Below are 144179 nucleotides of genomic sequence, written 5' to 3' on the forward strand. Positions count from 1 at the left end.
AGAGAAAAAGTCATGTTTGACTTGACTTTTTGCCACATCACTAGTGAGTTGGCAAGATGTGGACCAATAGGATTGCTCCACATCATCAATGTGTGCCACCTCATGGAGGTTACAAGCCTCCATAGCATTTAATGTGGCCGGCCCACATTAAATGAGGAGGTTACACTTGTTGCCATGTCATTTAGTGAGGTGGCAAGATGTGGACCAATAGTGTTGATCCACATCATCCTAGAGTGCCACCTCATGGGGGTTACAACTCTTAATGGTCTCCACATTAATTGAAATTAATGTGGGGGTTACACCTCCTAGAGTGGTCGGCCATTTGATGGCTAAGGGGTTTTTTGAATTTCCTCTCATTGATTCATTCATTCTTCTTCTCCCTTGGGTGCTCTCTCTTCTCCTTCTCCCATTCCTTGGCCGAACACTCCATTGGTGCTAGCACACCTTGTGTTTTGGTCATCTCCTTCTACTTGTGTCCATGTGGATACATATAGAGGTTGTCTATTTTGACAACTAGAGATCCGGCGACATCTTGGACAAGCGGGAACGCGAAGGGCTTCGCTACAAGGGTAATGATCTTAACTTTAGTGTAGATCTAAAGTTTTTACAAACTCGTACAAGAAAATGTTTTTCGAAAATTTTGTTTACGAATCTTTGCACGAGATCCATGGCTTTGGGTGACTCGGGGTTTCCGCGACGCGAAAAAGCGGTTTTCGCGGCCCGAAGAACCCAACAGTGGTATCAGAGCCACGTGCAAAGACTTGTACGAGTTTGTTTGTATTTTTATGAAAAATATACCTTCTATGATTTTCTGTAAAAATTGAGTTTTTAGAGTTTTTATGAGTAATTTTTCCGTAGAAGCGAAGCACAAGTGTCTCGGCACTTGTAGGCTTCGGCTACCGGAATTTTTCTTTTAAACGGCATCGTTTTGCCCCAAATCCGTTTGGGACAGCGGGGTCGGGTGCCATTAGATCACAAAGGAGCAACTCACGATGGTTAGATCGTGGGTAGGGGCATTGCCCCTAACCCCGCAAGGGAATTTGCTCCGCGATTGCACCCGAAATCGCTAAAAACGAACCCGCCGGGAAGATTTTTCCGAAACGGCAATGTCTCGACCCAAATCGTTTTGGGACAGCGGGTTTAGGCGCTGTTGGATCGCAAAGGAACCCTCGCGATGGTTAGATCGCGGGTAGGGGCGCTGCCCCTGGGCCCCGCAAGGGGATCCGTTCCGCGATTGCGCCCGAAACCGCTAAACGGGACCGCCGGGAAATTTTACTCATAAAAATTGTAAAAATTATTTTTAAAATTACAGAAAAATTATGAAAAATATATAATTTTAAATTATATATTAATTTGTGATAGTCATGGCCCAAAATACCCAATAAGATTGGATTTGTGTTGTAATTCATAATACGGCCTGCGTGCCGTCGTATGATTGTGTGTGCTGTATTTTTATTTTTTTTTCACGGCCTGCGCGTCGTGCCTTTCTCTTATTCTGGTTGTAAATTAGATTTAGACTTGAATGTAACTCGAGTTTCAAATTGTAATGTACAAATTGGAGCGGTGGAGGGTCCACACGAGACGGAGTTCCGAGGCGGGCACGAGCAACACAAGGTGGTCAAAGGGAGGAGCTTGGAGAAGCTGTTGACCCTAAGTTGACCATTCGATCTTCTCATTGGCTTGAGAAGATCGTAGTAGGGCCATGACTAAATCACAAATAGATTAATTAATTAATTGTTATGTATCTGATGCATGTTTAATAATTAATTAATTAATTAGTGTCTTAACGATTAGATTAGATCTAAGTCGTGCACATGATGCACCCTTGGGATTAGATTAGATCTAAGTCGTGCACAAGATGCATCCTTCTCGATTAGATTAGATCTAGATCGAACCAACTCTAAATGTCTAATCGTGCCGTGATACCTATCACTACCTCGATCACATGTATTATTGAATCTGCCAAAGCAGAGCAATACATATTATCTTGGTAGGGTACGGAGGGACAATCTTGGTCCCGCCTATCAACGCATGGGTGAATACAAACACAATTAGATTGAGTATTCCTAGTTACTCGGTTGGATCGAGTCAACTATAGGCATTCTTCCAATAGTTGGAAAGGTAGGACAAAATCACGTTTATATTAACTCTTGGGCATATTAGCCAAAGCTAACTCGAGTTTTAATATAAATGCGAATATTGATTCTATAAACAAGAGTTGCATAGAGATGTAATTGGTAATCGTTACCTACCGATCATACTAAGCCTTGGGCGTATTAGCCAAAGCTAACTCAAGGGTTAGTATGATGTGGATCTTGTCCCACAAGAATTATAGAATTCAGTGGGAGCATCATTTAATTAAAGGCCTAATTAAATGATTTTTAAAGAATATAATATTTATTTCTGTAAATTTTCTGTTGTAGATAACCATGACGTCGAATACGAACACTTTCTCTCTGCGATCCTGTCCTTAAGAAGGACAAGCTCAAGCGAGCAAATTTCGGGATGCAGGGAACACGAGAATAGTTCTCACTCGGGGCGTAAGCCGTGCGCTGGAGCCATTCGAGGCTCCTCACGCCGCGCTGCTATGCAGCTGGCCGGGATGCTTACAAGAAGCATCAAGATGACGCATTAGATGTGTCTGTCTAATGCTCGCAACCATGAACTCGAGCTTGAAGCAACATGAGTTGATGGGTGCTTACGATATGGTTGCACATCTTCATCGACTATATCAAGGACAAGCGAGACACGAAGAGGAACTTCACAGGACACCTGGAAGATCTTAACAAGAAGAGAAATAAGATTTCTACTTCAGGTATAAATGCTATAGAAGTCAACCTCTCTATTTCTTTGTCGTGGGTATTAGATACCGGATGTGCTTCGCACATTTGTACTAATGTACAAGCACTGAGAAATAGCAGAGCATTGACAAAGGGCGAGATAGACATACGAGTAGGCAATGGAGCATGGGTTGCTGCTGTTGCTGTAGGGACTTATTTTCTATCTCTGCCCTCTGGGCTTATACTAGAGTTAGACGATTGTTGTTATGTGCCTGCATTGACTAAGAACATTATATCAGTTTCTTGTTTGGACAAGAAAGGATTCTCGTTTATAATAAAGAACAAATGTTGTTCTGTCTATTTAAACGATATGTTCTATTGTAGTGCACCTATGATGAACGGACTCTATATTCTAGACCTTGAGAGCTTTATCTATAACGTTAGTACTAAGAGGTTCAAATCGAACGATATGAACCACACCTATCTATGGCACTGTCGCTTAGGTCATATAAATGACAAGCGCTTATCCCAGCTCCATAAGGATGGTTTGCTGGACTCATTTGATTTAGAATCATATGAGATATGTGAGTCATGCCTACAAGGCAAGATGACCAAGACTCCCTTTAGTGGGCACAGCGAGAGAGCGACTGATCTGTTAGGACTCATACATAGTGATGTATGTGGCCCTTTCAATGTCGCTGCTAGAGGCGGTTATAGGTACTTCATCACATTTACTGATGATTTCAGTAGATACGATTATGTGTACTTGATGACACATAAGTCGGAATCCTTTGAAAAGTTCAAAGAATTCAAGAATGAAGTACAGAACCAGCTTGGCAAGAGTATTAAGATACTTCGATCAGATCGAGGTGGTGAATACTTAAGCCATGAGTTTCGTGACTATTTAGCTGAGTGTGGGATTCTATCCCAACTCACTCCTCCTGGAACACCACAGTGGAATGGTGTATCCGAAAGGAGGAATCGTACCTTATTAGATATGGTACGATCTATGATGAGTCACACAGATCTTCCGACATACCTTTGGGGCTATGCTCTAGACACGGCAGCTTTCATTCTCAACCGAGTTCCATCCAAGGCCGTGATAAAGACACCATATAGGATATGGACTGGGAGAGATGCCCAGGTGTCTTTCATGAGGATTTGGTGTTGTGAGGCTTACGTACGACGTCAAGTCTCAGACAAATTAGGACCCAAATCCGACAAGTGCTATTTCATCGGATATCCCAAGGAAACTAAGGGATATTACTTCTACACTCCCAGTCAGCATTGCAAAGACTGGAGTCTTTCTAGAAAGGGACTTTGTTTCTAGAAATACTAGTGGGAGCACGTTCGATTTTGAAGAAGTTCAAGATGCAACAATAGCTGATGCCTCGATGGAAATTGAACTAGAAAAGTGTTGTGGATGACAAGGAGTTGAGGAACAACAACCGAGTTAGACATACGCCAGAAGTGCAGGTTCGTACCGGCTGAGAGATACTCTTTTTCTCGTGATCGATGATGACATTGTGCTCATAGAGGATGAGCCTACCACCTATCAAGAAGATGAGACCAGAGATTCGAAAAGGCTAGAAGCCATGAGATCCGAGATGAAATCCATGTACACCAACCAAGTATGGACTTTGGTTGATCCACGAAGGGTAAAACTCCAAGTGGGTCTTTAAGAGAAAGACTGACATGGATGGACTTATCTATAAGGGTCGCTTGGTAGCTAAAGGTTTCAAGCATATTCATGGTATTGACTATGATGAAACCTTTTCTCCAGTGGCGATGTTTAAGTCCATTCGGATCATGCTTGCTATTGCAGCCTACCATGACTATGAGATATGGCAGATGGATGTCAAAATCATGTTTCTGAATGGAAACCTACTCGAGGATGTGTACATGACACAACCTGAGGGTTTTGTAGATCCACAACATACTAGTAGAGTATGCAAGCTGCATAGGTCCATTTATGGACTAAAGCAAGCTTCTCGGAGCTGGAATCTTCGATTCGATGATGCGATCAAACAGTTTGGTTTCATCAAGAACGAAGATGAGCCTTGTGTCTACAAGAAGGTTGTAGAAAACATAGTTGTCTTCCTCATATTGTATGTGGATGGCATACTACTCATTGGGAAGGACATCCCTATGCTTCAGTCTGTCAAGACCTGGCTAGGGAGTTGCTTCTCAATGAAGGACTTAGGTGAGGCATCCCGCATTCTTGGGATACAGATCTATAAAGATAGATCTAAGAGATTGCTTGGCCTAAGTCAGAGTACATACATTGATGAGGTACTCCTACGGTTTACCATGCAGAACTCCAAGAAGGGATTTCTGACGATGTCACATGGCGTGAGTCTTTCGAAGACTCAAGGTCCCTCTTCTAAAGAGGAGAGAGACCGCATGGATCAGATCCTTTATGCCTCAGCCATAGGATCGATCATGTACGCCATGCTATGTACTCGACCTGATGTCTCGTATGCTTTGAGCATGACTAGCAGATACCAGTCAGATCTAGGTGAAAGTCACTGGATAGCGGTCAAGAATATTCTTAAGTACTTAAGAAGGACTAAAGAATATTTCTTGATATATTGAGGCAATGATAAGCTAGCTATAAAGGGTTACAGTGATGCTAGCTTCCAGACTGATCAAGATGATTAAAGATCACAGTCGAGGTTCGTGTTTTGCTTGAATGGTAGTGCTATGAGCTGGCAGAGTTCACAGCAATTCTACAACGTTTCCATTTCATTCGAGAGATTATCGATAGAGGAGATGTGAAGATTTGCAGAGTACCTACATAGGCTAACATCGCAGATCCCTTGACCAAGGCTTTGGCACAAAGGAAGCATGATGGTCACACTAGGTCATTAGGCCTTAGAGCCTATACTGATTGGCACTAGTGCTAGTGGGAGATTGTTAGTTAGAGCCCTAGAGCCAATCATTTGATGATTGTATGGACTCATGTATATCATATTCATGTATATATATTAAGGCATTTGGTTTTTGGTTATTATGCTTACTTGTATTAGTGCCAGATAAAATAAGTATAGTAACGTCCTAGAGTAGAAGGTTCATACCTATATCAATCGATTAGTTGAATCGATAGTGAGATGATATAGGGAACACTACTCTAAATTATTCCTAGTCGAGTATTAACATTCAGGGACAATGTTAATGCAATAAGACTAGCATGTAGGTCATCTCGATGACTTGATCTCACAAGTCATGGATATAGAGATATCATGCTGACACATGGGTATACATTGGAGAATGTATACTGAATGACCCGCCATGAGAAAGTATCATGGATCGTTATATGAGTGTCATATATTTTCTCATGTGGCTATTAGTATGACTATTAGTCCTTAGACCTGAAGTCACCATGGATCCCTACATAAGGAGTTATGTACTTTGGTTTCGTCAAACGTCACCCGTAACAGGGTGGACTATAAAGGCGATTACTGGGTATGTAATAAATTATGCAGAGGGATGTGAGTGATGTAGATGGGATCTATCCCTCCCATATGACGAGAGCGACATCGGCATTGTTGATAGAGTTAGACCACTAAGTGGGCCATGCCCAAATGAGTCAACATGAGATGTTGAGCTCATTTGATCGAGTGAGTCTACTTGGAGTTCAAGATTTAGATTGATTAGAGGATGACACGGTCTATGCCTCACATTGATCAATCTAGATGTCAAGGATAGAAGGACATTTGACATATTTTGTGAGGAGTCACAATTGGTAGTCACAAGGTGATGTCGGATCTCGACATTCTTGTAACTTGGGTAGTAATGATGTGTTGCAAGATACCGCTCATTACTTATGCTCCTAAATGGGTTTAGGGCATTGCCAACGTTACAAGAACCTATAGGGTCACACACTAAGGACAATTAGATGGAGATTTGGTTCATATGATGAACCAAGAGGATTAGATTCATTTGATGAATCATATTAGATTAAGAGTAATCCAAATTGGGCTAATTGAGTTGGACTCAAGTTGATTCATGTATTCAATGAGTCTAATTTAGATTATGACTCATTAAATCAACTTAATTTAATGAATTAGATTCATTATATTAAGTTGGCTTGAATCATATGGTTGGATTAGATCAACCATGAGAGAGATTTGATCAAGTTTGACTTGATTTGAGAGGAAGAGAAAAAGTCATATTTGACTTGACTTTTTGCCACATCACTAGTGAGTTGGCAAGATGTGGACCAATAGGATTGCTCCACATCATCAATGTGTGACACCTCATGGAGGTTACAAGCCTCCATAGCATTTAATGTGGCCGACCCACATTAAATGAGGAGGTTACACTTGTTGCCATGTCATTTAGTGAGGTGGCAAGATGTGGACCAATAGTGTTGATCCACATCATCCTAGAGTGCCACCTCATGGGGGTTACAACTTTAATGGTCTCCACATTAATTGGAATTAATGTGGGGGTTACACCTCCTAGAGTGGCCGGCCACTTGATGGCTAAGGGGTTTTTTGAATTTCCTCTCAATTGATTCATTCACTCTTCTTCCCCCTTGGGCGCTCTCTCTTCTCCTTCTCCCATTCCTTGGCCGAACACTCCATTGGTGCTAGCACACCTTGTGTTTTGGTCATCTCCTTCTACTTGTGTCCATGTGGATACATATAGAGGTTGTCTACTTTGACAACTAGAGATCCGGCGACATCTTGGACAAGCGGGAACGCGAAGGGCTTCGCTACAAGGGTAATGATCTTAACTTTAGTGTAGATCTAAAGTTTTTACAAACTCGTACAAGAAAAGGTTTTTCAAAAATTTTGTTTACGAGTCTTTGCACGAGATCCATGGCTTTGGGTGACTCGGGGTTTCCGCGACGCGAAAAAGCGGTTTTCGCGGCCCGAAGAACCCAACACTATTACCCTCTAACATAATTTTGAGTGTAGGTGAATGTACGAGTGCAAGTGATCTTTGGAAAAAGGTCATTGCCTATCATGAGAACCCCACTCAATTTCAAGGAGTGGATAAGCCTAAGGAGAAGGTCTCATTAGTCCAAGAAAAGAAGGATCAATTCGATGTTGACACGAGGGCAACATTCAAGGAGGAAAAGAAAGAGGAGGAGAAGAAAGATGAGGAGAGATCATCCACATCTTCAAGAGAGGAAGAGGTGGAAGCACCCACATCCTCAAGGGTTGAAGAGGTGGAAGCACCCACATCCTCAAAAGGAGAAGAAGAAGATGATGATGCAACCTCCACAATTCAAGTTACATCAAATGGAGAATCAAGCATCATCCCTACAAGCAAAGATATAGAAACTTCAATTGTAAAAAATAAAAACCATATCATTTACTTTGAGTGTAGGGAGCATGGGCACTACAAGAGCAAGTATCTCAAGTTGGCTAAGAAGAAGAGCCAAATAGTACTCAAGGGCAAGGAGAAGCCCAAGAAGACAATCCCCACAAAAAAGAAGAGCAAGGAACACATTATGTGTTTCTTGTGCAACTAAAATGGGCATTATCGAAGCCAATATCCAAAAGGGAAGAAAACAACTAAAGTCAAAGGAGGAAGCACAAGTCAAGAGGGAGCTTTTAAGAGCAAACCCAAGGTAAACTTAAATAGTACAATTCCTCTTAGTCATAATAAAATGCATGTTAGAAATAATCCTTATCATTTTAATGCAAATTATCATGAAAGTAGGAAGCATGATAGCGTTACGGGAAAATGCATTCCTCCTCATGCTAGAACTACCACACTTAAGTTTAGGAAGGTAGATAGTATCTTAGGCAATAACTCTAAGGATTATAGATATATGTCAAAATATAGAAATGCTCATAGCGGTCAAGAAAAATCCAAATCTATGGATTTAATGACGGAGAACCAAGTCTTGAGGTCAAGACTTGATAATTTAGAAAGGACTCTAGCAAGAATGGAAAACATGCTTAGGGGTCAAAATGAGCATAACCTAGGAAAAGCTAGACAAGAGTCATCCAATGACTATAGAGGTTTGAGATACAAACCTAAAGTCAAGAAAGATGTGACTTCTTTTCATAGGGTTCCATATAGCTATGGGACCAACCCTAGGTGTACAGGTCAAGTCAAGGATACTAGAGAAGGAATCTCTAAAGGTTCTTTTGGCAAGACAAATGTGACTAAGACTTCTAAGAAGTCTAACAAAGTCACAAAGAATGTTACAAGGGAAGGTATCTCTAGGAGTGACCTAGTAGAAGTGACCAAGATTTCTAAGAAGCCTAAAAAAGTCCTTAGAAAGGTATCTAGAGAAGTTATCCCGAGTGAGTACCTAGAGCATCCAAGGAGCACCAATAGGTATTGGGTTCCTAGGAACATATTCTCTACATCCTAGATGAGTTTAGAGAGTGTCAACTCCAATTGGAAAGGTAGTTAACCCAACCTTGGTAAAGTTGACACTTGAGAGCACCTTGGTAAAGTTGACACTTGAGAGCATTTTCAAGGTTATTATTAACCTTTGAAAATAAAAAGGATTATTGGGTTACTCTTTGAAAGAGTAATATATGTTCCAAAATTTGAAGAGTTGAACTTAATCTAAATTGGCACACTTAAGAAAAGTATAAGAAAAATCAAGTTAGAATTTTGATATTTTCTTAAGGAATTAAGAGAAAATTCATGCTTTAATCAAATGTGATTAAGCCTTGAAGAGCAAAAAGGTGCCAAGTTTTTAAGGATTTGAAATTAGATTAAATTGGCACATTTAAAGGAAAACCATAAGAGATACTAAGTTGAGATTTTGGTATTCTCTTAATGGGTTAAGGGAAATCTAAGCCTTAATCGGATCGATTACTCATTGGAAAGAGTAACATGTGCCAAACAAAATTTTGAGGATTTAATTCTTAATCTCAATTGGCACAAATAGGAAAGGAAAAAGGACATGTCAAGTTGGGTTTTGGCATTTCATTAAAAAACAGGCAATCTAGGATTAGAATTTAAAGGCTTAGCTAAGGGATTAAGGATACTTAGAAAGTCTATCTAGGTATATTTTATCTATGCCAAAGTGCCATGATTGATTGCTTATCATATGTCATGACATCATGTGTCGCATTCATTTTTATTATGAAAAACACAAAAATACCATGTCATGTCATACATACATCATGTAGTTATAGCATGTTTTTCTTTTGAAAAATTACTTATTTTGATGTATGCCATTAAGCATCATGCATCATGACAATTTCCTTGTAATTAAGGACAAAAAACATTTATTATGAATGGTAAAGATCCCAACAAGTGAGATTATGCCAAATGACATCCTAGGTGGATGATCACAAGTCTCATAATGCATAGATATGCATGATCCCTTAGTTTAGGGCAAAACCAAATTTACATCTCACAAAGAACCATAAGATGACTTGTATGCGTTTTAGTACACATTAGATACAAGTGAGATATTAGCATGGTGAACAAAACTCAAGATATTGATCTAGTGCATCTTGTGGAGTTTTAGGTTCATCAAAACACATAGTTATGTGTCTTCCAATAATTAGAAAAGCTAATGTACAAGTCATGTGCATTGAACCCAAAGAACATGGTTGGATATTGGTTTTGAAAATGATTTTAAAAATACTTTTAGAAAACTTTGGTGAAGACTATCTTTTGATAGTTATCATCATTGGAAAGTTAGACACAAACTAGGAGAAAACATTGAAGATTTCAAGAGTTTTTGAATTTGTGTCAATCTTTGAAAATAGGAAGTATTTTCATAGAAAACTATTTTTCCTTGATAGAATATGCCCTAAATAATGTCTACATGAGTTTTCATGATTTTTAGAGTTTTGTAGAATTTTTGGGGAGTTTTTGAAGTCTGCTGAAATTGAATTTCAGAAAAATCAGAAAATTAATCGATTAGTCAATCGATTGGAAATTTCATTCCCGCGAACAGAAGGTCAGTGAATCGATCAGCCGATCGATTGACCTAGGCTGGATCGATCAGTTGATCGATTCAGAGGGAATTTCTGCAAGCAGAAGCTTGCAGAATCAATTAGTGGATCGATTGAAGTAGCTTCAATCGATTGAGTCCCAACTTCAATCGATTGGGAAGTCTGATTTTGGCCTAAAAAGTCTGATTTCAACACTTTAAGCCACTTCAAGCTTCAATAACCATTCCAAATCCCTGGAACTTTTCCACCCAGGGTTGTATGTATTTGAGTATGGGTTGTTCCGTCTCTGGTTGAAACCCATGATTGCATCACATTACTCTAATTGATTGATTTGTGCAGAAATAGCTCCCAAAGGGCATGAGTCACTAGAATTATCAGTACTCCCACATACTTCACAAGTAGATACAATGGCATTGACCATATTTGAATTAGTCCCCATACTTTCTAATTTCTTTGTAAGAGCATCCAACTTTCCAGACATTAAAGTAACTGCATCAACATCAAATTTCCCTGATGCTTTAGTTGGGTTTGAATAAGAATAGCCACCACTTCTCTCATTTGCCCATTGATGATGATTTTATGCTACACTTTCAATTATTTCCTCGGATTCATCTAGACTTTTATTCATGAGTGCTCCTCCAGCAGTTGAATCAAGGGACACCTTAGCATGATAATTGATGTCATTATAAAATGTGTGCAACACTAACCACTTCTCCAAGCCATGATGTGAGCATTGCCTGAGCATATTGTTGTATCTATCCCAAGCTTCAAATAAAGATTCTGAGTTAACTTGTTTGAAACTTGCAATGAGATTCCTCATATGAGTCGTTTTGCTAGGCAGATAGAATTTGTCAAGAAATTGTTGCTCACATTGTTCCCATGTGGTGATGCTATTTGGAGCTAAAGAGTTTAACCATTACTTAGCTCTATCTCTTAGAGAAAACCCAAACAATAATAAGTGCATCGCTTCAGAAGGAACACCATTCATTTTCATTGTGTCGCATATCTCATAGAAGACATCCAAGTGTTGATTTGGGTTTTCATGCGGTCCTACATCAAACTGATTTTGCTGCACCATAGAAATAATAATTGATTTGATCTTAAAATTGTTTGCTTTAACTGAAGGTCTTGAAATGCTAGATCGAAAACCCCTAGCATAAGGTGCTGCATAATTCTTTAGTGGTCTATTCGCCATGCTTGAATGTTCTTGTTCTGTTTGTTGTCTTTGCAGAATTTTCCTTTTATGAAATGTTCTGTCAATTTCGGGGTCTAGAGGAAGAAGTTCTCCTGCAAAGTTAGATCTTCGCATATACAAGAATAAGATTGCAAGATATATATGCTCAAAAGAAAAAGAAAGAAAGTAACTAAATCTAAAAGAAAACAGAGAAAAGTTAGACTAGGATGTTAGAAATAAAAAATGCAGAATTAGAATTGCAACAAAAAGAATTGCCAAGAATGTTATACAAGAAAAGAAAAACTTATGAAAACAGAATTCTAAAAATTAGATTCAACTATGCAAATGAAAGAAAAGTTATGTTTAGTCTAACTCAATTAATAATCTCTAATGTTATAGCGCAGTCCCTGGCAACGGCGCCAAAAACTTGTTGACGTTCCGCAAGTGTACGGAAATGTCGTAAGTAATAATAAAAAATATCGTATCCACATGGACTGAATAACCACTAAATAAATCTCAACACGAATTAGTTAAACAACCGATCAATTGATTTACAGGAACTAAGTGTAACTATGAAGAACAAAACATAGAAATAAAAGAATAGAAACAAGAAATAGGGTTGAGATAAAAGATGTTCTAGGAGTTTTGATTTCTTTATAATGTTCTTGAACGTAAATGATCTACCAAATCTTATTCCTCAATTGTCCGTCATTTGTAGAAGGTTGCCGGTTCTCTCTTGCAACAGACAACTGGCCTAGGACTGAAATATATCAAAATATGATCGATTAGGAATGAAACCTATGTTGTCCTTACACGGGCTTGCTTGTCACGTGCGTCCCTCGGATAATCAACATAAGAATTCATCACTTCACAACCTCATCAAGATATAAAGATTAATGCATACAATCTATCCTACCCTCTTGAATGACTTTATTTCACCTTTAAGATTATCCCTCAAATTGTTGGACCCCATGGATTTTTGATGTGATCAACCAAGTTGGTTAGGTCCTACTTGGTGTTTGATCCCTGTGTCTGAGTGTGCAGGAGCTTAGGAGCACAGGAAGTCAAGCGGAAGACGCAGCTAGCGAGAAGGACGGCACGGGAAGAGAGCCGACGGACTCGGTGCATCCGAAGGACGAGAGAGCTGCGGAAGAGTACACCGGTGGGCGAGAAGAACGTGCACAACGTTCGAGGGACGTTAAGCCGGGTAGGAAGGCTGCTCGAGGAGAAGGCCAGAAATTAGGTTCGGGTGAGTCCTATTTCGATTGGCCGGAATCACCCAAAAGAACGGGACTTCAGAAGACGAAGCAAAGAAGCAAGCAAGCTGGAAAAGCTGCTAGCCAGCTTGGAGGCGCCTCCATCAGGCTTGGAGGTGCCTCCATCTTGAAGGCGCCTTCAATCTGGTTGGAGGCGCCTCCAAGCTGGTCAAAACTGTAGTTGAGCTGCGGATAGAGTTATATCCGCTGATCGAGTTGGAGGCGCCTTGAACCTTGTTGGAGGCGCCTTGGACCCTCGGGATAGAACTTCCAGGAGCTATATAAAGGCCCCTGGAGCTAGGAAATATTCATTCAACTCAGTATTAGATTTATTAGCAACTGTTGAGCTTTCTAAGTGTGTAAAAGGCTTCTCCGCCTTCAGAGAAGGAGTTTTCTTACTGCGCTTTTCATCGCCTTGGATTAACAACCGTCTTGGTTGTAACCAAGTTAATTCCGGGTGTTCTCTATTTCTTTTTTCTTAATTGTTTTATTTTAGTGTTGCTATTTTTGAGTTGAAAGTTTGAGGAGAGTATAATTTTTTATTTGCATGCAATTCACCCCCTCTTACTGGCCTCCGCTGCACCTACACAAACATCCTTACACGGGCTTGTTCCTGTCACAAACGTCACTCGAAAAATTGAATGAGGAATTACCTCTACAAGATCCACAAGGTATTCAAACATTCAATCAAGAATGGGAATTAGGTCCAAATCACAACAATCCACACAAGATTGAATAGGTACAAACAGGGCAAAATCATAGAAATAGTAAATCGACAAATCCAAAAGAGTTTTACATCAAATCTTCATTACAAATACTCCCTCAATCCTAGAACAAGAGATTTGATCAATAGAACAAGGAAAGAAACCCGAAAACAAGAGGATTACAAACATCTTGATTCCCAAATCCAAGAAAGAAAGGGAAGAAAAGCTTATCTTCGATGAAGAACGGTCTTCAGATCCAATCCTCGCTTCCGGAATCGAAACGATGAAGATCTGCCTTTGAATCGCCGAAAAATCCCTCCAAGAAGGTGGAGGAACGTCCCAAATCTCGTCTCCCCCAAGAGGGAGAAGATCCCCTTTCAAATCTTGAAGAAGGCCTTATATAGAGGAGGGGTTTGGGCGTCACACGACCCCGAGACACGGCCGTGTGAAGCTCACATGGCCTGTGCTACTCCCTTCTCTGCCTGTCTCACACGGCCGTGTGTGAGACACGACCATGGCTTGCTCTGCCATTGCTCCCCTTGCATAGCCGTGTAGATCTACACGGCCTGCACTACCTCCGACTCAGGAGCTCCTGCACAACCGTGTGGTGCACACGACTAGGGCGTTCTTGGCCTCTAGAAATGTTACACGGCCGTGTAGATCTACACGGTCGTGCACTACTTCAGCTCTGGAGGGCTTACAAGGTCGTGTGGTGTACAAGGCCTAGCTCCTTTTAGCTTCAAAACTTGGCACGGCCGTGTGATGCTCACACGGCCATGGCTATTCCCTTTCCTACTGCAGCCACACGGGTGGTGATCCTCACACGGCCTGGGCAACCCCCCATGGCCTGGTCGTGTGGCACACAAGGATGGTGCCTTCCTCCTTTGGTTTGCTTGCCTCAGACATATTTCTTCTCCAAAATCGACTCTTGTGTACAAAAAATGCACAAAAGTAGATCTCTGAACAAAAGAGTAAATATGCTTAAAGCAAAGCTGGAAGTACGAAAATGCATAGATAAAGCATGTGCAAAGTATGTGAATGTGCGTCAAAACATGCTAAACAAGAGTATGCAATCTACGCACATCACACCCCCAGACTTAAACCTTTGCTTGTCCTCAAGCAAAATGCTGCAATCTAAATTCATATGTTCTACAACACACTCATATCCCTAATGCATTTTCCTAACTCTATCAAAAAGTTTCACTAACAAGCGTGATCATGGAAACAAGTCAAGAATGACTCAAGCATAAGTATCTTGTGCACAATGCAATAAGTAACTCAAAACCCTTCAAGTTTCAATCTTCGTCCTAGTCAAGTCATCATCAAATTTGAGTTCCTCATGTTTCCGATGATAGGCACGTAACTGGTGATAGGAACTTACATGCCACACACTTGGTTCACATTTCTCAATCAACCCAAGGTCTCAAAGGCGTGCTCAATCTCAAGAGAAGCTAAGTAGTCATTTCCCCAGTAACATAACTCGGTCTCAAAGGGGTGACTTGCTAGATTCCACTCATGAGAACTATTTTTTATATCCCTTATTCACTTTTTTTTCTTCTTTTTTCACACTTTTTTTCTCATAAGTATTTGCATTGTGCAAATATTATTCACAAATGTACTTTTAGCACAAATATTGGGATATTTTATTTTTTCCAAATGAGCTTACATGATTTGAGCCTCATCCAGTAACCAAAATGAAGTTTGAGAAATCACCATGGAAACCAAGTACTAAACAAATAAGATGAATCATGACTATTTCAATGATATAACAATCCAAGCCCAAGTAAAGTGAAGTGAATGTAAGACCTTAAGGTCAAGCCAAAACTAAAACTTATCTCCATATGATACTTAGCTTCTTTCATGCTACCCAAGATAGAGAAAAGAAATACACTAAGCATACTACTAGCATCATTTAAACATCATGAATCTAGATAATAAACATACTAACATTTTCACTTAAAGACAAGAAAATATATAAGTGAAGTTTGATGTTCTCAAGATATATGCCATAAAGTTTTCAAAAGACCGTCAAGTGACTATCAAAAACAAACAATCAAAGAAAAACAAAAACAAATGTAAACAAAGTAAACTGCAGAACAAAACAGGAAAATGCAAAAAATTTCAGGTTTGCAAACCCCCCCCCCCCCCCAGACTTAAACTTTTCATCGTTCCGATGAAATCAATATGGTGGAGGAGGTGGGCGAGAGAAAGGAGGCCTACGTCGTTCTCCGATAGGAAAACCAGGCATTTCACCTAGGAATCTATGATATTCATAAAGAGCATCTATTTGTTGGCTAGTAACACTCATGCCTTGCATAAAATCTCTCATTCTAGCTTGATCAATATCATAGTCCTGGACAAATTCATCCACTTGACCTTGAAAATTCCTCGTAAACTGAAAATGATTTCGTACTTCTCTAAACTGATCATCTGATAAAGAGAAGCGGCCTTCCAACATTGTTTGTTGGGCATTTTGCTTCTCATGAAGTGATTCTAGAGATGCACGAAAATCTAAAAAGTCAAATATGGAAGAACCCGTACCATAGGCAAAAGAATGCCTAGCAGGATCTGGATAACCGAAGGACTGCGGGTGTCCAGATGATGAGGGCTCAATGTGTGGCTCTGTATCTCCAGATATGGAAGGAACATTCTCGGGGTATGAATCAGTGATTACCCAATTAGCAGGGTTGCGAATGGAAGTTCATTCGGGACAAGGAAGAGGTAAAGGAAAACCATTCCTCCTAGGAAATGCAAAACCATTCTCATCCCGGACAAGCATTTTCATGGCAAGACATGTATCAATGTCTATCATGTCATTGCCATGGATGACTTCCAACCCATCTAAATCAAGCTCTAAGTTACAAGCTATTTGAGTAATCATACCACCAAAAACAATAGATTCCGAAGATGCCCTCCCGCCTCTCACCAAGGTTTGAAGAAAATGAAAACCTGAATCAAAATCAACCTTATGTAGCATAGCCCATAAAGAATAAAGCTCTACTTTTTTAACAACTCCATCACTCTCCCCCCTACCAAAAATAGTTTTACTCATGACTCGATGTAAGTATCTAAAAATGAGGTTTTGCATGTGAGAAGTCTTAGCTCTAGAGGGCTTATAAGGTTGTTATAATCCAGTGATCGAATTCCAAAAATGATTCCAATTAAATCTAGAATCAAACCTGCAAGAGTAACCGGTAGACAATCCAAAACAATTATTGAAATCATTAAATGCTCACTGAAATTCTTGGTTCATTAGCCTAAATGTTATTTTGCCAACATAATCATCTTCATTGGCAAAGTGGACATCTAATGAGCTTAGAAACTCCAATATAATACGAGGATACGTAGGTTGATTTGAGTACAATATATCACTCCAATTTAGGAACCCAATCATCCAATCCACATCTTCTCTAATTCCTAGCATGTCTAAAATAGTTGGGTCCATATATCTTGTACACACATCTTCTCCTAAATCTATCATTGACTTGAGCATCGGATGACTAACATCGGGGACTCCTTCCCTGGCCCAGCACTAACACTCCCTGTGTTGTATGATATCACAGAGTCTTTATCGAGTCAATAGCTGAGCCACGTCTCCATCTCACTGCCTTCATCGATTTTGGATAGGATCAATACATAAGTATAAGCATAAACAAAAATGATAAGGAACCCGATTGAAAAGTCATGTCCTTGTCTTTAACGTTGTCGGCTTGATCTATGTGGAAGAAGATGCAGTAGAAAGGAATGTCTTCCAAGGGGCTTAGGGGTGATGGCGCTAAAAAATTAGGTCAAGATATATACCCTAAATCCTTGGGGACCTCCCTTATATAGATAACCAATCCATTATCAATCCATAAATAATAATAGATTGGACTAAAAAAAATTTCTATATATTAAACTTACATTTAATAATTTAAAACTCAATAATCTTAAGTTCCATACCTAATGGATTTCGGTATCACAAATATCTTAAATCCAGGGATATTAAATCCAAAAGAACAGTCATCAAATCTACCCTGTACGAGGCAAATCATATTATGGAGAAACAAGAAATCCACCAGGTGGTCAGCAGATCAACGATCTCATGAGGAATTGGCTCAATTACTGTCCATCTCTTCCCCCTCACCGGAGCTTTTGTGTCTGGAAACAACCCATCCACAGTTAAATTCGACACGTTTTCGGTCTCATCTACTCGGACAGGGAACGACAACAGGTGCCCCGGAAGATCCACCACCTCCTCGCCCACAAACTTGATCCAAAGCTCCTCAGCACATTCCCCACCGCCTTCACGCACTCCAAGCTCTCGACCTCGAGGAACACCTTCTTGTCTTTCTTCCAGTAGCTCATGAAGTGGTCATACCACAATGATATCCGGAAGCCATGGACGTCGTTGTGGGCTCGGCCGCTAGAGCCGTTGAGATGTGTTGGTTGTTATGATCCATGTGCAATCTCGGTGTCCCTGTCTCTGGCCAGGGATCTCTGGTTCAAGTTAGCAGATCCAATGATCATGTACTCGTCATCCACTGGAGATGTATATTGTAGAATCGAATATATAAGTAATCTTTCATTGAGAATTTAGTCAAGAAAAAACACTGACCAATCATCAGTTTGGCATGGACGTAGATGAGGAATCGTCGGTGGATTTGGGCCCTCCAATGGTCTGTCCTCGCGCCGGCAACTTCGGTGGAGTATACTATACTCATGAGGTTGCTTGGTCTCTCGATTCCCCAAACAGAAGAAATTGAGGTAATCACGGGGGTGAACCTTGCCCACTGGCTTCTTTTCCTCTATGGCCTCGGCCACAATGCGGTACATCATTTCCATGGTAAGCATGTTCCAATGCACCATCCCCTGCACTATATCGCTTTCCGGCTTGCCCTCCGGCCACATTGGCGTCACGATATAGGCTGCGAACCTGTTCCCGTTGCGGATATTGTCGGTAACCTTGAGGGCGATCTCCATGGGGACAAGGTTCAAGCACCCGCAGTCCTGGTCTTGACTCCATGTCGCACAACCGCCGAAGAAGTACTGGTTCTCCACGTAGATGAAACATTTTGCCCTTCGGATGGCCTCGATGTAGGCAGAGTGGATGCTCTGCTCGAAGGTGCAATTTTGGTTGGTCAGTAGCCCCATCTTCTCTGCCTGAGAAGGATCGGACTGGAAGCCAATGACCGATGAGTCATTGATCGACCGGAACACTTGCACACTCTAGAACCCGGACGAATTGGAAGAGGGAGGAAGGATCTCAGGGCGCTCCCTTATATTGACCAAGTAATTGGTCAAATTTTTGGGTGATTGCCTCATCCATCTCCTCTTGAAGTTGCTCAGCACATCCCAAGCTGCATGACCTTCGAGCTTTGAGTGGATGTCGTGCCATGGCTCCCTCGGACCGCCATATTGCAGGTCGGCTTCTTCGAAATTGTGTTACATGAAATCATCGTGGAAGGTTGTGTCCAGGTTTTGAAACAGAGTGTGTTTCTCATAGTCGTACCTACTGCCGCAGAGATCGACGCCTCCGATGAAACTTACCACCTTGCGAGCTCCACCATTACCGCGGAGGCGTTGACAGAGATGACCTTCTGGTGGTGGGTGAAAAACAACTTGAGCTCTGCGCTCTCAAGCAGAGTCAGGGAGTCATCCGTTTCCCGATATTAACGGAAACACTTTACCTTGGATCCTTGGAAGAACTTGAAAGGCTCCGACGAGCTTAGCTGGAGTAGTTAGTGTGTAGAAGATTGCCATTTGAGAGCGTGAGTTTGAACCTCGGGATAGTCAGAGCGTAATTTCTTGGTCTCTGTATATCTCTTCCCATTGCGCACTAGCTTTCTCAGTTACCGTGATTTACCCCCTTCGTGTTGGTCTTGGGACGGACTAACAAAGATGCTGGGGCGAACGAATCACCTTTTTACCACTTGAAGAACTTAAAAGTCTCTTCGTCGTGGGTATTCATTATGCCGAGGTAGTTCACCCCAATGTCCTCTAAGATCGGCAGCAAAGTTCTATCATTCCACAGCATGACCAAGACGGCGACTCCCTCCTCTGCCTCTGCTTCAGTAGCTCCCTCAGGGTGATAGACTCCGCTCCGGGGATCGGTCGCTCGGGAGCCATTGCTGACGTAGGCATCATGGTAGAGCGTGATGTCGCAGCCGGTCCGCAGAGGGAAGTAGGCGTTCGAGAGGCCGCGGAATGTGGGACGGATGTCGGTGCCCCAGGATGGCTCAGCGGTGGCAGGAGTTTACTTGAGGGCAACAGTACGGACCTAAGCTGCATTGGCTAGCTTGTTTCCTTCCTCGTGGAAGAGGTCGAACCAACCTTGCACAGGCATTCTGGCAAGAAATTGAGACGCCGGAACCATGACCCGACCAAGTACTAACGGGGAGGACACGTCGATCTGGACGTAAACTGAGATTATAACGGAAGGGGAGAAGTGAGCGTAGTAGACATGGAAGGATTGGTCCCAAATTGGATGGTATGTTGAGGACTCGACAAGCCTGGCCGTTGCGACGGTGTTATCGCTGATGGCCATGGTGGCGTAGAGCTTGGTGCAATGCACACTCTCTGCCGACTGAATCATAATTCCATAATTGTAATTCATAAAATTGTTTCATCTTAGACAGTTGCATAATTAAGAAAAGATCAATGCCTATCTCCCAAGTAAGAAAACACTAGCACTTTGAGAGATTATCAGTAGCACATCATCTTCATCTGCTCCTCCTTTTCACTCATATCGGCCGACATGTCACCAAATGAATCTGAAACTTTCTCTGGATCAGGTTTAGGTTACAGAGTCGTAATCCTTTAGCCTTTTCTTCTCTTGTAAAAAATATGGCATAAACAAGTAATTTTAGAAAGTGTGCATGTTTCTCATTTTATGTCCGAATGAGGTAGAGGTCATTTTGATAAACATTTGAACTAGAAAAATGATTGGTTAGTTTGCCCGGCAGCGGTAAGATAGGGCTCCCGCCCGGCAGAGGGTCTTAGGCCACGTGTGACATCAAAGTCAACAGTTAAGGAAAAAGTCAACGGTCATCACCTCAGCTCGGCTCGGCTAAGGTCCGAGCTCCCGACGCCCGACGGGCGACTAGCACGGCTTAACAGCAGGGGTTAAGGGTTGAGCGGTTTTCGTCTCGACCGAGCGGGAATCATGGCCATCGAGGTTCTCCCGTTCGCCCGGGCAGCGCCGGGGCCACTGTATGATTGGCTGAGCAGATGTCCCGCTCAACCGACCGCGACATTAGACGAACGATTCTTCCATCTGGCTTGGTACAAGACAAAAGAAGCAGGTAACTCTATCTTCCTTAAGACAAGAATCGCCGACAGGCAGCATGGTCAGCGGCCGGATCAGACAGAGAATCGTACGACGGAAGTTTCCACTGTCACGTCAGAGATATGCTCATGCTATTGAGGTATGACATCAGGCACACTTTTCTGACACGCCCATTCCAGGTATGCTTTGAGGGTCGTGCACGCCTCGGGGAGCATGCGCGAGCCCCTGAGAAGCCCTATATAAGGGCCTCCAGGCTCCAACAGAGGTATGCGCTATTCATCACTGTAGCTACAGTTCTCATCACTCTCTTTTGATTTCTTTCCGCCGGGAGCTGACTTAAGCGTTGGAGGATCATCGCCAGGAACCCCTTCCTGGCCCGATTTTGTGCTTACAAGTTCTCGCCGGAGGTCTACGTCACTCAAAGGGCCACGCGGAGTCAACGAGAGCGCCACGTCCCCAGCGACCATCGACTCAACATTCGAACAGGATCAAATTGGCACCGTCTGTGGGAATGCACCTGAATCTGAGTCTAGTGGAAGATGGAGGAAGCTGGAAGACCTCACACCATGACACTCTCTCAAGAGGAGCTCGATGCGCTCATCCAGGCACGGGCGGCAAAAATCATGGAGCAGCAGCAGCAAAAGGCATTAGCCGAACGAGTGGCGCAGCAAGCGACTTCGATGTCAGGAGGCCGAGCGGCGCATGAAGACCGGCCAGAGCAGCTCTCCATATGGGGACAAAACAAAGGCCCAACCGGCACTCAGGCGGAAGCGCCGCCCACCTCGATACCGTTTCATAGGGCTCTGTTCCAGACGCCCTCAGAAGTTGCACAAGCTCATCAAGACCAAGGATCTTCGTCAGATAAGCTCCAGCTCGGGATGCAAGGAAGGGGAAAGCTCCCCGAGCTGATTTATCGCCCGAGCGGATCAACCGCCAATTCTCTGAGGCAATTTTGCAAGATCCGCTACACAGGCATTATGCTCCTCTAGCGATCGGGGAGTATAATGGATCAACGAACCCGGATGACCACTTGGGTAAATTCGACAATGCTACAACTCTTCATCAATATACGGATGGAGTCAAATGCAGGGTCTTCCTCACGATGTTATCAGGCTCAGCACAATGCTAGTTCTGGAGGCTGCCGGACGGATCGATCAAAAGCTTCAACGACTTCCGAACGGCCTTCCTTCACCACTTCGCTAGCAACAGACGTTATCAAAAGACAAGTGTCAGCCTGTTCTCTATGAAGCAAGGGTCGAGAGAGACCCTTCGAACCTACATTCAACGCTTCAACCAGGCGGTAATGGACATCCCCACGGTCTCCTCCGAGACCATGATGCATGCCTTCACCTAAGGGCTTACCGACGGTGACTTCTTCCGCTCGCTCATCCAGAAGTCACCTCGTAATTATGATCATATGCTAAAGAAGGCAAGCGAGTATATCAATGTAGAGGAGGCCCAGGCGGCCCGAAGGAAGGAAGCTCCGACCGAGCCTGCCGCGCTGGCCGAGCAGAGGCAGCCGGTTAATCATCAACCACCCAGAGGACCCCGAACCGAAGTTGTGAGGCTCCATCAAAAAGCCAGGTCATACGTCGTTCAGCATGTGGCTTCTGAGCGACCAAAGTCGAGGGGAAAGTTATGAACTCCCATGTTTTGTTCTTTCCACCAGTCTACCAGCCACAACACACGAGACTGCCGGGGATTCACCCCGGGCGTCCAGCCAGCCCCGAGGAACTATCGTCGTTAATCGCCCTCGCCCTATCAGCGGCACCCAGATACCAGGCAGTGAACAGTTAGACGGTCGCCCAATCGGAAACACCATAGTTCGCCTAGGAGTGGTGATCAACCCCGGGCCTCGCACGAGCGAGCTAGGCCCTCCGCTCGGGAAGAAAAAAAACAGGAGCAACGCCGCTCAGGGGGAGATCAACATCATGGCAGGAGGACCAACCGGTAGAGACTCCAACTGAGCCCGCAAGTCACATGCCCGGCGGCTAGAGATCCATGCCATCGGTTGTAGCCAAGAGAAGGCAAGCGGGCCCGAGATCAGTTTCGGCCCCCCTGGATCTCGAGGGAGTCGAAGTGCAGCACGACGATGCCCTCATCATACGAGCGGTAATAGCAAATGATACTATTTATTGCATCTTCATTGACATAGGGAGTTCGGTCAACATCATCTTCAAGAAGGCGTTCGACCAACTCCAGATCGATCGTGCCGGGCTGCTGCCAATGACAACCCCCTGTACGGGTTCACGTACAATGAGGTCCAGCCGCTCGGATAGATCAAATTGGTCGTGTCGCTCAGAGAGGAGCCCCGCCGGAGGACAAGAGTAACTAACTTCATCGTGGTGGAGGCCCTCTCAGCATATAACGTCATTTTGGATCGGCCAACCCTCAATGAGTTCCACGCGGTCGTCTCGACTTTTTGCCAGAACATCAAATTCCCGGCCGACCCTCAATGAGACCAGCTGACGGCTCGGCGATGCTACGTCGAGATGGTCAGGACAGAAGCCAAGTCCGCTCGAAAAGTCCCCTGGCTCGAGGTAAATGCCATAATCGAAAAACCTCCTACCTTAGTTTATGAATAAAAGGAGGAAGTACATATACATCCTGGCCAACCAGAGGTGACGACTTTCATAGCATCTGATCTGGGAGCCGATCAGAAAGTCGAGCTGATCAGCTGCCTCCAGCAGAACCATGATGTCTTCGCGTGGTCAACTCACGAGTTGCCCGGCATCTCCCCCAGTGTCGTGCAGCATGAGCTTCATGTCCGATCAGATGCCCGACTAGTAAAGCAAAGAAAGAGGGATTTTAGCACCGAGCATAATCAGATTATCCGGGCGGAGGTCGAGAAGCTGTTGGAGGTCGGTCACATACGAGAAGTCCAGTTCCCGAGCTGGCTAGAGAACGTAGTACTCGTCTCTAAGCCAAACAACAAGTGGAGGGTCTGCATCGACTTTCGGAACTTGAACAAAGCGTGCCCGAAGGACTTCTATCCCCTACCCAGAATCGATCAGATGGTGGACTCGACTGCTGGGTGCGAGCTGATATGCATGCTGGATGCATACCAAGGATACCATCAAGTGCCGCTCGCTCGGGAGGATCAGGAGAAGGTGAGTTTCATCACGGCGGATGACAACCTATTGTTATAATGTTATGCCGTTTGGACTGAAAAATACGGGAGCTACCTACCAGCGGCTCATGAACAAAGTGTTCAGGAGGCAGATCGGCCGCAATATGGAGGTATACGTCGATGATATCTTAATTAAATCCCTCCAAGCTACTAATCTTTGTGCAGATATCAAGGAGACCTGTCAGACCCTCCGAACGTATGGAATCAAGCTGAATCCCCAGAAATGTTTGTTTGGCTCGAGGAGCGGGCATTTCTTGGGATATATAGTTACAGAGCGGGGGATTGAGGCCAACCCAGCAAAGTAAAGGCACTCCAAGAAATCTAAAAGAAGCCCAACGTCTTACCGGACGGATAACGACTTTATCGAGGTTCATTTCAAAATCTGCCGACAAGAGCTTGCCCTTTTTCAAAATCCTACGCCAAGCCACAAAGTTTCAATGAGACGAAGAATGTGATCGGGCGTTCGAAGAGCTCAAGTCTTATCTCAATTCTTTGCCTGTGCTCACTAAGCCGGTTGCTGGTGAGCCCCTAAGGATTTACCTATACTCGACCGAGCATGTGGTCGGCCATGCTCTTGTGAGGTCGAACGGCGAGGAGCAGCCTATATACTTCTTGAGCCATATATTGAAAGACGCTGAATCTTGCTACACCGGTCTCGAAAAGCTCGCATTTGCGTTAATACTAGCCGTTCGGAGGCTTCACCCATACTTCCTCGCGCACAATATCATAGTAATGATGAACAACCCTCTGGGACGAGTCCTCTCAACCCAAAAGCGTCTGGACATTTGATCAAGTGGACAACAGAGCTTAACGAATTTGACATCCAGTATCAACCCCGAACGGCTATTAAGGCACAGTCTTTGGCAGATTTCATCACCGAAGTACAAAAATCCCAACTTGAGGCCACGTGGCGGATATATGTGGACGGATCGACCACTCGGCGAGGAGGTGGAATTGGTGTACTGCTAGTTTCTCCGCAGGATGAACGGATTCATCTGGTCGTCCGGCTAGATTATGGGGCAACCAATAATGAGGCAGAGTATGAGGCCCTCATAGTCGGCTTACAGGCCGCTCGGCATGTGGGAGCCATCAAGGTTTTGATCCACTCAGATTCTCAGCTTGCCGCTCAGCAACTTGCCGGAAACTTTGAGATAAGCAGCCTAAGGCTTAGACTCTACACCGAGGCATTTGAGAGGCTAAAGGGCAATTTCGAGGAAGTGATCATACAGAAGATTCTTCGATCAGAAAATCAAGCTACTGATGATTTAGCCAAGCTCGCCAGTTCTATATTACCAGTCGTCATTCAGTAACCGGTCGAACAGGTAGCCATAGTAACTCACGTAGACAAGATGGAAGGGCTCACCTTTCCCCATGACTGGCGGACGGCCATAACGGAGTTCTTGAAGTCCGGGGCCACACCCTCCGATCGGGAGGAAGCGCATCTGCTTCAAAGAAGGGCTGGTCATTTCGTCCTGATCGGAGAACAGCTTTACAAGAAAGCATTCTCCAGACCTTTACTTAAGTGTGTCGGCCCGGAAGATGTCGACTATATACTACAAGAGGTGCATCAAGGGTCCTGCGGAGGACATCCGGGTACTTTTGGCTAGGTACTTTTGGCCGACACTCCAGGAAGACGCCGTTCGGATAGTCAGCATGTGCCTGTCCTGCCAAAGATACCATAGCTTCTCGTATCGACCAACGAAAGAGATGAAGTCTTCCACCGTGTCATGTCCGTTCGACCAACAGGGCATGGACATCGTAGGGTCGTTTCCTATGGCTCCCGGGCAGTGAAAATTCTTACTGATGACGCTTGACTATTTCTCCAAGTGGGTCGAGGTTGAGCCGTTAGCGAAGATAACTGAGCAGATGGTCATAAAGTTCATCTGGAAGTATAACATCTGTCGGTTCGACATTCCCCATCGGCTCATTTCGGACAACGGGAGGCAGTTCTCAGGTCAACAACTAAAGGAATGGTGAGAAGGGTACGGAATCCAACAAGCCTTCACCTCTGTTGCATACCCGCAGAGCAACGGGCAAGCCGAGGTAGTGAATCAGGAAATCTTACGGATTCTTCGAGCTCGGCTCGATCATGAAGGGGGAAGCTGGGTGGACGAGCTGTCTGGTGTATTGTGGGTGATCCGCACAACGCCTAAGGAAGGGATGGGGGTCACCCCATTCCACTTGGTATACGGAGGAGAAGTCGTCGTTCCGGTCGAAGTCGGAATAGAGTCAGACCAGATCCGACGCTACAGCGAGGACAATGCCGAACGTCTGGTTGATGGCATATCGACAAAGAATGAAACAGAACTACAACAGGCGAGTGGTACCCAGATCATTTCAAGTCGGAGACTTCGTTTGGAAGAAAGTTAAGCCAGTCGACGACGTCACCAAGCTGGAGGCCCCATGGGCTGGACCATTCAAGGTTGTGGAAAAGCTCCGCTCGGGGGCATATTATCTGGAAGACGAGAGCGGGTGACGACTAGAGCGCCCGTGGAGTGCTAACCACTGCAGTCATACCGAGATGGATGAAGGATGCGATAATGTAACTAATATCCTGTACCTTTGCATTCTCCTGCGCCTTTTCATTACAGACTGAAAACAAAAAGCGCAATGTTCGCTGAATTTATCGCCGAATGGCCAGTCCTCAAGACCTCACCAGACCGTCTAGTGACGACGTTAAACCCCAGGGTCGGAGCGGCGACCATAAATACCCCTCCTTGATGACCGTCGAGTGGCGACGTTAAACCCCAGGGTCGGAGCGGCGACCATAAATACTCCGCTTTGAAGATCGTTGAGCAGCGACGTTAAACCCCAGGGTCGGAGCGGCGACCATAAATACCCCGCCTTGAAGATCGTCGAGCGGTGACGTTAAACCCTAGAGTCGAGCGGCGACTATATGCCCCAGGGTCGAAGCGGCGACCGTAAATACCCCGCCTTTAAGACCATAGAGCGGTGACGTTAAACCCTAGAGTCGAGCAGCGACTATAAACCCTAGGGTCGAAGCGGCGATCGTAAATACCCCGCCTTGAAGATCGTCGAGTGGCTACGTTAAACCTTAGAGTCGAGCGGCGACTATAAAACTCCGCCATGAATCGTTTAAATCAAACATGAACTTGGGTCCTCCAAACAGGAAGGGGTAATCCTAAACCCGCAAGCTGAGCGGCTGATCAAAGATCGAAAGATACAAAAGCGTGCGAGAATATAGTGGCGATCAGAGGAACACGAAGCCCGCTCGAGCATATCCAACGAAGGAACAAACAGGACCGAAAAATGAAAGTTCATTAATCAAAATATGTCGAATGACAAGTACATATCATCGACTTCATTCCAGATAATCAAAGACCTCATCAGGCATCGTGGTGAGGAGCCTAGCACGGACTTGGACAGGGATGCTGAAGTCTTCAGGGAGACTGCCCTTGGTCTTCAGATGATCGACCATGGCAGTGACGGCCAACTCAAACGTGTGGACACCCCGATCACAGGCCTTCTTTACAAATTCTTCCGAGAGGATATACTTCTGCCTCATAACAGCGAATCGACTCGACTTGGCGCCATGATATTCCTTTAAGGCAGCATGGGAGGTCTCGAGAGCAGTTTGAGAGGTTTTCAGCTCCTCTCGCAGAGCAGTCACCTCAACGGAGCGGCCATTCCGCTCGGCATTGAGTAGATCGGTCAGCTCCTTAACTTTTAGCTCCAGGGCCCGAGCCTCGACATTCTTCTCATCCAAGTCGTCTATGGCCTTAAGCTTTCTAGTGGTGGCCAGACTGATCTTGCGATCATAAGATTTGACCTTATTTTCCAGCTGCTCCACCATGTTCTGCCGATCAGATGAGGTCTTCCGCTCGTCCTCCAGGAGTCTTTGGGTCTGGGCTAGATCATCCTGCAGCTCGGCGTATGAGGGCCCTTGAGCGGGAGCTCCTCTAGAGAGTTTGAGCTTCTTGAGCTCATCTTCCAGAAATGCCAACCGATGGCACACCGCCACACTCTCCACCCAGTACTACAAGAAGTCAAGGACATGTTAATGCTGAACGGAAGTAAGATATAGATAAGCAAAGGGGAGAACTTACTCCTGTACCATATGACAGATGGCTGTTGCCGAGCAACCCAGGGGGCACAGTCGCAACCCGAGCGCGAGCATCCTCCTAAACCTTGGCCAGCGGCCCGCGAATAACTATTTGGTGTTGAGGAGCTGTGGGTTGATCGGCGGGCGAAAGGAGCTCCTCAGTCGGGAGGTGTAAGAAGGCCCTTATGGATCGTCGACTGCTCGAGGGAAGACTGAATTCCTGATCGCCGAATTCTCTTGCGAGTTGGGGGCAGAACTTTAATGGGTTGAACGGTGATCGGGTCGGATGGCCGGTCGCATTGCGAGGGGGTTCGATCGGAGGAGATCACTTCCGCCGTGCTCAGAACGGCTGTAGAAGAAGGGGCGTCCACTTGTTCAGAAGCACCGATGGCCGAAGCAGCTGACCAAGAGGGGGCGTCTGACCGACGATGTTAGCGGGTGGCCAAGGTTTCTTCATCACCTTCCGACGACGAGCCCCCCACTCAGACAGTGGGGTGCGTCTCTAAAGGGGCGTCCGCTACCTCTTTACCATTGGCCCAAGCGCCAGATCCCTCACCAACAGTTGGCACCTCTTCGCTTTCGCCCTCATGTGAGCCGACTGGCGCAATGCCGAGCCACTCCATTTCTTTGGTCGCGGCTGCCTCGGCCTCAGCGGCCTTGAGCTTCATCAATCCAATCACTATCGACTTCATTAGGACGTTAGCTGCAAAAGAAAAAGTGTAAATCAATTAGACCCAAAGAAAGTGGTAATATGAAATTCCTTACCAATGCCGCCCGGGAGGCCCGTTCGGATCGGGCTCGGCCCGAACATATACAACACACCCTCAGGCAGCAGCTTGTGGATATTGAATTTCAAACCGACCAGCAGGTTGGCTGCATGGAGGTACTCCAGTCGAGTCTTGTATCTCGTCAACTCGAGCTGAGGCGGAACGACAGTCTGCCACTAGGTTCAGAAGCAGGGCCACTCGGGAAGACGCAGGTAGAAAAAATATTCCTTCCAATGTTTATTGGAGGAAGACATCTTATCGAAGAAAACCAAGCCGATCCGAGATTGAAAAAGAAAAGTGTCAAATTCGGACTGCTTCCAATAATAGAAATAGTAGAAGATCTGGGGCCTAAGGGGAATGTTATGCACTTGGAACAGGACCACTACTCCACACAACAAATGGAAAGAGTTGGGGACTAGTTGGGCAAGAGGGATGCGGAAGTACTCGTAAACTTCAATAAAAACGGATGGATAGGAAAGCGCAGGCCGACAACAAATTGGTCTCGGAAAAAACATATTGTGTCGGCCTGCGATGTATGAGGTCGGTCGGACAGTCCGACCAGAATGATTTCGTGGTCGGAGGGGATCTCAAAAGCATTGATCAAGCTTGCCGTGTCGTCCTTGTCAAACCTGGTCTCTTTGGTGGTGTACTAGAGACCAGGGGCGGGAACGACCGACTGAGAAGAACTTGCCATGATCGAGAAAGAAAAGAGCGGTGTCTGATAAAAAGGTCACCGGAGAAATGGAGGAACAGGGTCGACGCAGAACCCAGGAAAGCACGAGAGAACAAAAAGGAAGGAAGGGAGCTTACGAGAAAAGGGAAGTTGAAGATCACCAGAGCACTCAGCACAGGATCGTCGGAGCACTTGACACAAAATCGTCGGAGCACGCGAACAAGCAGCAGCAACAATAAGACAGAGGTCGGCGTATCTGGCTTATAAAGGGCGGGCTCGGCTAAGCGGAGCCGTCTGATCTAGGTCGCGGAGACCAACGCGCTCATCCGGTCGTTGATTTTAAACGGATGCCTATCACGTCACCGCAGACCCTTCGATCGCAAGGCAAAGGCGGCGGCGATACGTGGCATCCGCCCATTGGGTGCATTTAATGAACGTTATAACCCGCGTGCTCGACCTTAATGGCAAGGATTTGCATGAATTTTGAGGCGATTTGGATGACGACAGCTTTGACCATCTGGGAACCAGGACGCGAAGCAGCAAAAGTAACAAGTGCCAGCGTGTGAGTCGTCGCTCGGCATATGGGAGCACGGTCCGGGATGTTCGCCACTTTTGAATGAGCCGATTGAAGGATTTTTTAGCACCCTTGCCAATTGACCGATTGAGCACTAGGCTACTTGTCCAGTCAGTCGGACTTTCAGTCTCTTTCGACTAGACTTGAGGGGGAGGCAGGTGATCCGGTGGTAAGATAGGGCCCCCGCCCGGCAGAGGGTCTTAGGCCACGTGTGACATCTGTTGGATTGTGAAACGTCGATAGAGGGGGGGTGAATATCGATTCGAAAAACAAGGAGTATAAACGCAGTGGAATAAGAAAATTGAACACAGTGGATTTACTTCGTTCGGAGCCTGTGACGACTCCTACTCGAAGGCCCGTACTCCGTGAGTACTTTCGTTGGTAAATTCACTAGCAATTCGAAATATAGATTACAAGTTAAGTACAATATTGCTAATAAGGAAAAATTACCGATACTAAAAAGACTTAGAACAGAAAGGAAAAGCCTGTCGGAGATCGCAGCGCAAGGAAGATCGTTATGAGAGTTGTGTTTTGAAGCTCCACCTGACCCTCCTTTTATATGAGGCTCGGGCGCCCTGGATGCTGGTGAGACGTGGCAGGTCCAACCAACGAGCTCCACGTGGCGGCGGATAAAATTCACCTCCGGGCGATCCCTTGTTTTCCAGCGGTTTCCAAACGTTAGTCCGGAGGCAAATAATAAGTATGCCTTGGCATAGTTTTATAGATAAGCAAAAAGAGTATGACTTAGATTCCGTCTTTCGACCGGAATTTAGTTACGATCTCGACTTAGATATCCGAAATGGATCTAAGCGGATCGACGCCTAATGTTCCCTCGCGTCCTCCATCACTCCCTTCCGGTGACTTACCTTTACTCACCGCCAGACGTCCGATAAGCCCTTGACCCGTCTGGACTTTGTCTGACTATCCGGTGTCGACCTAGGCGGACTTCGTGCACGGTCAGCCCGTCGACCCGCTTGGACTTCGTGCCAGCTATCTGGTCAGCCCGTCGACCTAGCTGGACTTCTCGCCAAGCGTCCGGTCAGCCCGTCGACCCGCTTGGACTTCGTGCCAGACATCTGGTCAGCCCGTCGACCTGTCTGGACTTAGCCTGCATACTCGATCAAAGCATTAGATAACGACAAACCTAACTTAACCTATTTGTCATTCATCAATGTTGGTGCAACCTTAGGTCAAGGTTGACCTGGTTGACCAGACTCGAGTTGACTTGACTCGAGTTGTGTTTTGATGTTTGACGAGTTATGTTTGACAATGTTTGACGTGAACAGAAAAGTTGTATCTTGATGTTTTACAAGGATACAAGCTTGGGAGATTATGGGTGCAACCCATGGTCAAGGTTGACCTGGTTGACCCAAGGTGAGTTGACCTGATTCGGAAAAGTCCAAGCAGGGAGCTTGGCACGGGAAAAGTCCAAGCAGGGAGCTTGGCATGGGAAAAGTCCAAGCAGGGAGTTTGGCATGGTGAAAAGTCCAAGCAGGGAGCTTGGCACGGGAAAAGTCCAAGTATGGAGACTTGGCACGGAAAAGTCCAAGTATGGAAGCTTGGCACATGGGAAGTCGGAGAGGGCTCGGTGGCTCGTTCTCGGGGTCGAGAGAGGCTCGTTCTCTGGACCGGATGGAAGTCGGAGAGGGCTCGGTGGCTCGTTCTCGAAGTCGAGAGGGCTTGGTAGCTCGTTCTCTGGACCGGATGTGGAAAGTCTGGTGAGTGAAGCCGGATAAGTCTGGTGAGTGAAGCCAGGCGGTGGGAAAGTCCTAGTGAGTGAAGCCGAGCCCTAGTGAGTGACCTGGTGAGTGAAGCCGGTGAAAACCCTAGTGAGTGAAGCTAGGGTAAAGTCCCAGTGAGTGAAGCCGGCAGGGAAAATCCAGATGGATCAAGGGTGATCGGACATCGGTGTTGAGAAGGTCAAGTAGGTCAAGGGTGATCGGATACTTGACACGAAGAGAAAAGTCCAAGTGGGTCAAAGGGATTGGTGGGGAGTCTTAGCAGGTCAAGTGATCGGATGCTAAGCATGATGTACCAAGAGGTCAAGGTTGACGGATATTGGTTTGGACTTGGTTTGGGCAAAACCAAGACTGGATCGAGACCGATCGGCGATCGACCGAGGGACAAGGAAGAGCCGATCGCCCCGATCGTCGCCAGCAGAGTTGGGCAACTCTGCTGAAAGTGTTCTGATTGCGGGGACCGATCGGCTGATCGGTCCCCCACGATCGATCGGATGTTGAGCCGATCGTGGTGATGCGATGCCAAGCCAACGGCTGGGTTATTCGAACTGGCCTTTTTGCTTGCGGGTTCGCAGTTGGCTCGGGATATCGGAGGTTATAAAAGGAGATCGAGGGGACTACTTCTAAATCTCTTCCTCTCCTTACGCTTCTTCTTGATCTTCTTCTTGCTTCTGCATGCTTCTGCTATTCTAGAGCTTTGTTAAGCTCGCTTCGGCGTGAGCTTCCTCGACTTCTTCGACTGATTTCAGCTGCTGCTGTGAAGTTGGTGCTTCATCTACAGATTTCAGTTGACGACGAGAAGGCAAGCAAGAGTTGTTACATTCATCTTTATATTTGTATCTTGCTGTGCTTCTTGTACTTGTACTCTGATCTTGCTGTTGCAAGAGTTTGTGGTGAGGTTTCTCCACCCAGAAGGAGTTCTTATTAGCCGATTTTCCGGGGACTCATCCACCGACGGATTGATAGGCTTCGTCCACCTTACGGACACACCGAGGAGTAGGAGTTTCATCTCCGAACCTCGTTACATCGTCGAGTTCGAGTTTGAGGTTTGATCTTTCCTTTTTGTGTTTCTATTTAGTTATTTCCGCTGCGCTAACCCTAATCGTAGGAAGAAACGCGAAGAATTTGGGGCGGCTATTCACACCCCCCTCTCTAGCCGCGACCATCGATCCTAACAATCAAAACCTAGGTTAAATCGTTAGTGCTAACCGCACCAACAATCTCCCCCTTTTTGATGGAATGACAATCTGGTTAAGTTAGTGAAAACATATGTAAGAAAAAACAAGTAACAACATGCATTTATGTGGTTTTTTAAGTTAGTTTGTATTTTTAGTTTGGTTTAGCTAACTTAACCACCTGCATTCATCAAAAGTAAGCATGGATTAAGTAAGCATAAATACAGACTTAAGTTTGTATTGTTGGTGTGGTTAGCACTAACGATTTAACCTAGGTTTTGATGAATGACAAATAGGTTAAGTTAGGTTTGTCGTTATCTAATGCTTTGATCGAGTATGCAGGCTAAGTCCAGACAGGTCGATGGGCTGACCGGATGTCTGGCACGAAGTCCAAGCTGACGCTTGGCGAGAAGTCCGGCTAGGTCAGCGGGCTGATAGTCGACACGAAGTCCGGGTCGGTCGGTTAGGCCGCAAAGAATCAGGTGAGCACAAAAGTTGGATGTGGCGACCGGAGGTAAGTCATTGGAAGGGTGAGGACACGTTCCGGGAAGGAACATTAGGCGTCGATCCGGCTTAGATCCATTTCGGATATCTAAGTCGAGATCGTGACTAGATTCCGGTCTCGGAAAGACGGAATCTAAGTCCTACTCTTTTTATTTATCTGTTAACGAAAACAGGGTCCGGGCGCCCGGAAGGGGTCCGGGCGCCCGGAAGGGGTCCGGGCGCTCGGGAGGTGAATTTTATCCAGATCGCGCGTTGCCACGTGGAGCTCATTGGTTGGACCTGCCACGTCTCACTAGGGTGCCCGGAAGGGATCCGGGGCGCCCCGAGCCTCATATAAAAGGAGGGTCAGGGTGGAGCTTAAAAAACACAACTCTCAGAACGAAGAATCTGCTTCCTTGTGCTCCTGCTGCGCTGCGATCTACGACAAGCTTTTCCTTTCTGTTCTAAGTCTTTTTAGTGTCGGTAATTTTTCCTTATTAGCAATATTGTACTTAACTTGTAATCTATATTTCGAATTGCTAGTGAATTTCCCAACGAAAGTACTCACGGAGTACGAGCCTTCGAGTAGGAGTCGTCACAGGCTCCGAACGAAGTAAATCCACTGTGTTCAATTTTCTTATTCCACTGCGTTTATATTCGTTGTTTTTCGAATTGATATTCACCCCCCCTCTATCGACGTTTCACGATCCAACAAGTGGTATCAGAGCCCGGACTGCCAAAAGGTTTAACCGCCAACTGTGCACAAGAGTTATGGTCTGATTGAGTCATGTGTGTACAATATTGACCTCGAACAAAGAAAGTGGGGGTTCCTATGTTCAGATCAAGAGGACCAGACACCAGGCAGGAAGTCCTAGTTGTGACTAGGCAAGAAAGTCCTAGTAGGTCGGGTGGACCGAGTGGCAGGAAGACCTGGTGGGTCGAGGATCGGATGTGGGAAGCCTATGGTCCTTTGTTTGAGGGGGGATTGTTGGGGTTGCAAGATTGTAAACATAGTCCCATATTGGAAACACATGGGAAAGATCATGAGTTTATAAGAGAAAAGATATCTCCATTGGCATGAGGCCTTTTGGGGAGAGCCCAAGAGCAAAGCCATGAGGGTCTAGGCCCAAAGTGGGCAATATCATGCTATTGTGAAGATATCTAAATTCTTTTCGATCCAACAACATCAAAGTCAACAGTCAAGGCAAAATTCAACGGTCATCACCTCAACTCGGCTCGGCTCAGGTCCGAGCTCCCAACCCCCGGCGGGCGACTAGCACGGTTTAACAGCAGGGGTCAAGGGATGAGTGATTTTCGTCTCGACCAAGTGGGAATCATGGCCATCGAGGTTCTCCCGTTCGCTTGGGCAGCGTCGGGGCCGCTGTATGATTGGCTGAGCAGATGTCCCGCTCGACCGACCGCGACGTTAGCCGAACGGTTCTTTCGTCCGGCTTGGTACAAGACAAAAGGAGCAGGTAACTCTATCTTCATCGAGACAAGCATCGCCAACAGGCAGCATGGTCGGCGGTCGGATCAGACAAAGAATCGTACGACGGAAGTTTCCACTATCACGTTAGGGATATGCTTGTATTGTTGAGGTATGACGTCAGACATGCTTTTCTGACACGCTTATTCCAAGTATGTTTTGAGGGTCGTGCACGTCTCGGGGAGCGTGCGCGAGCCCCTGAGAAGCCCTATATAATGGCCTCCAGGCTCCAACCAGGAACCCCTTCCCGGCCCGATTTTGTGCTTGCAGGTTCTCGCCGGAGGTCTACGTCACTCAGAGGGTCACGCGGAGTCTGTTGGTGCAACATCCCTCGGGTCAAGGTTGACCTGGTTGACCAAGCTGAGTCTTGGTTTGAGTTTAGATGTTCGACAATAATAAATTGATTGAAGATGAGTCAAGTAGGTCAAGGTTGACCGGATACTTGACTGGGAAGTCCTAACTGAGATGTTAGGTAGAATGGAAGTCCTGGTGAGCGAAGCCAGGCAGAAGGAAAGTCCTAGTGAGTGAGACTAGGTGAAAGTCCTGGTGAGTGAAGCCAGGGGAAAGCCCTAGTGAGTGAAGCTAGGTGAAAGTCCTGGTGAGTGAAGCCAGGTGAAAGCCCTAGTGAGTGAAGCTAGGTAGATGGAAAAACCCTAGTGAGCGAAGCTAGATGAAAGTCCTGGTGAGTGAAGCCAGGTGAAAGCCCTAGTGAGTGAAGCTAGGTGAAAGTCCTGGTGAGTGAAGCCAGGCAAGGGAAAATCCAGATGGTTCAAGGATGATCGGACATCTGGTGTTGGGAAGTCCAAGTAGGTCAAAGGATTGACTGGATACTTGGCACGAGGAAATCAGAGTAGGTCAAAGGATTGACTGGATACTTGGCACGAGGAAATACAGATAGGTCAAAGGGATTGACCAGACATCTGATGAAAGTCCAAGTAGGTCAAGGGAGTGACCGGATACTTGGCATGAATAGAAAAGTCCAAGTGGGTCAAAGGGATTGACCAGACACTCGGTGGGAAATCCTAGTAAGTCAAAGGAGTGACCAGATGCTATTACCCAGGTCAAGGTTGACCGGATGTTGGTTTGAGAGGCTTGGGACTTGGTTTTGGGCAAAACCAAGTGCTTTGGATCGATCGGCGGATCGATCAGAGATGGATCGATCGCGGATTCGATCGTGGATCGATCCGCCTTCTAAGCGAGCCTCCAGAGAGCCTCCGGATCGATCCGTGGATCGATCAGCAGTGCTCTGGAAACGCGGCTGGATCGATCCATGGATCGATCCAGTGCGTTTCGAGCAAGCAGGCGCTCGATCAAGTGGATCGATCAAAGCCTCCCGATCGATTGGGAACATTGAATCGATCGGGATCCGTCGTTGGCGTCGATAAAGGCGCGCGCGATTCCTTGCTCTTCTCCGAATCACTCGGATCTCTTGCGGCTCCTCCACGGCCTACAGCTCGGATCGCTTCTTGAAGGATCTTGGAAGTTCTCCAAGTCAAGAGGCGGATCAAAGCCAAGAAGGGAAGCTAGGGTTAGGGTTTATACTCATTGTAAGCTTGTAAGCTTGTATTTCTTGTATCCTTTCCCTCTCTTCTTGTATTGAGTCTTGTAGGGCTTCTCCGCCCTTGGTAGTTACCATAAAGGAGAGTTTTATTAGTGGAGGGTGTGTGTGTTGGTGTGGATCCTTGGATTAGTCACCTCTTGTGAGGTGGATACCAAGTAAACCAATCGTGTTAGCGTTGTGTAATTGTTTCTTTGTATTTTCGCTGCACATCTTTGAAGAAACAAGCAACGCCGAGCAACAGGCGAACGAGACGAGCTATTCACCCCCCCCTCTAGCTACTTTTGGTCCTAACAAGTGGTATCAGAGCGAGACCGCTCTTCCTCGGAATCATCGCCGGAAGGGTCAAGCATAACAAGAAAAGCTAGAGGGTGAAGAAGTTGGAGCAAATTCTTCAAGTTCAAGACTTTATCAAGCTCAACTTCAAGATGCAATTCCAAGATGGACTTGGATTTGACACAAGGGTGGCTCCATCTACAAGCTTGATTCTTGGAAATCAAGAATCGAAAATTTTCTTATGATGGAGATAGAGCAATGGTTTGCTCTAATGGAAGGCTTCAAGGCTCCAAGAAATTCAAAGGGCAAAGTTCTCAAGAGGAGCAAGTGGAGCCAAGAGCAAGTCCAAAGGTGCGAGGCAAATGACAAAGTGACCAAGCTTTTGGTCAATTTATTGCCAAGCACCATCCTTTGCAAAATTGGAGAGTTTGAAGATGCAAAGGAGCTATGGAGCAAATTGGCCAAGCTTCATGAAGAGATCCCCTCCACTGTACAAGATCATGAAGAATCCAGAGAGGGTGACTCTTTGGAGCAAGACCAAGAGGAGGACTCCGAGGTTGAGAGATGCTCAACCTCCGAGGAAGAGGAAATCCAAGAAGCTTCATCCTCAAGGGAATGCAACGAAGGGAACAAGGAGGGAGCATACTCCTTGTTTCATGTTCAAGATGATGAAGCCTCCACCTCTAGGATTGAGGGGGAGCAATCCTTGGTGACGCCGGATCAAGAAGAAGGAGAAGCTTCTACATCCGGGTCGAGTGAAGAAGAAGAAGATGGTGCCACCTCCGAAATTCAAGAAATAGCAAATGGAGGAGCAAGTGCCATCCCTACACAAAAAGGTATAAATGTTTCAATTAAAAATAAAAATCATATAATATGTTTTGAGTGTAGGGAAAGTGGGCACTACAAGAGCAAGTGTCCCAACTTGGCCAAGAAGAAGGGTCAAGTGACGCAAAAGGGCAAGGAGAAGCCCGAGGAGACCATTCCCCGAACAAAGAAGAGCAAGGAGCATATCATATGCTTCTCTTGCAATCAAAAGGGGCATTACCGGAGTCAATGTCTCAAGGGGAAGAAGATGGTCAAGGCTCAAGGAGGCATTAGTCAAGGGGGAGCCTCCAAGGTAAAGAAGAAGGTAACATTTATTGAGCCTACTCCTTTACATTATGGTAAAAAGCATGATAGTTCTAAGTTTTATCATTTTAATGCAATTTACCATAAGAATAGGAAGCATGAGGGCTTTAAGGAAAAGCATGTGGCCCTACATGCCAAAACTACTACACCTAAGGCTAGGAATGTAGGTAAAAGTCTAGGCAAGAACTCTACGGATTGTAGCTACAAGCCTAGAAACAAAAATGCTCATGAACTTAATGGAAAACCAAAAACTAAGGACTTAGTGATGGAAAATCAAGTCTTGAGGTCAAGACTTGATAAAATGGAAAAGACCCTAAAAAGGATGGAAAATATCCTATTAGGGCAAAATGAGCATAACCTAGGTTTAGGGGTACAAAAGTCATCCAATGGCCATAGAGGTTTGGGATACAAACCAAAGGCTAAGAAGGATGTGCCCTCTTACCATAGAGTTCCATATAGTTATGGAACAAACCCTAGGTCTAGTGGTCAAGCCAAAAATACTAGGGAAGTCATCCCTAAGCGTATTTTTGCAATAAATGTGACTAAGGCTTCTAAGAAGTCTAAGAAAGTCACAAACAAGGTCACAAGGGAGGCTATCCCTAGAGTTGACCTAGAAAGTGTGACCAAGGCCTCCAAGAAGCCAAACAAGGTCACTAGGAAGGTATCTAGGGAAGTTATCCCTAGTGAATACCTAGAGCATCCAAGGAGCACCAATAGGTGTTGGGTTCCTAGGAGCATCTTCTCTACCCCATAGATGTGTTAGAGAGTGTCAACTCCGATTAGAAGAGTAGTTAACCCAACTTTGAGGAAATTGACACTCAAGGAGCATTTTCAAGGTTTTTGTTAACCTTTGAAAATGAAATGGAATTATTATTTACTCCATGAAAGAGTAAAATGTGCCTAATGGTGGAAAATTGATTTTATCTTAAAAAGGCATAAATTGGGAAAACCTAGAGAAATACCAAGTTGGGATTTTGGTATTCTCTTAGAAATTTTAAGGCACTCCGGGCCTTGATTTAAGTGCTACTCTTGTGGAAAAATGAAATATGCCAACATTTGAGGATATGCTTAATTTCAACTGGCATAAATTAATCAAGGGAATTAGAAATTCCAATTTAGGCTTTGGCATTTTCTTGAAGCACTTTAGGGCAATCTAGGTTTAAGTTGTAAGTTTAGCTAAGGTTTTAAGGATACTTAGATAGTTAATCTAGGTATATTTTATTTATGCTAAATTTTGCCATGATTGTTTGCCCATCATATGTCATGACATCATGTCTATTTATGCATTCATGTTTTGTTATGAAAAATCCAAAAATACCATGTCATGACATTCATACATCATGTAGTTATAGGAATCTTTCTTTTGAAAATTATTTTATTTTGATGTATGTCATAACATTATCATGCATTAGTTTATTTCCTTGTAATTAAGGACTAATGGCGTTTTAACAACACTTATTAACAAGTGACATCCTAGGTGGATGTCTAATATCTTTAAAAATGCCTAGATAGACATGCATGATCCCCAGATTAGGGCAAAACCAAAATCTACATCTCACAAAGACTATAAGGTGACTTGTATGTGCTTTAGTGCACATTAGATACAAGTGAGATGTTAGGAAGATGAACAAAACTCAAGATGTTGATTTAGTGCATTCTTTTGAGTTTTAGGTTCATCAAAACACATAGTTATGTGTATTCCCATCATTGGGAAAGCTAATGTACAAGCCATGTGCATTATGCCCAAGGAACATGATGGGATATTGGTTTTGAAAATGTTTTTAAAATGTTTTTGGAAAACCTTGGTGAAGGCTGTCTTTTGATAGTAATCACCATTGAATAGTTAGACACAAACTTGAAGAAAACACTAAAGTTTTTGCAAGTTTTCAAGTTTGTGTCAATCTTTGAAAATATGATGTATTTTCATAGAAAGCTATTTTTCCATGATTAAGTATGCCCTAAATAATGTCTACACGAAATTTCATGATTTTGGATTTTGTAGAATTTTCTAGGGTTTCTGAGACTGAAATGGAATTTCAGCAACTATCGAACTTCAATCGATCCATGGATCGATTGGAATGCCGAATCGATCCGTGGATCGATTCGGAAGGCAAGGACTCACCGGATCGATCGCCGATCGATCCAAATCTGAATCGATCGATGGATCGATTCAGAAAGGTTCAATCGATTGGAACCCAACTCCAATCGATCCAAGTTGCTGATTTTGGCTAGGAAGGCCTGATTTCAGCATCTTTGAACCTCTTTGAGTCTAGGTAACCATTCCAAACCCCTAAAATACATTTGTATACATACAAAGGGTGTTTTCATGTGAAAACAAGGATGGATTGGTTCAGGAAGGCTTCATTGAAGTTTAGGTTGAGGTTTGCTTCAAATTTTGAGTATTTGAACCTCAAAACTTCTAAATTTGGGTTTCCTAAAGGTTTAGGGATTCCAAGTCATTGTTGGTGCAATGACAGAAGTTACCACCATGTCTTTAGGGGGAGGGACTCTTTAAAGACATGAAAAATTATTTTTCATGAACCTTGGAAGATGGTTAACTTTCTTTAAAGAAAATGCTCATGTATGAGATTTTGAACTTGAAATGGGGAGTGGATATCCTCATTATTTCAAGTAGGAACTCACGTGGTTAGAAAATGCTCAAGGTTGAGTATTTGTCTACAATGAGGGAGAAGTTAAGGATAAATGAAGGGTATGGGACCTTCTTTATCGTGTTGATCACAACGAGTGATGTTGTGAACAACGATGAGCAACTCTTCAAGGGGAGAGTCGTCAACAAATGGATTTGTTGATGTGTATCCAAAATTGGGGCATGAGTTGATGTATGCCCAAAGATGGGTTGATGTGTGCCAATAGGGGGAGAATGAAAGGACCTGTGAATGGGTGTAAGTTAGGCTTTCATTACCTAGAGGGAGTGTGCCCTCTTAGGGGGAGAATGAAGAGCTTAATTTATGTGTTCATTACCTAGTGGCATGAAGATTGAGGCTATAGGATTAGCCTAACTTACATGTGGTATTGTAAGTGTTATTGTGGTATTGTCAAACATCAAAAGGGGAGATTGTTCACATCCTCGTGTCTTGACGAGTACCAACGAGCCTTGGTTTGAGTTTAGATGTTTGACAATAAGAAATTGATTGAAGATGAGTCAAGTAGGTCAAGGTTGACCGGATACTTGACTGGGAAGTCCTAACTGGGATGTTAGGTAGAATGGAAAGTCCTAGTGAGTGAGGCTAGGTGAAAGTCCTGGTGAGTGAAGCCAGGGGAAAGCCCTAGTGAGTGAAGCTAGGCAGATGGAAAACCCTAGTGAGTGAAGCTAGGTGAAAGTCCTGGTGAGTGAAGCCAGGTGAAAGCCCTAGTGAGTGAAGCTAGGTAGATGGAAAAACCCTAGTGAGTGAAGCTAGGTGAAAGTCCTGGTGAGTGAAGCCAGGTGAAAGCCTTAGTGAGTGAAGCTAGGTGAAAGTCCTGGTGAGTGAAGCCAGGCAAGGGAAAATCCAGATGGTTCAAGGATGATCGGACATCTGGTGTTGGGAAGTCCAAGTAGGTCAAAGGATTGACTGGATACTTGGCACGAGGAATAAAAGTCAAAGTAGGACATCGATGGAAGTCCAAGTAGGGGAGTGACCAGATACTTGGCATGAATAGAAAAGTCCAAGTAGGTCAAGGGTGACCAGATACTTGGCATGAATAGAAAAGTCCAAGTAGGTCAAGGGTGACCGGATACTTGGCATGAATAGAAAAGTCCAAGTAGGTCAAGTGACCGGATACTTGGCATGAATAGAAAAGTCCAAGTGGGTCAAAGGTTGACCGGACACTTGGTGGGAAGTCCTAGTAAGTCAAAGGAGTGACCGGATGCTAGGCATGATGTACCAACAGTCAAGGTTGACCGGATGTTGGTTTGAGAGGCTGGACTTGGTTTTGGGCAAAATCCAAGTACTGATCGATTCAGGAGATGGATCGATCGCTGGATCGATCCGAGCCTTCCAGAGCCTGGATCGATCCGTGGATCGATCCAGATGTCCCAATCGATCGCTGGATCGACTGAACGCCTGGATCGATCTATGGATCGATCCAGAGCAGGCGCTCGATCGATCAAGTGGATCGATCCAAAGCCTCCCGATCGATTGGGAACATTCGAATCGATCGTCCCGATAAAGGCCGCGATTCCTCTCGAATCACCGGATCTCTTGCCGGCTCCTCCGGTACTTGAAGGATCTTGGAAGTTCTCCAAGTCAAGAGGCGGATCAAAGCCAAGAAGGGAAGCTAGGGTTAGGGTTTATACTCATTGTAAGCTTGTATTTCTTGTATCCTTTCCCTCTCTTCTTGTATTGAGTCTTGTAGGGCTTCTCCGCCCTTGGTAGTTACCATAAAGGAGAGTTTTATTAGTGGAGGGTGTGTGTGTTGGCGTGGATCCTTGGATTAGTCACCTCTTGTGAGGTGGATACCAAGTAAACCAACCGTGTTAGCGTTGTGTAATTGTTTCTTTGTATTTCCGCTGCACATCTTTGAAGAAACAAGCAACGCCGAGCAACAAGCGAACGCGATGAACTATTCACCCCCCCCTCTAACTACTTTTGGTCCTAACAGAGTCAACAAGAATATCACGTCCTCAGTGACCATCGACTCAGTACTTGAACAAAATCAATGTGCATGTTTCTCATTTTATGTCCGAATGAGGTAGAGGTCATTTTGATAGACATTTGAACTAGAAAATTGATTGGTTAGTTTGCCGTGCATATATTTACGAAAAAATGAAAACGGCAAACAAAATCATTTGAAACCAATTACAAAAAAGATAATTGAGCTCTGAGATTTTTTTTGGAGATAAAAAAAAATTACTTTATTAAATTAGCTTAATTATTGGAGATTTTTATCACATTTTTAAAGGAGTGTTCCTTCTAATAATATCTTTTACCTTTTCTGTCAACGCGCCAAAGGTATGATCCCAAGACATCCATATCTATATAGCAGAGAGTTAAATTAAGAAATTGAGTAGACTATTACACGGAATGATATTTTCATCAATTTCATTAGTAGTCGACTCTTGTCTATATATGTAACGGTGAACAACTTGACTATGTCATATGGCTAAATAATATCTTTAAATTTATAGTAAAAGTTGATTATATAGTTCGTTCCTAGATTATAGGAAAAAGATAGATAAATTATAAAATTAATTTATAACTAACCACTAAATTAACCTACCGATCGGAAATGGATCCGTTATCCAATAATATCTTTTACTCCCTCTACTGCTCGGCCATTCAATTGCGCTCGTTTTGACTCACTCAATCTATTCAATGAGATTACTCCGCGGTCTCAAGGCTAACGCATCACTCCAAAACCCTTCCTCCTCCCATCTCTCCAAAACCCTGCCTCCAATCTTTCGTACTAAACCCTTAAACCCATCAAGCCAAGAAGCAGGATCTTCCCTTTCTCTCACCCAACAACTCCATTTATATCTTCCCCTCCAATCTATCTCGCCAAATCCATTTCTTTCCCTGTTGTCTTCCTGCACTGACACCCTTACCCTCAGTAAAATCCACGGCTTCATCCTCGTCCATGGACTCAACAATCATCTCCCATGCCAAACCAAATTATTCAGCTGTTATGCATCCTTGGCAGATCTCGAGTCCGCCCGCAAGGTGTTTGACAGAATTCCAGACCCAGATCTTTATTCCTGGAAAGTATTGTTTAGAGGCTTCATCTTGAATGAGCAATACAGAGAAGCTATTTGGTATTATTCACAAATGAGATGTCGGTTTTGCGGGCATGATAATATCATCTTCTCCCGTGTCCTGAAGGCCTGCATTGAATTGCTCGATCTTGATGAAGGAAAGAAGCTGCATGGCCACATCATCAAAGTCGGGGATCCAGACTGTTTTGTGCTCAACAATCTCATTGACATGTATGCAAAATGCGGTGATATGGATTCTTCTAGAAGACTGTTTGATGGAACTCAGGATAGAAATGCGATTTCTTGGGCTACTGTGATATCAGGATATGCTCACAATGACTGTGGCGCTGAAGCATTAAGATTCTTCAATCACATGCAACGATCTAATAATGAACTTGATGAGTACACAGTGGTGAGCTTATTGACTTCATGTTCAGTGATAGGTGCTTTACATCAAGGAAAATGGGTGCATGGTTGTGCAATAAAGCTCGGAATGTGTACAAACCCCTTTGTAGGTAGTGCGCTAGTAGACATGTATGCCAAGCGTGGGGACATTACAGATGCCCGTTATGTGTTTGATGAGTTTAAGAATATGGATGCCATCTCATGGACTGCAATGATTGTTGGGTACACACAAAGAAACTATCCTCAAGATGCATTGAAGCTATTTTCTGATAAAAAATGGATGGTTCTAGTTCCTAACTCAGTGACCATATCCAGTATTCTATCTGCTGCTGCACAATTGAGGGACATGAAGTTGGGTAGTTCAATTCATTCACTAGGGTTGAAATTAGGAGTAGAAAAGTGCTTGGTGGTGATGAATGCCCTCATTGATATGTACGCAAAATGTTGTATGCTTTTTGAAGCTAATTCTATATTCAAAGGAGTCCATTGCAAGGATATTGTTACTTGGAATGCAATGGTTGCAGGGCACTCTCAGAATCATCAAGGTGTAGAAGCTTTATCTCTATTCAACACAATGAGGTCAGAGGGATGTTCACCAGATGCTGTTACGGTTGTCTGTGCTATCTCATCTTGTATCTCTTTGGGGGACTTCCTCCTCGGTAGTTGTTTCCATGCCTATTCCATCATGTTTGGGTTTCTTACAAATATTCATGTTGGTACTGCACTTCTCAATTTCTACAACAAGTATGGTGATGTGAAGTTGGCTAATAGAATCTTCCATGAGATGATAGAAAGGAATACTGTGACATGGTGTGCGATGTTGGGTGGATATGGAATGCAAGGTGATTATGCTGGCTCTGTTGATATTTTCAAGAAAATGTTGAAGGAAGACTTGCAACCCAACGATGCAACCTTCACTACCATTCTTTCACTTTGTAGCCACACTGGGATGGTTGATGCAGGACGAGAGTATTTCAATAGTATGTCTGAGCATTATAAGATAGCTCCCTCAATGAAGCACTATGCATGCATGGTTGACATGCTTGCTCGGGCTGGAAGATTAGAGGAAGCACAGGAATTCATAGATAGGATGCCAATACAAGCTGACACTAATGTCTGGGGAGCTTTGCTTCATGGTTGCAGAATGCATTGGAGGTTTGAACTCGGTGAAGTTGTAGTAAGGAGGATGATGACTTTGCTTCCAAATAGGCCAGATTACTATGTGCTCATGTCGAATTTGTATGCTTCAGAAGGGAGGTGGGATGAAGCCCTTAAAGTGAGGAAACTGATGGAGGAGATGGGTCTGGTGAAGCAACCAGGATGTAGCTCTTTCGGAATTGAGAACCAGTTCAATACTACTGTCATGAAGGGCTCACATGTATGAGAATATACTTGGAAAAAAGGAACTGAAGTTCATTATTTGAAAGAAACAGGTATGATCAAGCTGCTTGGATATAGTTATAATGAGCTGCTGCTATCAAACTTTGACACTAGACATCATAAAACAAATTATCTACATACCTGCTGGAGTTAAAAGCAAAACAAAGTGGCTCAATTGGTCATGGTAATTTGTGAGATGCTTTTTCCTAAATGTTTATTTGGAGTTAATGGCCTTATGCAGAGCTGGAACTGCTGCATGGCGCTCATCAAGTCTGTCAATTGGATCCATAAAATCAACCAAGGCAGCACATCCATAAGATAGTTATATTGGTACTTCTGGCATGTACAAGTCTACGTTAAAAAAGACTAGTTTGGAGCTTCTAGCCTGCTCCGTGCATAATTGTTTATCCAATACCACCCTGCTATGGCTGAAAAAAATAATCAAAAGTTAAATATCATCTGAAATACAAATCATGAGCTTTGTACAGTGCGGCATTTATTGTATCGGTTGAACTCAGGGTCGGCCCTGGAGGAGGCCGACACTGGGCGATGGCCCTAGGCTCAGAATTTGAGAAGGTCCAAATTTTTTTTAGTATTATGTATTATAGGCATGTAGTGGGGGCCTGAGTAGTTGGGTCCAAATTCATATTTCAGAACCTTTTGATATTGTCTCTTTCTTTTATCCTTTTAGGTTGCAATTTGCAAAGTGGTAAAGGATTTGGGGCTGCCATGAAATAATTGGAAGGTATAATCTTATTTTTTTGAAAAGTATAGGAATGATGATTTTGTTGTAAGTTTGACTATTACTAAAAGTCTTACATTATATATGAACACAGAGCCAATATTTACAACAAAGCATTATATTTTTAGAAAAAAATAATTTAATGAAAGAGAGGATGATGAAGTTTCATTATCAGAGTCCTTTAGAATTGATTATTTTGTTATTGTTGTAGACATGACGATTGCTTCTTTAAAATGTAAATTTGAGCAAATGAAAATTTTTGAAAATATATTTAGTTTTTTATTTAATTCAAAAATATTAAGAACTTTGGACGATGATGAATTACGAAAATGTTGTGTCAATCTAAAATCTACTTTAACTCATAACAATTCATCAGATGTTAAGTTAGATGATTTATTTATCGAATTAAAAAATATTACAAATAATTTTACCAAATGTAGTAATGTCTACAATTAATATTTTTGAATTTGTTCAAAATATAAATTGTTATTCAAATATTGTAATTACTTATATAATCTTGTTGACTATGTCTGTTACGGTAGCATCGATTGAAAGGAGTTTTTTAAAATTAAAATTATTGAAAAACATATATAAGATCGTTAATGTCGTAAGAAAAATTAAATGAATTGGTAATTTTATGTATTGAGAAAGACATTTTGAAAAATCTTGAACAATTTTAAAAATAAAAATATTAGAAGAAATCGTTGTAGATGAATTATATATTATTAAAAATTTATTTTAGATCTCATTTTTTTTTTCCGCCCCGAGCCTCAGTCGAAGGGCTGGTTGAACTTTTGGATCTGATCATATAAATTATCTCTCCCTTCACTTTGTCTTGCGTGTTAGAGTTACTTGATTGTGGAAATGTGAGAACATTGAGAAGCGTTTGGCATTCTGGTATTTTTTAATCTAAAATGAAATGAACGGGCCTCTCTACAAATAGCTTCTTTCAACTTTAGTATCATCACAAAGTTAAAGTTCGAATATACAACTTCCCTCTCTTTGCGTGACCGCTATTCCTAGGCCTCCTTTCTATGTTTTGGTACGTTCTACTATAATTGTGACTTGTGAGTGATTTAGAAAATACACGGTAAATACAGATATTTTTACCTCGAAAAAGATAAAGAAAAAGAAAAAAAAACTGAGAGGAAAGAAGAAAGATTACTTTTGCATGTGTACTTAATTTTATCTTCCTATGGACGGTCATGGTTGCCGTACGCATGCTAAATATGAGCTTTGATCGTCTACTAACTCTGTGTCTGGTGAAGATTGCAAGCATCATTCTTAAGCAGCATCAACTGTGTTCTAAGACTGGACTCTTGCACCTGTTTCACATAAAGAGTACAAAATTTGATAAGCATGGTGGACTTGTAGCAGTCTTAAGTTTTGCTCAACTGACAGGATCCTACAAGTAAAACATTGTAATCTCCATAGTCAATTGCATGAAGTAACTTTACTGCAGCATGCTTCATTGTTGCTATAGAAATCTACATGATCGAAACTGTTCGAACTCAAGATAGATAATCTTTGAACAGGTTAGGTTCCTTGGTGGCAAAGTGATGATAATGACAGAAAATTAATGATCCTATGTACAAGTCTGTTTGACAGATAACTATACTGGCTCCCCTTTTAGTTAGAGAGCTGCTTTTCCCCCTCCCGATCTGACACACACTCCTTTTTTTTCTCCCCTCTCTCCTTGCCAAATGACGCATGTAGCCCCCTCCTCTTTTTTTTTCTTTTTTTTTTAAATTTCATTTAATTTTTATTTAGTTTTAATTTTTTTAATTAATTTTGTTTAAAAATAACTCTCAGTATATTTTAAATTTTTTTTTTAATTAATTTAATTTATTATTTTTTATCCATACTTATTTTTTCAGTTTTATATAAATTTTATTTAGTTTTTATTTTTTAATTAATTTTGTTTATTATTTTTCATTAATACTTATATTTTTAAAATTTTATTTAAGTTTTATTTTTAATTAATTTTATTTATTATTTTTTTAATATTTATTTCTTTAATTAATTTTATTTATTATTATTGTTATCAAATTTTTTTAATTTTTTTTATTTTATATAATTTTTAAATTACTCCTTTCCTGTAAATTACCTTCCTAATTTGACACTTAAATTATCCTCATCCAACTATTAATACATGTCATAATCTTCTCTCCCTTTAAATCATCCCTCCCTCCAACCATTGACATGGTTGGAGGATGGGTAATTTAAAGAGGGTGAGAGATTCTGACATGTGTTATGTGTCAATGGTTGGAGGGAGGGATAATTTAAAGTGAGAGAAGATTATGACATGTGTCAATAGTTGGATGAGGGGTAATTTAAGTATCAAATTAGAAAGATAATTTACAGGAAGAGAGTAATTTAAAAATTATATAAAATAAAAAAAAATTTAAAAATTTGATAATAATAATAATAAACAAAATTAATTAAAGAAATAAAACTAAATAAATATTAAAAAATAATAAATAAAACTTAAATAAAATTTAAAAAATATAAGTATTAATGAAAAATAATAAACAAAATTAATTAAAAAATAAAACTAAATAAATTAATAAATATATATAAGTATTAATGACAAATAATAAATAAAATTGATTAAAAAATTAAAATTAAATAGAAATTTAAAAATATATAAGTATGAATGAAAAAATTAATAAATTAAATTAAATTTAAAAATAAAACTAAAAAAAATCAAAAAAGATAGAGGGGCAGAACAGACATTTAAAGGGGAGAGAGAGAGGGGGAGGGGAGGTGCGTGTGTCAGGGGAGGGGGGAAAAGCAATTTACTTTAGTTATGGGATTACAATTGACAGGTAAACTAGATGCCGAAAACAAGGTCAGAAGCAAACATATCAGAAATACACAAAAATGAGGAGTTTATTAGTTCACGATATTCTTCTTGGCCCTATTTCAAGAAGCTAAGATTATGCGACTTTTTACCAAAAAGAACGGTCATGTTTCTTTATTTATCAAAAGAAACATCATAATTTCAAAATTACCAAAAAAAGCACCAAAAATAATATTCTTCCCTTCCTACCTCTCCCGCCAACCTCTTAGAACTCACGTTGTTTTTCAATGCATAGGTATGATATGGAAAAATATCAGACTTACGCTGGGTCTGATATTGGACCATATCAAGCTCAGCATGGGCTTGATATTTTCCATATCGGACCCAACATGAATGATATGGAAAAATATTAGGCCCAGTATGGACCTGATATGGAAAATATAAGGTTCACGTTGGGCCTGATATTGGACCATATCAGGCCCAGAGTATGCCCCATATCAAGCCTGATCTGGAACTGATATGGGAACATATCAGACCCTTTTAATCCTAAAAAGGGAGGATGCATTGGAAAACGATGAGAGAGAGAGGATTTAGGAGGTTGACAGGAAGGATAGGAAGAGAATAACATATTTTTGATACTCTTTTTTTAGTTTTAAAACTAGGATATATAGTATAAATAAAAAATTAGAAACTCATAGAAGGGTATCAATTATCACTAACCTGCATGGATGTAGCACAAGCAAGTAACTCTCTGCACTCATCGAGCATTAATTTTTCTTTCGCCGCAACAGTTTGAAGCTCAGAAACAAGAGACTTTGTACATTCTACCTAGTAATCATCAAATCCAAATAGAAAACTTTCAGAACCAAATCCACAAGACCAAATTAACAAACAAGTTCAAGGAGGTAAGTTGGTGTTTCTTTTAAGTTGTGAATAAAGCTCCTTCCACCACCTCTCCATTTGCACTCATGTCGACATATTATGTCAGACAAATTGGTCGAGAAGAATAAAATGGCAATTGGGATTTTGAATAACATCAATCAAATGCAAACTGTCCTTCTGATGCCAAATCCGCAACAACAGAAAGGAGATTAAAAAAACAGATGAATGATAAAGATGTAGTCCAGGTTGAAAGTTCAAATGAAATACAAATGAAATCTTCATGTTGTAGATAAGTCAAAAGGATTTATCTATGAGATTTACAAAACCATCTTCCTAAGAAAACGTGACTTCAGGGCGGATAGCCTTGCAGCATATTAGATTGACATTGCATTATTTGAATTCCAAGTCTAAATTTATCCTTTCCTAAAAAAATTGTTGGCTCCGTTCAATAGGCTAATGATGAATGAATTCAAGTTCTATGATATTCAAAGTGAAGTCCACGAATTGTAAGATCGATCCTTAGCGGTAAACATGCAAGTATATACATACTATTTGGGATAAGTAGTGATGAATTTCACCTTAGATAATAATAGACAAATAGAGGAGCTGATAGCATGCATCATATCAATTGCCGAACTGACAGCATTCCGCATATCAATTACATCCGCCTGTAAAATGGAGGCAAACAGTTAATTGACTAAGGCCTTAGAGGTATACCAAAAATTCATTTACAGGATATATGGAGTTAAAAAAAAAAAAACTACCAATTATTAACATACCAAATCATAGGTTGGACCAGTTTTGAAATCTTTTATACTACAACTGATAAATGAAAATATATCATCAATATATAAATACCTTCGTTCCTCCCATCACAGGGAGGCGTAGAATGCTTGTATTAAGAGCTTCAATTGTCCCAGACAGAGAACTACAATGTTCCTCTCCTAATGCTGCCCACTGTTCAAGGGACATCATCTATAGAATTTTCCAAAAAAAGAGATCTTAAGAAATTAATTAAAGTAATAGAACGTATTGTACAAGAAATGCACGGTTTAACATAATAAAATAATATGCCCAACAACTTCAAGCTTACATTGTAAGTAAAATAGTCTTTGGGAACAAGAGTAGCTACAAAAGAAAGCTGAATTGTAATCATGATAGCTATCTCAAGGCTAGGGCCTCATGGTATATAGCAATGCTTCTTCTCCCAACCAGTAAAACATCTTTACTGATAAACACCTCCAAGAAGTTTTCAGTAATCATTCAAGTTCACTTAACAAGGCTAGCATAATTAACAGCTACTGTTGTGATGCAAATTAAAATCCCTTAACATTTAGCAGGACATATTACATGGTCAATGAATTGTTTGTTTACTAATTATCATATGCAGCAGTCCATTCACTATATATCAGAAACAACAAAATCTCCTGCATGTGCAAATTAAAAGGATGGAATCTTCCTCAAATTGAAGGGAGCAATCCTTACTGCAAAATTAGATGCGGAAAAAAATGAACATGGAGTGTTGTTTTTGGTCAAGACACATAAACACCAGGAAGATCAAAACAAGAATCTGAATTTTGTTAGTATTTAGTACCATAAACAACAAAAAGATAAGACAAGTTTATGCAAACAAGAGATTAGATGACTTGAAAAGCTTATTCTCACATGGTCACACCTATCCCAAATGAGAAGATTATCTTGTTAGCTACAACCACTAGTCAAAATGTTTAAATTCAAGTTAATGATAGCACAATCATCTAGGTCATATTAAACCTCTTTTTAAATTAACAACAATGTGGAACTAAACAAGCTTCTTACATTTATGATTTTTGGTTTCAGGTATATTCAGTATTTCAAGGATTGACAGCATAATTGTCTTATCACAGCATCTAGTCATAAACTTTGTTAAGTTGTACTGATCAGGAAAAAAAAATCAATCTGCATCTTGTATGGTCTATTCTGTTATGAAATTTTAATTGCTTTGGAAGTTTTAGTATTTGCTCTTGGAAATTCAGGTTTCATATAAATGAAGACAAAAAACCATACATATTCCATTAGTAGGATAAAAGAAAGCGAAAAATCCAAAGAAAAGTAGGATTTGAAAAGGCAAAAGCAAAGAATTGAATGAATAATGTCTAACCTGTCCCTTCAAAACAACACCTAACTTCATCTCCTGATGCAAGTGTTGCACCTCAATCCTTTTCATGAGGACAGAATTACCCATTGTTGAGATATTATTCCAAACACTTTGAAGAACATTCTGTATGCGAAGATCAAAAATAGATTCACCATGTTAGCCAAGTATGCCAAGCAAGATTTTAATCATGGTATTTTTGGTACAAAAATATAGGCATGGGGATAGGATAAATATGTAGGAAGCTTACTGATACAAAAGTTTCAACTCAACCAATCTCCTTTTGCACCCTTTAACAGGAGAGATATTTTGCACATCATGGCAAATTAAGAGAATAAGCTTATTAATGACAGCATGATAATGCAAATAAATTCATTCTTTGTATCATTTCAAAAAGATAATAGTCAGTGTATGATAATCACCAAAAAAACAGCAAGCATGAAAACTTACGCATACACAGTTTAAGGGAAAAAAAACAAATATAATCTGAGTTTGTGTTTTATCCTTACAATGACATCTTCACTAGAAATAACTAGAATAATAGAAGGTAGGAAAAAAAAAAAAATTGGCCGCTTAACCTACCATGTAAAGCTATAAATGAATGTTTATATGGTTAAATCATGAGCACCAAAATCCCTACCTCTGTTCTCATTTTCTGAATTGATAATGTCTTGTTTGTTTGGGCATTAACAAAACACCACTGCAAACTTGCATTAGACAGCAACTTTAGTTGATGAGCATCTTCTATGTCACTTGCATGCAATTTTCCTATTTTCCCATCAGTACTGGACTTAGAGACAAAGGATGTACCACCCAGTGTGCCAAAAATAGTGCTTGACAATGATATTGGAGTAGATGCTCTTGTCCTCAAAGGACTCAACATAGCCCTAGACGTAAATGATGATGATGATGATAAAACCTTACTAGGTGTTGATGGGCGCAGCAAACCTGGGATGATTGATGACTGAGTACTCGGTGATGAAGGGCGCTGCTGACCTAGGATGAATGATGACTGAGTACTAGTTGGACGTGTCACAGATGAAGATTTCATAGTAGCTTGAGATGACAAATTCACAACTGGTTTTACATTTTGTTCTATACTTCCACTTCCATTATTGGAGAGTTGCTCAACTTCATTAGATAGTGAGAGCTTGGGATGTCCGGATGCACTACTGGATGTGAGATCTATCTTATTGGGGAAAATCACTTGTGAAGTAACTCTTCCAGCAGGTCTACTTATCTTATCAGAAAGATCCATACTTCTCGACATAGCACTTGTGGATAGCTTCCCACCCATCGTAGAAGGCCACCTATGTCGATCGACTACCTTAGTGTTTGAGTTTTCTGCTGGTTTAGAATTCTCCGATTGGTCAGATGTATTCATTCCTCTTAGTGGAGTCCTCTTTCTCTCAGATACCACATTTGACGGTAAATTGATTGATTTTACTGTAGAGGATTTTGCAGCCAACTTCTCTCTCTTATTAACTGGAACTGTAAGAGATTCTGACTGGAAAGAAGAAGAAAGGCTTCGGATAGAAGGCCACAAGCCATCGGGTGCTTTGTTGCTGAGTAATTGTCTTGTGGTCTTGTGATATTCTGTCACAACAGCTCGTACTGGAGTTGTTGGCCTAGAAGATGGGGTTGATGGAGTAGATGGCCTAGATGGGGATGACAATGCAGAACTCTTTGACGAAGGGGTTCGTGATCTTCTTCTATAAGCCGAGTGGGATCGTTTAGACATTGACACCCCAGGTACACGGTTTGTGCGACTCTGACTGGCAATTGGAGAAGAGCATCGTCTTGATGCACCGGAAGCTGAAACAGGAGTGGATGAGATTCCATTCATGTACCTAGAAGCAACAATCCGAGGCTTGGCATTGCTTGGGATGGTATCATTCTTCTCGTGAGATGGCCTAGGATTATCTTCAGTCCGAGTGGGCTTTGTCTGTGCTTTTGCCCCAAGGGGCTCAACTTTACATGTATCCATCAATTGCAGTCTTCAAATGAAACTACATTGATGATGACAACATCACCATAACCATAAATCCGCCCAAAAAGGTTCTGCATCAGAGAATGATATTACAAAATAATTCACAGAAATTAAAGCAAAATCATATAACAAAGGAAGGAAATTCATGAACGATCCTATGAAAAAAACTGGACACGAGATTTCAGATAAAAACCCGCTCCAAAATAATCAGAAATAAAGAATATCAAGCCAAAATTGTCAGGATGCCAACTGAAATTGAGAGTGTTGCGGCAGAGAGAGAAAGAGCAAGGATCACTTGAAAGAAGACATGGCGGTAAAGCGACGAAGCCGCGGCAAACATGGATAGATAAATAGGTACTCTTGCCATTGATTATTAGACACACAAATTTAATATTTCGACTGTTTGCTTTCTTTAAGGTTCTCTCCACAATAGAGGTAAACAAAACAGAGAAAGGCGATTGGAAGAATAATAATGGAAAGAAAATAAAATCCGGGAAAACGAAGTTCCACCTGCACACTGATTGTGATTTGAGGAAATCCAACTACGCCGAGGACAGGGAGCTCTCTAGGGGTTTCGGAACAACCACTTGCGTCCTTGGGCTGAAAAATAAAATAAAATAAAAAACGTCATAGAAACAAACCACCGCCGAAAAACAACGTTTTTTTTTTCTTACACAGCATTGGTTTTCTACTCTCGAATGCATACGATTTAGTTTCTAGCTAAAAAAACAAATGGATTTCATCAATCCGATACGAGAAACGGCAAAAGAAACAACGAATACGCGCTAAAGAATTCTTATGAATTCAAAAAACATTTCGAAACCTCCAACTAGATTCCTTTAAGATCATGAAAGCTGCTAAACACAAAGCATCCAACCTCCGATTCGCGATGCAAACTCGGATGGCAGAAACTCCAAGTCGCACTGCAGGAGGGAGGGAGCATTAATCTCGCCTCCGCAAACCGCCGCCGATACAGAATTCCACAAAATCGAGATGGCGGTTAAAGAAATTATAGTACAAGAAAAATTATAGTAGAAGAAAAAGGAAAGTTGGATTTTTGCGCGTTTTCCCGTTGGATTCTGAGAAAACGAGAAGAGAGGAAGGTGGGAAGACGTTCCGGTTAGGAAGGGCGTCAAACCCACGGCAAAAACAGATAAATTCATCAGCTGGATACGTGAAAATAAATAATTATTATTGTTCTTGTACTTTAATTTGACAATGGGGAAAAGAACATCGCGCCTCACACACTTTCTACTTCTTTGCCTAACAGCTAGAAAAGTGCATGCCTATTACTACACCGAATTTGCCATTTTGCTTTGGGCCATAACCAATCAGAAAATCTTGCATTTCTCATAAAACGAAAACAGAAAAGAAAAACGTCTTTTTTATCCGTCCGTTCGTTTTTTGGTGAGAGTTGGGGCGATTCGGTACAGCGCGGTTGGAATAGGCCGCCGATTGGTGAGCGGACCGGATTTATTACACACGTCAACAACATCGTTCTATTACGTCATTCGGCTCGACCAAGTCAAAGCAACCCAGCCCGGTCCCCAGCTACCCGAATATCATATCTGCCTCGTGGACGTCTCAGCTGGGCGATCACGATAACGACCGATCGTGACCACTCACGTGGTAACTGAGTCGTCAACTGGTGTACTGGCTCAGCTGCAGTTGTGGGGAACCGAGTTTGGATCTTCCGTCCCGAAACAGAGTCATTGGTCCGCATTTCGTGTCAATTGTTCGGTTAACAAACCAAATTAGTCTCTATAATCCAACGTAGAGTATTAATCTTCTTTTCTCTTTTTGCATCTTCTTAAATCCATGAAATCCAGAAGTTGGAGGTTATTCTGTGTCAAAAGTATCAAACAGACTCGACCCTCTAAGCTATTCTCACGTCTCAGATTTTATGAAATAAAAGAAGACGGTTATCAAAAACACAAATTGTTCATCCATTCGATGTACAAAATTCACTAGAGATTATAAGAGTTTAGTAAGTAGATCAACAGAATTCTCAATCTAAAATTTCTTGAGTAAATCAACAGAACAGTTTAAATTAAACCAAAAAGTAAAAAAGAATTATATAAACTCTAGTTAAACTCACCTGCCGCTCACTCATTTAATCATTGTGGAAGCAATGTCCAAAAGACGATCAAACCACAATTATCATAAGAATGTACTCTTTGAGACTCCAATAGACTCAGTAAGCGATCAGTCTTCTAGCAGGAATCAAGTCGAGCTATATTAGCATTTGTGTTCCCAATTTAGATTCAAATAGAAACATGTGAGAGCCAAGCAAAAGCAGGTAAATGATATATTTAGTTTTTGCATACTCTGACCAAAGAGTAGAAAGGAGTAAGCAACAATTTCCACCAACATAAAGTATACAGTTAGTTAGTGCAGGAAAATCACACGTATGGAGCTAGTAAAGAAGATAAAGTCCAGACATTTACTATGAGAGCCAACGGATTAAAGTGGGGGAGAAAGGTAGGGCAAGATTCTACGAGGCTAGGCGACCAATGACAGGGTGCAGAACGGCATGACGAGTAACAAGAGAAGGTTTAGTGGTCGACAGGCTTGATGCAGTGGACCGTGAACGTGCGATGAGCTTGTGACGACTAGCATCGGTGATGGGCTACAGAACGGCAATGATGAGTAACAAAAGAAGTTTTGTAGAGTAGAAAGGAGCTTGTGACGACTAGCATCGGTGATGGGCTACAGAACGGCATGATGAGTAACAAGAGAAGTTTTGTAGAGTAGAAAGGAGGAAAGATTGAATTCCGACGACATTGGAAGATGAAAAGGGCTTTCTGTCACATTTTGAACACATTAGATTTTGACAAAAGTAAATCGTAATCCATCCTTAGAACATCTTACACCTTGTTTACGGCGAATGATTTACAAAATGGCATTCTAACAGTCTTGACAATCAATTAATAAGGGAAAACTTGGTAGGGCTGATAAATAAGGATTTATTTAGGTGTTTCCTTGCTACATGGCATAATCCTATAAAGAACAACGAATAATAACTAGGAAAATGTTGATTATAATGGATAGGTGTGAAATACAATCGTTAGGTTGATCATAAAACAATTAGAAACATTAATGTTTACTAATTCTCATTAAGATGAAATTACAGAAACATCATTCTACAAAATAATATTTTTCCTGGATTTGTAGATAGGTAAATATTGGCACCAGGCATTTCAATTGTAAGAAAAATGCTTTGTTGACGGTTCAGCAACCTTATTTGAATCCTTGACTCGTGCTGGCTTAAATCTTTAAATTAGAGTTATCAATTCATTGACTGACATCTTTAGTCTCCATAAAATTTGTCGACAATCAATTCCTACCACTCAACAATCTTTCTGCCACACTAAATATGGGAGCAATATCAACAGGCACCTGGAAAATGCAACAGATTACCTAAGCGACAGTGTCTATCTGCTTCAGATATACAAAATGTTCAGAGACTTTCAAGAGCAATAGAATTTTCAATAAAAAAAAGTTATCAAAATTTTCAAGAGCAAGTCAAGGAAAAGCATGCAATATTAGCAGAAGCACTTTCCAGCTAGAGCTTAGAATTTGCAAAACCGATACTGTGTTTTTACACTAACCGATGGGCAGAAGCATGTTAACATAAAAGGCTAAATGATTACCCTTTTTCAAATTCTCTCTAGTTCATGTTAACATAAAAGGCTACATAATCAATATCCCCTCTTTGTCCAAAAAAATTACATGAGTTCTATGTCATCTGGTTATCTGGAGTAGGTATCTGCTAGAAGTCTAGAAGGGCATAATGGATTTAAGTGTTGGTATTTATTAACTATATTAGAGCAAAAGGTGAAGTTGTCACCTTAGCGACCCTTCTAGGTGACCCCACACTCACTAAAAGGGGTACATCACGGGGGGCATTTGTCATAACGTAGCGATCTTTTGCATGGGGAAGTTATACAATGAGGTATTTTGCATCCATTGGAAATTGACTACATGACCTATTGGAGAAACCAACTGCACCAATCCGTAGGGGCAAGGTATTTATTAACTATATGATCTTCCAAATGGGAGAACAAGATTCATATAGTCATAGCGGTTAGAAAAAGCTTCCAAAAATAATCTGCTAGGCAAAGCATTCTAAGACAGTGAGGGGGAGAAGATTTGCAAGTTGAAGAACCTTGACTATTTAAAGATCTTTTTCATTCAAATCCAAACTGTTTATTTATTTTTGAAGAAATTGAAGAAGATGAATTTTTTTTATTTCTCTAAACGAAAATGTATTGTATAACCTAAATGATAACAAAAACAACTTATCAAAACAGCAACTATATATGTATAGCCAAGGCGACTAATTAGCTAATTAACAAGATATTTTACAATTATTCTATAAAATGTGGTGGAAGCATATATGCCTCAAAAATTTAAGGAAGAAAAAGGACATATTTGTTGGAATGTATACTAAAAGCCTAGCTTTTTGTATAAATATTTACTTAGAAATAAGAATCATTTTGGTCAAATATCTACATTTATAAGTTAAGTGTAGTTGTTCAATTAATTTATATTGTAAATAACATGGTGTGTGGTGTCACACACAGAAGATCATGTTATCAATTTCTTATAAATTATAAACAGTACCTCACGACTAAGATGGAAAGGAACAAACCATTGGAATAGTCGTAGTGTAATTTGGTATTAGTTTATCTTAAATATAAAATTACACTAGTACACTCTGAGTGTATTGAGCAGGATCATTTAAGGTAAGTTCTTTTTATACTTACTGAATAAAAAAACAAGACCTTTGTTATTATGAAAGTGTGTGCTCTTAATCCTAATATAATAACAAGCACATATATTTGATATTTATTTCTTTAATTTATCAATGGGTGAGATTTAGTTCGATAAATCAAGAAGTCCGATAAGTTGAGAAATAATATTATTTATAGTGTGTGTTGTTGATTATAGAAAGAAATTGTGTTATAGTAATCTAGGTTTATAATGTCCCCAAGAGGAGCTCATAAGGATTAAAAGATCTTAGTCGGACATGACGATAAGATTAAGTGGTACTACTCTTGAGCTAGATATTAATTAAGTGAGTGTCAAGAACTCATTTAATTAGTGGACATTCGATATCTTAAACAGGAGACTTACACACTCGTGATAAGGATAAGTTCATATATAAGTATGATCGTTGAGTTCAATAATAACTCTTTAGTGGAATGAGTTATATTGATGAACTCATTGGGTGTTGGACACCACACGGCAAGTTCAGTGTCTGGAGACCAAAACCAATTCCTCCTCTGTCTCCCCTTTTTTTTATAAAGTATTATATCCACCTATATCCATTTTAAGGTTGGTGAGCCTAGCTGGCAAGGGCCAGAAGACCGAACAAACGTGATGGTTTAATGGTTTAAAGGTAGTGTGCACTAGTGAACGAGCTGTGGTTGCATTAAAATAAAAAGGATTTTATTTTTAAAATTTTCTTATGTAGGCGTTGTTTTTAAAGAGTTTAAAATTTAAATCTTTCCTTTTATAGTTTACTACAAAAGATTAAGAGAAAGGTTTTATATCTTTCCTTATTTGTAGTTAAAAGGAAGATTTTAATTTTTGATAAAACTTTCCTTTTTGTAATCATCCTCATGATTTTAAAAAGAGAGTTTTAAAATTAAATCTTTCCTTTTATAGCTTTCTATAAAAGATTAAAAGAAAGATTTGATATCTTTCCTTATTTGTAGATTGAAAGGAAGATTTTAATTTTGAGAAAATTTTCCTTTTTGTAATCATCCACATGTTTTAAAAGAGAGATTTTAATTTATAAAAGTTTCCTTTTATAACTAACCATGAAGGAAATTTTTTAAGAGAATTTTTTATTTTAAAATTTCCGAAAACAAATTAGGAAGTTTTAATTTTGTAATTAAAACTTTCCTTATTTGGAGGGAATAAGGTGGTCGGCCATTAGAGGTTTGATAAGAAAATTTTAATTAAATTTTCCTTCTTAAACATTGGCAAGGAATATAAGGAAATTTTATTTATAAAACTTTCCTTATTTGCCAAGACCAAGGAATATAAAAGAGAGGGTAGAGGTGTCTCACCTCATAACACATAATCTAGTATTCTTCTCTTCTATTCTTTGGTGGTGTGGCCGGCCCTCTCATCCTTCATCTTCTCCTATTCTTCTTCCTTGGTGGTCGGCGGCATCTCATCTCAAGGAGCTTGGTGGTGGCCGGATCTTGTTAGAGGAAGAAGGAGAGATAGGAGACTTTGTTTCTAGCATCCCTTGGAGCTTGGTGGTGGTGGTCGAACCTCATCTTCTCTTGGAGTTCTTATGGTGGCCGAAACTTGCTTGGAGAAGAAGGAAGCTTGAGTGGATTCTCGTCTCGGTAGATCGTCGCCCACACGACGTCCGAAATAAGAAGAGGAATACGACAGAAGATCGTGAGATCTATAAGCTATTAAAGGTATAACTAGTTATTAGTTTCCGCATCATAACTAGTGCATCTTTTTATTTAGATCTTGAAATACCAAACACAAGAGGCTAATGAATCTAGGTAATCGAATTTATGCTTTCGATTTTGTGTTTCTTTTGTTTTTGGAATTTGTGATTCGATTGTTCCTTTTGGTTAAACCTAGGGTTACTATAAGGAGATTAAATATTGAATTTCTTTGAAAGGCTTTGTCGAGGCAGTGGTGGACGATCCCGTACCCAAGAAAGCCTAGTGCCTCACCATCTTTGACCTGGGAGTCACTCTTTGAAATAAATATTTAATCAAATTTGTAACATGGGTGGATTTGGATCAATAATGTTAAGCATCGTTTGCGATCCAAGTCTAAACCACTAAGAACAGATAAGTTGAATTTGGAATCAATAATGTTAAGTTCCGTTTACGATTCCAAATTTAATTTCTAAAGAACACAATAGGTTGTTAGGAATGGTTCAGGACTTGTACAAAATTTTGTACAGGGGAACCGGTACGATATTCTCAGTAGCAACCAACAATATTTTGGTTGTTAAGAAAGATGCTAGGGAGGAAGGATTGAGACACTGGTCCTAGGTTTCCAAGTCAGACAGTCCAGTCCCAAGAGCATACAAAATTTTACATTAATTTAAAATATAGACTAACTAACAAAACATTCAGGTATTCTATACTACACAAAAATGCCTTGCTAATATTCTATTCAATTGCAGCCCCAAAATCTTTCTGCATCAGTACAAATATTAAAAATCAAAGCTCTCCAATAGTCGGTCCCAAACAAAGTCTTTACAAACTAATGGATTATGAGATGCAATGGGGGTCTAATCAGTTATGCTGTGAGATTGAATATTCAATTTTCAGCCAAAATGATGCAGGAAAGAAAAAGGCTAAAGAAGGAACATACCTGAATTTTTTCAAGCTTTTCTAGAGCAGTAGCAAGCGGCTGGCTCATTTTTGCATAATTTTCGAGAAATAACATCGCAGCAACTTTGTCACCTCTTGCTTGAATAGTTAGAATTTCCTTGCTGAGGCTTTCAACAGCTTCTTCAACCTTAAAAGAAAGAAATATATGGTGAAAATTTGAAGTTTTAAGAGTATGTATTATATAATCTAATCCTTATAGGATGTTCCTCAATTCATTCTCATGTTGTGGTCCCTTATAAATATAATGTCTTTTCTGAAATAAGAATACTCTTTCAGTTTTAAATTGGTAAAGAGCAGGCAAATCCTAGGATCCCTTATTTAGGTTTACATTTTGGGGAAGGCCACTTCTACTGTGCAGCCACCTCTGCCTCGGTGCTCTTCCTTCTCTCCACCAAGCATTGCATCTTCTTTATCTTACTTGTTCCTCTTCCCATGAGAGCAACTGTAGACCTATTCCCAGAAGTGTAGGTCCAACAGCTGCAGCACAGCTCCCAGATCTAATTCCTACTGCATTAGATACATCTTCTTGGCATCATCTTTAACCGCCCGCAGTTAATTTTTCTTATATCACCTTGCAGAGCTGCCAACTAACTACAGACCATCGTCATCTATGTAATCTTTTCTCCATCTTCAACAGGCATAGTAGTCAACAAGTGAAGTTTCCATTTGCAAAAATTGGCCATATCAAGCCTTTAAACTGATTGGATTTATGAGAGATTTGTAGGTACATAATGGCATGTGTAATTGATTTTGTAATGGTATATATGTCTATCACTGATCTTATTCTTAACCAAATTGTGAAATTATTTAAAAAATTCTTCAGAAAAAGTGACTTTTAGAATTCATTACCCTAACTGCATTGAAAAATGACTTTCTGGGTAACCAGCATTGAAAAGTGACTTTATAAAAAAAAAATTACGTATGAGTTTATCAAACACCTAACTTTGGGAAAGCATTTTTGTCATCCATACACTATTCCTATATTAGAGTATTTTGATGTTCATATTTGTGTGTGCATGTGCACCTGTGTGTATAATATTTTTCTAAATTAATAAAAATACTCTTGTACTTTTAACTAGTTCCTTGACTTAAGGCGTATATGTAGGGAGAGAAGGTACCTTCCCAAAATCCACAGAAAATGTACCGTCTAAATGCATGAGAAAGGCTCCTTTTTCATAAAGCCAATTAAATTGCAATGCTTGCCCTTTCCTGAACTCCAATGTTAATCAATGTTCTCACGTTAACACTGACAGCAAGATGTAATTTGAACCAGTAAAATAAATAATTTAATAATCATACCCGTGTGCTTCTTTTAAACCAAAGCGTGTTGATCTAAAGCAGCCCGCTAAGAAAGAAACATAGATTGACTTCGACAAACTTTTTGGAAGTAGTTCCTGACAAAAAATGACAAAAGGAAGCCAGGAATCAGATATTTTTTCATAGTTCTCGGTGAGTATTAATGCATGTAAAATAGGAAAATTGTTAACTACATATCAAAGTGGCTAAATATTGAAAACTGCAAAGATAAAGTTTCCTTTAAGAGTCAAGGGCATGAACATATTTAAAATACTATTTTACATTGACAAATAGCTAACATCTAATGAATTGATAAATACTGATCACGATAAATGACATGTTGTACCTCAAAAGGGATGTCTAACCCATCTCAAGACGGACTCTGAGCCATTCAAGTGCTAGAAACACACAAAAATCCCTATCTCGTTAGAGGTATTAGATTAATAAAGTTATTGGTATACTAGACTTAGTCCACATTAGATGTCGATTAATTCTTAGATTGTAGCAAAAGGTGAGTACACTCACCCAGGCGCCCTTCACAGGTCATCTCCAGGTTATGTGAAGGGACGTAAATCACGGGATTAGCTTATAGTCGACCGACCAAGTGGCTAGGGGATGGGAGGGATTTTTTTTGTCTGAGGGCATGCGTCCGTCAAGAATTGATCTCTTGCCCCATTATAACAAATTTGTCAACCTCTAGTCAACTAGGCACCCCCGTGGGGACGTCGATTAATTCTTAGAGAACTTGAATATGAAGGAGAGAGAGTCTTCATCACTCTTTTGAATTGTTAACCTAACCAAAACTTGAAATTCATCATGAGATCAAGGACCACCATTTAACCTTGTCTACTTGTTATAGTAGGCCCTTCCCCAAAACCCCACATTGGCAGAAACTTCGTGCACCGAGCTACCATTTACTTGTTAGAGTAGGTATCTCATCCATCTTTCTCTCACTATTGATTGAGTGAATCTATTGTAGATGAAAAGAAGAGATTGAGCAAGTGTTAAAGGTATTAGATTAATAGGATTAAAGGTCTAGTGAATTTATCTCACATTGGTAGTTATAAGTTTAAGTTTTTATCAAGAAGTTATACATATCCATGTAATAGTTATCACATAGGCTTAGAGCATCCACATCAATTTCTCTATTACTATATCTAAAATTTAGGGTAAATACCTCACTTTATTAAATTTAGATAATCACTTTTCACTACACACTACATCAAATACCTTAAAATTTCCATGATCATTATTTTTTTTATTATTTTATTCTCTTTCTTCTATTTTTTATTATTATATTTATTGAATGAGTGGAAGGAGAGATTGAGTGGAAGGAGAGAGATTAAAAAGAAATATTATTTTATTTTTAGGGTAGAGGTTTCATTCCCTAAATTTAGATAATCACTATTCATCAAATCTAAATTTAGGGAATGGATAGGGTAACTGATATAGAGAATTTTTAGTTATCCTATCTAAAATTTAGAGTAAAATCGTTAGATAAGGTAACTGATGTAGATGCTCTTAGACAATTTAGTTCTATCACTAAATGTTGTGATATCTTCAAATGGTATGTGGTACAACAGAAATACGATCATCACTAAAGGGATGCACTTTTCTAGGATGGCACTTGGGCTCTGACATGTTTTGACAAGAGGGTTGAAATGTGGCAGGCCTTTTTTATCACCGTTATAGCTTCAACCCTCATGGATTGATTTCCTTTTGGGTGAGGTTGTCATTGCTCAAAAGAAAACAATTACAACAAAAGTAGGAAGCAAAGTTATCATACTCCATTGAACTTATCAAACTATATGTGAGAAAAGTGAATATGACTTATTATGAAACCTCTTGCAAAAGCATAATAGTAATGCTAAGTGCAAATAGAAAAGTGAAAATGTGACAACCAGATATCGTCTGATTTATAATGAACATTAGCAAAGCAATTGATAAAATACAAATTGAACAGCATAAACTGTGACAGCAAAATGTCTTTGCATGATTGATAATGTACTTTAACACTAGAGCGCACATATGTGCATGTGTGAACACAATGTCTGACCCAATTGATAACGTACGCTAGCACAATAGCAAGATACCCACTGACCTGATTGATAAGGAACTTTAGCGCCCAAAGTCCGACAATATCTGCTTTTGCCTCCTCCAATGCTGAGTGTAGTTCTTGAAGTTCCTTCATCATGACATGAAAGTGTATCAGTTTGACAAAGGATGCAATTTTTTTCCAGGTCAAAGTATGTGGACCTAAATAATGAAAAGCCTTTCATATATTAGGGAAGATAGTCCAAAACAGCTTCTGCTTTGTACTTCGTTAAATTGATTCAATTTCAGAAACTACGAGAGATAGTGTGTCAACTTGTTTGGTGTTTCTGCATGATGAACAAGATGGATCTTATTTCATCACGGACTATGAAAGTGATATTAAATACTATCCATATCCTTTAAATTTAATTACGTTCAATGTAATTTTCTTTGGTCTTCATCTATGTGTCATGCCATCACATTTCTGCATGATGTATAAATGACGACAAACATACATAAACAAACAGCTCAATGATGACTTGTTCTCAACCTAGAGGAGAGCCAAACTGAAAACTGTGACAAAACATACAATTCTTTTGCAGCTAGGTTAGCAAAAGCTGAGACTACCAGGAATATATAAACTACAAAGGGCACTGTATTATTAGCATTCTTATGAAATTGTTTGGAACTCATAAACGTAAAAATACATATCACCATAAAATGGATTGGGCAATATCACATTTAGAGGAGAAAACAATTTTGGCTGTGAATACATTAGATGATTAAAGAGACCGGTTTTCCTCTTATTAAACTGCAGGACAGACGTCAAACATGTAATGACATGGATGAGAAAACTAGAAAGTCAAGCATACCAATCTAACTGTTGACTTATCACCATTTGGCAGGGTAATTGTATGTGGCCCAATTCCATGGCAGCACTCATGGCAAATTGTATGGGTGTAGAAGGATTCGAAGTCAATGAATTCCTTCTGATCAGCTTTGATACAGACATCAGCTATGGGTAGTAGAATGTGCTTAAACCTAGCAGAAATATTATCATATTAGAAGTTAAAAAGTGTTGGAGCGCAAAATCCTGAAGCTAGCACGAAAAAGAGAATGATACAGAAACTGAAGATTAGCATCATACTTGGCCTCTGATACATTCTTCAGCAAGACCATAGAGGTTCCACGTTCATTTACTATGCGCTCATCATTTGGCAAATTAAAAGCAACAGTCTGGGGACCTTTCACATCCTGAAATATTACATGATTTAAACTATTTTATCATTTAATATTGCCTGAACGTCAAAGAAGAAATACTATGCAGTATCAAATCCAATACAAACAAAGTCGCTGTCTCATTTCTCATCACTGAAGGAAAAAGGGAGTATCATTCTCATTGATTGTATATTTGATTGTATGTAAGTTTGACAGCTATATACATATTTACCTTTCCCAAAAAAAAAAAAAACTTAAATATTACGACATTCAACATCAGGTATATCATTCTCAAAATGACATCTATTGCAACAAATGATAAATGTAATATATGACAATTAAATAATAAGTGTTAATTAAGAAATAACCTTACAGAATTTTTTGGAAAATTTTAAAAAAATTTCAGGATTTAAACGGAATTCGTATGACATGTTAAGGGGATGAATCCATTAGGCTTAGAAAAAGCCTATTTAGAATATCACTTATGTAGAAGTTGATTGATTTCATACATAAGGTTATAGCTAATTAAACTAGGTATAAATATTAAAACTTAAGTTTAATTCTCATTTCCTCCTCACCATTTCCGTCGAACCCGTGCCCTAACTTCCGCCTCTCCCTTTCCACGCAATGCCGACCATCGGGCCCTCTCCCGATCTCGCCGACGTCGACTAACTCTCTCCGTGTGGGACCAACTCGGTGACGCCACTTGCCGCTGCCGACACTAGTCGATCCGCTGACACCCCATCTCCCGATTGACGTGAGGCAACGCCACATCCGCTATCGTCGCAAGAGGTGATGCCGCGAGCCACAGGTTCCTGTGCGTCACTGCCGCCTCTTCATCGTCGATCCCTCTCTGACCACGAGCAAGTGGCTATGATCTCCCCTGTTGACGCTCTCTAAAGGTATTGAGCTCAGCCAGTCTTCGTCATCCTTTGTCTCTACCCTAGCCGCGCGGCTTCACCATAGCCCACGGCCACTACAGCCAACTCGTGACCACTGGTTGACAGTTGTTTCTACTGACAACCTAGCTCACCGTCAACTGTGTGAGAGCCACCATTGCTCCTCTCCTTCTCTCGAACCAACTGTCACCGTGAGCCACTGACGGGGCAGCGAACATCCGTCGGGAAGAGGTTGTAGGATAATGACATCTTACCTTAGAGTATACTTGCATCAATGGATTGATTGTTGGGAGAATTCTGATTCTCATACATGGATTAATTGTGTATTCGAGGTAAACCTAATTAAATCAGATTGGTTGGATTAATCTGAGATAATTAACGATTAAGTGAATTTAATGGGGGTTTTCCAAATCGATTTGGGATTTAATCATTGGGATGAGGTATTAGCATTTCAGATCAATTCAGGGTTTAGTTTGCGTTACTCAATTTGCGGTAGAGTGTTGCTATAATATGTATTTTATTTTGCAAGACTCTGATTCGAGACAAGTGCTCATACTTGAAGACATTTAGCACGATCTACATTTGAGACAGATATTTCTTCCTTGAGGTCTGTAGTTCATTATCCTTAGCGTATGGATACAATTGATGGATTAGATCACTTTATCTTAACTCTACTCATATGTTTACCTGAGTTTGATACTTATATGTTTGATCTTAGAGATGATCTATTTATAATCTATGCAGTCTCGTCTTTGGATATTTTTACTCTGTAGTGTACACACGTATATGATATGTACTGTAGGAGTTATTATGTTGATTATTCATATGTTGTAGCATGCACACGTGTATGGTGTACTATAGGAGTTACCATACGTGACTGTTTGTATGCTATAGTTATACACATGTGTATGGTGTGTACTATATGTGTTACTATTACTATACATGTTGTTTAGTAGACACATGTTAGATCTATTCGTACATATAGATATGTGTAATTGATAAATCATGTTTCTGGATAAACTTATGTTTATCATGTTATTGCATTGATGATACCTGTGCTTGAGTCATGGATATTAGCATCTTGCACATCATTGCATTGTATGCATTTTGACCATCATGTCTCCACTACGATGTTGAGAGATATCCTATCAACCATGTCTCCTACAAGTGGTTGACGATCATGTCTCCACTATGATGTTGAGAGACTTGACGGTTACTGTACATCTTATGGACCATGTCTCCTATGAATGGTTGACCATCACGCCTCCACTACGATGTTGAGTATGTCATCAGTATTGTGATATATGTGTTGTATTGTATCATTGGCTTCTTATACCCAGGGCTACCCACAAATATTTATGGTAGAGTGATCTTCCGCAGTCCGTAGCTAGATAGTTACTTTTTGTCTGCCCACAAGTAATTGTGGTAGAGTGATCTCCCACAATCAAGAATCCTGACATTTTAGACTGCCCATAGGTATTTGTGGTGGAGTGATCTCCTACAGTCTCTATCTAGATAGTTAGATGTCTTGGTCATTTTGTATTTCTTACGATCGAGCATTGCTCTCACATAAGATGATATATTGTTGTTATTTATACTAGCACATGCTTAGGATATGCAGTACTTCTGTGGATCATCCTGGCACTACTCATGATATTGTTTACAATTGAATAGGTTGCTTATGTTGTAGATGCATGTTGCATATGTTTGAAGAATGATTGTTGCGCATGCCTAACATATTCATGCATGTTCATTTACCATACATGTTTATGCTATCATATGTTGCTCATGTAGTACGAGCAGATCTATTGTACATCCCACTGATTACTGATCAGTATACCATACTTGTTAGACTGGTTCTGGTATGTGCATTCATTATGTTGATTATGGTTGTGTACATATTTCCTACATATGAGATTGTATACTGTTGACCTCCTTATACATTTGACCATGCACTGTCATTTATTTATTACCCGCTGAATCATTTGAACTCATCACTCTGTTGTACTTTATTTTTCACAAATAGCAGATAGATGATTATGGAATTACTTGGAGAATCCTGGCTATTAGTCCCACGACACATCTGATATTGTTTTTTCCTATTTCTTATTGCGCTAGTTGTACTTTATTTTTAGACTTGGTTATGTAATAATTTGTCTTAGATGTGGATTTTAGCCTCATGACTACTTTTTATTCGGCTTTGTGTTGTTGTTGGGTGAAGTCATGCCAGCATGCAGTCAGTTATTTCAGTTTTCTATGTTGTGAGTGGATTGTGTAAATCTCTCTATTGTGTTGTGTTTTGATTTATGTCTTCCGCTGTGTATTTGTGCCTATGTTGTAGGCTTATATCATGTTGTTTCTAACATTGTCACTGGGGTACTATCCGTTCCGTCGGACAAGTATACCTCCGAGGCGTGACAATAAATCATGAATGAAACTGCCAAGTATGTGTTGGTTGCCTCTCTTCATCAGTCTTCCAATCGTTCGTACCTCATATCAAATGTTAAGTCATCATCTTACCTTGTTCCATAAAGCCCAGGTAATGGAACACGCAAAGAAAATGTGTGCATTTGATTCATCAAGCCAGTATAATGCACAATTCTGATAAGACTCATGCAAATCTGTCCGCTGTTCGTAGCTTCCCATGAGCAAGTAGCCAAACAAAAAAAATGATGTTTGGGCAATATTCCTAGTTTCTCAATCTCTGATGCCCAAGTTACCATAGTTCCCTTTGGCCGAAAGAACTTATATGCATTGGTTACCCCATTTTTCTCTAAAGCAAACCATTCCAGTAGCTTCATGTTTGTTGTTCCTTGTCTGTTCAGCCCCTGACGTAACTGATCTCGAATGTCAACAAGTCAGTTAGCCAAGGGGGAATCGGAGGCTTTCAAACGTCATTGCCAAAAATCAGTTCTTTTGATGTAGTGATCATGGACCCATCGTTGACCCATAATAAAGCATTATTCCATGCTTGTAAATCCCGAAGTTCATAACCTCCCTTTTCCTTCGAGAGGCACATCTTAACCCAAGAGATTGATGGGTGTTTGGAAGACCAAACGAAAGTTCGACAAATTCCATAGACTTTATCAATCACCCCGCTCGATATGGGAAGAATGGATAACATTCTACATCTTGGAGGACTGATCTGACCAATTTTAAGTGTCCAACATAGGATAATGTGTGTTTTGGCCATGCATTTATCTTCTTTGTTATCGCATCAAGCAAGAGTCCATAGTTGGCAATTCGTAGCTTCTCCGTAGCAAGAGAAATACCCAAATACCGAAAAGGAAAAACGCCCTCCTGAAAACCAGTAGTCTGTAGTAATTGTGCCCTAATTGTGTCATCTACTCTGACCATAAACATGTTAGACTTTGAGGGATTAGCTCTGAGATCCGCTTCATCTCCAAAATCCTCCAAACAACCCGCAATCAGTGTTAAAGGTAACATCAGCTCTTGCAAACATCAAGAGGTCATCGGCATAGGCTAGATGAGTGATCCGAGCTTCTCCACACATGGGGTGAAAATGAAAAGAAGGCAGCGATGAAATTACCTTTAATTTCCTTGATAGTACTCCTAGACAAAAGCCAAATAATAAGGATGATTGTGGGTCTCTATACCTTAGCCCATTGAAGAAATCGTGAATACCGTCCATTGAAGAAATCGTGAATGCCACCATTTAGGCTTATAGAATACGAAACTGCGGTAACATATTCTCAGATCCAATCTCGAAATTGTTGGGAAAAACCAAAACCAACAAATGCTGACAAATCTACCATGTCAAAGGTCTTCCACAAGTCAATTTTAATCATGCATCTAGGGGATATCCTTTTGCGATCATACTTTCATAGCAATTCCTGAGTTAGATTGACATTGTCTCTTATGGAACGCCCAACACAAAAGCTTCTTGTGTCGGATCCAACAAGCTACTCATAATTGTAGCTAACCATCTGGCCAACACTTTGGCAATAACCTTGTAGAAAACATTGCAACAAGATATTGGTCTATAACTCGCAACCCATGAGGGATGATCAACCTTTGGAACTAAATCAATCAAAGTATGATTTCATTGCTTAAGAAGTTTACCAGACCGAAAGGTTTCATGAATCGTAGCAATGAAATCTGACCCGACCACTTCCCATGTAGCAATGAAGAATTTTGCACCATACCCATCCGGCCCCAGGGCCTTATCCACAACTATATCAAATAGAGCATCCATGATTTCATTCACCATGATTGGCTTGATAAGATCCGTTGCTTGGATATTGTTAATCGCTGGCTCGGAAGCAACAAGTTGTCCATTTCTTTACATGGTGCCGATTTACCCAACAAACCATGAAAATACTCCATAAATTCGCTAGCTACCTCCCGTAACTTCTTGTTTGTTCCCATATTTGTTTTGTTAGCGTGACAATGGCATTTCTTTTGTTCCTCTTCACTAGATCATGGAAAAACCTTGTACAACGATCTAAATTTTTAGGTATACATTCTTTGCTCTTTGTTGATAGAATAGTTTTTCTACTTCTCCAAGTAGCGTGGCCTTCTTCCTTAAGTGTCCATAGTCAACTAGCGCTTCCCCTTGATAGTTTGATGTGTTGGGTTGCCTCTAGTTCATCTTTTGCCCTCCGAGCCTTTTCTGAAATGTGCTCGAAATGCTTCTTATCCAACCCCCTAAATCGGCCCTCGAGTCTAGTGAGTTTCGCATTGAGGCTGAATTGGGCATTGCCTTGTACAGGAGCTCCCCAAGAGTACTTCACCCTTGAAACTCTCCATGTAGTGCGCACATATTGAAGAATTTAAGGGTCGATTAGAGGCACAATCCCGAACAAGAGAGTGTACTATACCACAAAAGTGATCCGATAAGCATCCCAAAGCCATGGATTCTGCATAACTATCATAATTAGTCAATAACCATTATGAGTTTACTAGAGCTCTATCCAATTTGCAAGACACCACACCATTCAGTCAAGTTAAACAACACCCAATTGAACGAAGGTCCATAAGGCCACAAGCTTGGGCAAAAAGATAAAGATCCCTCATTTCATGATTTGTATCCGTAGTCCCCCTTCAATTTATAGATAGATAATATTGAGTTAAAGTCCCCATGAGCAGCTAAAGTTCCTTTATATTCTCACCAAGTTGAGTAAGACCCTCCCACAACGGTCTTCGAGTGACTATAGCATGCAATCCATAGACAAAAGTAACCAAAAAACTCCTCCCTGTTATTCGGCACTTGATATGGTAATGCATGAACATGTCCATGGCAACCGTCCACGATTAGAATAGCTGAAATTATTTACAGTACCCAAGAAAGGAAATATTCTTGGAAACTCTTGCTCCTGGACCATTTGTATCTATATACATTAGGATCCCAATTCATGGATCTCCCAATTCAAGAAATAAGCGGATCAAATCTTAAGGGGTTTATCTAAAAGATTCGCAATATAACTAGGAGGACGTTTTAAATACCACACATGAGTCACTAGACATGCAAGTTTTATGTATCTCATTTGATATCTTCGTATCCGAAACTTAAAATTTTTTAAAGCAACTACAAATTTCCATCATAGAATTGGATCAAGGGCGATCTCATTGAGTTTCTAGAAGTGTCAATACTTGCAAATTTCTATGTTTGAGGAGGTGTTAAACCCCCTGCGGCAACCTTCATTGAGTATTTGTTCAGGCTGCTCATGCCCACAATTGTCTGCTATATTGAATATTTCCAACTTCTACTGCCTTATTGCTGGTGCCTGATGTTGACGGTTTAGATCCTCCAGATGTGGTGGTGCTCGAAAAAAGTTGCACAATAGGATTTTGCCCAATAAGTACCTGCTGAGAGCCTTGATGTTGGGCACTTCCGGACTGATCGTCTTTACCAACCAAACTTACAACCTCACCATGCTGAGGCTAAGCCAGTGGTGCTCTGCTTCCCCTCTGCTACTCCTCTTCTGAATGCAATTGGGAAATATCCGATTGTCCTTCAAATTAGCCATGATCAGTTTAGTTGTGTGTTCCACCACCACCGGATCCACCACCTCTACTGTAGCAAGTTCATTTACAAGAGCTTCCTCATTTATTGTTTCACCATTTTCTTGTGGAGAGGCTCTTGGACACCATCTATACCTTGAACTGCGTCTACCTCTCGCAGATTGGGAGTGTCTGGCCGCTATATTTCCGATCAGCTGCAATTGTTATGTATTCCCCTGCAGTTTGTTAGCCGATGTCCAATTCTTCGACATTCCTCATAGAAATCCAGCATAACCTCATAATATCTCCGGATCAAGCTAAGCCCTAGGCGGTAGTGTAATTGGTACCCTCTTGATACTTTCTTCAATTATCGAGATCTCCATCAAGAGGCGAGCAAAAGTCAACCTCTCTCGAGTACGCATCAACTTGTCAATGTACAGTAGCCTGCCCACCTCAGAACCAATCATGCTAAGTACCTTTGGCGTCCAACAATTTGAAGCGAGTCCATGAATCTAAACCCACGCCAGAATGAACCTCCTGTCCTCGTCAAAGAGAAAACAGCTATGTATGTGCCTCAAGAATAACGGAATTCTAAAGGCAAAGTAAGCCCCTCCAAGCAGCATGCTCTCCCGATCCGCAATCATATCAAATTTGTAAATTACCCAACAGCTTTTGTGCATGAAAAATTTATAAGGGGTCCTCCATTTACGAGCCACCTCTTGCACTCCGTCCCTCCCTAGTTGTCTTCACATGAAATATCCGACAGACAATATCCATCATTTCAATGTCATCATAACCAAACTATATCGACCGCCACCCCCCCCCCCCTCCCCTTCCCCTCCTAGGGCCTTGTGCTATTGTAGATGTGTTGTCATCTTCGCCTTTTGATTATCTTTGAGAAGACCAGCCCACGACCTCCCATATTCCCAAGCCCCTTCCCACCAAGAAGATCATCTGTTGTCGGCTCCGGCCAACACTTCAGTTGCTCCAGCCCCTTGATCTAATCAGCAGCCTCTTCCCAATTCCGATCACCATCCATAGTCTCATCTTGCCCTTCCAACTCAGCTGCAGATGGAGTATCCTCATTGTCCCCCATGGCATCATGTGCTTGGTCAGCAGCCACATCAGCATTTTCCATAACAGGCATGTCCTCCATGTCATCACAGGCATCAATCCCATTGGCATTCAAAATTGGCACCTCTTGATTGCCCAATGGTGTTGTTTGGTGGTCTGCTGCGATTGGGCCAGCAACTGTCAGATGATGCCCTCTTGGATTGGCCCATGGGGGATTGTTTGGATCCCCTCTTTTTTTTTCATTGGTCAAGAGCACCCCAACAGATCCCAATAAGGATTTGCCGCCCAGCTTCCCCAATCAGTGGAAAGGCAGCCCCAATGGGGGCAGCCACCCAGCTTCCACCAGTGAACAACCAGAAGTTGTTGGGAAGCCAATTGGTTGACTAACTGTTAATTGGCCTGCACACTTACCCAAGATGACCGGCATCCCACACCTATGATGCTGGTGATGGCCAGAAAACCTCCAAAGACCAAGAAAACTCTCCGGAGTTGTAGTGACTATATGCGGAGACGATGGGGAAAAGAAATCACCAGATTAGGAGGTAAAGAAGGAGAGAACTCACCTGTACTGCCAAGAAAAAACCTTGGACTCTCACCCTCCAGCCATTACCTCCGAGAGTCATCGCCTTCCCCTCCTTTGTTGTCAGCGGCGAGCCAAGAGAACTTCAGCAGCCCCCAGTAGAGCCGTCTATAGTCCCCTAACCACCCTCCAACCACCTTGCCTCTAGAAAATTTAGAGAGAAGGGAGAACTTCTCTGTCTAAGTTGGAGGGGAGAAAACTTTTAGATGCTTTCTTTTTGCATGGCATCCGTAATATTTAAGGTGCTTGAACACTTAATGCATATATTAAATCGCACAACACACCAACTTAAATTTATTGCCAACACATCTAAACAACGTAAACTACTATCTCAACCACATGACAAGAGTCATTTCCCCAACAATAGTTACAATACAGTCGAATATGCACTTCCTCAAATTAAAACTCACATCATAGAGTAAGTATATGGAATGGAGTCTTCCTCTCTCATTGATCCATCAAGGTGGCAAAAGGCGAATACGCTCGCCCCCAGCGCCCTCGCCAACCTGTCCTAGGGCCAACACGGAAGAGGTAAATCACGACTCATTGATCCATCAAGAACCTTGTGAAAGGGTAAAGTGATAAATTTACAAGTATGGTGGCACCAATTAGAGCATAGACTTCTATAATTTTAATTTCTTTAGCTAGCTAACCATAGATAGGGGCCAAATAACTGTGATCGGCAATACCCACAGGATAATGGAAGAATATACATCAATTACTATCAGTACTTGTTTGTGAGTGATGACTGATGATAGTTTTTGATGGTTGCATTTTTTATGCATGGACTTGGTAAAGAATGGACTAGAAGTTGTTCCATGCCTCCAAGTGGAAGTCCAAAGCTCTGTCAAGGCCAGTGAAGTTCAAAGTTCAGTGGTTCTAGATTCCATGGAGACTGGATTTTCCCATTTGTGCCCTGTGGAAATGATTTCTCTCATGGAAACTCATGGTAGAGAATCTGAAAGCAAACACATATTCAACCAAAATCTTGCTCACCATGTTGCAAGCAATTAACAGATCCACATTTTCTGCATTGTCTTAGAAAGGTGGCAAGCAAACATAACATCATTTTCTGCATTGTCTTAAGAGTCCATGGCCGTGTGGTATTGTTTTCCCATCACAATTTCATAAACAAGTGGCAGAAATAATAACTCGGGTAGGCATTCAAAAATCCGTAAGTTTAACCCACCATTTGGCCTTAAAAAAATGATTATAGGACTCAAATACACACACTATGCTCCAAGCAACCCTACATTTTAGCCTAGAAGTTAAATTTGAAGCTGACAATAAGGAATGCCTGAGTTTATCAGTATGCCAGATAATCCAACTATCCAAGACAAACCAACAAACCAATTTGTAGGGCTTTCACAGAACTAACTAATTTAAGAAGCTGCCAATTTGAAATTCTCCTAGATGTCTTCTAATCTCTGAAGTAATTGAATAGATGTGAAGTGATAAAAATTTCCCAAATAATTAAGCAGAAAATATCATAGGCTAGTATGAGTTCTGCACTAAGATAATTACAAAATATACATGGCACTTACCCCTGAATTGTAGATAAGATGAATTACACGAATTGGAGCAGCCACTACATCTTTTGATTTATAGATATCGTCCATTGGAAGATTTTGTTCCAAAACCTAACCATTAATCTTGATATTATCAAAAGTATCAAACATAAGTAGATCCTTCAAATAGCTAGAAGCACCTGAAGATGGTCTCCAAAAAGTTTGACTTGAGTTGTTGCCTTGTCATCTCGTATCCCCACAAATGCCTCAAATGTTGCCTGATAAATTACATGAGCCACTATACAAAATGATCTTTATATTAAGTTCAAACAACAGGAAGAAAGCAAACTATCTTCATTGATGAGTATTCTAGAAAATCACAATCTTTAAGTTTTTTACCAAGACCTGATATTGCAGCAATGTAAGATCACCATTCTTTACTGATTAAACAAAACGAGTAGATTGAATGTAGTTGACGTATCAAGCACAATGCAACAATAAAATTAAATGTTTATGCTGAATCAATGAATAGAAGACATGACTGTATTGTAAGTACTGACTTCCCATTCAATGGAAACATAACTATGATTTGAATATTACTAAAGATATAACCTGAAAGAGTTCAATGGAGGCATAAAATCAATATAGCCGACCACAAATAATTGAGACTAACATGGTGATGATCACACTGAATATGAATATGTAGGAGTTAGAAAAGCTTGAGTTGCATACATACAATACATGCCAAGTTACATGCAAAGCTAAAAAAGGTTGAATGGGCACAACCAAGTTGGGAAGAGAGCGGAAGTAGAACTGAATGCATTAAGAGGGTAATTTGGTAGGTTAGATGGAGATGGCAAAATTTGGAAATTTAGAAAAAAAAAAACATTTAACCAGAATTTGAGACCCCAATAGTTGGCACAAACACAGCTCCATAGTGGTAATGATAAGCAGAATTTAAGGCCCAATATATCTATTACATGTCATTGTGACAATTAACAGTGAAATGTCAATAAGAAGTAATTCATGGCACAAGTTTAATGTAGGTGATCCTCTGCAAAATAGCATTTTATGGTATAAATTGCATACCTAAGAAGCATATAGCAACAAAATACTGCAGTAGACAATAGCACATATGGAGCTCTGGTACAAGAGTGCCTTTCTATGTCTAATTGTATAATGCCCACTTTAGTGAAAGTCATACTAGTAGGCTGTGTTTGTTTTCCACAAAAGAATGGACAAAGTTTACCTTGTATCCAAAGATTGTATCTTCATATGTCTCATATGGACCAATGGTTACATCCAGCTTGGAATCCTACATTGAAATTCATCGACAAAAGAATATATGATCATAAAAGAGTGTCAGGACAGCAATCGAGGTTTAAAAAATTTGTTATAGTATGGATCTTGATGCCCAATCGCAGTATAGAGCAAGCCAAACTTAAACTCTATAAAATTCAAATTAAAACTAATTTAGTTCCATTTCCAAATAATAACTCAACGAAAATGTAATTTGGATGAATTAAAGACTTAGATATGACAATAACTTAAGAATACATGTATAACCACGGTTTAAATAATCATTCCATGCTGATCAGCATGATGGAGACATCATTCTGTATGTCAATTGACGCATTGAATGAGATTGAGACATGAGACTCCCTTTGGATTCTTCCACAACTTCTATTTTGTGCATGAGCTTTTATCACAAAAGTTTTTTCTTCATTAAATGGCGTATCTCAAAATTCGTCAGCACACAGGGTAGAGCCTTCATTTGTTACAACATCATCAAGTCATTGCATGACCGTGGAAGATGGAATAGAGCCTCCCAACTTCCACAAGCACTTGTAGATCCAATGAACATGAGACACATGCATGGGCAGGAATCCCCTTCCTCAAACAACATTGAGAAGTACCAAAACGGTCTCCTTCCTCCAGCTCCTCCGAATAAGCATCCTCCTCTTCTTCTCCTAGGGTTGGCCATAGTTCTCCTTAAGGCTTGTCTAGGGTTGGCCTTAGTCTCCTTAGGGCTCGTCTCAATCTTCTTTTACTGTTATGGTTCACACAGGGATCACTTCATGTAGATCCTCCAGACCTACACAAGCACCTCTATATCATGGGAACACAAATACACAGGACCAATTTCACGACATCAGACCAGGATTAGTGCCATCTGTATCACCATTAGATGCTAAAAGTGATGAAAAATATTGGACAAGTAATGGGAAACATATGAGTAGTAGCTCAGAAAACAATAGCAATTATATAAGCCTAAATAATTAAGATACTCTTGTCTCCAAACTAATTTGATATTGGTTTAGTATGCAGAACTTCTAAGGTTTCAACAAGGCATGATGGATTACAAGGCACATAAACCTCACATTTGACAAAACACTAGAGTTTTTATAAACACAATTTAGAAAATTATTATGTATATATTAATGTATTATGGTGAATAGCTCTTACAACCAAAATGTATATAAAATACTACAATGCAAGACATAAAAATTAAGAATCACAGTGGATATGCTTGTGCATATAGCTTAAAGAGTTAATAACAAAGATGGCATTGATAACAATGGATGAAATCTTCTTTTGAGAAATTTTTATATCCACAACAAAGTAAAAAAGTACTAACCAACTCCATCCAGGCTATGTCAGATTCATAGTAATTGTTAGAGAGAAAAGCATTTCCTTTAGCTTTCAGCAACTTCGTCAGGCTATGCAATGATGCAAATAAACATGCTGCTTTAGTTCGAATAGACTGGAGCTACGAATTAGAGAGTGAGGTGAAGAAACAGTTTACCTAGAAGAGTCAGACAGTTCTGCCGCGCGAAAAAGAAACTGGGCTGCTTGCTCAAGAAAAGTTTTGTATTCTTGGGAGTATGGAACTATAGTCAAACAATCCGGATTAACACTTTGCTTGGTGCCATTGTAGACCATAACTGAGGATGGAATGTCATCCTGTCTCCTAATAACGCTGAAAAATCCTGTAGCAGCCTCTTGTTCACTTTTAGTGAGGCTACCTTTCCACAGCTCAAATTCCTATAATAGAAGGCAAGCACTGTTAAATATAGATTGAACTGCAATTTTAACACTTTCTATAAAAAAAGAATAATCGCAACAAGGAAGCTGAGTATGCGCTCTTGCTGCAAGAGAGTAACCTCTTTTCAGGACAACTCAATAAAGCAGCAAAGGATAAACCTTTTACACTGATTTGATGAGAGGATCAATCTCTTTCTTGCTTGAATTTCTTTCTAGCAAAACTTAACCATCTCCAGGTCAAGTTCTGGGTAGCTACAACTATACAAACTTAACTAATCAAACTAATTAAAAGACTAACCAAACCCAGAGAAGATCAGATACATGTCCACACATGAAAATATTTAATACATACAAGTCTATATTATTTACAAGGGACGCCATCTCAATTAGTAGTTGCATATCATCATTCAATTTTTCGAGTGTACATCTCACATTTGCTAAAAAAAAGAGAAAAGACCTCAAGTTACATCTTAGTAATTTTCGCATGTTCCCAACCCTAGATTCTGTTGGAACCCCAAGGTGTTTTGATGTGATCAAACAAGCTAAGTTAGGTCCTGCGTTTGTTTAACCCTTGTGTCTAAGTGTGCAGGAGCTTAGGAACACAGGAAGTCGGCGAAGGAGAGGCTAGAAGGGAGCGCACGGGAGAGAGGCCAGCGGGCTCGGTGTGCGTCGAGGGCGAGGTGTCCGGAAGAGTACACCGGGGACGAGAAGAGCGTGCCGCGGCTCTCGAGGACGAGGAAGGAAGGTCGCTCGAGGGGAGCAACATGGGTTGGTGAGCCCTATTCGAAGGCCGAGATCACCCAAGCTAAGCGGGCGAGGAGACCCGGACCAGAGGCGGGACTTCACGGAGAAGTGATCCGGACAAAAGTCAACTGCAGTTGACTTTTCTCGCCCTGAGCATGATTTTGACCAGATCGCGTTTGACTAAAGTTTATCCCCAGGGCGCCCGGACAAGACTATAAATATAGCCTTGGTCCGGAAGAAATAATCAATCAAGAAAAACTCTTGTAATCCGGTGCTTTCATTTGTATTTATTTACGTGCTTTCAACACTAAGAGGCTACTCCAGCCCGGAGGAGAATCAATTAGTGTCTTGTCTTTGCCTTGGATTAGCAATCCTCGATTGCAAACCAAGTAATTCCTCTGTGTCTATTTTCTGTTTTAATTAGTCTCTGCCTTTTTAATTACAAGTTCTTTTAAGTTAGTTGAATATCCGAGAAGGGTTTTGGTTTTATTTTGTATTTGAAACCATCAGCCTCCAAGGGACCAACAAGTGGTATCGAGGAGTGCGCAGGGAGGACTAGTGTCGATCGAAGCAACAAGATGGCGGACCAGCATCGTCCCACAAAATTCGGAAGGGGAAGCGTCGTATGGAGGTATTCCTAAAGCAGATTTTGAAATTCGGTTTATCATGAAATATGGTTTGTAGCTCCAATAGATAAAGATGGAAGAAAAGAAAGAAGAGAAGCGATTGGACAAAGAAAGAGATGCGAGGAAGACATGAAACGGTACTGCAAGGATGTGTGCGCGCAGAGGCAAGTCAACCGAGGTCCCGTGATAACTATTTATCTGCTAAAGAACTTTGGGAGAAGTTCTTGGAACTCCGAAAACACGCACGCGAAGGCTCGCTAGAAGGGACATCCTCCATGACAAAGATCTGGTAAGAGAAAGGTGAGAAAGTATCTGGAGCATGCGAAGGTAAAAGAACTAGTTACTTGTCTCGAAACGTGAAAGTAAGCGAACACGGGGACCACAGGCAAGAACAGGAGTGGACATCGGAATCGGTGGACATCAATCGATCACTCGTGAGAAGTACAGAAGAGTTGTTTTCTACTCTTGAATTGCATGGAAAGGGTGGAGCGGCGAGGATCTGACCCGGACTATGGTGAGACCAATAAGGATGAACGTCGACTCGGCGATCAGCATACGAGAAGAAATTATTAAAAAAATTTAGATCTAATAAATTTAAAATGGAGAATAAAAAGAATCGAGGTAGAAGAAAGGTGACCATGCTAAGGCAAAGGGACACTAGATACACAAGGGGACACCCGAGAACCTGAAGCAACCTAGACACGAAAGCTTCTTCATCTAACTGACGAGATCAAGGCTCAGAATCACGACGGCGATGGAGCCACGAAAAGATAACGATCCCGATGGATGAGAGGCGCGGACGTCCGGATGGAGGCGGTCGAGGAAGCAAAGTCGGGGAAGTCTATGGGGAGGTATGCCTCTTACGATCGACTTTATTCGGCATTAAAGCAGGCGAAATCCATGTATAAATTAGAAAATGAAAATATCAAATTTAAAAATGAAATTTTGGAAACAAAAGAATTTTAGCAAAATCATGTCTTATAGAGGTTTGATAAATTGAAAATTGAAAATGAAAAACTAAAAGAAGAAATAGAAAGATTGAAAAAATATAAAAGTTCAAATATTTCTACTTTTAGAAATTATAGAGGTTTAAATTGGTATTATAGATTTCATCAAAGTCGAATTAGAAATATATCAAAATCTATGTATCTAGGAAATACTTGGTTAACCCTGTAGGTAGGAATCTCTCTGGGTTCCAAAAACCTGTTTAATCTAAAATTAGACTTAGCATTTTCAGCAAGGAAATTAAGCGACTAATTTGTCTGAGGAAGGGTTGTTGCTAATAACGAAGAGCAAGCTAGTGCCATGCCACGACCTGGAAGCCAAGTATCGAAATGAAAAGTTTAATTGACTAACTGAAAAAGCATTAATTTAATTTACCTAATGCTTTAAAAGAGTTATTCAATTTGTGTTAGAAAATATTTAAAATTAATTTATAAATTAAAAAAAAAATTCTGGAAAATAATTTTTTTTATTGACTTAGAATATTTCTGAAAATTATTGACTTAGATATTTTTTAACTTAGGAATTTTTCTATGAATATTGTCTTAGACATTTTTCTTTGAAAATTGCCTTAGAAATCTTTTATGAAAAATAACTTAAAAATTTTTCTGTATATTGACTTAGAATTTTTTTTAAACTAGATATTCTCTTTGGAATCATTGCCTTAGAAATTAATTATCTTAGAAATTTTTATGAAAATTGACTTAGAAATTTTTTAAGTTATCTTAGAATTTTTTTTATTGCCTTATAATTTTTCTTAAAATTGACTTAGAATTTTTTTTTTAAATTAACTTAGAATTTTTTTTATGATAATTTTGCCTTATCATTTTTTTTTTCTTAAAATTGACTTAAATTGTTTAATTAGAAAATTTACCTTAGATTTTCTTAAATTTACCTTAGAAAATTTAACTTAGAGTGTCTTTACTAAATATTTTACACTTAAAAGTTCTTGTTTGAATTTACCTTAGATTTTTTTATAACTCCAATTTTTATGTGATCAAAGGGGGAAAAGTATGTTAAGTCTAGGGGGAGGTACTATATAATTTTTCAATTGAAAAATATTTGGACTTATTGGAAAATAAATTGTTTTTATTGCATATGGTTACCCTAACGGTTATTAGCGTCGAAAAGGAGATTGTTGGAACAGGTGTTTTGATGTGATCGAAGCAAGCTAATTTGTCTGCGTTTATTTAACCTGAGTTGCAAGTGTGCGCTGAGGCTTGGGAGAGTCGGAATGCGGCTAGGCGGAGAAGCGGAGGGAGGAGGTGGGCTCTGCGTGCGCGGCGGCGAGGTGTCGCCGCAAGAGATACACGGTGGAAGACCTGCGAGACAGACGGAAGGAAACTGAGAGCCGAAGCGGGAAGTGCCGAACCTATTCGCCGGAACATTAAGATCACACGCAGGAAGCCGAGCGAATGACGGGCGGCCGCAGACAGGACTTCACGGACTGGACCGACAGTTGACATGCCCGATTGCTGCTCGAGGCTGCCGGCTCATTTAGAGGCGCTTAGCGGCCGGAATGCTCTGAGCGCCCGGGACCGAGCGCATTTTTGTCATCGGCGGTTGGGGATAAAGTTTATCCGGGCGCCGGACCCTTCAGGTGGCTCGACATATAGCCTTGGTCCGGGATCAATCAAGAAAAACTACTTGTAATCCTGATTGCTTTCATTTTTATGTTTACTTTTCATTAGCTACTCAGAGGAGAATCAATTAGTGCGTCGTCTTTGCCTTGGATTAGCAATCCTCTTATTGCAAACCAAGTAATTCCTCTGTGTCTATTTTCTGTTTTAATTAGTCTCTGCCTTTTTAATTACAAGTTCTTTTAAGTTAGTTGAATATCCGAGAAGGGTTTTTGGTTTTATTTTGTAGGGCAATTCACCCCTCCCCTCTTGCCGGCCTCCAAAGGGACCAACAGATTCTACCAAGGAGCAGTGGTGGGACCAAGAATATTTAATAATGGCGAAATAATTCCATTAGGAAAATGTAATAAATTTTATTCCTTTAGTATAAAATTAGTTCATGCCTATGATTGACAAATTGTGTTATGTTTTTTTTGGTTGATAAATGGTGTCAACTAGATCAAATAATAGGAAAATCAATATTTTGAATTTTTTTCTATGGGTATTCTTCAATATCCTCCAAGATTTATCAGCATTTTTAAAATACCCCAACATTTCAATTTTGCTGTCAAAATATCACCTATCCAATACCGAGTGAATGATTTGGGTGGCAATTTAGAAGGGTAAGATAGGTATTTCAGTATTAGAAAGTGACATTCTAAAATGAAAAAAATGGCAGGGCAAGTTTTTTGAAGTTCAGACCAGATATGAAGCAAACTTAGAAGTGTTTACTATATAAAATAATTAACCCTTTCTTTTTTACTTCAGAGATGTATATGATGGTATTGATCAAGTCACAAAGGCAATATCTTTATATTGTAAAACATCAAATTTCAGATAATCATTGTAAACTTCCATGAATTGCACAAAACAAAAATAGTTAATCATCTGGAATTTCCGGAAATTCTAGATTCAAGCAACTCAAATGATATCGCAAATGATACAAACTGACATGTAAACTATACCTTTTTATCCATGTCTAGTGGATAGAAATTTGCTCCAGGGGGCTTCACCAAAGGAAAAGCAACTTTATATTCAATTCCTTTCCAGCCTGTGACAGGTTTAGTAGATCCTTCAAGAAGTTTTACAAGTGAATCCGCTGTTGTTAAAAATGCTTCATTCTCATCCAGGCACGACCTGTTATTTGCCAAATAACCATCAATTCTGTATGTAACAAAAGTTGGGGCATGAACTCTACAAGAAAACAGTAAACAAGATTCAGCAAGTAACCGAAGCTTGATTTTTAATTGTATAAATGCCATGATTCATGCTAGATATCCACTGTAAAAATTTGTTGAATTACACAAGTACACACCAAAATGGCTTATGCTTCAATTTAGTATTGTTCATTCATATGTCAGTTTCTCTTTGATACTTTTTGTCTTTTAAATTCCTTGAATGAGCTAAGAAATCCACAGCATGAACCACAACATCATATATAAATTCAAGAGAATATAAAATTCCTTGAATGAGCTAAGAATGTCAGGTTCCTGCCCTCCCCCATGCAATGGCCACTATTCAAAGGAAAAAAAAGTCACCCGTGATTTACCCCTCTACAAATGACTGTGGGACCGATCGTGTGGGGTGCCCGGGGTCAACGTAGGACCTTTTGCCACCAAGAGAATATAAAATTTATATGATTCAAACATGCTCAAAGTTATGTGCAAAATCAACAAGTTTAGAAATGAAAAGTCTGAAGGATAGGACTAGGAGAACTTAAACTAAGAATTAATCAGAAAAAGAATCCAAAACAATAATTCCTTTTGGTATGATAATTGAATATACATACAAACATTATGCTGAATTGCTGATAGAGAATTACCATGGACTCTTATTTATGGAGTAATACATCCACTTCAGCCTATCTATTTCAGAAGCATTAGATCGCTCTTTCAACCAATCTCTTAACATTGGATTCGTATGCCAAACCTGCAATCAGACTCTAATGCATATAACACTTTACATAATACAACAACCAAGCAATTCATCCAAACAATGTGTCAACTATTGTTATACACAAAAAGCATAGAAATATGACTGAACAGAACCTGCAAGTAGAAAATGTCATCCATGACTATTGCAGCTCTAAGTATGTGGAATAAAGCTTCCTTGTCTGCTTCCGAGAGCCCAATTAACTGCATAAAGGAAGAGGAAAGCAACCAAGGAATCTTCAGTTCATTATTCAATCCGGCAGATTTAGCTAAATATGCATACAAATAAAAACATAATCATATTTCCACAGTAAAACTAACTATTGGATGAATTAGGAATATGGATTATATCAAAACAAATCCAACTCCTAACGATTAACTAAACATATTTATTTATGGATATGTGAAAAACTTAATTCCAATACTAGATGTCTATAGAATAAAACTCAATGGGATATTATAAGAATCAATATTTTTGTCAAATACACAATAATCATTTTGAGATTACAATGGCATATTCAGTAGTGAAAGTGCTTGCTATATTTTTTAACTTGTTGCTCTAAAACTTCTTTATAATTGTCAAGAGACTTATATTTCAAGGTAACCAAGTAAAGTGGAAGAGAATTATGGATTAAACCTTATTTGAGTTGATCTTGGAACTAAGGTTGTAAACAAACCAAGTTGAGTTGACTTTGACTATGTACAAGCTTGTTTATTTTCGCATAGAGCTTATTTAATCTTGTTGATTAAAAAAATTATCAAGCTCATGTAGAGACATTATTATGCCTATAATTTAGTTAAAGCATTGATCTAGTAAGTGAAGCTTATATTATTTTCTCATTAGAAAATTTTGTAATCTGAGACACGTTTAAGATGGTACGGATATGTACTTAGATAATCAATAAATGCTCCAGTTAGGCGATGTGAAATTATGATAAACATACATATCAAACGAGGAACAGAAAGACCAAAAAAGACTTGGTTAGCAACAATAAAACAAGATAAAATTTATTTAAATATAGATGATGATATAATAGGAGATAGGGCTCAATGGCATAAAAGGATTCATACAGCCGACCCCACCTAGTGGGAAAAGACTTTGTTGTTGTTGTTGTTGTAGAAAATTTTGTAGTATATATATTTTTGTCTTTAAACAATAAATAAAGAAATAAAATCATTATAGATCCAGACAAGCTAATAAATGAATTTGTTTATAAATTATTCCTAAACTTGTTCATGAACATCACAAGTTAAGCACACTAGTGTTCCTATACTTGGCGTTGTTAAATTGACATAAATGAACTCTTATCAAATCAAATACCAAACTTATTCTCCAAAAATCCAATTCATTTAAAGCCCTACTTGAAATGCTTTGAAGCATACTGAGTATCGGCATACGACACCGAAACTGTACTATTTTGGTCAGAGATTGAAACTCCAGCTTGAAAGCATGAAAGGATAACATAAACCTTGGCAGTAATAATTTTATAGTATTCTCTTCTGCTACTCTTCTACCACTCTTCTGCCCTTCTTTCCTTTTTTCTTTTCATTCTTCTCTCTCTCCTCTTCTCCCCTCTGCTCTTCTAATTCTTCTCTGCTTCTATTTCTTGTTGAATGGTACCAACCAATACTGACACAAAATCCAACTATCTGGATGGGTCAGTATATGAAAGCTTTAAGTTTCAATCAAGAACCATTATTCAGGATATATCAACTATCTAATATGGAGGTCATATCTAGCCAAACAGGCTTTTTTTCTCTTAAATGTACTAGTCTAATATCCATAGAAAGCTTTCTAGGATACCACACCCCATCATAGATCAATATCCTGATACTGCTAGCACACTCTTATTGCAGAGCCCCTTCTTCATGTACCAACATCAATTAATAACTCCGGGAGGCATCAACTGCACCTGCCTTATCGCAACAAACCAGAGAATCATCTACCATGTTCCGGCAAAGGTTCACCAGCCATATTTTCAGTAATACTTCATTCACGGTTCAAGTCACGGCGGCGGCAAATAACCCTCCCACTTAGGGGGTTGTTCAATACCTGATTTACCTCCCGTCATCTCACCGTGTGGCTGGCGATGAGGGGTGCTTGGCATGAGCGTTATCACGTTTTTGCATCAGTAATAATTCATTCACAGCCTATATCCACCAAATTGCATAATATATAATACTTTAAGTGCAAGTATATACAAGTCCATATAAGTTAGTTAGGAACCCATCAAGAACTGATAATAAACTAGCTAGGAAACAAAGGAAGATTTACAACAGTCATCTGGAAAGAGCTAGTGAAGGGACTGAAAAGATACTGCTGTTGCCATATGAATATCTTTCATTTAATATGTTAACACCAGTTTCAATTATAAAAAACTTTCAATTGGATCAGTGATTATTTTCACCAGTTCTTTGTGCCTTTGTATGAAAAAAAACATTTATCATCCCTTAATTTGTAGGCTGAATGCTCTATCATAGATTGGAATGTACAATGCAGTAGGTTGAAATCTTAGATGAGTAAGGATAGAAACAAATAATCTTGATAATAGAAAATAGTCAACATAGCTTAATCTAAAAATTCTGAAAAAAAAAATAGTACTACCTCTGGGTTCATAAGGATAGGAGCATAGCGATTCAGCTTATTTTGCAATCTTAGACTAATAGCCTCCTTATTCTCTTTGTACCTGTGGCAAACACAAAACATTCTCAAACTACAACAGCAGCAGGATGTTCAGAGTCCACTGGCATCCAAAATGACCAAATACAAGAATATTAAATAAATCAAACAAAAACTTTTCAACCACGAAGCAAAATTTACTAGAAAACATTTAAATGTGTTTCTTTACAACAACAACCAAGTCTTATCCCACTAGGTGGAGTCGGCTAAAATGTGTTTCTTTACTGGGAGAGAAAATAGAATAGTATATTTCACAAGTAATTAGTCATTGTAGCCCTCTATAAGATAAAATGAGAGAAACAATATCAAGATGATATGGACATGTCTAAAGAGAACAACGGATTCCAAAGTTAAGCAGATCAACTAGAGTTGATTGTTTTAAGATCAACTAGAGTGGGTAAAAGGAGACCAAATACAGTTACAAACAAATTTAAATGGCTCAGAAAAATGTCATTTGGATTCTCGGATCCAACTTTATATGGTTAGCAAAAAGATAGTTTATTGCTGGCTATACAACATGAAACTAAACAAAAAGTTGGTTAATATCCTTCAAGGGAAATGAAACTAAATGAAAAGTGGTCAGTGATAAGGCAATTTTCATTGCTTTTATCATCTAATAAATTAGAAAAATCATACATTTAAACCAATCAGGTATTGAGCAAAAAGCTTCCAGTGTATGATAAGTCATGAAAGGCTTCTGCAGTATGATAAATAAGCTTGTGGAAATTTAACGACAAAAGAGAATGTTAAATTAAATGGAGTGTTCATTGGAACTATCAACTATGTACACAAAAAATATACCTTTGCTCAAGAATGACAAATAGCTGGCTATACTGGCCTGTTGTATCATATGGGACATATTGATCATCTCCTTCTTCAAGAATATGTTTATAATCATTCCAAAACATGTATTTGACAGAAGAAACCTCTGATTCCTGAAATAAAGTAAAAGTTAAGCAGGGTGAAATCATGTAGCTTCGTTTTAATAAAAAGTTGGCATCTTCTTGAAAGCTTTAGAATGTAAATTTTTCTAAGATTATATACAAAGAAGTGTTTTAAGACAAGATTGATGTGTGAAACGGCTGTCCCTGCTGGTTCCCAAGTTGTCAAGGAGAACTGGGCCAAATGATACAACCACACCAATTTGGCTTCCTAGGATAACCTGCTAAACCTGCCATCAAGTCCAGATACTGAAACACTGAACAAATGACAAGTATAAGCAGTTGATTTTATTAGCCTAACCATCATGAACTTAATTGAATCCAAAACCATCAGTTAAATAGCATCACTCATTATCATCTATATCACTTCAAAAGAACATATAAAGAATTGTCAGACTTGGAGGTCCTGTTTTTAGTTTTTAAAATTTCTAAGCTCAAAGGATCAATTATCACACAAATTGTGCACATTTTGGATGAAGCTCTATTAATAGTCAAAGTTGGAAGTGTCTCCAATCTCAATATCTGGACATATAAGCGATAATAACTTACAAAAAGTCCTGTTTCTGAGTTAGTTTAAATTCTTTGAACAGGAATTTCAGTTGCATAAAAAATGTAATACCAAATGAATCATTCGTAAGAAAATACATTAACACATAAGATGACCCATAGTGTACATTTAGATAAAGCTGATATATTAAGATATATACCAGCAACCACATATGGGGATTCAGAGATAGCTTGCATCAACCCTATGTAGACCATCTGTACGGAATGCAATGCAGATAAAGTTGGATAAAGGACAAGCAACGGATTGATGCCATGACTTGGTGGATCATACAAGCAGAACACTTAAGTCTTAACTGATCCAAGAAAAGCAAAAGAAAATGAAATTATAGCAACACATGCCAAAGTTAGTTAGAGAGGCCTAATTCTTGTTACAGGAAAATACCAAGATGAACTAGCAGAATTCCATGCCAGGAAATTCCAAACTAAAGAATGACAATTGGATATACTTTGATATCAGTCAATACTCAATCAGAGGAAACAGCCAGGTATTCAGGGAGTCATACCAGTTAATGCATACTGTAACATACCAAACTAAGAGCTAACTAAATCCAAGCAATATTGCAGTAAGTAGTAGTGCAGTAGTGGCAACAATACTAGAGGTTTACTGCTAGTGATAATAGACAGCAATAGTAGCATTGGACTAGTGGTAATATATGCCTAAATATGCTATAAGAGAATGATACTTATCTAGAGGAATTTAATTTATCCTCAAACTTTGTTCCTAGCCTGAATGCTTGTAGTATAGTTCAAAAACTCTCCTACCATCAAACTCAACGACAAAGATCATGTGAAGATATTGTATACAATACTGAGAATGAGACAAAAAAACGAAGGACCAGCAATTGTATGAAGAGGGGATGAAATATATTATTTAGAAGTTGCGAATCAAAATATAATATGCTCTTTAAAAAGTTTGCCTAAGGATAACTGAATTGCTGCAATTTGGTGTAACCAGGCAACCTCCCAATGCAGATACACAACCTTTTGTACATTGACCCAACCACACCCTCAATTCTATAGATATTTCCTTATGATAATAAGTATTACGCGAAGGCATTTTACCTTCTGTTCCCTCAAAAAAATGTACTAGAAATTGTTGGGTGAAAATACATTCATACCAGAAACTGTGAATGCAACTAAATGAGCATGTTACAAATAGAGATGACAATGGGTTGTGCTTGAGCTAGGAATGGCCCGGCTCAGCTTGGCCGGGGTGGATCAATGTTGGGCCGAGCATGGCCTAGGTCAATGACTTGACTGGCTAGGGTTGTGCATTACCCGAGCTAAGAAAGTAAGTGTATCTATTTATCTATTTTGAACAGGGTTGCCAATACTCGATATCTGCATATCTATGGATACAATATAGAGAAAGTGTTTATATCTCAAGCGTGCTGACCCAACTATAACAACTTTTTTTACCTGAAGAGTGAAGGCCTCCATGGGAATACGACTCAAAGTTGTCACAAGATATACATCGTTGATTTCATTGTTGATATAACTTCCATTATTTAGAACACTGCATGATATTATACAAAATATTTTAAAACTTTAAAGATAGACTAGAGGTACATAAAATAAGCTAATGTATGAAACAATTCATCTATATAAATCTAAGCTGATCATTGAGTAGCAGAAATTAAGTGGAGCCATCAACCATATTTCTCCTTTAACCAGCATGATCGCTACTTAACATCTTCCCTATCTGTAAATTCTTTTATCTGGCAACTAATAGATAATTAGATAATACTAGGCATCTAGGCCATAACCATTTCAGAAGATGTACCAAATGCTGTAATTTATATGACATTTGGTAAAGCAAATTTTCCATGACATTTGGGTAAGAACTACAACCAACAATTCCATTAAAAAGTAGAAATCAAATGTCAAGTCATCAAAACAAAGTATGTCTTCTTTTTTATAAAAGAGAAGGCACTCATCAATGGAAAGCATATTAAAGATAGAATGTACATGTTACATATATGTACAGGTAAAATAATATATATGTACAAAAAAACAAGGATTAGGGACTAAGAAAGCTTGAACTACTAGTATTATTGGTGGAAAATAAATACTAAAACTTAATTGGGGTGGGGGCCTATTACAGAATAACAAACACCAAGAGAATACTCAAGACTGAAATGTAGTCAATGCTGAAACTTTATTGAGTAATCTGAAATAAGTTGTCACAAAAAATTGAACTCATTTAAGCTGGAAGTGTGACCCTGAACCTCTTGAGATGAATGTTGGACCAGCTTATTTAAGCTTTGTGAAGCTTGTTTGAGGCGACATTGTACACAAAAATAAATCATTCTTGCTGCTCTCTAGTCCCTAAACAACTCCAAGAGTTTAGAATTATCAAGGCTTCAAGATCTTTCAAATTTTCAAGTTCTAATGTAACCTTGTTTTTTTCCCTTGTATTCATATACATTCTCTACATGGAGAAGTATCACCTTACTTTTTCCTTTATATTCATGTACATTCAGAAACATGCCAGTTTCTAGCCCCTTACTGCTATAATTATTTCTTACTCTAGTTTGCAATCTTATTCTTTGGTGGTTTTCCAAATAGCCATGATTACCCAACTCATGTTATTGGTTTAATTGCCCTTTAAACAAGTATGGAACAGATTTGGGTAAAAAGGTAGGAGCATGGATTTGGGATTGCATACTCAGTGTATATATATATGTATAACTTAAGTTTGACAAACATAATGATTTTATGGGGAATATCATTATTAGAGCTTAAGTTACATACTTCTAGTTATATTTTATTTTTGACACATTTAGTTATTTTTTAGGCAAAATTTGTTATTATTTTTAATATTGTGGATATCAAGATATGTTAAATTGGGACTGTATTCAAGTTTGAGCAGTTACTTGTGAGCATTGATGAGGCACGTATGGACAGAATAGTAAGTACCAATCACAAGTATGGATCGATATGGATAGAAAAAAAAATAACAAGCAGCTGACCCCACAACTGGACATGGCAAATTGTTCAAATTTACCCAGCACATTTAACATAAACAATCAGAATTTTTAACTGCCACATTTAAGTTTGTTTCGTGTTGAATCCAAATAGCCAAGATTCATAAGCTTTTATTATTAAGCTAGATTTGTGCATTAGTATTCTTGGCATATTATTGACAATGTAGAAACATGAGGTTGAAAAAAAAAGTAAGAAGAAATAGGAGATCGAAAAAAGTAAGAAATATTTTGGATCAAAAACAGCATAGGATTCACATGATAAAAATAGCAAAAGGAAGTAGTACCAACCACTCATGACGGGAAACAAATAACAACTCGAATGCATCTTTTGGAAGGTCTATGCCTAGCTCTTCGAAGAGTTCCCTCCTGAAAATTATCAACGTAATAGTTTAGTTAGTAATTATAAAATCCATAATCATTGAGGTGAACAAGCTTAGAGAAGTATACTTAAAAAGGAGTTTAGAACTTCTCTATCAATCATCAAAAAGTACTTTCGTTAAGGAAACACAAGTATAATTTATTAATCATAGGATTGCACCTCGTACTCATTGGAGAAATATGTTTAGTCAATTTATTTGTTGTATAATTGCACCTTGTGCTACCTAGAGAAATAAGTTTAGTCAGAGGTTCAATTGATCGGTATTTAATTTCAAAAAATATACAGATCAATGCAGAAATAAGAGTACTCCATTAGATTGTGCTAACAAAAGCTTCATAACAGATGGACAAGTTAAAGGTAGGAGGTTATAAAAAATTAAATAAATACAACAGAGTTGAATATCTTAGACTTTCTTTTCAGCAATTTGTATGCTATAATGAAACGTTCTTATAACCAATAAAATTCTATTAGTACCATCATAAATTTCAAAGTTCAAACGGTTACCTCAAATAATACAACATTACATGTATTATTAACATCCAACCTAATAAAAGTGCAATAAAAGTTAAAACCACGCCAGTAGAAACATCATAACCAAAGTTTGATTAAGAGACACATTTAGTTATTTTTTAGGCAAAATTTGTTATTATTTTTAATATTGTGGATATCAAGATATGTTAAATTGGGACTGTATTCAAGTTTGAGCAGTTACTTGTGAGCATTGATGAGGCACGTATGGACAGAATAGTAAGTACCAATCACAAGTATGGATCGATATGGATAGAAAAAAAATAACAAGCAGCTGACCCCACAACTGGACATGGCAAATTGTTCAAATTTACCCAGCACATTTAACATAAACAATCAGAATTTTTAACTGCCACATTTAAGTTTGTTTCGTGTTGATTCCAAATAGCCAAGATTCATAAGCTTTTATTATTAAGCTAGATTTGTGCATTAGTATTCTTGGCATATTATTGACAATGTAGAAACATAAGGTTGAAAAAAAAAGTAAGAAGAAATAGGAGATCGAAAAAAGTAAGAAATATTTTGGATCAAAAACAGCATAGGATTCACATGATAAAAATAGCAAAAGGAAGTAGTACCAACCACTCATGACGGGAAACAAATAACAACTCGAATGCATCTTTTGGAAGGTCTATGCCTAGCTCTTCGAAGAGTTCCCTCCTGAAAATTATCAACGTAATAGTTTAGTTAGTAATTATAAAATCCATAATCATTGAGGTGAACAAGCTTAGAGAAGTATACTTAAAAAGGAGTTTAGAACTACTCTATCAATCATCAAAAAGTACTTTCGTTAAGGAAACACAAGTATAATTTATTAATCATAGGATTGCACCTCGTACTCATTGGAGAAATATGTTTAGTCAATTTATTTGTTGTATAATTGCACCTTGTGCTACCTAGAGAAATAAGTTTAGTCAGAGCTTCAATTGATCGGTATTTAATTTCAAAAAATATACAGATCAATGCAGAAATAAGAGTACTCCATTAGATTGTGCTAACAAAAGCTTCATAACAGATGGACAAGTTTAAGGTAGGAGGTTATAAAAAATTAAATAAATACAACAGAGTTGAATATCTTAGACTTTCTTTCCAGCAATGTGTATGCTATAATGAAACGTTCTTATAACCAATAAAATTCTATTAGTACCATCATAAACTTCAAAGTTCAAACGGTTACCTCAAATAATACAACATTACATGTATGATTAGCATCCAACATAATAAAAGTGCAATGAAAAGTTAAAACCACGCCAGTAGAAACATCATAATCAAAGTTTGATTAAGAAGCCGGAAAGTCGGCCTAAGAAATTAAGAAGAAAAAAGCACGAAAATTGTCCACATAAACTTCTCAAATTTAGACAAACAATAATAAAGACCCCCAGCTTTCGATGTACCTAGCGGTAAGAAGCGACGACTCTCCAGATGATATGTGTCCGGCACTGGAGATATCCCACTTCGCAGGCCAAGAAGCCTTGCAATCGGCGCGTTTCTGCAGGAGAAGCTCCTGCGTACTCTCCGAGTATATCCACACATGAACAGCACGGTGATAGTCTCCATCCCGATGGACCAGGCTCCTGCAATTGCAGAGCAGACATTTTCTGAGGATCTTGTAGGTGAAGGGTTCAAGATGGGAGGAGGATAAGAGGGTATTCCGATCCCGCTTTCAGAAGACGGAAGACCTTGGCTTCGAAACTCCGGTCTTCTCTCCCGTTTTTGTAAGGACGTCTAGGTGCTCTTCTTGATGGGTAGGTTCCGCCATGGCCGTCGCTATGGCAGGAGGCAGGCGCCAGCAACAGTCGATGAGAGTATTCACTAACCCTTCGTCGAATATATGACGTTAATTACTGCTTTCTCTCTGATAATTCTCCACTTAGACCCTGAGAAATGAGAAATGAGAAATGAGAAATGTACTCAGTGGTTAATATATGGGAATTTGCAGAATAGAGCGGTGGTCGAGTCCTCGCAAAATGCCGAGGATTAAAAAATATGTGCTATATATGTAGTTTCCTGATTTATCTTTTCTGTTTAGCTGTGGGACCAATTGGTGGGACGCTGGAGATCAACGATTCACCTTTTGTTCTATGGGGCACAGGGGGCGTAAGCGGGGTCCACCAAAACAGGATGCTATAATATACTGATGTCTTTGATGGGCATATTGCTGTAGGTTGTCTTCTATTGCAACACAGAAGCTGATACGGACTGGACAAAGAACGCACAGAGTTGTGCTTAATCCGATCGGCCAACGTCCACAAAATGACCCGGAAAAATCCTCAATTTTCATACAGGAAAACTTCCGTCGTTTATTTTCAACAAAAAAAAACTGGTTAAAAAATGGTTCTAAAATTCTATACGAGGGGGCAGGTATCAACTTCCCCACGATGGTTTCAGCATCGAAGATTATAATGATCCAGGTGTGGAAGAGTTCCATAAAGATAATTTTTTGAAATGACGAGCCTAAAAAGGTTATAACGGCTAGAATCAAAACATTTCATATTTTTGTAATAAACTGAGTGATTTATTTTGTCTATAGCAATGATCATAAAGTTATGTCGTCATAACTAATCTCCGATCGTGAGAATGCAGCTGTGAGCCACTGGAGATATCTGACATGACGTTAGTTTATTATTTAGAATCCATCAAAACAAATTGTAATAATGTTTATCCCATACAATTTAATATCGTCACTCTCCCAATTAGATACAAACTGATAAATCATGAGAAATATTTTATTTCTAGTAGTCCTTTACATGAAAAAAAAATTATACACCTAATAAAATATTTTATATCAAAATTAATCTCAAAATTTATTAAAATAATCATTCATATAATTACCAACTATACCAATCCGTGAAGACATTAAACGTGCTAATCAACTTTATTTGATTCATTGGAAACTAAAGTTACTTGCACAACTACAAAATTTGAGTGTTGAAGGAGCTTATTTAAATCTATCTTCACTATTTTTCCACTCGCAATGAGATACAATTATACATACCCAATCCATCTTGCAGACCATATTTATTACCACAAGGGCCATCCCTTCAGTTCAACTGCACCTGTAGCTCTATTGACTGCTTAGGATCCTTCTAACAACTCTAGATAAATATCATTCTCTTATAGCTAAACTTCAATAGATTCAATTAAGTGTCAATTTGAATGGCTGAACATCATAAATCTTCTTCCAAGACGGCGGAGGCATTTAGCCACCCCGAGAAAATTTTGCCGTGAACAGGAATCTTAGGTCACTCAACACGCCACAACACCAGCAAAACTGATGTCGCAGGCAGAGAAGAGGTATAAAAAAGTAACTGGCAAAAAGGAATCTCAACCCCATAGCTCGAGGTACAATCAATTGAGTTAATTGTAGCGCATGGAAAAATAAAATAACAAATTACTTTGTTCCTTCAACTGAATCTTCTGTCGCGAAGAACCATGATAGATCTCTTTCTTTTGCAACCCCAGGACAGTGGAATCTGGCTTATCTTTTTCTTGCTTCCTAAATATCCTTGGCAGTTGGATGCTCCACAATAACATCTAACCATGGGTCCGAAGTGCACAAATCTAAGAACAAGCAAAAATTCTCATTAACTTTGAATTTACCCACTCAATGTTTCAACCAGAAAACACAAGGGTGAGAAGCTCAAGCAATATAAAGAACAAAGATAATGAGTAAAGCCTAAAAAAAAAATCAGAATCAGAAAATATCTAAAATTCAGAAATTTGTGGCCTTTAGTCTCCATAAATTTTGTACCTTTTTCATGAATGTGCAAAAGCACATGGGAAACAGAGAAAATAAAGGTGCATCATGCCTTGGTGAATTTGAGCAAAATTTACATTCAAATTATTTATAACCGATATCCAGCTTATTGCCCTAACTGTACTGCTACCTCTTGCTCTTTTTCCTCAGAAAAGTAATTCTCCACCAAATTCCTTTGGTTCTTTGAGTGAAAAATAAATAAATCTTTGAAAATCCATTTAACATGTACCTGTAATCATATGTCAGTGGCTCTCCAATTTCTATTGAACGAGAAGCAAAGACACCTACACGTGTCTCCCCATCAACTTGCCTGAAACATAGTATGATGTTTCCATTTTACTGAGTTGTAAAACTCGGCATATGAAGTTCAGAGAAGCGATTAGCATCGTGTCAAAAAATCCTGAGGATACCTACCACTTCTCTAGTTTGCAGTTTGGATGACAACTGTGGTTTAGAAATCGAGAAGTGTTTCCTTTAAAAGTTGCATCTATTGTGAAATCCTTATGAAGTTCACACATGTAGAAGTTCTGATCCCCTCGATGTTTCATGTCCCACAGCCTTTTTTCACATAAAGCATCATCAATAACTGAATCAAACATACAGCAAAGTAAGTACCGCGACATTAAGTGATGAATTGTTATTTAATCAATGCAGAAGGTAACATAAATTCAAGTGTGTTTCACGTCACTCTTGGAACAAGTTGTATCTATATCATGACAAGTCAGTCAGAAGCAAAGTACAGTTGCAAAAATTCATACAAACAAACAAATAGGAATTATCCATAGAAACACATATTGACTAAAACCTCCACTTACAACTACCAGTAATAAAATTCTCAAATAAGCTACTTATACATCACACTGCTGTTAGATGTTCGGAATAATAAGGCTATTATCAGTATCTTCTAAGTCACCCTAACAAGTTGTATCTTCTGAATCACCCTGTGATATTTAATGCTGTTGCATCTTCTGAATCACCCTAAAATCTCTACAATCCCAACTCATTTTACCTTATTAGAAGTTAGAACTAAATGTACTTTAGCCTTGAGTATGTGAACCATAAGCCCAGGCAATGATGAACCTATGTGCTGTCAATGTCAATATCCATATCACAAATTTTAGGTGCCCTAGCAACAAATAGAGCCCTCCATAATTACTGGCATAGGCATCAGTTCAACCAAGAAATTTTAGAATAATTATCTTTAAGAAAATCTCTAACAATTCTTGTTCTCAGAAGACTGAGCACAAGTGTGCCAGGAATGGTCTAAACAAGAACATGCATGCTAGCAGCATTTGTCTTAGACTACTAGTATATTCTAGGCTTCAGCACAAGTGTGCCATCAATGGTCTAAATAAGAACATGCATGCTAGCAGCACTTCCTTAGACTACTAGTATATTATAGGCTTGTAGCGCTTTTGTATCTCATATCTAGCACTTTCAAAAAAGAATCCATAAAAAATTATTCATACAAGTGATAGAAAGGTTCAAAATATCAACAGAAAAAGAAACAGTTCAAGTAATCTTGCGACTCCTTAGTCTAGTCACATATAGAGACATGTAGACGAATAAAAGAGGCTTACATGTTTATATAGCTGAACTACTATTAACTTAAGCCTATGAAGTACAGACTATTAATTCTAACAAAGTAATTTAGGCCTATGAGTTGGACTAGGGATAACAACTTGATATTGATAGATACAATTTTCAGGGTTCTTGTAGGTGCATCACCTCTCTTTTTATCATGCTACATCTCCTCCACATGACTCAGAAAATGGAATAAAAGGATGAGTTGCAAAAGAGAATCTTCCTGCTCCATTGATTTTGGATAGTGCAGTCGGGAGCACATGGCAAGTCATATATTGGGACCACCAAAACTATTTAGGCACAAGCCTAATCAGATATAAAATTGGTATAGATCAACAGTCAAAATGATACATTCTGACAGCACTAACCAATACAGGGTCAATTCTTCTTATTTATGTGGATCCTTACAAATTGAACTTATCAATTCTATCAATGCTATTACTTCAAGAATATTATAAAGCTTAAACAAGACATGCTAATCAAATAATGTGGATGGATATGCTCTATAGAAAAGATATGTTGCACATGTCACAGAAACTTTAAAAAAGCATTTGGGAGAGAGAGTTCCAATATACCTTCTCCAATATACTCTATGATGAAGTCTCCCTTCTCCATAACCTCTAATGCAACAACTCCCCATCCACAATATTCTGTCTGAAAGAGGAAAAAACAAAGCCAACTTAATCAAATGTAGTGCAACAATTAGCATGCAGATGTCCGTGCCAAAAAAGGACACCCCTGACATAAAATTAGTATGTTGTTACGTGTCCCAGTTAAGGTCATCCTTTTAGGCACCCAAAGCCCTATTCTTTACAAGTATTGTACAAACCTCCATTTGAATTTAGAATTCACTAGCTAACATACATGGTAGCAAGTATAACAATTAACAATACTTTGGAAAAGAACAGCAGCAACGACATGCCATTAGGTGAGTTACATGGATTTTAATCCATTGTTGACAATATACAAGGCTATATTGTTAGTAATATTCAAACAACTTTAATCACTATAATTTGTTTATTTATTATACGAAAGAATCAAATATCACACCAATAGACAATGAAATAAGAGAAAATAGATAAATATTGTATATATCCAAAAATGATTCAGATTCATAAATAATTAGATATGAAGTTGTAAGTAACATAGAAAAATTAACCCACTAACATTAAATTGTTTTGCTTACATGCAATTACATTAATTCTTTTTTAGGGTGCGTCCAAATACTACTCTGCAGCAGAGAGCAAAAACTGATAATGTTTCATTTAATCACGAATATGTAACAGAAGTTAGGCATTGCATGGTCTTTTAGAGCTTGAAGCTGAATTTTAATAAGAAAAAAAGGATACAGAAAATCTTTTCCGAAATTACCATCATGAATCAGCATCATATCCTGCAATTCATCACCCACACATTGGACATTTTTGAAGTAAAATTACCTTAACAACTTTGGTCTTTTTTTCTTTACGAAAAGGCCGATTTCTGCACATATCAGAACAATGGCAATCCTTGGAGCAACTAATTGAAAGACCCCTGTTTGAATCACATCAACACGAACTATTATTTGAGGCTTGTCAAAACAAAATATCAGACACTCACAACATACATAGTTGTAATGCTCTCCAGTTCATATAGTATCCATGAAAAATTGTTAATAAGAAATATGTATGTTTTAACAGAAGTGCTAAACAAGCAAATAAAAAAAAACCTCAATATCAGACCCAAGATTAAAAAGAACGTGTACAACACAGCTCTATGATGGTATGACCATGGACAAACCAAACTTCCACAGATATTTTCTACAAATCCTCCTCACAATGAGTTGAATTCAAACACCAACTAATGCAAATTATGAACCAATTTGTTTTAAAATTTTAAATTCTAGTTGATTTTGACAATTGTCCTATTTTAGGTGTTAAAAAGTCCTCTAAAGGCACTTTAGACAAACACTCTGATGAGGCAATTTTAGAAGAACCATTAAATTTTAGAAGAATATTCTATACCATTTTAGAAGAACCATGAAGGGGAGCCTTGGCGCAACGGTAAAGTTGTTGCCATGTGACCAAAAGGTCACGGGTTCAAATCCTGGAAACAACCTCTTGCAAAAAATAAGGTAAGGTTGCGTACAATGGATCCTTCCCCGGGACCCCGCATGGCGGGAGCTTCGTACACCAGACTGCACTTTTTTTTTTATTCTATACCATTTTAGGTAAGCCCCTTGATGATATAAATTTAGAAGATCTCCTGTTTATTTGACCCTATTGGAAAACAATCAACTTGATGTTAATTGTAACTTGGCCTCTTAGATCATACCTTATTCATGATATCCAGAGAAGCCAGGAAAGGAAAGTGAACAAAACGAACGCCCTAAACTAGGACTGCAAAGCATCATCTTGTGAATTTACAGATTAAATAACACTTTCATTAGCATATTTCCTTTAATTGTTATTTATGGCTTTAATGTTCATCAATAGACTAAGTTTCTTTATTTACTTTCATCCACCAAACTGAGAGCTCTACTCAAATCATGAGGAATATGATGCTTTACATCACATGCAGCAATCGAGGTCTATCATTCACGAAATCTTACCTTGAGTCAGGCATGATAGAATAGAAGGATTAATTAAGAAGAAATAAACTAATTTGATGTTCATTCATAATTGTCCAGCACAAATACTAGAATGAACAATCAGCACATGAAAGAGACAGCACAACCTGCATTCACAATTCTCCTGGCATGTCGAGTTAGGATTGCAATTAGTGCATCCACCACTAGTCTCAGAACCATCTCGCTTCTTCTTGATTAAGTAAATATCTATTCTTGTTAAGAAAGAATCATATAGGTAATTTAGGCATGCATGTCAAAAAAATACACCACCAACAGTACTATAATAACAAGAAGCCAATAAACTCTTAATTACAAGGCCAAATCTTGTTGAGGATACTCCGTCTGATGTGTACATAGGGAGCTGGCTCGGTCTTGTCCATAACATCTTTCAGGATGGAGCCCATCTTAAACTCTTCATCAGCATATGGAAGAGGTAAGCGTAGTAATGCTTCCTGTTCAAATTTTTCAAATCATTGTGATTACAGGAAGAAGGCAAAGGATAAAAGATTGTATATTGCTTTCTTGTATATCAATATATTTCTAAGGCATTTTAGCAAGGACGAAGAGTCCCTAACTTGTTTTGAAGTCTAATATTGTTAAAAAGAAACAGATAGCACTCCAACGATAAAATACCTTAACATCACTAGTTGGATCTGCATGCTGTTATCACTCAAAAGAACAAGTCCTGTCAGCCAACCTGATCAATAATGATTAAGAATAACGAAGCGCTACTCTAAAAAAATAGAAAAAGGGGGAACAAGAAGGGGAAAAAAATCAAATACTTAATAAAACTAGCAATTATTAGACTTTGAATAAATTAGCATAGACAGCCAGGAGATAATGGTAAGTCACACGGCATAATAAGCTATTAGCAAAGGTAAATCAACAAGTAAAAATATCATCCAAAAAATCCACCAATAACATTTTAGACTATTCAACAAGCTTTTACAAAATCTACAAATTGGGCCCTTTTGTAGTAGCTTAAGTTAGTAATTATTCAATCAAACCTTTAGCATAAAATCCAAGCACATTTAAAATTTTGGGTCCTATCTTGGCCAACTAATATGATCCTGGCCTCCTTTTTTTCTATAGTGTGTCCTTGTTTAATCTCAAGAACAGGTGATTCATGCAATGCCTATGCATTTTTGGCTTGCATTCTCTTATACATAGTTCGTGCCTTAAACAATTTTCCAGTGAGACAATGTTTAATTGAATATACAATTTTGATTCTTCCCTAGTAGCTAGATTTTTTTGGATAAGTAACCATAAAATTGAAGTAATATCTTTTTGCATAAAGGAAAATTGTCTTGATTTGTTCAGGAACTGCAAGAATGAGATGATATGGCATGGTAACCTTGCACAGAATGTGGGTGGGATGCTAAAATATGATTATTTAACAAGCATCACATAGTTCACAAGTATAAATCAATAGAAAAAAAAACATTTGAACATATAAAAAAGCTGAAGAAAACATAAACACAGAAAGAGATAAAGAAAATAGCATATCTTTTTGCTCAGGAAAGAAGAGATTGACCTCCTTCTCAAGACGCCAATCAGAAGAATGCCTCCAACAAACAGCTCGTCCTGGTTGATTTTTCAAATAGATGACATTCATTGGCCATGGTGCACATTTTGCATGTGCTGCCACTTCACATCTAACACAACGCCAGTGCCCTTTCTGTTTGCAAATGAAACATCCCTGGGGAAAAAGGTGTTAATGGCACACTTGGATATGGATCCTTCAATAATCATGTTTAACTCCATAAGAAAGTACATCATTTCATTTGTTTCTAGATCAAAATGGAGACATAAAGACACATAACTGTAATAAGAAGATACAAACTACAGATAGTAGCAGTCAGCAACTATCCAGATAAAATTATGCAAATCATTAAAATTCACACACAACCGCTAAAAAGATAATTGTTGCAAAGTATTTCATTTTCAAGTATGCAAATAATCCATATCTGAAAGTCACCAATTTAGAGTCATAAATTTAAGAATTTATTCAGGTATATATGTTCAGTACCTAAAAGGTGCTTCAAATGCAAGCATGGACTTCAAGTTCAAGACACAAAAACACAATAAAAACCATAATTATTCAGCAACATCATGGAAAGCTATTTGTTTAATTTCATATCATAAGATTTTAATCTTAAGTTATTTTAGTCATAAACACATTTAGAGCTAATCCATATACTTGTTCCAGAGGAATTCAGTAAAATATTATATTGCCAAGATGTTATATTCAATAACTCTCCATCTATATTTTTGAGCACGATAACTGTGCTAACTCTATTCCTAGCACTTTTTTAACTGTGGCGTGTCAGCTAATACAAAGACAAACTCTGATAAATAAGAAGCATGTTTGAAAAATGGCACCCTAAGATCATTTCTTAGTCACAAATAACATGTTCAACCCTCTCTCATCATGATGATAACAATACATCAGGAGATAAATGGCTAATACTTATCCTTTTACATTTATAGTGCAATAAAAGTCAAAGAAAATGTGTGATAGTTAAGCTTAGCATATTCTGTAAGATACAATCATAATCATCTACTTTTCTCTATCATTTCACATTTCACCTTCTTTCCCAACTAACCTGCTATAAATAGTGTGACTTAACTATCTTTACTCCATTCCTCTTCTAAAGTTGCAGAAAAACTAGATTAAGACCAATTAAACCTGGTAAGGATTGATGAGGAGAGTAAAGTGTATCAAATATATGCACGTTAGAATTGGATGATACTGTTGACTATCCATGAATGAAGTGATCTAAAATGAACTTATATAATATCCCAAGGAACACAAGATTTAAAAGAATAAAATTAAGAAAATATTAATAAAACAAAGGAAAATAATCAAATATTCAAATATAAAACTACAAGCAGCAGTGAGATTGGAAAGAATACAACAACCAATTAGCGAATTGAAGTGCAACACACCATCAGATAAGAACAATGCATATAGCAACATCTATGAATAAATGATTATTTAAGCTTTGAATTGCACGATCAAAAGAATTATATTTAGTAGCAATTTCCAATCATACATGTTGAGGGCACTTGAAAGGTTTGCATGTGGGTCCAATCATCTGCTTAACACATGTTAAATGATAACCTTCTTGACAACCAACGACTGTGCAGCGTATTTCATCTCCAGGAAAGATAGGCCTATTGCACATCCGACAATCAACCTGTAAAAGCTCCCATGCATAAGTTTCTATATGCTAAGAAACAAAGTGATCAGAAATCCAGATGCACATAAAAGACAATCTAGTTGCTCTGAAAAACCATAGTCAGATATATAATGTTTTAGAATTTTTTTGTTATGATTATTATAAGAACAACCTGCTATTGGAATCACATTATCAGTGCTGAAAATTGGTTAAATAGTATCAATAATGTAATAGTGCAAGCTAATAATTTCAGTTATTTTTACTTTCCCAGATGACTACCTATTCAGAACTGGCAGAAAGCAAGTAAGTTAAATGAATACTAAGGTTGCATTAAGGAGCTATAACTATGTTGGTAAAAAAGAAAAGACTTTCTTGATACAGGATAGCGATCCTTGAAATCATATTTGAGAATAATATAGTCCTAAAATAAAGGGCACTTGGTGGTTCGCACTTAAAAGAGCAGTTGGTGGAGCTTGGAACATTGTTGTGTTCACCTCTCCATGTTCAATCACCCAATCAATCTCAAATGAGGAAGCAACTAAACATGAGTACAAGAAAAGAGGGTCTCCAATGTTTAGAATGCACCATTTTCTTTGGTTCAATCATAACATAAATTAGTGTGTCATATAATCACATCACATATCATCATAAAACATTGGATTTTAGAAATTCGAGTATAGCAAATAATAAATGCAATGGAGGAAGAAAAAAGATCAAAACAAAGGAAACAGACAATCACCCAAAATAAAAGTCTCTTATCTCGGAGAAAATAAAAGGTACTTTTTTCAGTCTGACCCCATACCCCAGCTTGTGCTTGCATGATAACTTCCTCATGTTACTTTCTCGCTTGCATTAAGATGTGAAATCGCTAAAGAATCCATAAATTTTTTTCTTTCATAACTAAATGCATGTTGATGGCTTTCTATGATTCCCAAATAGCACCTCCTCTTTACAGACAGAGAGTTGACTTCTAACTCTGGTTCAACCCAAACATTCAATAAACAGTAATCCCGACCCAAATTGGCGATTATAATAGAAAGAAAATCAAGACAACGGTACGCTAATCAATTACTCTAACGGAGATTCACCGTTCTTATGACAACAAAAGAAGGAAATTCACCGTTCTTGGAGCATTAGTGAGGAAAGGGAAGGTGCACTCCCGCTCTGGAACGCCAGAGGCGATCCTCTTCTCCTTCCACTCCCGCACGTGATCCTCCAGTGACGATTTCCCGTCGGCAATCTTCGCGCTTTGGTCCCTCTTGAGCTCTGCGCAGGAGCTGCCCTTCGATATCGCGAACCGGAGGTGGCTGCTCCACCTGCGGTCCAGATCGGAGTTCCCATCTAGGGTTTCGCGGCGGAAGGACGAGGATGAACACGAAGGATCGCCGTGCTGGACGACCACCGTTGGCGGGGCAACAGAGGGGAGGAGGAGGTTGCCAAGATCCGGCATCGATAACTCCGAGGAAGCTCGATCTAGGGGATAGACGGAACAGAAAAGGAGGTCGAGGAGAGAAGGGGGCTCGCCGATTTGGAATGAAGTTCACTCCCCTTGTCGGGGAGTTATATTTCACTGCTGGAGATAAAAGAAAAGACAGAAAAAGAGGGGGGAAATGACGAGGGGAAACCGGAAACGGGGAAAACCAAAATGGCCAAGTTGGGCGGGAAAATAGAGCGACGATGGAGGAATGAGACTATGGATGCTGGAATACTGGATAGTCGTACTCGAGCTCGACGATTCGAGTCCTGCCCTTCGAGTTTAATTTTTGCTACATGGCACAGCGGTTCGTTGACATGGGTTTGATGTTGAATTTAATAAAAAAAAATTAAACTGAACTATCGTGGACCGAAATTGAAAATTTTTATAAAAATCGTCCCCAAATTAATTGAATTATAAGAAGGATAATATTATATGGTCATAATTTGATCAGTATATTTTATAAATTATTATTAAAAATATTTTAATAAAATCATCTCTATATATTAAATAAATATATGTATTACAATTTAATTCTCCTCAGTTAAATTTTAAACATATAGATTTACTGTTATAAGAATTGGGCACCGAGGCAGAAGGATGGATGGACCGGCGTGGCTTTGGAATGAAACGTATCTTCTCGCTTCCTTACCAGTCAACTCGGGCTTCGTCGTGATTGGAGAGAACGCGAAAGAAAAGAGACGGTGCCTGTGATTCCCACCTTGACTCCGATTGGTGTGCGGTGCGGTCGGAAACCATCGTCCTCGCAGAGTCACATGGGAAAATAGACTCTGATTAGGGAAGTTTAGTGCCCGATAGGCTCTACTTTGTTGCTTATTGGGCATGGGACGCGAGACCCACATGTGCCGTGGATTTCTGGGTGGCGTGGGATTAACTGTCAAGCATTAACAAGTGTCCCCAAAGCGGTGAAGGCACCGTTTTGGTCAGCGGGAAGAAGAATATTTTATAAAAAAGATGATACAAAGGAAAAGTAGTTTATTTAAATAGATATAGATAAAAAGGATAAGTTTTATTAATTAGTTTTCTTTTGATTTTGGACGGAAGAATGACTAGGAACGGATGTTAGTTTCGACAAGTGTTAATATTTATCTATTCCTCTTTTCTCAAGAAAACAAGAGATGTTATCTTTTGACTTATTGTCCCTTCCAATCTATATTTTGTATTTATTTTTTCAAAGAGATAATGTTTCGAATAGAACAACAAATTATATATATATATATATATATATATATATATGGCAATCTACTAAAACGCATTTAATCCATTAGAGTAAATTTTTAATGGATTCACACTCGAACATCAAACATTATATTCTTTAAAATCATCAAATCAATAGATTAATGCATGTTCAACAAATATAATTTAGATAGAAAATCTCCTTTAGTCAGATTATAACCTCGAGAGTACTTTTGATATGGGAGTTGCACCAATGATAAAAAGCCATTTAGGAAAATCTCTTTTAGTTGAGTTGATCATTTTAATTGTGTTATTTTGTGGAGTTCCAACAATTGATCCCTGACTCCTATGACTACAGAATAGTAGTCCACATTAGTTAATACCACAATTAAGTTACAAGGCGTAAAAACAACTTAAAAAATCCAAGTTAGCATGAATATACCCATATGCACCTTGATGCCTACGAATGGCAGCTCAGTGAGCTCCTTCAATTCCAAGTTTATGAAAACAATATCTTAAACTATCCCGTTGTATTAGTTTTGTTCATGAAAACAAATCTCAAACGATCCGTGGCATGCTAAAAACGTTAATTTTGAGAAGTATACATGCATAGGATTAATACATATGTATACATAGAATTAAAATAAATGCATGCATGGTAAGGTTTCATGAATCAAATGGGTGATCATCAAATTAATTAAACAATAACTCATATAATTCTAAAATTATCTATAATATAATGTCTTTATAAGATTGTAGTGTACTCATAGTTTGAATTTTAGTTATGATGTATTTATAGAAATTTTTCTTTTAAATAGTGGGCGTAAACAAAGGATGTTGGGTTGGGCGACGCGTGCGCTTTTCGATTTACCTTGGTGGCCGATAAAAAACTTCCGCGGGAACGGACCGATCACCCCGGGGATAGTTAATGAGGCTAACTAGGATTACTATTTTTTTTTGTCCCCAGGATATGGTGCAACGGTAGGACATCTAAGTTATCACCCAAGTACCCACGATTCAATCCCCAGCTATGACGTATTTGTAGGAATTTTTCCTCCAAATGAGGGGTGCAACCAAAGGATGCCGAGCTTTTGGACTGGTCGCCGCGTGCGCTTCCCAATTTACCCTGGTGGCCAGTGGAAAACTTTCGTGGAGTCGGACTGGACATCCCAAAAATAGTCAATGAGACTAACTCGGATTATCATTTTTTTTATATAAGATTATAGTGGATATAAAAAAATAATAAAAAATAACTCATCTTAAAAAAAAAACTAAATTAATTTTAAGAAAATAAAATTAATCCTAAAAAAATAAAATCTAAATTAATTTTTAGAAAAGAAAACTAATTCTAAAAATTTGAAACAAATAAAGGAAAAATCAAAAAACTAAATCTAGAGTTTTGACGACCTAATTAGCTAATTCTATCTTATCTGGACTCTAAATAGAATGCAACTATGTCAGGAGGCCACGAACTAATCATCTTCCTTGTAAATAACCTCGATCGTCTTTCTTCAAAATCCAAAAGGGAGGTTAGTAGCCTCATTTTCTTCTCATAATAGCTTGAAAGGGAACATAGCCGGATTGGATGATATGAGATAATTATATCCTTGGATACTCCTGCATCAATAAACAAGTTCAATATCAACTAATATCCATCAAATTTTGGTTTTCTTTATTTTTATATTATTCTCTATTTCAATATCTATCAGTAGTATTAGAGCATCTACATACTTTCCTTTCCTGATGGCAAATACTTGATATGTGCATTTCATATAGGGTTTTTTTATCATAGTTTAAGACACATCGTATCCTATTTTATATGCATATATTTCATATTTTCATCTTTATGTACTTCTTTTTGTTACTTTTAGTTCAAAGAACTGTTCTTTGCATGTTTTCATTGATAGAATATGAATTTGGAGCTAAAATAAAGTACTAAAAGTGAAGTGGAGTAAGGAGTCAAATGCATGAACCACCCACAAAGAAAAAGGATTCAAAAGTCCATCAAAATAAAGTTTTAATCAAGGAACATGCTCTAGCAATGTCCCATGACATGAGCATATTCATATGGAAGAAATTGGGCGTAAAATGGTAATAAAATAACCTTTCGATTTGGTGGAGCCTTGTCAATTTGGCAAATCTGCCCTGTTCGACTCAAACTACAAACCAAATTCCAAAGAATCATAACTTTCGACTCAGCTGAACCCAGGAGTTTAACCACCTATCAGAATGTAGATATTTTCAATATCTACAATTTTAATTCAAGGCCAACCCGAGAAAACTAGGTCTAATGGTCGAAAACAACATTTTAGTAGAGCTATGTAAACCTACAGATCTAGATCACTTGAGAGGGGGGGGGGGGGGTATAAAAGGGTCAAACAAACCCTTGCTTGACCACTCTTGGACCAGGGGACTTCGTCCCCTTCCTTGGGAGATGGTTTTCCCCTCTTGGGGAAGCCCTAGAGTCATCATCTTTATTGACTCCAACGATCCGTCCATCTCCAGCGTAGGGAACTACTCTGAATATACCGAGAATCTTCTCCCTAAACATCTCTCTATCTCTATTCATTGTATTTGAATGCTTCCATTTGTGTCTTTGAATTGAAATTCATTTTTTATGCAGTAGTTCTCATGATTCTAGGATATAGGGAGTAGCCCCTTTATTATGTGAACATCTTTTTGGTTACTCTATATGTTTGCATGTTTCTTGTTTGATGAAATGTGTGTTTATGATTCGAATCTACCATATTAATACGATCTTGATGTCAAAAGCATGAGATTCGTGTCCCACAAGGGTTTGGGGATGAACTGAAAGGAGAACCTGACCCTCCGCCCCTTAGAAAATCGAGACACGGAGCGTCAGATATGAAGGTGCAACTTGGTATGCCGCGATGAGTCCTTGGTCGTCACAGAGCTTAATGGATCAAACCTAATTCATTGTAGACAATGATTAGGGTTGATACACCATTGTAGAAGTAAAAGTTCACATCGGATATCATAGGATGATCTATCTACATAAACACCCATTAAGGATAGGAAATCAAACATAAATTAGGTGTTTACAATCATTTGGGTGAAATCGAAGTCCTAGAATTGCCTTCATCACTGAACCTTCTTTGATCTCTCAACTCTCATTCTCTTAAGTTGTTCATGACTTCAACCACCCTTGATTCTCTAGATAACCTATTTTGTCATTCTGACTAGTATTTGATTCACAGCCCTCGTGGAATTGATATTTTTTATTATTCGATGGCATCGTCGTGCACTTGCAGATTTGCCCACACATCAAGTTTTTGACACCGTTGTCAGGGATTATGTCAATAAATATTAGTTGGATAACATTTGGGTTCATTTAGATTTCTTTTATTTGTTCTCTTTTGTTGTATTTCTTATCTTTCTCTTATAAAGCAAAACAGATGCTCATAATCAATGGTTTAATCAATTTAATATTGTGAATTTTATTGAAGCAATCTATGTACCCTTAGATTTTGATGTTTGGGGAAAGAGTTTAACTTAGGATTTGCATTTGTATTTGATATAGGTGTTAAATTTTGAGAGATGTCTAAGGCAATCACCTTATGTTTTTTACTAAATATAGATTCACTATTTGAGTGCATATTATATGTTTGATTGTCTTAAACTCATTTACTAAATGTTTGTAATACAATTCATAGCATGAGAGAAATTATGATTAGATCACAGGTAGTGATTATTTTTATATGTGCAATTATGAATGTATTAGAATTTTCCTAGTCATCGAATTGATGCTTTCAGACATCATCAATTCTATAAGACTAGCATGAGTTATAGTCCTTAGTTCGCTAAGCAGTTATTTTCTCACTGACTGAAGACAGTGGGATGTCGAGAGTTAAATTTGGATGCTAGTTATGGTAACTAGTTCATTGAAGTGGCTTGTTGTAAGACTTTATATGATTATTTATATATGTGAATATGTCTGTGAAACTCTTACTGTAGCTCGAGTGCAAGTTTCCTTCGACTTGAGGTATATAAGTTATCTTGGTCATAGAGACTTATACTTTGACATCTTAAGCAATCATTGAATTATGGAATTAGGATGATTGGGTATAAGTCAAAATACCCAAAGATGTTTGGATAGCCCACAGAGGATTCATCGCTCCTTATGAGGAGACGTATACCCTATGATTATTCGTTAGGATTATTACTCAAAGTATTTGGTCAAAGTATAACATGTTAAGAGTATGAGACTCTTGTACACATGTACTAGTAATTTGAATTCATAGAATGAGAAAGCATTACTTAGGTTAGGTGTGATGTAATCAGTCTAGTGGGGGGGGGCAACTACATAGACTATGTTCTGAACCAAGTAGTATAAGACCAGTGAAAGGAACAAGGTACGACTCACTGTAACTACTAAAAAATTTAGAATTAGTTCTAAGATCAACTATGATTTTTGACTAATGGGAATCATGATGTACTACTAGGTGTCACTTATGATTGTTCTATAATTAAGTAGTTAATTATGGACAACTAAGATGAATCGAGAACCTATTGGGTCACACTCACTAACGAGTCTCTAAAAAATATAAAATAAGTTAAAAAATAGGATTCTTAGATCAAGAGATAAATGTTTGGTTGGACCATACATAAGATAAATATGGAAATATTTGTCATAATAAAAGCACGGATGTGCTACATCTCTTATGGTAGAGTTGGACCATGTTTGATTTAATCATGAATTAGTCATGAACCAACTTAGTTTTATTGTGAAGCAAACCAAGGGGTTAATGGGCTAATTTTTTGTTAAGGGATAATAAGTTAGATTTGAGTTTTCTAATTCAACTAATTAAAGAGGATTATATATAGATGAAATTGGGAGGAAATTAGATACAAGTTTTATTATTTGGTTAATTGACTTTTAGAAATCCAATCCTCCTCTCCCGCCGCCAACAAGAGGGTTCTCCCTCTTGTTGTCGTGACCATCACAAGGGAGAAAAATTCTCCCGTGCGTGCTTATCTTTTTCTTCCTCTTGATCCCTCTTCTTCGTTCGTGGCTAGTAACTTTCGAAGGAGAGACTTGTACTCAAGGAGTTGTCTTGAGGAGCTCGGCGTAGAAATGAATAGAGGTGAGATTCGACAACGTTACTACGGTTGATACCCTTCTCGTTACAGGTCATCTGTAAGGTATACCTAGCGTAAATTTACTGTTGGGGTTGCAAGGTTGTAAACATAGTCCCATATTGGAAACACATGGGAAAAATCATGGATTTATAAGAGAAAATATATCTCCATTGGATGAGACCTTTTGGAGAGAGCCCAAGAGCAAAGTCATGAGGGTTTAGGCCCAAAGTGGACAATATCATGCTATTGTGGAGATATCTAAATTCTTTTCGATCCTACAATTGATATCAGAGCCCAGATTGCCAGAAGGTTTAATCGCCGACTGTGCACAAGAGCTATGGTATGATTGAGTCATGTGGGTACAATATTGACCTCGAACAAAAAAAGTGGGGGCTCCTATGTTCGAATCAAGAGGACCAAGACACCAAGCAGGAAGTCCTAGTTGCGACTAGGCGAGGAAGTCCTAGTAGGTCGGGTGGACCGAGGGGCAGGAAGACCTGGTGGGTCGAGGATCGGACGTGAGAAGTCTATGGTCCTTTGTTTGAGGGGGGGATGTTGGGGTTGCAAGGTTGTAAACATAGTCCCATATTGGAAACACATGGGAAAGATCATGGGTTTATAAGAGAAAAGATATCTCCATTGGATGAGGCCTTTTGGGGAGAACCCAAGAGCAAAGTCATGAGGGTTTAGGCCCAAAGTGGACAATATCATACTATTGTGGAGATATCTAAATTATTTTTGATCCTACATTTACTTTCCATAAAATTTTAATTTTGTGATCATATTTAACATGTTGCATCCTTGTATGTGTGTGGTGTATGCGATATAATAATTAGGAGTTATTATTATTTTATTTTCCGCTGCACATGTTTACGAAATGTGTTTTAGCATGCACCCACATCGGGCATATCCCAACAATAAGCTATTAAGTGTGCAGGTGGTAGGTGTTGGTGCAACCTTAAGTCAAGGTTGACCTGGTTGACCCGACTCGAGTTGACCTGACTCGAGTTGTATTTTGATGTTTGACGAGAACATGATGGGAGATTGTTGGTGCAACCTTAGGTCAAGGTTGACCTGACTCGAGTTGACCTGACTCAAGTTGTATCTTGATGTTTGACAAGAACAGAAACTTGGGAGGTTGTGGGTGCAACCCTTGGTAAAGGTTGACCTGGTTGACCCGAGGTGAGTTGACTTAGCACGGAAAAGTCCAAGCAGAGAGCTTGGCACGGGAAAAGTCCAAGCAGGGAGCTTAGCACGGGAGAAAGTCCAAGTATGGAGACTTGGCACGGAGAAGTCCAAGTATGGGAACTTGGCAAGTGGAAGTCGGAGAGGGCTCGGTAGCTCGTTCTCCGGACTAGGTCAGAGAGGGCTCGGTAGCTCGTTCTCTGGACCGGAAATGAAAGACGGAGAGGGCTCGGCAGCTCGTTCTTCGGACTATGTCAGAGAGGGCTCGGTAGCTCGTTCTCTAGATCAGAAGGCAGATGGAAAATCCTGGTGAGTGAAGCCAGGTGAAAATCCTGGTGAGTGAAGCCAGGTGAAAATCCTGGTGAGTGAAGCCAGGTAGATGGAAAGTCCTGGTGAGTGAAGTCAGACAGACGGAAAAGTCCTGGTGAGTGAAGCCAGGCAGATTGGAAATCCTGGTGAGTGAAGCCATGTGAAAACCCTAGTGAGTGAAGCTAGGTGAAAGTGAAAGTCCTGGTGAGTGAAGCCAGGCAGTTGGTGAAAGTCCTGGTGAGTGAAGCCAGGCAAGGGAAAGTCCTGGTGAGTGAAGCCAAGCAGTTGGGAAGTCCTGGTGAATGAAGCCGGGCAAGGAAAAATCCAGATGGATCAAGGCTGATCGGACATCTGGTGTTGTGAATGTCTTAGCAGGTCAAGGGAGTGACCGGATGCTAAGCATGATGTACCAACAGGTCAAGGTTGATCGGATGTTGGTTTGGAAGGCTTGGGACTTGGTTTGGGCAAAAACCAAGCTCTGGATCGATCAGTGGATCGATCCAGTGATACACTGGGTATCTGGATCGGTCTGGTGACCGATCAGTAACAAACGATAGCCTCTTGGTATTATCGATCGGTCGCGGACCGATCGAAACAACGATCGAAGGCGAAGTTCGGGAGAAAGGAAGGACATGCATGCTGATCGGTCCTGGACCGATCGAGAAGCTCGATCGGTCCCGGGACCGATCGAGTCTTCTGGACCGATCGAGATATGTCTGATCGGTCCGGTATATCGTTGAGATTCACGGGTATCTCCGTCTTCTTATTTATACGCTGCGAGTGCGATTCTGAGTTCGAGCTATATAAAGGAGATCGAGGGCTGCTACGACTCTTCTTCGGCTGAAGCTTCGCTTCTTCTTCTTCTTCTTGTGATTTGAGCTTTCTCGCTTCTGCTTGAAGCTTCCTATGAGCTTCATCGGCTGGTTCCTGCTGTTGTAGGCGTCTTGTGAAGCTGCTGCTTCATCCAGTCGAAGAGAAGAAGGCAAGCTAGTGTTGTTACATTTATGTTCTTAGCTTCTTGCTGTACTTGTACTTCTGCTTGCTGTTGCAAAGTTTGTGGCGAGGTTTCTCCACCCAGAAGGAGTGTTCATTAGCCGGTTCTCCGGGGTCTCATCCACCGACGGATTGGTAGGCTTCGTCCACCTTACGGACACGCCGAGGAGTAGGAGTTTATCTCCGAACCTCGTTATATCGCTGCGTGTTGAGGTTTGATCTTCTTGTCTTTGTTTCTTTGTTTCATTTTTCGCTGCGCTAACGTCAACTTGTAGAAAGAAACTAAGATTTGGGGCCGGCTATTCACACCCCCCTCTCTAGCCGCGACCATCGATCCTAACAAGTGGTATCAGAGCGAGGTTGCTCCTCGTCGGATTAACACCCGAGGGAGCACAAGCTAGAGAATGGATCGACTTGGAGAAGACGTCACGATTCCACCCGTCTACGATCGCGACGACTTCGCGTTTTGGAAGGTAAGAATGAAGTACTTTCTTATGACTAACCTAGAAAATTGGAGGTGTGTGCAATTAGGTTTTACTCCTCCATTGGATAAAGAAGGAGAACTTTTGGAGAAGAAGAAGTAGACGAAGGAGCAAATCCACCAATCAACCATCAATGATGAGGTAACGAAAATCATTAAATTTTCTTTACCTAATGATGTTTTGTGTAGGATAGGTGGATATAACGATGCCAAGGAGTTGTGGAATAACTTGGCAAAGTTCCATGAGGAGAACTCCACTTCAAGTCATGAAGAGGAGTCAAGTGAGCCAAGTAGCTCACATCATGGAGGCATGGATTTAGAGGTTGAGGGCTACTCAACATCTAAGGAAGAAGAGGAGGAGAGTTCCTCTTCAAGATCGGAGCAAGAAGAAGAAGCTTCTATCTCCGGAAGGGATGAAGAAGAGAGCTCACATCCATCCTCAACCCTAGGTAACTCAAGCCATTTAATTTCAAATAAATTACACATAATGTGCTTTGAGTGTAGGGAATTTGGGCATTACAAGAGTAAGTGTCCAAAGAGGGTTAGGAAGACTCCACCGGCGCCAAAGGTCAAGGAAGCCAGAATCCCGACACGCAAAGGCAAGGAGCACGTGGTGTGCTTCCAATGCAAGCGAAAGGGACACTATAGGAGTCAATGTCCGAGGGGGAGGCAACCTCACAAGGATAAGAGACCGAGTACGTCAATAGGGGGAGCTAAGGCAAACCCTAAGGTAACATTTAAGTCTCATTCTTGCAATAAGACACATGCTAGTAGTTTTGTTACAATTGTTAATAATGATAAGCATGTTAACTTTAGGAACCAATACATGAGCTTAGGAGCCAAACATGTTAACCTAGATAAGGATAATACTAGAAATGTCAATCCTAGAATTAACCCATCTAAGGCTAAGGAAAATCTAGGTAGAAATCCCAAATCATCTAGACATATGCCTAGGAATACCTCAAAGAAAAATGATAAATTAAAGCTTGAGGTATTAGAGAAAGAAAATCAAGTCTTGAGGTCAAGACTTGACTCTCTAGAAAAGGCTCTTGAGGATTTGACTCTAGGGTCTAGGAGTCAAAAACCCAAGTCCAAGGACAAGAAAGGTTTGGGTCACAAACCTAAGTCCCAAGTGGTCAAGCCCACTTACCATGATGTTCCATTCGATTATGGAACAAAACCTAGGACTAGGAAGACCATCACCAAGGTCACAAGGGGAGTCACCCCTAGAGTTAATCTTGATGAGTCCCAAATGACCAAGGCTTCAAAGCCTAGGAGGGTCATTAGGAGGGTTGCTAGGGAAGTCATCCCTAGTGAATATTTAGTGAACCCAATGAGCTCAAATAGGTATTGGGTTCCTAGGAGCGTGATTTCATCACGCTAGATGAGTTAGGGTGTGCCAACCTTACTTGAATAGGTAGTTAACCTAATCATGGCAAAAGGTGTCACTTTAGAAATTTTTAAGGTGTAATCAAGCCTTGAAAATGAAATTAAAAATTATTCCTAAGGTGATTAGGATGTGCCAACCACATTTGAGGAGTTTTTCTAATTGGCACATAGTGATCTAAAAATCTTGAGTATATGTTTTTAGGTCTATTACACTTAGGAATATAGAATTTATGACAAAATGATCAAAATTATCAAAAATGGCAACTAAAGCTAGAATTAGATATTTTCTATACCTTTATATATTATTTGCCATGTATTGTTTGCCATATGTCATGTCATGACATCATATTTAATTTATTATCATTTGAAATGTCATGATAATACTTAGGTAGTTATATGTCATGCTTTATTTAAGTTTCATACTTTATGACATGACATCATGACATTGGCACATGTTTTTACTTATGATATCATTATATGACATGTCATCATCTCTTGCATTTATAATCAATGAAATTGATTTAAGGACTAAAACACAATTTGATATGGAGATCAAATTGTTGTTTAGAAAATGCATGATAACCTAGTTAAGATGACCTAAATCCATATCTCACATCAAAATTGACTTGGATGTGTTTGATACACCTTAGATGTGTGTGAGATATTAGGATCATGAGTTAGGATCAAGGTGCATAGTTCTTGTACCTAGATGAGCCTAATTCGAAATTGAGGATCATAGGGAAAACTTGTGTACAAGTCATGTACATTTAGCCCTAAGATTGTGGTCCTAAATTAAATGGTTTAAAATCATTTCAAAGTTGATTTGAAAAACCTTGATGAAGCTTTTCTAGTGATAGCATTCATCATTGAGAAAGTTGATACAAAGTTGAGGTAAACTTGAACTATTTCAAAGTTTTTCGAACTTTGTATCAAGTTTTGAAAATGGAAGTTATTTTCATCGAAAATTATTTTCCCGTGATAATATATGTTATGAGGAATGTATCCTCAAAATTTTATAATTTTTGAAATTTTATGTGATTTTTGAGAGGTTTCTGAATTTCGGAAGTAGAAAAATCAGAAACTTTTGATATCAGAGTTGGGGACCGATCAGAGGGGATTCTGATCGGTCCAGGGCACTCTGGATAGGTCACTGGACCGATCTAGGGAAGTGTGGATCGGTCTGGTGACCGATCCAGGGAAGGTCTGATCGGTCAGGTGACCGATCAGCGCGTGCCAACTTGCTGATTTTCGACTGTTTTGTCTGAAATTTCAGCTGGGAGTTGGTGTTTTGGATTTCTAAAGGCTTGAAACTCTCCAAGACATTGATGGTGCAATGGTCAAGGGGAAGTTGACCTTTAGGGGGAGTTTTACCTATTAGTCAAGGGGGAGTTGACTTTTAGGGGGAGTTTTTACTCCTAAAGACTTGAGTGATATGAGATTATCACTAAGTTAATTGTTGACCTTAGTATCAAGGGGGAAATTAAGGGTTTCAATAAAAGGTATGTGACCTTCATTAGAAAGAAACTCTTGTCCTTGATTCACTCTTTTTGATGTGTGTCAAAAATGGGGAGAGTGTAGGTTTGGGGAGAATGTTCAAGGAAGAACATTAGAAAACCTAAGTTAGGTTATGGTTTTGTCAAACATCAAAAAGGGGGAGATTGTTGGTGCAACCTTAGGTCAAGGTTGACCTGGTTGATCCGACTCGAGTTGACCTGACTCGAGTTGTATTTTGATGTTTGACGAGAACATGATGGAAGATTGTTGGTGCAACCTTAGGTCAAGGTTGACCTGACTCGAGTTGACCTGACTCAAGTTGTATCTTGATGTTTGACAAGAACAAAAACTTGGGAGGTTGTGGGTGCAACCCTTGGTCAAGGTTGACCTGGTTGACCCGAGGTGAGTTGACTTGGCACGGAAAAGTCCAAGCAGGGAGCTTAGCACGGGAAAAGTCCAAGCAGGGAGCTTGGCACGGGAGAAAGTCCAAGTATGGAGACTTGGCACGGAGAAGTCCAAGTATGGGAACTTGGCAAGTGGAAGTCGGAGAGGGCTCGGTAGCTCGTTCTCTAGATCAGGAAGGCAGATGGAAAATCCTGGTGAGTGAAGCCAGGTGAAAATCCTGGTGAGTGAAGCCAGGTGAAAATCCTGGTGAGTGAAGCCAGGTAGATGGAAAGTCCTGGTGAGTGAAGTCAGGCAGATGGAAAAGTCCTGGTGAGTGAAGCCAGGCAGATTGGAAATCCTGGTGAGTGAAGCCAGGTGAAAACCCTAGTGAGTGAAGCTAGGTGAAAGTGAAAGTCCTGGTGAGTGAAGCCAGGCAGTTGGGAAGTCCTGGTGAATGAAGTCGGGCAAGGAAAAATCCAGATGGATCAAGGCTGATCGGACATCTGGTGTTGTGAAGGTCTTAGCAGGTCAAGGGAGTGACCGGATGCTAAGCATGATGTACCAACAGGTCAAGGTTGACCGGATGTTGGTTTGGAAGGCTTGGGACTTGGTTTGGGCAAAAACCAAGCTCTGGATCGATCAGTGGATCGATCCAGTGATACACTGGGTATCTGGATCGGTCTGGTGACCGATCAGTAACCAAACAGTAGCCTACTGAGTGTTATCTGATCGGTCTGCAGACCGATCAGGAAACAACGATCAGAAGGCAAGAAGTTCGGGAGAAAAGGAAGGGACATGCATGCTGATCGGTCCCTGGACCGATCAGAGGAAGCTCTGATCGGTCCCCAGGACCGATCAGGGTCTTCCTGGACCGATCAGGATATGTCCTGATCGGTCCAGGTATATCCGTTGAGATTCAACGGGTATCTCCGTCTTCTTCGCTGTCTGCTTTGCAGGTGCAGTTGCAGGTTCAGGCTATATAAAGGATACTTCTTCTTCTGGTTCGAAGCTTCTGCTTCTTCTTCTTCGCTGCTGTGATTTGAGCTTTGCTGAGCTCGCTTCTGCTTGAAGCTTCGTGTGAGCTTCATCGGCTGGTTCCTGCTGTTGTAGGCGTCTTGTGAAGCTGCTGCTTCATCCAGTCGAAGAGAAGAAGGCAAGCTAGTGTTGTTACATTTATGTTCTTAGCTTCTTGCTGTACTTGTACTTCTGCTTGCTGTTGCAAAGTTTGTGGCGAGGTTTCTCCACCCAGAAGGAGTGTTCATTAGCCGGTTCTCCGGGGTCTCATCCACCGACGGATTGGTAGGCTTCGTCCACCTTACGGACACGCCGAGGAGTAGGAGTTTATCTCCGAACCTCGTTACATCGCTGCGTGTTGAGGTTTGAGCTTCTTGTCTTTGTTTCTTTGTTTTATTTTCCGCTGCGCTAACGTCAACTTGTAGAAAGAAACTAAGATTTGGGGTCGGCTATTCACACCCCCCTCTCTAGCCACGACCATCGATCCTAACAGTAGGTACAAGGAAAGATCAAGTGTAATTTTAGCAAAGGTGAAGTCCAAGTATGAGAGTCTTGGCGGTGTAAGTCCAAGATTAAGGCTTGGTCATGTAAGTCCAAGTGTAACTTAGCAAGGTGAAGGCCCGAAGTGAGGAACTCTTAGCAAGAATGAAGTTTCAGAGTGAGAAGCTCTTAGCAAGTGAAGTCTTGGGAGCGAGGAGATTCTTGTCAAGGATGAAGACTCGGAGGTAAGGAGTCTCTTAACAAAAGAAGATCCGACAACAAGGACACGTCCGAAGGAAGCTTTTGAAGGTAAGGCGTGGAGGACGGGAAAGCATCCGAGGAACGCAAAGCTGATGGAGGAGGCTAGAAGGCAAGGTCAAGATTATACAGGCGAAGACGAATGCATGAGTGATTGTACTCGAGGGTAAAATCCTAACTTAGGATTTACTAGTCGATTGGTATATGTCTCGGTCGATTGGTGGTTAAGAACCAGTAAACCCAGAATGGAATTCCAAAGTTTGTGGTTCTAGGGTTACTGTAAAGTTACCAGTCGACTGAGAGCGAACAGAATACTCTTGTTCGCTCAACCCATGAAGACCAGTCAACTGATCCATGGTGAGTAGTCGACTAAAATCACACTGTTAAGTTGTAATGATCGAATTCCATAAAAACCAGTCGACTGGTATGTATGACAGTTGATTAGTGGAGGAAACATAGCTTAAGTGTTTTCTCCCAAGCTCTATATAATGGAGCTCAAATTGGCTTACTTTGATAATGAAATTAGAGTTAGTTAACCCCTAATAGAGTCTCCAAATCTCATAGTAATCTAAGAGTTCTTGATCAAGTTTGTGGTGAGATTTTTATACTAACAAGGAGGATTGAGCTAGCCAGATCCATAGACAAATTAAGGGATTGCCCATATTACGGACAACCATAGAATAAGAGCATTATCTCTTAACCATGTAAACAAACGTCTTAGGATTTATTTTCTTTCTTCTTATCTCTAGAGTTAGCTTTCATATTTGGTTGTTTGTATTTCTGCTGCACTAATAAGTATTGGAAAACGAACGAAGTGGATGACCATTTATTCAACCCCCCTAGCTTGTGATCAAGGCACTAATAAATTTTTCTCCTTATCGTTGTGAGATTTTTTGTACAAAATGACATGTGATTTATGATTGTCCACTACTAGTTGACCATGCATATAGAGTAGGTGAAGGAAAATAGGATGTTCTCCCTAACTATAATGGTTGGTTGCAACAACAATTGTATTATGAGCTGTGTAAAACAACATGACATACAATCGATAATTGCAATAGGTCTCACAACTTACAAATCAAGTTTAAAATTTTATTATAACTCAAAATAAAGCAAATGAAGCCATGAAGATAGTACTTGAAGGAAAAGATTTAGTTGTTGTAAGTACCCCCGTGGTAGTTTTGATGTGATTAACCAAGTCAAGTTAGGTCCTGTTATGTTTTAACTCTTGTGTCTAAATGTGCAGGAACTTAGGAGCATAATAAGATGAGCGAAAGACGTAGCTAGCAAGAAGGACGACACGAGAGAGAGTCAACGGGCCCAGTGCGTTTGAAAGACAAGGTGCTGCGGAAGAGTATGCTAGTAGATGAGAAGGAGGCGCGTGGCGTTTCTGAGGGACAAGAAGTCGGAGTAGAAGGTTGCTCAAGAAGGTCAGAAAATAGGTTTGGGTGAGCCCTATTCCAGATGGCAGAATCACCCAAGTAAGTGAAGCCAAAGCGGAAGATCTAGACTCAAGCGAACGGAACTAGAGCAAGAGTCCTGGTCAAAAAGTCAATAGAATGTTGACTAGCAGTCTAAGTGCTTGGATCACCTAGGCACCCCTTGGGCACCTCGCCCAACAGGGGTTGTGTCGACCCGGTCCATGTGCCCAGACTAGAAATATTATCAAAATACGACGTGACACGATTCGTTGCGAAGTGGATAAAATTCTATTTAAGTTTAGCTTTGTAATTGTGAGTTTTGACTGTTGTAAGAGGCTTCTCTGCCCAAAGGAGACTTTAGTGAGCTTTAATTTCCTTGGATTAGCAATCCGCTTATTGCAAACCAAGTAACTCTTTTTGTGCCTCTTTCTTTTAATTAGTTTCTTAATTCTTTTATACAAGTGTTAATTTTAATCAAGTTGTAAAGATCAAGAAAGGTGTTTTGTTTAAATTTATTGTGCAAGTTATTCACCCCCACTCTAGCCGACCGCCTAGAGTTCTACAATTGGTATCAGAGCCGGGATGCTTCAAGAGGACTAATTGTCGATCGAAGCACAAGAGATGGCTAGATCGAGCATCTACCCACCGAAGTTTAAGGGAAAATTCACGAATTGGAAGAAAAAGATAAAGGTATTCTTTAAGACAGATTTTAATTTATTACTAATTATGAAATTTGATTTTGTAGCACCAAATGATAAAGAAGAATACCAATGGGCAAAAAAGGAGCAAGTCAACTTTGTGGCAAATGGCAAAGCAGAGTTTCATCTGCTTAACATTTTACCACCTCAAGAAGTCAATAAGATCGGAGACTACAAGTCAGCCAAGGAGCTCTAGGAGAAATTCTTGGAACTACACGAAGGGACTTCAGAGGCAAAACTAGCGAAACGGGATCTGCTTCGGAACCATATCAGCAACCTCTGATTAGAAGAAGGCGAAATCATTACACACCTTCACTCAAGGATTAAGGAACTCATCACCTGACTCATGAATCTCGGAGAAAAGGTAATCAACCAAGATTCGCTAAAGTACGCGCTTAACGCCTTTCTTAGGACTATTGAATGGGTATCCTTAGTAGATATATATTACACCTATAAGGATCTAGAGGTATGTACTTTAGAAGAGTTATTTTCTACATTTGAAGTTCATAAAACAAGATGTGCAGATCTGAAAAAGGAACCCAAGCACAACATTGCCTTAAAGGCAAAAATGGATTAACCGGAATTCGAAACTTCTCTCAATGATGATGAAATGACATTCATGATAAGGAAATTTAAAAAGTTATTTAAAACTAATAAGTTTAATCAAGTGCAGGATAAAAGAAGAAGAAGAAAGGCAAGATACTACTATTGCAATGAAGAAAGACACAGGAAAGATAATTGTCCTAAATTGAAGAGCAAGGACAAGGATAAAGACAAGAACAAGGACAAAAAACTAGTCTAGACAAAGCATTGAAATCTAAAGACGATGTGGGATGAAACATTGTCAGAGTTAGAGGTTGAAGCCATCGCCGGACTTGCGCTAGTGGCAAGTCACCAAAAAGAAGAAGATAAAGCAAGCTTATCTGAAATGAGTATCGAGAACATCGATGAAGGGGAAGCAACATCAGAAGGAAGCATCACTTCAGGGGGAGCTTCAGACTACGGGATCAACAAGGTAAGTTAGGTACGATTTCTACCTCGTGATAGGTTATTTCAATTTATAAAAATATTATCGAAAAGTACCTATAAATTAGAAAAAGAAAATGAAGAGTTAAAATTAACCTTCGCAACATCTTGTCGACTAGAGGATTTTGACAAAATAAAAAATTGAAAATAAAAAATTAAAAATGGAAATAGAGAATCTAAAGAATTCCGCATGTTCGAATATAGCTATTTCTAATTTCAAAAATTGTAATGGACTAAATTGATACTTTAGATATTACAAGGGTCAAATCAAAAAATTATCAAAAAAATATATCCCTTAGAAATTTTTGATTAACCCGGTTGGAAAGAACCTATATTGGGTTCCAAAATCATGGTTAAATTGAAAAATCACTATGCATGCTTTATTTTTAATTTGATTTCATATTCTTGCTTAGAATTATCAAATAAATTATTCTACATAATGTCGATTAGAAATTAATTAAAATTAAATTTTTCTAAGAAATAAAATTTCATTACTCATCTATAGAAAAAATTTCAATTTTTTTATTGTTGTATTATTTTTCTATGAATTTTTTTAACAAAATTTGTATTCTTCAATTTAAAAATATCTTGCAGTGCCATTTTTTGAAATTTTTTTTGTCAAATTTTATCCTTTTCTCTATCTAAGAAAATTTTCCTTCAATTTTTTAATAGTTGGTGAATTTTCTATGAATTATTTATCTAAATGTAAATTTTTAACATTAAATTTTTTTGAAAATTTAATTCTTTAAAATATATTTTTTCAGGAAAATTACTTACTATTATACATTCTCAGAAAATATTTCAAGATTTTTCAAGGTTAATTACTATTTTTAAGTAGTTTTTTTAAATTATGTATTTATACTGAAAAGAATTTATCTCTGCTTAAAATTGAAAAATCAAGATATTCGAAACTTAAAACTTCTTGATTTTTTTTAGTTACTATATTTTATCCCTTAGACTTTGCTTCAATTTATTTCCAGTTATTTACATAGATTACCCCATTTTAATGTGATCAAAGGGGAGAATTAGAAATTAAATCTAGGAGGAGGGTACATTATTTTTTTGCATATTTTGTACTTGCAAAATTCATTACCTTACTATTATTTATGTTGATTTACCCTAACTTAACTTGAGTTGCTAACATCAAAAAAGGAGAGATTGTAAGTACCTCGTGATAGTTTGATGTGATCAACTAAGTCAAGTTAGGTCCTGTTGTGGTTTAACCCGTGTCTAAGTGTGCAGGAACTTAAGAGCATAGGAAGTCGAGCGAAAGACACAGCTAGCGAGAAGGACGTGATCTATTACAAAGTGGATAAAATTCTATCCACGTCTAGGTGCTTGGAACCCTTCTAGGCACCCCCGATCAGGGCTATAAATACAACCATGATCCCAAAAGCTAAACAACAATGAAAAAAGATAGAGAAGAACACTTGTAATCAATTCCATTTAAGTTTAGTTTTGTAGTTGCGAGCTTTGACTACTATAAGAGACTTCTCCACTTGAAGAAGACTTTAGTGAGCTTTAATTTCCTTAGATTAGCAATCTACTAATTGCAAACCAAGTAACTCTTTCTGTACTTCTTTCTTTTAATTAGCTTCTTAATTCTTTTATACAAGGGTTAATTGTAATCAAGCTATAAAGATCGAGAGAGGTGTTTTATTTGAATTGATTGTTTAGGCTATTCACCCCCCCCCCTCTAACCGGCTGCCTAGGGTCCTACAGTTGTGTCTAACGATAGTATTGTTATTCCTGTTGTTGATGTTAATCTTGATATATTTTATCATGCCTATGATAATGTTGTGGATAGAAGTGTAAGGACTTATTCTATGGAAGCAATGCCCTAAGAATGACTTCTTTTAGTCACACAACCACTGGACACTATGGATGCTATAGGAAAGGAATTTTTTGATGATCAAAGTGTAGGGACTTGCGTAGTGGAAACCAAGCCCCAAGAATCACCTCTTTTAGTCACTCACTCACCAAAACTAGAACCTAGCCTAACCACACATGAAATAATGTTTGATGATTTACTCACTTTGATGATTAATGTAGGTAAAATTTCATTTGATATATCTGAAGCTATTAATCAATATTTCTTGAGCATGTTTGTAGTAGGGTATATTTTTCACAGCAACCACATGAAATATTTCATGGGAACCATTTGAAGATGAGCATATTCAATGATGACCTAAGACTTGGAGCAAGCAATTACGTTGCTCCTCCACGAGCAAAGTTTAAGATAGATGCAAGGCTAAGAACACTTAGCAAGAGGGTTCCAAAATATCTCACTCTTCCAAGGGTGAGATTTAGATGAGCTAAATATGGGGTTGAGCTGGGAGGCAACATAAGTTTCTTTCTTATTTTTGTTTATACCTTTCTCTTATTTCATAGTTTTAACTTTTGTTTTTCTTAATTTCAAGGCAAGGAGTATTATTTTGGAGAGAGATTCTTGGTATATCCTTTGATAAGGAATGAAGAGAAGCAAAAATGGAGTTGGTGGGCACATTCTAGAGTCTACCACAGCTGCCCGTGGCCAGCAGCACAGGTCGTGCCTAGTCTCCAGAGCTTGCCACGGCTACCCATGGCCAGTGGCACAAGCCATACCTGGCTCGGGCTCCTCCCCGCGACTGCCCGTTCCTAAAGGCACGACCCATGTTGGGCATTGTGAATTCCATGGATGCCATCAGCATAGGCCATGTCGAGCGCCAAAAAATAAGGGGGAGAACTTGATCTCTTTCGTGCCAAATTTCATCAAGAGTAAGCACGGACCATGCCTCCCGTGACCTCCCTTCTTTCCTTTTTATTAACCCTAACCCCACTTGGTTCTTCTTGTCTAATTTTTTTTAGAATACAAGGTTGAGGAGAAATGTGAATACCAGAAAGAGGGGTGTCTTTAACACATGAATAACTTAAATGTTTGACATGCATCACTTGGTAACTCCCGTCACCATAAACTTCTTCTAAATGAGGGTTATGATTTCTTTAGGACATTAACAAAATTTAAGTCTAGGGAATGTATATATTTTGAGTTAATGTTTTGGATTCAAATAGTAGCACTCATGCATGTCTTCTCCATTAAGCAATATTTTAATGTGTTTAGTATTAGTGTTATCATGCAGATGCATTCTCTCATTTTTGGTGATTCATATTTTCCTCTCTAGTAGTAAAATTTTATAGAAGTGATGCTGAGTTGATTTTTATTTCACCATATATCTACTTCATAGTTTAACCATTACACTTTACTTTTAATTTGTTCCGAAAGGTTGATTTAGTACAATATAGTCATGATTCATTTTGTTAGACTAGTACTATGGTGACCATTCCCCAATATTTTAGTTACTGGATCATGCTCAATTTGTGATAGCACATTTGGAAAAATCAAAATTCCAAGTGAGAGAAAAAGAAAAGAAAAGAGAATATTTGAGATGTAATAAAATATTGGAGTGAAAAATAGCAATAATAGGATAGAAACCGGTTGTCATAGGTGGAAATGATAATATATAATTTTGAGACCGAGTTAGATTACTAGAGAAATATTTATCTATTTTTCTCAACACCGAGCATACCTTTGAGACTGCGCCGAGAAAAGGAGTTAAATCTCACGTATAACAGGTAAGTGTCTAACGCTAGAAAATATAGGAACACAATGGAATGACGATTTGATTAGGAAGGAACTTGAAATCTTAGGAACAAACTAGGCACTGTGCACTTAAGCTAGCTTCTTAGGCTTTGTGAAACTAATTGAATACCTTTGCTTAAAGATGATACTACTTGATAAAATTAGATGAACTTATTGAAATTTGGGAAATATGAATTCACATGCATTCTTGGTATTGATATTTGCTTGAAGACAAATAAACGATCAAGTATGGGGAATTTTGATGTGTACATTCCATATAGATTTTTTTTATCATAGTTTAACACACATCTTATCCCATTTTATAAGCATATATTTCATATTTTCATCTTTATGTGTTTCTTTTTGTTACTTTTAGTTTGGAGAATTACTCTTTACATATTTTTATTGATATGACATGAATTTGGAGCTAAATGGAGCATTGAAAGTAGAGTGGAACAAGGAGCTGAACACATGAAGCACCCACAAAGAAAAAAGATTCAAAAGCTCATAAAAATCAAGTTTTAATCAAGGAACATGCTCCAGCAATATCCCATGACATGAGCATGTTTGTACGAATAAAATTGGGTACAAAATGGTACTAAAATGACCCAAAATAACTCGCACACAGTTATCCTGTGTGACTAGACATGACCGTACTGGGTTCTACCATCTTCCCATGGGTGCCCATGGGAACCAGCACAACCCATGTCAGCCTCTACCTACACCGCGGACCAATTTCAAATGGTCATAACTCTTAGCTTGATTCAAACCATGGGTCATAATGCATATGAAAACATAGATAATTTTAATATCTACAACTTTTCTTCAAGGCCTAACATAAGAAAATTAGATCTAATAGTAAAAAAATCTAGTTTGCTGGAGCCTTATAAATCAAGCAGATCTGCCCTGTTCAATCCAAACTGTAAACCAAACTTCGAAAGATCATAAGTTTCAACTCAATTAGACTCAAAAGTCAAACAACCTATCAAAATATAGATATTTTCAAGATCTATAAGTTTGATTCATAGCCTAACCTGAGAAAACTAGGTCTAAGGGTTGAAAACAATGTTTTAGTAGAGCTATGTAAAGTTGAAGATCTAGATCACTTGAGAGAGGGGGGGGGGGGGGGTATAAAACCCTTGCTTGACCACTCTTGGACTAGGGACTTTATCCCCCTCCTTGGGAGAGAGTTTTTCCCTTTTGGGAAATCCTAGAGTCATCATCTTCATTGACTCCGATGATTCATTCATCTCCGATGTAAGAATTACTCTAAAAACACTGAAAATCTTCTCACTAAGCATCTCTCTATCTCCATTCATTGTTTTCATCTATTTGAATACTTTGTTTATGTCTTTGAAATGTAATTCCTTTGTTATGTAGTAGTTCTCATGATTCTAGGATATAGGGAGTAGCTCTTTTGTTACGTGAACATCTTTTCGATTAATATATATGTTTGCATATTTCTTGTTTGATAAAAATATATGTTTAAGATACGGATCTACCATATTAGCACGATCTCGATGTCAAAAGCATAGGATTTGTATCCCACAAGAGTTTGGAGATGAACCGAAAGGAGAACCCAACCCTCCAACCCATAGAAAATTGAGACATGGAAAGTCGAATACGAAAGTGTAACCCGGTATGTGTAAGATCATTGTGCTTGAGGGGGGGGGGGTGAATAACGCTTATGACTTTTTCAAGTTTTTTTGAAAAACACAGAATATGCAGCGTAAAGAAAGAGTAAAAGAAAAATAATTTGCACAATTGGTTTTACTTGGTTCAGAGCCTATGACAACTCCTACTCCAAGACCCATGATCGTCGATCGCTTTTGTTGGACAATCCACTATCAATTCGAAGTATTACAAATGATATCTTAATTATAATATAGATGCAAATATTTAAAAGTTATCGACAACTTCAAATTTGAATATTTTTTACTTCGGTTGTCGGAGCAATGTTTGGGCATCGTTGAGTCATTTCCGGAGCAGCACGCAAGAGCGAAAGTCGTTCGGATTGATGTCTTGGAGCTTCTAGTCAAACCTTCTTTTTATAGCCCACTTCGGGCATCTAGATCCCTCCCCGGGCACCCCTACAGGACTAACGTGGCTACACCTCATCGAAACCTCATCTGACAAATTTCATCCATCTTTAGGTGCCTAGACTAGTTCGAGCATCTAGACTAGTGACGTGGGTCAGCCAGTAGTAGCGTACCACCATAGAAAGAAGATGAACTTTTGCCGATCCGGGTGCCTGGATTCGTCCGGGCCCTCGGACCATCCAAGTTCCCTCGGTAGCCACCCAGGCTCTCCTTTTTCATTGTTAACCCAGGTGCCTGGAGCAACTTTGGGTGCTCAGACATTCGGGTTCTTGGACATGCTCCAAGCGCATGGACTCCTTTTTTTCAGCCATCAACTTTCTACAACACAAGGTTAGCACAAGCACAAAATAATATATAAAGTAGAAAACATTTGATAGTCTCATGACTATCTGCCCATGACTTTGAGTTTTGCTGAACCTCTAGGTCAGGCCGACGCCTACTGTTCCCTCTACAGGGAACGTGTCATCACATACTCCTCTCAGGAGAGATTACTTTTTACCAAACCGATCCTCCAGACCATATGAACTTTTGCTCAATATTCGAGACTTCAAGACCTTCACCTTGTGTCCTCGATCCTAGAATTTTTAGCCTGGTATCAATAACCCCTACGACTTTCAGTTAGTGTCCTCGATTCTAGAATTTTGGTCGTTATCCTTGACCTACCAAGACTTCACCCAGTCCCATCGACTAGGAGTTCATTGCTTAGTCACAATTAAGACTTTCCACCTACCTAGTGCCCACTAGGACTTCTTTTCCTAGTCTTAACTAGGACTTTCCTTTTATCTAAGATCAGTTAGGACTTTCCTACATACTTTGTTAGATTTGTTAGAACAATAACACAGCTTAACTTTAAACCTTTGCTAATATCAAAACTTAAGTTAAATTAACTAGTGCTTCTAGCACCAACAATATGTCGTGAGGAGTCCTAGCTATCATAGAGTTTAATAGATTAAACCTAATTCATTGTAGATAATGATTAGGGTTGATACATCATTGTAGAAGTAAAAGTTCACATCAGATATTATATGATGATCTACCTACATAAATACCCATTAAGGATGTGAAACCAAACATAAATTAGGTGTTTACAATCATTTGGATGAAACTGAAGTCTTAAAATTGCCTTCACCACTGAACCTGCACTACAACAAAACTGTTAAAAGACAACACCACAAAGACAATGATTTAAAAAAAAACTATTATAAATTTGACAAAAGACAATGATTTTTGATAAAACCATTATCTTTGATGTAATAGTTACCTTAAAAGATAATCTTAACAACAGTTGAGACAACAGTATATTAAATCGTTGTCAATGAGAATATTTTTACGATGCTTGGAATAATGGTGCATAAACTATTGATGTTGTGCTAATAAGACAATGGTTATAAATCGTTGTTAATGAAATAATAACGGTTGTATTTTTTTTGCCTCAAACTCGCGCTAAAAATTCTCCATATAACCTTTTCTCTAGCTCCTCTTTGTGAACTCTAATTTCAGAATCACCTCCTTTCTATGACTCATCTCCTTGTTCTCTTCTCCCACTAAGAGTTCTTCCTCTTAGGGGGCTCTTAGTGGAAGAAAAAATCACAACCTTTGCCAAAAAAGATGGAATCGTCACCTTAGCGGCCCCCTAGGTCCGGCCCCACAGATATCCAGAGGGGGTAAATCACGGTTAAGCTGGGCAGGAGGGGCGACTGGGGGTCGAGTGGAATTTAAAGCGCAGTAGACCAAAGTTTTACGCCCGTGTGCAATTGGCGACCCTCGACCCCTGAACCTCCGTTGCAAGCGTCAGGCACCATTCCAGCTGATCCAGCCCGTGGGGGCAACCTTTGTTCTAGTGAACAAAAGAGAGAGAGAGAGAGAGAAGGGAGGATGGTTGGGACTTACTCCAGAAGGCATAGGGCGACGATGATGCTACCACAGTTGGTGAGGACACTATGGAATGAATATATAAAGCAAGGGCAGACCTAAGTGAGGGCTGGAGTGGACTGAAGCCCTCGCGAAGATCTGTCAGAGACGGAACCAAGGAGGAGTTCATCCAGCCACCAGCGACATCGTTGCGCAGTCTTTTGAGCATGTTGTCTTGATTGCTCTCACGAAGATCCCTTCCCAACCCTCGTCAATTGCTCAAGAATTGTCCAAGCTGTTGCTAGTGTGTCGGTTCTAGCAACCTCCCACCGGATCCAATCCATCCCGCCCCCGGACAATCCTTCCTCTAAAAAAAAACACCTTCAATTCTTCCTCTAATGTCCTCGTGCTCATGGATGCCTTGTGGCTCCTGGTGAAGGAGGACCTTTACTTGGCCCTCATCAAAGAGTGCGCCGAGTCCAAGGACACAACCTACAACACCGCTCTCTATGCCCACATCCATCAAACTTGCCCCAGCCTCCTCCACCGCCCTCTGGTTTGCTCCTCGCCAACCGCTTCCTGTGATTGTTTGCTGCCTGTGGCTGCTCTTCGGTCGTCCTTCATCTATTCAACCAAATGCCACTGAGAGATGACACCTCTTTTGCGGTTGTCATCTCTTCCCTCTCCTTTAATGGCTCCCACTGTCAGTCTCTACAGGTGTTTGTCGAAATGTGCACGAGAACTGGTGGTCGTTGTTCACCAGTGCTTGAGCCCAGAGTTGGTTGGTTGGCTATTCTTGGCGTCGTTCTCAGGTTGTGCGCTTATGCTGGATGTTGGGTTGTAACTCCATGGGTTGGTCATCAAGGTGCTCGGAAGTTGTGAGGGTGCTGCTCTCTTTGATGATTTCGAGGATTCACTTCTCCAATTCCATAGCAAGTTTCAACACTTAGAAAGTGTCATGTCAATGTTCAAAAGAGCAACTTTAGTTTCAAGGAGTGAGTGTTTATGGACAAGCATGATCATTGGGTATTGCAGACAAAGCAAGTTAAGGAGTGGGAAAGTTGTTGGTCAAGAAGAAAGTGATGGAAGACAAAAAGTCTCATGTATCCGAAAGAGTGCAACTATGGACCCTTTAGGAGTTCCGACCTCGAAGATTGAAAGTAATAATGGTTCATGGAAAGTTTTGGAATAAGAGAATTGTTATTAAAATATCTCTGGATCTACCCCCTACTATGAAGCAACCACACTTGGTTGGTGATCGACCCACTAACTGACGTCGCTCCTCTCCCGTGAGCAACCACCACAATTCTACCATATCAGCTATGGCCAACATCTACCGGTAAAATAAAACTCTTCCTCGCCATAACGCGTAGGTTTTGGTCGTGGAGGATGGGAAGGGAAGACGATGCCGGACATAGTTACGTGGCGGCATTCTGCCGCATCTTCTTCCTCTCATTTATTTCCTTCTACGTTAAAGAGAAGAGTGACGAATAGTCACCGCCTCGTCTTCTTCTTCTCGTCTGCTCTTGATTCGATAAATTCCTTCTTTTTGCCTCCCTCATGCCTGTTCTTATCCTCTTTAGTCTTTGTTTAAATTGGTTGCCATTTTAATCTCTGTGTTGTTGTTTATGCATTGATGAAGTTTGGCTTGAGGGATGAATCAAGAAATCTTTGAGCTTCTTTTGTGTTTGACTAATCTCTCTATCTTCTTCTTGTTTCTTGTCCTATTACTTCGATTTACAGTTTGACGCTCTCGATTTGGAGGTTGCAATTCTAGTTTTCACTGATTAAGTACCTTCTCATGTAAAGCTTTATCGTTGGTTTTTTTTTTCCTTTTTTGGCATCACAATGTTAATTTCTATTATAATGTTCTCCTTAAAAATCTTTTTTTGGGGCTCTGGTCGAATGTTGTACCTATTTTTATCGATCCTATTGGTAAAACCATCTCAATATCTTGACTGATGTGTTGTCGAAGGTCTTGTAAAGTGGGTCAAGGATGGAATGATTAGAGAATAAAATTAAGTTTTTGTATCAAGTTTTTATTTTTTGCTTAACTTGAGAATTTATTTTACCATACTGAAATATATTTGGTGTATGATATAATGCTCCCCATAATTTTATATGGCACCATGTTTCAATTTATAGGTATATTTTTTCATTTGGAGGATCAAAAGATGTGGCGACATGAGTGGATGCCAATTTCATGCAATGGACAACTGTTATGCTAACTTTTTTCCTTTCAACCACTTCGACCAACAATTGTATCATGGCTCAGCGATTGTGCTGATATCCTCGGCTCCACTTTTCTCCTTGATGTCGTTTATCAGCTTGTTTCTTACAATTAACTAATTATTTGTTCTATTATTATGTTTCACGTGCGTGTTTAGTGTTGGTGCAATATTCCCTAGGTCAAGGTTAACCTGGTTGACTAAGCTTGAGTTGGCTCAAGCTTAAGTCTTGATGTTTGGGTTTCGATGTTTGACAATACATGGAGACTGACAGGTCATGGAGATTGCAGGTGCAATCGTCCGTGTGGGAAGTCCTGGTGAGTGAAGCCAGGTAGATGAAAATCCTAGTGAGTGAAGCTAGGTGCAAGTCCCGGTGAGTGAAGCCGGGCAGTTGAGAAATCCTAATGAGTGAAGCTAGGTGAAAGTCTCGATGAGTAAAGCCGGACAGTTGGGAAAGTCCTGGTGAGTGAAGCTAGACAGGTAGAAGTCCTGGTGAGTGAAGCCAGGCAAGTGAAAGTCCTGGTGAGTGAAGCCAGGCAGGGGAAAGTCCCGGTGAGTGAAGCCGGGCAATGGAAAGACCTGGTGAGTGAAGCTAGGCACGAGGAAATCCAGATGGGTCAAGGGTGACCGGATATCTGGTAGAAGGAAGTCCAAGTGGGTCATGGAGGACCGGACACTTGGCACGAGATGATAAGTCCAAGTGGGTCAAGGTTGACCGAACACTTGGCACAAGGAGAAAGTCTAGATGGGTCAAAATTTGATCGAACTCTTAGCGGTCGTAAGTCCAATAGGGAGTTGGCATGGAACTAGGAAGTTCGGACGTAGTGAGCTTCCGAAGGCCATAACTTTTGACTCGGATATCGGAATGAGATGATCTCGGATGCGAAACGAAGCTAATTTCAAGCTCTATCCAATTTTCTTCTTTCCAATTTATTGGCCAATTGATTGGGGGGGTTCAATCGATTGGGCAACGCGATTTTGCGCAGAAATGAGCTGAATCGATTGGGTAATCGATTGAAACTTCCCCAATCGATCGGTCAATCGATTGAGAGAGTTTTTGAGCAAATAGTGAGCTTCTGAATTAATCAGTGATTGATTGAAACCTCCAATCGATCAACCGATCGATTGAAGCACGGGAAATCGCTCGGGAAGCCTTGAATCGATCGGGTAATCGATTCAGGACGATTCCAAGAGCACAGAGGCGCTCTGGATCGATCAACCGATCGATCCAAAGCCTCCCCAATCGATTGGGAGCAATCCAATCGATTGAGATTCGACCGTTGGCGCGGATAAAGCCGTTGACGAGCATTTTTCTGCGCACTTCTTCCTTTCTTCTCTACAGGCGATCACGACAGCTTTTCCACAGCATTTTTCCACTCTCACCGCCAGTTCTTGAAGGATCTTGGAGAGACATCCAAGTCAAGAGGCGTGTCTACAACAAGAAGAAGAAGCTAGGGTTAGAGTTTCATTGTACAAATCTTGTAAGCTTTCCCTTGTATTTGCTTCTCTTTGTTTCTTGTTGTATTGAGAGTATTGTAGGTCTTCTCCGCCTTCGGTAGTTACTGAAAAGGAGTGTTTACATAGTGGAGGGTGTGTGAGTGTGTGGATCCTTGGATTAGTCACCTCTTCTTGAGGTGGATACCAAGTAAATCCCTAGTGTTAGCGTTGTGTTTGTGTTCTTTGTATTTCCGCTGCATTTCATCACAAGAAGCAAGCAACGACGAGCACGAGATCGCGCTGAGCTATTCACCTCCCCCCTCTAGCTACATTTCGGTCCCAACATTTAGGTCAAAAGTTATGTGGATATTGATTACATGTCTTTCCAATTGCACATCAATGAAGACACAAGAGCTTCGGTCGTTAACTGGCTGATATATATATATATATATATATATATATATATATATATATATATATATATATATATATATATATTATTTTCTTGCATTTAATATCTATTTACTTTGTAAATCACCCTTCATTTACTGGTCCATTGGTGCTTCTATGAATTAAGGGAAGAGATACTTTATTTGACAGTTAACATTCTTGACAGATTTTTGGCAAAAAAAAAGGCAATTTTACATGAATGAGCTTGTGGAAATTACAGCCCTTTTTTGCCGCTTGGAAATATGAGGAAAATATAGTAGATCCTAATATGAATTACAGCCCTTTTTATATATATATATATGACAGTGTTTTAGCATCCCCTACTTATTTAATATTTTAACACAACCTATTCTTTTTTGTGTAGGAATATATATATATATATATAGTTATATTCTTATTTTTGTCTATTGCCCAAATGAACTTAAGCAGATGGAGGTGCTTTACTATTTTATCCTTGAGCTCTCTCTGCTTGAGTACAAATGCTCAAGTGATTTGGTTCATCATCATGGGCTTTTCGTGTAAATTGAAATGATAGTAGATAATAAGAGGGTGTTTGGTTTAGAGATTTGGGAATGATGGAATAGATTCATTCCCAAACTTTGTATTTGGTTGATGAGAATGGAGTCAAGATTTTGGAATGAAACTCAAAAATTTGGGTATGGATGAAATCCACCCTTCCCTTGGGTTTTGATGGAATGGGAATAAGAATTAAGTTTGGATGAAAATACCCTTAGTATATTTGTTCAATTTTTCTTTCATTTCACTCTCTCTCTTTGTTCTCTTTCATCATACTTTTTTTCTCCTCATTCTATCATCACATTTTCTCTATCAACATACTTTCTCTCTCCTCATTCTCTCTCATCACATATTCTCTACCATTTTCTCTCTATGTTCTCTCTCATCACACACACACTCTCTCTCATTATTTTCTCTCTCTTCATCCTCTCCTCATTTTTTCATCATACGTTCTCTCTCCTCAATCTCTCTTACCATACTCTCTCTATATTTCCTCTCATCACACTTTCTCTCTCTTCATTCTCTTCCATCACACTCTATATTCTCTCTCATCACACACACTCTCTCATTATTTTCTCTCTCTTCATTTTTTCATCACACTTTCTCTCTCCTCAATCTCTCTCTCCATATTTCCTCTCATCATACGTTCTCTCTCTTCATTCTCTTTCATCACATTCTCTCTCCTCATTCTCTCTCATCACAGATTCTTTACCATTTTCTCTCTATATTCTCTCTCATCATACACTCTCTCATTATTTTCTCTCTCTTCATTCTCTCATTATTTTTTCATCATACTTTCTCTCTTATCATACTTTCTCTCTCCTCAATCTCGCTTACCATACCCTCTCTCTCCATATTTTCTCTCATCACACTTTCTCTCTCTTCATTCTCTTCTATCACACACTCTCTCCTCATTTTCTCTTATCACGTTTTCCCTCTCTTCATTTTTTACCATCACACTTTCTCTCTCATCACATTTTCTCATCATTATTTTCTCTCCTCAATCTCTCATTTTCTCTCATCACACTTTCTCTCTCTTCATTTTTTCCTATCACTCTTTCTCTCTCAACACAATTTATCTCTCATTATACTTTTTCTTCTCAATCTCTCCTATCATGCTCTCTCTCCTCATTTTCTTTCATCACACTTTCCCTCTCTTCTTTTTTTCCCATCACACTTTCTCTCTCATCATATGTTTTTCTTACATTCAACTTTCTCTTCCATCTAATTTTTTTTCTTATTTTCCTCTAAGGGTAAAAAAGGAAATTCAGGTCCATTCCGATTGAAAATATTCAACTAACCAAACATTATTTTTAAGAATGATACCCAAGCTCATACCCATTCCCATTCAACAATACTATAATACCCATTCCCATTCCGATTCCTAGGAGAGAACCAAACATCACCTAAAATTCGTTTTCTTGGACAAAGGAAAAAATTGTTCTCTAAAAGTTTCTATTCCCCTATCTTGAGCAAGTTCTACCATTCCTATCTTTTTGCCTATTTTTAAATTATCAATCCGTTTAAATATGTTTCTCCTTGAGGAAATAGAAGTGATAGATATCGCATATTCAAATTGGTGGTTGAGTTTAACACTTGCTAGGATCATTGTTGGATTATGAAGTGGTTATTTTGAACGCTTTACTAGAATTCCTTTGTGTTGCAGTGGAAGGCGTGGGCTGTTTTGACAAGGAGGACTGATAATGTTCGACTTGAGCTTGACTGTTGCTACCTACGGAACACCAGATTTGATCGCAGTGTTAGTCATCGGAGTCATCAGTGGACTTTTGGGAAGCTTCTACAACTCTGTCAACAAGATACTTCGCACCTACAACATCATCAATGAGTATGCTCTCGCCATTGGTTTGTTTTGGTGTTTGGAATGTAATTTTGGCACTTCTTCCTCTGATGTTTCCAACAATCCAGGAGAGACAGGCAATGGTGAATCATGAAAGAATGCTAGAAGGCTTTTCTGGGATTCCTTCTCTAGACAAAGTTATAAAACTCTTGACTCGACGTTATTGTTTTCATCTCCAGAAAATAGTGACCTAGGATATCAAGATAGGTGACTACTTCACATTGACGATCATACTTGAGAAGCAGCCACCATACAGCCTCAAGGAGTTGTACAACGGGACCAACAAAAAGATAAAAATCTCTAGAGAAATTTTGGATGCCAGTGGGTAAGCTTCTGCTCTAGTCTTTCTGATTAAGATTCATTATGTTTTATTATATTCATGTACTTAGTGCATCTTTCTTCAATGAATTTATCACATTTTTCCTTGAATGTCTCAGTGAGATGAAATTGTTCCTGCATTCTTTTTGAAAAAAAATGTTCCTTTATAAATAATTTCTCTCTTTAATATTATGCTTTATAAATGAGGAAAAGAAGATTCAATCAATTTAAGTTCTTTGCAAAAGTCGATCGTGTTCACATATGAAGAAGGTAATTTGTAGTTCTATAATTTTTCCAGTTTCTCATGATTAGTGAAACCTATAATTTTCTTCTGCATAGTGTTTGACTACTTCACTACCATAGCACTGAGACCATGGTTTTCATTGCTTTTAGTTTTATGTTACTTGCTTTTTATTCTGTATGTTAGCACACGTGCTCATCCGAATTGTTCAGATCTTAAGGCATGGGAATTTTTGGCATAAAGATGTGACACTTGATAACAGCTAGTGAATCTTAAATGGTAGAGCATATGATAAAACCCTAAACAATAAATCATGACATATTGTGGTTATTACTACATTGTGATGCAATAATACTGTATTATCAGTTGACTTTGTAAAAAAAATATTTTAATGATAATGAATTGTGTGCATTCTAGCTAGTTAAAATTATTTTTTAGTCAATCAAATGGTTATGTAAGTGGTCTTATTGTCAATATTGTTTTTGGTTATGGTTATCGTGAAAATCTTTTAGTTCAAAAATTGGAACTATGTTCTCTCCTTAGAGCCACTTTGCTATTCTTTTACATGCATAGTTTTGTTCCTGAGTTCACTTGTTACTGTCAATTTGATCAATTATTTCTTTTGAATATTAGGTCTTGGAGTAAACCTAAATTCTTACATATCAAAATTAGACAATTATCTGGAGTTTTGTTGTACATAAAAATAAACACTTATATTGATTGTGGTCTTCTTTTTCTTTCATACTTTCAAGTATTAAGTTAGACACTTGAACAGCTGATAGCTGATCATCCTCCAGAGATTAATTATCAATGAGATTGTCAGAGTCTATGTTAAGGTGAGTTCTAACATTACCTATCGATTAATTATCAATTATAAACTTCTTCTATGCCCATGAACAAGACCATTACTTTGATGTTGTGACCAATGTCATGGGTCTTGTTGTTGCTGTTCTTGGCGATAAAGTGTACTAGTAGATCTATCTAGTTGGTGATAAATTGTACCGATGATAACTTCTTTTTCATTGAATTATTTTGTACTTGAGAATTCTAATATCAAAGCTTAACTTATTACATAAATCGTGGAATACATTGTCAATATGTTTTAACTATATTTTATGATTGAAAATGATCAAAATTGTTAAATATTTCACACCATATATTTGCATTTCAAATAGGGATGGGAAATTGGACAGTGTGCCTAACTAAGAGTTTATTTTCTACATAATAGTTGCTTACAAAAGTTGGATTTTCATGCAGGTTTTATTGGGATAGATAATCCATATGAAAGTGACATCTTTACCTTCTTCTCGGCTATTTCAAGTCTTGAGTTGCCCATGTCCAGAGAACCAACACAAGTGTAAGCCAAATCTCACCAATATTATAAATCCTAAATCTTCTTTGTCTTAATCACTGCACCCAATTCAATTAGCAGAACACATTTGGAAATGATTGCATAAGATTCTACAATTAACTTCAATTCTACATAAGAACTCCTTCTAAACACATTTGTGATCATTTCATATCACTCAACAATCTGCAAATGTTGAAGTTCCCATTGCTTGTGCCATATTAGTTACTTTGTTTGCTTTGCAACATTATGGCACACATCCGGTCACCTTCCTATTTGCATTGATCATGGCTACTTGGATAGTTTGCATCAATGTAATCGGTGTTTACAATATTTTTCACTGGAGCCCACATGTGTATCAAGCACTTTCTCCCTATTACATGTACAAATTCCTGAAGAAAACTCAGAGAGGTGGTTGGATGTCTTCGGGTGGAATACTATTGCGCATAACAGGTTTGTAAACTTACATATCTTTTGATATGCCTACTTATCGTATTACATGGATCACGTTCAATTGTTTCGGTTGCTCTTGCAGGTTCTAAAGCTATGTATGCTAATTTGGGACATTTTTCTCAACTATCGGTATAGGTGAGGATCAAATGAATGATATATACACTAGTTCAATGCTGCTTTAAGGTTACATATCTACTTTCCTGCTAAATTGTTTGTTATATTGTTGAAAAATTGGAAATACACATCTTGACCTTTTTTTTTGTGTGTGTGTGTGTATTCAAGTTTCAATAGTACTGTTGTTGGATGTTTTTTCACCATTGAAATTGTACTAAGGCCATTTTGAGTAGAAAACTCACCTCTATTTACCACGACTATGATCATATTGGCATCAATTATTTCATCTACAATGTTAAATGTTTTGCTTGGAGAGAAGCCAACTTTTATTATGTCGATATATGAATTGAAATTTGCTGCTGGTATTTTATTTTATTCAAGGCTAGTTTGGTATTGCTAGGTAATTTTCAAATTTTTTTATTGTTTTGGAGACTTCAGTTATTCTTGTGGAAGGCTAAAAGTTTACATTTATTCTGGAGATTTCATTTTTTTAGTTGTTTTGCTACTATATATGTTTTTAAGGGTGATTATTTAAAATGGGATAATATGAGCTTGTACTTCATTTAAAATGGGTGATCAATTAAATGGTTAAAATGACGAATGACAACGGTTAAAAATCATTGTCTAAGATCCAAAAATCATGAGAAATCGATGTATTGAGAAAGATAGGGTGTTCAAAGATAACGGGTATAATTCATTATCTTTGCACTTGAAATGAAACGGTTAAAAACCGTTGTTAAAGATAAAAAAAGTGATGAATTGACATGTTGAGAAAGATAGGGATGCTTAAAGACAACGGTTAAAAATCGTTGTTTTTTTACTTTAAATACAATGGTTAAAAATCGTTGTCATTTTAGGAAATAATTGTTGTCTCTTTACCTGAACAACAGTTCAACTTGAAACATAATGGTGAAAACTATTATGTTTCAAATGAAGAGATAATGATTTTTAACCATTGTCTTTGAGCGCTCCTATCTTTCTCAACGCGTCAATTAACAGTGGTTTTTTTAGGCCTTTGACAACGATGTTTAACCGTTGCCATTTAGCAGTTTTGTTGTAGTGCTTCTTTGATCTCTCAACTCTCTCAACTCTTTCAACTCGCATAAAATAAGTATGAGATACAAATAATTTACTTGGTTTGTAACTAGGGAGGTTGCTAATTCAAGGTAAATGAAGTTCAACTAATCGACTCTTTTGACACAAATCGAAGGCGGAAAAGCCTCGTATTTAGACATTGACAGCTGAGACTTTGAAGAACATAGTGAAATAACTCCAATATAGAAATTGTTGTCGAAATGAAGAGCACTAGGGCTCCTTTTATATGCTCACTGGTTGAAGTGACTGTTTACTGACGTGGTGTGATCCGGGCGCCCAGACCCTCTCCAGGCGCCCCTAATATGGCAAATTCTATCTCCATGTAATGGCTATAGAACGAAAAAGTGATAAGAATTTATCCTCTCCCGGGCGCTTGGACCTGCTTCGGGCGCTTGGACCCTGCTGACGTGGACCCAAAGTTAATCCACTGTGTCAAGGTACCCTTTCGGCACCAAACTGGTCTGGGCACTCAGACCAGCTTCGGGCACTCGGACAAGTCTCAACTTTAGTGTTGACTCTTTGTCTAGTCTTCTTCTCCGGTCGCTTGGGTGATACTCCGACCTTCGAGAGTTGAGCTCACCCGAACCCAACTCTGGCCTTCTTCTCGAGCAAGCTTCCACTCTGGTTTCTCGTCCCTCAGAAGCACCGCACTCGTTCTTCTCGTTCCACCGACGTACTCTTCCGCAGCTTCTCATCTTTCGGATGCATCAAGCTTGTTGACTCAATTCCCATGTCATTCTTGTCCGCCGTGTCTTCTGCTTGACTTCTTGTGTTCCAATATCTCTGCACACTCAAACGCAAGGCATCAAATAACGCAGAGTCTAACTTAACTTGATTGATCACATCAAAATTAACACGAGATACTTACAATCTCTCCCTTTTTGATGTGATTAACCCAAGTTAAGTTAGGATTAAAAATAGTAAAATAATAGTAAAATAATTACAATTAATAAACATGCAATACAATTAATAAATATGCAATATTAAAACAATTAATCGGTAAAAAATATACCTCCCCTAGACTTAATCTAATATTCTCTCCCTTTCATCATAATAAAAAATAGGAGTAAAAATTATAAGGTTACATAAATAGTGACAAACACTTAAAAAAATTATGAGAATTATTTTTTGAAAAATTAAATTTTTGTGATTTAAAAGCTAGTTTTAGAAGAAATAATTTTAAATTAGTTTTAGTCGTTGACAAATTTTGGAAATTTTTGTAATGGTGAAACATGCTTATTCAAAATAGTGAAAAAATTTCTATGAATAAATAAAATTAAAATAAGTAGTAATTAATTATTCTATACCCTGAGATATATTTTTTAAAAAATATTTAAAAATAGATTTTAAGCTCGATAAATTTTGCAAAATTTTTTGAATATGTAAAATGAGAAGTATATCTTCAAAAATATATATATTTTCAAAAATTGAATGTTTGAGAATTTTTAATACTAAAAATTAGTATTTTGATAACAAATCATAGAAAATTAAATAGTGGTCAACAAATTTTGAAAATATTTTCTTTGATAGAGAACATGATATTTCATCATAAAAAATAAAATTTTTAAAAATAACTCTGTAAAATAATTTTAATTTTAAAGATACGATTTTTGTTGAAATATTCTTAAAAAATAATATACTAGTTAGAAAATTTTAAAATATTTCCTACAGATAAGTAATAAAATCCCTTTTCATGAAAAAATTAAGATTTAATTAATTTTAAACAAAAAAGAATCAAACAAATTTATTTGAAAAAGTTAGACAATTTTAAGCATGTAATGAAAATATTAAAGCAAATAAAAATTAGAACATGTATAAAAATTTAATTTAATCATGATTTTGGAACCTAATATAGATTCCTACTTACTGATTAATCATAAATTTTCTTGATATATATTTTCTTGTTACCTTTCTGATTTGACCCTTATGAAATCTATAATATCAATTTAGCCCTTGATAGTTCCTAGAATTTTGAAATTAATTTTTATCAAGTTTTTCTTTTTGATCCCTTAAATTTTCATTTTTAATTTTTACCTTGTCGGAATCTTCTAACTTCTAATCGATAACATTTTTCTAAAGTTATTTTTAATTCTAAATTTTCCTTTTTAAATTGTTCATTTTCAATTTCTAATTGACAAGAATTTTTAGATAGTATTTTTATAAATTTATATAACTTGTCAGGAGGTAGATATCGTACTTGACTTACCTTATCGATCTCGTTATTTGATGTTCCCCCTGTATTGCTGCTTCCTTTTGAAGTGGCTCTCTCTTCGTCAATGCTCTCGATACTCATTTCGGATGAGCTTGCTTCGTCGTCTTCTTAGTGACTTGTCATTAGTGCAAGTCTGGCGTAGGTTGCGATTTCTGGTTCTGATGACGATGTTTTGTCCCATGACATCTTTAGATTTTTGTGTTTTGTCCGGGTCGGTCATTTGTTCTTTTCCTTGTCCTTCAGCTTTGGGTAGTGGTCCTTTATATGCCCTTCTTCTTGACAGTTATTGTTGGAACCCCAAGGTTATTTTGGTGTGATCAACAAGTTAAGTTAGGTCCTGTGTGTTTCTAACCTTGTGTCTAAGTGTGCAGGAGCTTAGGAGCACAGGTACTCGAGCGGAAGACGCAGCTAGCGAGAAGGACGACACGCGGTGCGCCCGAGAGATGAGATGCTGAGGAAGATTACCCCGGTGGACGAGAAGGAAGCGTACGGTGGTTCTGAGGGACGAAAGATGGAGCGGAAGATTGCTTGGGGAGCAAGAGACGCAGCTAACGAGAAGGTAGGCACGGGGTGCGACTGAGGGACGAAGACTGCGGATGAGTACGCTAGTGGACGAGAAGGAAATACGCGGCGATTCTGAGGGACGAGAAGCCGGAGCGGAAGACTGCTCGAGAAGATCGGAAGTTGGGTTCGGGTGAGCCCTTTTCCGGATGGCAGAGATCACCCAAGCGAGCGGATCCGGATCGGAAGACCCGGACCAAAGGCGAGCTGAACCGGAGCAGAGAGCTCGGACCAAAAGTCAACCAGAAGTGGACTTTGGGTCCGGGCGCCAGGAGTTCCATTTTGACCAGATCGAGTCTTTCACTCGTTTGAACGTTGGGGGATAAAGTTTTATCCCCCCAGGGCGCCCGGGACCCTTCGAGACACTCCGACCAAGGCTATAAATATAGCCTTGGTCCAGAAGCTTTTTAACGAACTCCAAGTAATCATTTCCAACGCTTGTATGCTTTAGAGTTGTAGTTAAGCTTCTGTTTCTGCGCTTCAACGTTGTAAGAGGCTTCTTCGCCTGAAGGGGTTTTTAGTGCTTAATCTTCCTTGGATTAACAACCACATCGGTTGTAACCAAGTAAATCTCTTGTCTCTTACTTT

The 144179-nt window shown here is 39.3% G+C and overlaps 4 protein-coding genes and 1 pseudogene across 7 annotated transcripts; 1 reads left to right on the forward strand and 4 right to left on the reverse strand.

Moving 5' to 3' along the window:
• Window positions 1–17833: 17833 nt before the first annotated feature.
• Window positions 17834–21537, reverse strand: LOC122029092 (annotated as a pseudogene).
• Window positions 21538–43409: 21872 nt separating this feature from the next.
• Window positions 43410–46380, forward strand: LOC122051271 (pentatricopeptide repeat-containing protein At2g03380, mitochondrial-like). Its single transcript, XM_042612304.1, has one exon. It carries the CDS (start codon window positions 43438–43440, stop codon window positions 45601–45603), a length of 2166 nt encoding a protein of 721 aa, XP_042468238.1. The 5' UTR covers window positions 43410–43437; the 3' UTR covers window positions 45604–46380.
• Window positions 46381–47285: 905 nt separating this feature from the next.
• Window positions 47286–55299, reverse strand: LOC122051279 (AUGMIN subunit 8-like). 3 transcript variants are annotated; one of them, XM_042612335.1, is made up of 8 exons: window positions 55028–55299; window positions 54661–54750; window positions 52801–54221; window positions 52167–52286; window positions 50885–51001; window positions 50605–50694; window positions 49865–49968; window positions 47286–47666 (listed from the first exon to the last, which is right to left on the reverse strand). In XM_042612335.1, the coding sequence occupies exons 3-7, from the start codon at window positions 54145–54147 to the stop codon at window positions 49912–49914; spliced, it is 1731 nt and encodes a 576-aa protein (XP_042468269.1). In that variant the 5' UTR covers window positions 54148–54221; window positions 54661–54750; window positions 55028–55299; the 3' UTR covers window positions 47286–47666; window positions 49865–49911. The 3 variants fall into 3 exon arrangements, with proteins under 3 accessions (XP_042468269.1, XP_042468252.1, XP_042468261.1); XM_042612318.1 differs by having other exon boundaries at window positions 49865–49972; XM_042612327.1 differs by lacking the exon at window positions 54661–54750 and having other exon boundaries at window positions 49865–49972.
• A 1868-nt stretch (window positions 55300–57167) lies between these two features.
• LOC122051295 (nudix hydrolase 3) lies at window positions 57168–95078 on the reverse strand. Of its 2 annotated transcripts, none has more exons than XM_042612357.1 (21): window positions 94837–95078; window positions 94552–94731; window positions 92539–92616; window positions 90683–90779; window positions 88557–88690; window positions 87681–87762; window positions 85193–85279; window positions 84967–85073; window positions 84110–84281; window positions 78915–79153; window positions 78747–78828; window positions 77358–77423; window positions 76309–76386; window positions 76145–76240; window positions 66013–66119; window positions 65738–65906; window positions 64933–65016; window positions 62835–62929; window positions 62654–62744; window positions 61516–61662; window positions 57168–57549 (listed from the first exon to the last, which is right to left on the reverse strand). In XM_042612357.1, the coding sequence occupies exons 1-21, from the start codon at window positions 94914–94916 to the stop codon at window positions 57487–57489; spliced, it is 2334 nt and encodes a 777-aa protein (XP_042468291.1). In that variant the 5' UTR covers window positions 94917–95078; the 3' UTR covers window positions 57168–57486. The 2 variants fall into 2 exon arrangements, with proteins under 2 accessions (XP_042468291.1, XP_042468282.1); XM_042612348.1 differs by lacking the exon at window positions 92539–92616 and adding an exon at window positions 93740–93817 and having other exon boundaries at window positions 94837–95076.
• Window positions 95079–96292: 1214 nt separating this feature from the next.
• LOC122051305 (histone-lysine N-methyltransferase ASHR3-like) lies at window positions 96293–105883 on the reverse strand. The gene is made up of 11 exons (XM_042612368.1): window positions 105409–105883; window positions 104163–104306; window positions 102641–102805; window positions 101740–101766; window positions 101444–101558; window positions 101214–101313; window positions 99938–100031; window positions 99074–99152; window positions 97329–97500; window positions 97144–97224; window positions 96293–96718 (listed from the first exon to the last, which is right to left on the reverse strand). The coding sequence occupies exons 1-11, from the start codon at window positions 105736–105738 to the stop codon at window positions 96562–96564; spliced, it is 1464 nt and encodes a 487-aa protein (XP_042468302.1). The 5' UTR covers window positions 105739–105883; the 3' UTR covers window positions 96293–96561.
• Between the last annotated feature and the right edge of the window lie 38296 nt (window positions 105884–144179).

This window comes from Zingiber officinale, chromosome 1B, assembly GCF_018446385.1.
Source record: "Zingiber officinale cultivar Zhangliang chromosome 1B, Zo_v1.1, whole genome shotgun sequence".
Classification (NCBI taxonomy): Eukaryota; Viridiplantae; Streptophyta; class Magnoliopsida; order Zingiberales; family Zingiberaceae; genus Zingiber; species Zingiber officinale.

Coding starts and splice junctions, on each gene's coding strand:
- LOC122051271 (XM_042612304.1), top strand. CDS start 43,438: ATGAGATTACTCCGCGGTCTCAAGGCTAACGCATCACTCCAAAACCCT.
- LOC122051279 (XM_042612327.1), bottom strand. CDS start 54,147: ATGGATACATGTAAAGTTGAGCCCCTTGGGGCAAAAGCACAGACAAAG. Junction 51,002..52,166: donor GTGTTGTTTTGAAGGGACAG/GTTAGACATTAT, acceptor AAAATTCTATAG/ATGATGTCCCTTGAACAGTG. Junction 47,667..49,864: donor CTTGTGCTACATCCATGCAG/GTTAGTGATAAT, acceptor TATGTGAAACAG/GTGCAAGAGTCCAGTCTTAG.
- LOC122051295 (XM_042612357.1), bottom strand. CDS start 94,916: ATGGCGGAACCTACCCATCAAGAAGAGCACCTAGACGTCCTTACAAAA. Junction 65,907..66,012: donor AAGAATGTATCAGAGGCCAA/GTATGATGCTAA, acceptor TATTTCTGCTAG/GTTTAAGCACATTCTACTAC. Junction 62,930..64,932: donor TAAAGTTCCTTATCAATCAG/GTCAGTGGGTAT, acceptor ATTTTTTGTCAG/GAACTACTTCCAAAAAGTTT.
- LOC122051305 (XM_042612368.1), bottom strand. CDS start 105,738: ATGCCGGATCTTGGCAACCTCCTCCTCCCCTCTGTTGCCCCGCCAACG. Junction 101,559..101,739: donor ATCCAACTAGTGATGTTAAG/GTATTTTATCGT, acceptor AAATTTGAACAG/GAAGCATTACTACGCTTACC. Junction 96,719..97,143: donor CCACTGACATATGATTACAG/GTACATGTTAAA, acceptor GCTTGTTCTTAG/ATTTGTGCACTTCGGACCCA.